The 144179-nt window shown below is 39.1% G+C and overlaps 1 protein-coding gene across 15 annotated transcripts; it reads left to right on the top strand.

Annotated features, from left to right (window-relative positions):
* The first annotated feature begins 24962 nt into the window (after positions 1–24962).
* Positions 24963–140416, top strand: RNF111 (ring finger protein 111). 15 transcript variants are annotated; one of them, XM_055278337.2, is made up of 14 exons: positions 24963–25479; positions 69051–69949; positions 95989–96115; positions 99416–99579; positions 102068–102262; positions 110533–110852; positions 120033–120291; positions 125008–125356; positions 128183–128308; positions 129715–129841; positions 133706–133798; positions 135076–135171; positions 136557–136660; positions 138766–140416. In XM_055278337.2, exons 2-14 carry the CDS (start codon positions 69070–69072, stop codon positions 138881–138883), a joined length of 2958 nt encoding a protein of 985 aa, XP_055134312.2. In that variant the 5' UTR covers positions 24963–25479; positions 69051–69069; the 3' UTR covers positions 138884–140416. The 15 variants fall into 15 exon arrangements, with proteins under 15 accessions (XP_055134312.2, XP_055134310.2, XP_063495082.1 ...); XM_055278335.2 differs by having other exon boundaries at positions 136533–136660; XM_063639012.1 differs by having other exon boundaries at positions 128156–128308.
* Positions 140417–144179: the final 3763 nt, after the last annotated feature.

The following is a 144179-nucleotide window of genomic DNA, read 5'->3' as shown; positions in this document are numbered from 1 at the left end:
CAACCAACCAACCCAGTGACAACAAAACAGGTCTACCCTGGAGTCATACTCTAATTTTTTCTATTTTCCTCCCTTTCTGATCCTTTATCCCACTTTCTTTTACTTCCTCTTCCTTCTCCTTCTTCTTTGTCAAATGGAGGATTGAGCTGTTATCACTGATCCATATAAAGTCCCTCTCTCATTTATTTTGGTTCCCACCCCCCATTTCTATTCCCCGACTTCCCATGTGCAACCTTCCTAATTTGTTTGATATGCATCTTTTTGTTTGTATGTATTTTTAGAAAATGTTTATTGTTTTGTGTGCAAAAAAAAAATTAATAAAAAAAAGAAAAAAAATAAAAAGAAAAAGAAAATTAAAAATAAAATAAAGTGGCACTTGTGGCCAGGAATTGGTATGTCACATTTGAAAATACAGGTATAATTTCAGATCTTTAGATTGCATCCCTAAGCTCATTTTCTCTTATTTATTTGTTTATTTATTTTTGAGATGGAGTCTCGCTCTGTCACCCAGGCTGGAGCGCAGTGATGTGATCTCGGGTCACTGTCACCTCCGCATCCTGGGTTCAAGCAATTCTCCTGCCTCAGCCTCCTGAGTAGCTGGGATTACAGGTGTGCACCACCACGCCTGGCTGATTTATGTATTTTTAGTAGAGACGGAGTTTCCCCATGTTGGCCATGCTGGTTTCAAACTCCTGACCTCAGGTGATCTACCCACCTGGGCCTCCCAAAGTGCTGGTATTACAGGTGTCACTCGCCATGCCGCCTGGCCAATTTACTTTTATTTATTTTTAATTTTAATTTTTTTTTTTTTGAGACAGAGTCTCGCTCCATCACCCAGGTTGGTGTGCAGTGGCATGATCTCGGCTCACTGCAACCTCTGCCTCCTGGGTTCAAGTGATTCTGCTGCCTCCCAAATAGCTGAGATTACAGGCTTGCCCCACCAAGCTTGGCTAATTATTATTATTTTTTTTAGTAGTATTTTTGTAGCGACAAGGTTTCACCATGTTGGACTGACAGATCATGAACTCCTGACCTCAAGTGATCCGCCCACCTCAGCCTCCCAAAGTGCTTACAGGCGTGAGCCACTGTACCCAACTCATTCTTTCATTTTTAAAACTTGGGTTTTTGTTGCACAAACCAAAAGTGAATCTGTGAAAAATATTCTTGCTATAAAGATGAAAACATTCTTTTATTTGTTATTTTATAGACATGGGGGTCTCTGTATGTTGGACAGGCTTGTCTCAAACTCCTGGCCACAAGCAATCTTTTTGCCTTGGCCTCTTAAAGCACTGGGCAAAGGGCCAGGTGGAGTGGCTCATGCCTGTAATTCTGGCACTTTAGGAGGCTAGGGCAGGAGGATTCTTTAAGCTTAGGAGTTCAAGACAAGCCTGGGCAACATAGTGAGACCCCCATCCTCTACCAAAAAAACTTTGAAAAAATTAGCCAGGGCCAGGCGCGGTGGCTCTTGCCTGTAATCCCAGCACTTTAGGGGGCCAAGGTGGGTGGATCACTTAAGGTCAGGAGTTTGAGACAAGCCTGGCCAACATGGTAAAACCCCATCTTTACTAAAAATACAAAAATTAGCAGGGCCTGGTGGCACGGGCCTGTAGCCCCAGCTACCTCAGAGGCTGAGGCAGGAGAATTGCTTGGTCCTGGGAGGCAGAGGTTGCAGGGAGCCGAGATGGCACCACTGCACTCCAGCCTGGGTGACAGAACGACACTCTGTCTCTAAAAAATAAATAAATAAATAAATAAATAAATAAATAAATAAATAAAAAATATCTAAAATTAGCCAGGTGTGGTGGTGCATGCCTGTAGACCCAGCTACTTGGGAGGCTGAAGCAGGAGGATCACTTGAGCCCAGGAGACTGAAGCTGATGGTGCCACTGCACTCCAGCCTAGGCAACAGAGTGAGACCCTATCTCTAAAAAAAAAAAAAAAAAGAAAAAAAGGAAGAACAAAACAGAAGATAAAACAAAGTACTGGGCAAAGATATATACATATATGCGTGTGTGTGTATATATATGTGTGTGTGTGTGTGTGTGTATATATATATATATATATATTTTTTTTTTTTTTTTGAGAGAGAGTCTCGGTTTATCACCCAGGCTGGAGTGCAGTGGTGCTATCACAGCTCACAGCAGCCTCGACCTCCCTGGGTTCAGGTGATCCTCCCACTTCAGCCTCTCTAGTAGCTGGGAGTAGAGGCACATGCCACCATGCCCTGCTAATTTTTGTATTTTTCGTAGAGACAAGGTTTTGCCATGTTGCTGAGGCTGGTCTTACTCCTGGGCTCAAGCAGTCCACCTGTCTCAGCCTCCCAAAGTGCTGGGATTAAAGGCATGAGCCACTGCATCCAGCCTGAAAATATTTTTCTTTTTATTTTTTTATGAAAAAAAAAAAAAAAAAGATGTGGCCCAAAATGAGAGAAAATATTTTTAATGTGAGACTTTTTGTCTTGTTTACACCTCGCTTTAACACTTAATATTGACCTTGGCAAGTAATTTAACCTTTCTCAGATATAGTTTTCTCATTTATAATGGGAATAAAGCCTATTTCATTTAATGGTCAGTTCAAGGAGATAGTACCTCTTTAATGAAAAGACATGCTAGATTATTACTGCCTACTAACTTGCTGTGGGATATTGAATAAGTTACTAGACCTTTCTGGGGCTTACTTTTCTCTAGTGGAAAATAGGATGATTGACCTAGATGAACCTTAAGACACTTCCTCGAGTTCAACGGAGCTTAAAGGTTAAAAAAAAAGGCTGGGCACAGTGGCTCATGCCTGCAATCCCAGCACTTTGGGAGGCTGAGGCAGGCGGATCACTTGAGCTCAGGAGTTTGAGACCAGCCTGGGCAATATGGGGAAACCATGTTTTTACCAAAAATACAAAAATTAGCCGGTCATGGTGGCATGCCCCTGTGGTCCTAGCTACTTGTGGAGCTGAGGTGGGAGGATCACTGATCACTTGAGCCAGGGGAGGTGGAGGTTACAGTGAGCCAAGATTGTGTCACCGCACTCTAGCCTGGACAACCAAGCCAGACCCCATCTCAAAAATTTATTTACTTATTTATTTTTGTAGAGATGGGTTCTCATGATGTTGCTCAGGCTGGTCTTAAACTCCTGACCTCAAGCAATTCTCCCATCTTAGCCTCCCAGAATGCTGTGATTCCAGATGTGAGCCATCATATGGCCTGTCCTTGTTTTCTGTTCCATTGATTGCTACTTGTTTTCTTCTATCTGAAACATTAAAATTTTACATTTGTTTCCAAAAGTAGAGTTCATATTATGTATAAGCATCATATAGAGGACATAAACATAAACATAGTACAGACTTAGCAGCTGTTGGTCTGTATCAGTTTAACCCCTTCAGAATAAGTTTATCTATCAGCAGGGTTGATGCCTCACAAACTTATTTTCTCTGTAAAAGAAAAGTTAACCTAATAACAAGTAACAAGTTAATGTTATTCTTTTCTATCACCTTCTTTCCCTGTCTCCAGTTCCTTTCCTCTGGTAATCCATACTCATATTTCAATGTGCACTTCTCAAAGAATTACTCATCATCCAGATCATCATCACTCATTCTACATCTTGGGGTAATTCTTGGGAGAGTTGTCATCCACAAGGCGCTTTGCTTTCTTCTTTCTCTTTTTCATTTGCTTTGTCAACTCAGCCAATTGTTCTTGCTCTTCTTTTGGCCACACTGGGCTTATATTTCTCAATCCTTTGTCTTCCTTCTGTATCCCATGATTTGCTTGTTGAGCACCCCATGATTGATTCCACATAGACCTGAGTGCACAGCAGATTCCATGGCATCAGATGACAATGCACTGAACAGAGTCACAAGTTCCCTGAAATCATTTTGTATAAAGTCTTATTCATCTGATGGTCCACAGTCAACCATTGTCAGTAACTGATCAATCTCAGCTAGACCTGTATTTTGTTTGTCTTGAACAAACTATATTGGCACCACATTACTCAAGATCTGTTGAGACATCAAAAGATGCTTCATTTGTACAGTGCTCTTCTGTAAGATGGCTTCTGTGTGCTCATTCTGCTCAGCAAAAAGAGTTGTCTTCTAATATACATAGAAAGCTGAGAGGTCTGAAGTCAGAGATACCTTGGAAAGCTACAAATTCGGATTATAGATATCTTGCTTCACATCGGAGGTGCACTGCAATCTGCGAATGCTTGACAGAGAAGGCCTTCCAGGGTCCTTAAGCATATGTGGTCCTCCTTAATTTTCTTTGAGGTATTCTTCATCAGGACTTCTAACTTAGATGGCTTTTAAGTAAAGTGAGACCATAGAGAAAGAGCTTCAGACGAAAACATTATTTCTGACTGCTACTTTTCAAACTGTCAAGGTCATCAAAAACAAGGAAGGTCTGAGAAACTACCATCAAGAGGAGTCTACAAAGAGACATGACAATGTCTCACGACAATGAAATCTAATGTAGTATGTTGGACGGGATTTTGGTTTTTGGCAAACTTCTTGAGCAAGTTCTTGTTGCCACAGGAGACAGAACAGCCATAAAGGCACCCGGCTTAGCTGCTGAGCAGTTGCCCAGGAACCAGTGGAGTCCCCCTGCCCCTCAGTTGGTGACCACGTACCTTATTTTTATTATTTTCTTCCTTCTGCTTACTTTCAGTTTAATTTGGTCTTCTGATTTCTTAAGATGGAAACTGAGGTCATTGATTTTAAAGCTTTCTCCTTTTCTAATATAAGTATTGTATGCTATAAGTTTCCCTGAAAACACTATATTAATGGCATCCCACAAATTTTTAATAACTGTGGTTTTATTTTTATTCATTTAAAATATTTTTAGGCTGGGCCCAGTGGCTCATGCTTGTAATCCCAGCACTTTGGGAGGCCTAGGCGGGGAGGTCACTTGAGGTCAGGAGTTCGAGACCAGCCTGGCCAACATGGTGAAACCCCGTCTCTACTAAAATACAAAAACTAGCTAGGCATGGTGGCGCACACCTGTAATCCCAGCTACTCGGGAGGCTGAGGCAGGAGAATCACTTGAACTCAGGAGGCAGAGGTTGTGGTGAGCCCAGATCAAGCCACTGCACTCCAGTTATTTATTTATTTATTTCAAGATGGAGTTTTGCTCTTGTTGCCCAGGCTGGAGTACAGTGGTGCAATCTCGGCTCACCACAGCAACCTCTGCCTCCCGGGGTCAAAAACAATTCTCCTGTCTCAGCCTCCGGAGTAGCTGGGATTACAGGTGCCCGCCACCATGCCTGGCTAATTTTTGTATTTTTAGTAGGGACAGGGTTTCACCATATTGGTCAGGCTGGTCTCAAACTCCTGACCTCAGGTGATCCACTCACCTCAGCCTCCCAAAGTGTTGGGATTACAGGCACGAGCCACCACGCCCGGCCCGACCTATCACTTGTTTTTTTGTTTTTGAGATGGAGTCTTGCACTGTCGCCAGGCTGGAGTGCAATGGCATGATCTCGGCTCGCTGCAACCTCTGCCTCCCAGGTTCAAGCGATTCTCCTGCCTCAGCCTCCTGAGTAGCTGGGATTACAGGCATGTGCCACCACACATGGCTAATTTTTGTATTTTTAGTAGAGGTGGGGTTTCACCATGTTGGCCAGGCTGGTCTCGAACTCCTGACCTCAGGTGATCCGCCTGCCTCGGCCTCCCAAAATGCTGGAATTACAGGCGTGAGCCACCACACCCTGCCCCCATCAGTTATTTGTAAGTGTTGTATTTAATTTCCAATTATTCAGGAGAGATTTTCCAAATCTCTGTTACTAAATTTTAATTTAATTCTTTTATAGTGAGAAAATACTGTGTAAGAATTCAATCCTTCTAAATTTATTAAGACTTGTTTTATGGCTCAGAATATAGAACACATAACTTGGTAAATGCACCATCTAAACTTGATAAGAACGTGTATTGTGTTGTTCCTGGAGATAGGTCAAATCTGTTGATACCGTTCTTCAGGTTTTTATGTCCTCAGTCATTTAAAAAATTTCTTAGGCTGGGCGCGGTGGCTCACACCTGTAATCCTAGCACTTTAGGAGCTGAGAGGGGCAGATCACCTGAGGTCAGGGGTTCGAGACCAGCCTGGCCAACATGGTGAAACCCCATCTCTACTAAAAATACAAAAATTAGCCGGATGTGGTGGCACATGCCTGTAAGCCCAGCCACTCGGGAGGCTGAGGCAGTAGAATTGCTTGAACCTGGGAGGTGGAGGTTGCAGTGAGCCAAGATCACGCCACTGCACTCTAGCCTGGGTGACAGACTGAGACTCCATCTTAAAAAATAAAATAAAATAAAATTATTTGTCCTATCAATTGTTAACAGCCAAGTGTTAAAATTTCTAACACTGCCGGGCATGGTGGCTCATGCCTGTAATCCCAGCACTTTGGGAGGCTGAGGTGGGTGGATCACTTGAGGTCAGGAGTTCAAGACCAGTCTGGCCAATATGGTGAAACCCCGTTTCTACTAAAAATACAAAAATTAGCTAGGTGTGGTGGTGTGCACCTGTAGTCCCAGCTACTCAGGAGGCTGAGGCAGGAGAATCACTTGAACCTGGGAGGCGGAGGTTGCAGTGAGCTGAGATAGCGCCACTGCACTCCAGCCTGGGCAACAGAGAGAGACTCTGTCTCAAAAATAGTAATAATAATAATAATAAAACCTCTAACACTAATTATGTGTGCAATTCTTATTTGAGTTCTTTTTTTTAGTAACATAGTTCAAGTCTCTTATTAGTGCATACGCATTTAGGATTGTTATCTATTGATGTATTTAACCCCTTTATCATGAAATGAACTTCTTTTTATATAGTAACATTTGTTTCTCTGAAATGTACTTTATCTCATATAACCATTTCAACTTTTTTTCTTTAGTATTAGCATAGTACATGTTCTTCCATTCCTTTACTTTTATCATTTTTTTTTTTTTTTTGAGATGGAGTCTTGCTCTATTGGCAGGCTGGAGTGCCGTGGTACGATCTTGGCTCACTGCAACCTCCGCCTCCCAGATTCAAGCAATTCTCCTGCCTCACCCTCCTGAGTAGCTGGGACTACAGGTGTGCACCACCATGCCCGACTAACTTTTGTAATTTTAGTAGAGATGGGGTTTCACCATGTTGGCCAGGATTGTCTTGTTCTCTTGACCTCGTGATCCACCCGCCTCGGCCTCTCAAAGTGCTGGGATTACAGACGTGAGCCACCACTCCCGGCCATACTTTTATCATTTTTTTTTCACTTTTATCATTTTTTTTTTCACTTTTATCATTTTTTTTTTCCGCCACCTCGGCTCAAGCCATCCTCCCACCTCAGCCTCCTGAGTAGCTGGGACTACAGGTGCACACCACCACACCAGGCTAATTTTTGTATTCTTTGTAGAGATGGGGTTTCACTGTGTTGACTAGGTTGGTCTTGAACTTGTGAACTCAAGCGATTGTCCTACCTCGGCATCCCAAAGTGCTGGGATCACAGGTGTGAGCCACCGTGCCTGGCCCCCGCTTTACTCATATCTGTGTCTTTAAATTTATAGTAGGTTTTTCATAGGCAGTATGGGGTTGAGTCTTGATTTTTATCCATTGTGACGATTTCTGCCTTTTAATTAGAATATGTAGACTATAAACATTTAAACTGGATGTATTATATGATTGAATTTGAATATATCATTTTGTTTTTTGTTTATTCCATCTTGTCTTCTAGTTGGGGCCCCTGTCTTTTGTTCTTTTTTCCCCTATTTTCCTGACCTTTTTTTGGATTAATTGAGAAATTTTAAATGATTCTATTTTCTTTTCTTTATTGGTTTAGTAGCTGTTCTTATTTTTGTGTTTTTACTGATTGATATAGCAGTTACAGTACAAATATTTAACTCAGTCTACCATCAAATAATATTGAAACATTGCATATACTGTTTAACAATTATATAACAGCATACTTCTACTTTTTCTCTCCCATTTTTGTCATACATTTAACTTGAATATATAATTAATTACACAATATGTTGTTACTACTATTACTTTAGCCAGTAAATTATCTCTTAAAGGGAAAAAAATTAAAACAATCTTTTACATTTATCATCCTATTTACCACATATGATGTTATTCATCTGTTTGTGTACACTCAGATTTCCTTCTAGTACCCTTTTCCTTCTCCCTGAAAGATTACTTGAACATTTCCAATACAGTCACTTTACAGGGGATGACTTATCTCATCTTACACGTCAGAATTTTTTTTTTAATTTTTCCTTCGTTTTTTGAGAGAGATTTCTGCCGGCTATAGAATTATTGGTTGACAGACTTTTTTCTTTTAGTACTTTGTCACCCCCCCATTACTTGGCTTAAATTGTTTCTTTTCTTTCTTCTTCTTCTTTTTTTCTTTTTTGTTTTGAGATACGGTCTCACCTGTCACCCAGGCTGGAGTGCAGCTCACTGCAGCCTTGACCTTCCCACGCTCAGATGATCTTCCTACCTCAGCTTCCCAAATAGCTGGGACTACACGCATGAGCCACCGTGCTGGGCTAATTTTTAATTTTTTGTAGAGATGGGATTTTGTTGCTCAGGCTAGTCTCGAACTCCTGAACTCAAGCAATCTGTCCTCCTCAGCCTTCCAGAGTGCTGGGATTATAGGCATGAGCCACTGTGCCTGCCCTTAAATTGTTTATAATGAGTTGTGGGCCATCTTTCTTATATTTTTCTTCTGTATGTCATTTTTTTTCCTCTTCCTGCTTTAAAGGTTTGTTCATTGTTTTTGGCCAGGTGCAGTGGCTCATGCCTGTAACCCTAGCACTTTGGGAGGCCAAGGCGGGTGGATCCCTTGAGGCCAGGAGTTTGAGACCAGCCTGGCCAACATGGTGAAACCCCGTCACTACTAAAAATACAAAAGTTAGCCAGGATGGTGGCATGCGCCTGTAGTCCCAGCTACTTGGGAGGCTGAGGCAGAAGAATCTCTTGAACCTGGGAAGTGGAGGTTTCAGTGAGCTGAGATCGTATCACTGCACTCCAGCCTGGGCGACAGTGAGACTCTGTCTCAAAAAAAAAAAAAAAAAGGATTTTTTCATTGGTTTTTAGCAATTTGATTATTATGTGCCTTTGTGTGGTTTTTGTCATGTATCATTTGCTGAGGGTTCATTGAACTTGTTGGACCTATGAATTTATATTTTTCATCAAATTTGAAAAATTTCTGGACCATTACTTCTTCTACTTCCTCCTCCTCATATCTCCATCTGGGACTCCAGTTGTATGTATGCTAGGCTGTGTGATATTTTCTCACTGATCACTGATAGACTGTTCTTTTTTTTTTTTTGAGATGGAGCCTTGCCCTGTCACCCAGGCTGGAGTGCAATGGTGCAATATCAGCTCACTGCAACCTCTGCCTCCCGGGTTCAAACGATTCTCCTGCGTCAGCTTCCTGAGTAGCTGGGATTAAAGGTGTGCGCCACCATGCCTGGCTACTTTTTTATATCTCTAGTAGAGACGGAGTTTCACTATGTTGGCCAGGCTGGTCTTGAACCCTGACCTCACGATCCGCCCGCCTCAGCCTCCTAAAGTGCTGGGATCATAGGTGTGAGCCACTGTGCCCGGCCTTGTTTTTGTTTTTATTTGTTTTTTCTCTGTGCTTATTTTGGATAGTTGTGGCTGTTTTGTCTTCTAGTTTACTAATCTTTTATTTGGTAGTGTCTAAACTGCTCGTAATCCCATGTAGGTTATTTTATATTTCAGATATTATGTTTTTTATCTACAGAAATTTGAGTGGGTCTTTTAACCTTTTATTTTATTTTATTTTGAGACAGGATCTCATTTTGTTGCCCAGGCTGGAGTACAGTGGCATGATCACGGCTCACTGCAGCCTTGACCTCCTGGGCTCAATCAATCCTCCTATGTCAGCCTCCTGATTAGCTGGGACTATAGACATGCACCACCATGTCTGGCTAATTTTTGTATTTTTTTGTAGAGACGGGGTCCTGCCATGTTGCCCAGGCTGGTCTTGAACTCCTGGGCTCAAGCAATCTGCCCACCTAGGCCTCCCAAAATGCTGGGATTGCAGGCATGAGCCACCATGTCTGGCCCTTTCATTTTATTATTTATGATGCTCATGATTTTCTTTATATTCTTGATCAAAAGGAGCACATTTATACTGTTTTAATGTTCTCATCAACAAATTCCAACATCTGTGTTATTGCTGGAAGTTTCTCTTGATTATTTTTCCCTCTGCTGGATTATGGGTTCTATTTTCCTGCTTCTTTGCATGCATGGTAATCTTGTTTGAGCCCCAGGCACTGTGAATTTTACATGCTTGGGTGTTGTATTGTTTTTATTGCTTTGTTCGGACTTTATTCTGGGACCTCATTAAGGTACTTGGAATAAGGGTCATCTTTTAAAGTCTTACTTTTATGCTTTGTGCACCTGGGTCCAGACAACCTTTATTTTGGACCTAATTTGGCCTCACTGCTGAGGCAATACCTTTTTGACAACCTGACTCCATGCCCCCATGTTTGGAGGTCTTTCCTCCCTAGCTGATGGAGGAAAATTTTTTACAGCATTGTTTGAGCTCCGAAGATGTTTTGCCTACTCTTTTCTGATGGTTCTTTCCCCTCCTCAGTAGTATACTCATACGTATGTGTAGATCAGTCCCCAGTCAAATCCTGAAGCAGCCCCTCTCCAGTTCTTGCGCGCTTCCCCTCTTTCTCTGTGCAGCTTCCTCTTTCCTGATTGTTTGCCTTACAAATTCTAGCTGCCTGGGCGTCTCTGAATCTCTGTCTTATCAACTCATTAAATATTTGAGGTCCATTTGGATTCCCCTTCTCTATGGTGCAGTCCAGAAGCTCCCTCTGGGCAGTCGAAGGGCTCCTCTTGTTTGTATCCCTTCTCTCAGGATCACTGATTTGTCCTGTTGTCCTCTCTATTGTCCATTTTCTGAAAACTATTGTTTCAAAATATTTTGTCCGATTTTCTAATTGTTTAAGGTAAAACAATAATTCTCTATTATTCCATCATGGCAGAAAGCAGAAAAATTGAGACCTGGGTTTTTATTTTATTTTAATTTTTCTTTGAGACAGAGTCTCATTCTGTCACCCAGGCTGGAGTGCAGTGGTATGATCTCAGCTCACTGCAACCTCCACCTCCTGGATTCAAGCGATTCTCCTGCCTCAACCTCCTGAGTAGCTGGGATTAGAGGCACCCACCATCACGCCTGGCTAATTTTTGTGTTTTTAGTAGAGATGGAGTTTCACCACGTTGGCCAGGCTGGTCTCAAACTCCTGAACTCAGGTGATCTGCCCACCTCAGCCTCCCAAAGTGCTGGGATTACAGGCGTGAGCCACCGTGCCCGGCTGAGACCTGGGTTTTTAAAATACTAATTTCGACTTTGCAAAAATTACTTATACTGTCTGATTGTCTTTCCATAAATCTGGATGACAACAAATGAAAAGTATTCAATCTCACTAGGTATCAGGGAAATACAAACTAAAACCTTGGAAATAACATTTACCTTAAAGATGTAGAAATTGAATGAAATAATATATGTAGAATCATTGACATATAGATGTAAATCCAATTCTATACATCTTAGGTTTGGGATTCCTATTAGACATTCAAGTGGAGATGTAGAATAGGCAGTTGAGCATATATATCTGATGCTCAGAAGAACAATCTGGGCAAAGAAATAAAGGAGAGCCTAAAACTAAACCTTGAGGGCAGGACATCCAAAGTTAAATTATGGTGGGGTAGATCATTTGTACCTACCTTCCCATTGAAGGTACTAAAAATTATAGACTACCTGTAAATATGTCTTTTAAAAATCATAAAACAGCTAATCATTTAGTGAGGAATTACAAGGCAAGGTATGGGACTTGGGGAGCATGTTTGTCCTAGGAATACGACACTCTGAGGAGGCAAATGAGAAACTAAACTGTAGTTTTAGAAGCCGTGCTGGACCGAAGGAATGAGGGTAGATCTATGGTTCCCACCAAGGATGGTGACCCACTCCCATCTTTGGGCAGGGCCAGGAATGTGTGTCCTCTAAGAGAAAGAATATGAATTATGAGCCACGTGTGGTGTTTCATGCCTTAATCTGAGCACTTTGAGAGGCCGAGGCAGGTAGATCACTTGAGGTCAGGAGTTCAAGACCAACCTGGCCAACATGGTGAAACCCTGTCTCTACTAAAAATACAAAAAAATTAGACAGTTGTGGCAGCATGTACCTGTTAGTCCCAGCTACTCAGGAGGCTGAGGCAGGAGGATGGCTTGAACCTGGGAGGTAGAGGTTGCAGTGAGCCGAGATAGCGCCATTGCACTCCAGCCTGGGTGACAGAGCGAGACTCTGTCTCAAAAAAAAAAAAAAAAAAAAAAGAGAATATGGATTATGGCCTTCCTTCACATCATGTGGTAGTGCAGAAAACCACACACCTTGGTCCTACACTGCTGACCACCTTGAGCACCTGGCAGATACAGATACAAACCAAGATCCTTTGTGGAGGAAGTTAACATCATAACAAATCTCAGATAATTTTTATAAATAATATTTCAAGCACAGTTTCCTGAAGACAGTGAAAGACGAAGAGGAACACAAAGACACAAGAAGCTGAGTCAGAATCAGCAGGAAAAACAACAGAAAAAGAATCACAGGGACTCCAGAAAATTATAGACATGGGCTATAAAACAACTATGATTACTGTGTTCAAGGGACAAAATCAAGATAGAAAATTTCAGCAGGAAACTGTGAGCCATAAAAAACTGACTTAGCAGATTTGGGTAAAAAAATTCCAGAAGCAAAAGAATATGAGACCAAATTTTTAAAAATTGGATTAGTAGATTAGTTATAACTGAAGAGAGAATTAGGTGACTGGAATAAAGCTCAGAAGAAGCTATCCGGAATGAAGCAAGTAGTAATTAAACAGTATAAAGGGTAAAAGTATACTAAATACAGTGAGAAGATCTAACATATGCAATTGAAGTTTCAGAAGAAAAAGAGAAAGAATGGATTATAGGTAATATTTTAGATATAATGGTTGATAGTCCACTGTCAAGAAGCCCTACGAAGCCCAAGCAGAATAAATAAAAATATTAATAAATGCTCAACTGGACACATCAAAATGAAACTTTAATAATCAAGACTAAAAGAAGTCTTAAAGTAGCCAGAAAAAAATACATCTGTTTAGAAGCTACACAAGGGCTTCAGAAGACAGTGAAATGATATCTTCAAAGTGCAGTGAGGAAATAACTATCACTCCAGAAACACTTCATTAATGAAGGTGAATCCATATATTTCCAAGAAAAACAAAAGAGAGATATTGTCAACAGCAGATAAGCACTTAAGTATATTCTAAGGCCTGGCGTGGTGGCTCATGCCTGTAATCCCAGCACTTTGGGAGGCCAAGACAGGTGGATCACCTGAAGTCAGGAGTTTGAGACCAGCCTGACCAACATGGAGAAACCCCGTCTCTACTAAAAATACAAAATTTGCAGGGTGTGGTGGCGCATGCCTGTAATCCCAGCTACTGGGGAGGCTGAGGCAGGGGAATCGCTTGAACCTGGGAGGCGGAGGTTGCAGTGAGCCGAGATCGCACCATTGCACTCCAGCCTGGGCAACGAGCAAAACTCCGTCTCAAAAAAAAAAAAAAAAAAAAAAAATATATATATATATATATATATATATATATATATGGATATTCTATAGATTATTCCTCATGCAAAAGGAAAATTATCTTGCATGAAAGATCAGAGATGCAGAAATCAATGAAGACCAAAGAAAATGATAATTATGAGGATAATTCTAAATCATATTGACTGCAGCCGGGTGTGGTGGCTCACGCCTGTAATCCCAGCACTTTGGGAGGCTGAGGCGGGTGGATCATGACGTTAGGAGTTCAAGACCAGCCTGACCAATGTGGTGAAACCCTGTCTCTACTAAAAAAAATACAAAAAAATTAGTTGGGCGTGGTGGCGTGAGCCTGTAATCCCAGCTACTCAGGAGGGCTGAGGCAGGAGAATTGCTTCAATCCAGGAGGCAGAGGTTGCAGTGGGCCAAGATCGCACCACTGCACTCCAGCCTGGGTGATAGAGCAAGACTCTGTCTCAAATAAAAAAAAAATCATATTGACTGCGAAAATAGGGGCTGTGAAAAACAATAACAATGTCTTGTGGGGTTTAAATGTTATAGAATTTCAGTAAATGGCCAAAATATCACAAATGGTGTATGTGTGTGTGTGGAGGGAGAGTATATAGTAGATTTTTTTTATTTTTTATTTTTTTGGAGACGGAGTTTCGCTCTGTCGCCTAGGCTGGAGTGCAGTGGCACAATCTCGGCTCACTGCAAGCTCCGCCTCCCGGGTTCCCACCATTCTCCTGCCTCAGCCTCCTGAGTAGCTGGGACTACAGGCGCCCACTACCATGCCCGGCTAATTTTTTTTTGTATATTTAGTAGAGACGGGGTTTCACCGTGGTCTCAATCTCCTGACCTCGTGATCCGCCCGCCTCGGCCTCCCAAAGTGCTGGGATTACAGGCGTGAGCCACCGCGCCCGGCTTGTTTATGTTGTTTATGTTTTTGAGACAGTAGTCTTACTCTGGAGTGCAGTGGCACAATCATTGCTCACTGCAACCTCCGCATCCCAGGCTCAAGTGCTCGTCCCACCTCAGCCTCCCAAGTAGCTGGGACTACAGGTACGCACCACCACACCCAGCTAATTTTAAAATTATTTGTAGAGACAGGATTTCATCATGTTGCCCAGGCTGATCTTGAACTCCTGGGCTCAAGTTATCTGCTTGCCTTGGCCTCACAAAGTGCTGGGATTAGAGGCATGAGCCACCGTGCCCAGCTGGTAAATATTTTAAAGTGATTTATGGATTCTTGATCAAAAGGATATTAAAGGTAACAATACTAGATTTTAATAGGTAAGGATGAATGTGGTAATTGCTAAGGCAATCATTAAAAGAATAAAACAGAATATAACTGCAGTGAGATGCTACTTCACACCCACTAGGATGTCTATAATTAAACAGACAGACAATAATAAGTGTTGACAAGGATAGGAGAAATTGGAACCCTCATATAATGCTGATGGGACTGTAAAATGGTGCAATGCAGCCACTGTGGATCAGTTTGGCAGTTCCTCAAAAAGACAGTCATAGAATTACCATTTGACCCAGCTATTGCACTCATAGGTATATACCCATAAGAAATGAAAACAGGAACTCAAACAGATACCTGTACATGAATGCTCATAGCAGCATTATTTATGATCATCAAAATATGGAAGCTTGAGTGTCCATCAATGGGTAAATGAATACATGATTTTAGAATTTTAGAATTCCTTTTCAGTTTTGGGAAATTTTTATTGCTTTTAAAATTTCTTTTTTCCATTTTCTTTGTTCTCCCTTTGAAGAACTTTTATTAGACTTTTTTTTTTTTTTTCTTTTAAACGAGATGGGGCTCTCTCTGTGTTGCCCGGGCTGGCCTCAAACTCCTGGGCTCAAGGAATCCTCCTTGATTATAGGTGTGTGCCACCGTACCTTGCTTCTATTAGATATTTTACTTCTAGGGTTGGTCTTCTATATCTCTTATCTTTTCCTTCATGTTTATTTTTCTTTTTGTCTTATATGCCGGAATATTTTCTTTCTTGTCTTTCAACTCTTCTATTGAATTTTAATTTCAGGAATCGTATTTTAATTTCTAAAGGTTCTGTCTTCCTTTTTAAAAAATAACATCATTTTCCTATTGTAAGAATGCAGTATCATTTTTAATTTCTGAGGGTATTAAAGAGTTTAAAATATTTTCCCTCTTATGTTTGTTGAATTAGCTCCATTCTCTATTGTCATTTAAAAACCGTTTGTCGGCTGGGCACAGTGGCTCATGCCTGTAATCCCAGCACTTTGGGAGGCTGAGGCAGGTGAATCACCTGAAGTCAGGAGTTCAAGACCAGCCTGGACAACATGGTGAAACCCTGTCTCTACTAAAAATACAAAAATTAGCCAGGCGTAGTGGTGTGCACCTATAGTCCTAGCTACTCAGGAGGCTGAGGCAGGAGAATCACTTGAACCTGGGAAGTAGAAGCTGCAATGGGCCAAGATCACGCCACTGCACTCCAGCCTGGCAACACAGTGAGACTCCATGCCAATAGAGTGAGACTCCATCTCAAAAAACAAAAACAAAAACAACAAAAACAAACAATTAAAAAAAGAGTTTATCTTGGACTCTTTTGTGTTATAGGTTTTCCGCAAATATCTGGCATTTCTGGATTGGTTTTTTGTGTTTGAGATGGGGTCCCACCGTGTTGCCCAGGCTGGAGTGCAGTGGCATGATCTCACCTCACCGAACCTCCACCTCCCAAGCTCAAGCAATCCAGAGCCTCAGCCTCCTGAATAGTTGGAACCACAGACAAACACCACCAGACCCAACTAATTTTTTGTATTTTTGGTAGAGATGGGATTTCACCCTGTTGATCAGGCTGGTCTCGAATTCCTGAGCGATTTGCCCACCTCAGGCTCCCAAAGTGCTAGTGTTACAGGCGTGAGCCACCGCACCTGGCCCGGCATTTCTTAATTTTTTTTTTGTAGAGATGGGGTCTCACTATGTTGCCCAGGCCAGTCTTAAATTCCTGGGCTCTAGCGATCCTCCCACCTCAGCCTCACAAAGTGTTGGGATTACAGGCGTGAGCCACCATGCTCAGCCCTATCTGGCATTTCTTGGTTGTCAATAAATATATTATTAAATGCAGTCTATTAATGAAAACTAAATGTGGCTGGGCACGGTAGCTTACACCTATAATCCCAACGCTTTAGGAGGCCAAGGTGGGTGGATCACTTGAGGCCAGGAGTTCAAGACCAGCCTTGGCAACATAGCGAAACCCGATCTCTACTAAAAATACAAAAATTAGCTGGGCATGGTGGTGCACACCTGTAATCCCAGCTACCCGGAAGGCTGAGGCAGGAGAGTCACTTGAACTTGGGAGGTGGAGGTTGCAGTGAGCCAAGATGGCGCCATTGTACTCCAGCCTGGGCGACAGAGCAAGACCTTGTCTCAAAAAAAAACCAAAACCAAAACCAAAACCAAGAAAACCCTAAGTGTGATGTCTGTGTGGAAGGGTGCTGCCTACCGCCAGGCATGTGGGTCCTATACATCTTAGAATGTGAAGTATTTATCACTGCTTGTCTCACCAGCTGTTCTGGTTCTTCTCAACTACTTCAATCTGTTTCTTTATAGAACTCCCTGCTCCTGTTTTTAGCCTAGGACTTAAAGGCCTAGATGCCACATTTTCTTTACGTGGTGAGAGAGAGGTGAAAAGGTTTCACTGGCCTGTGCCCAGAGAGACTTATGATTAATCTCCTCTGGTTTCATTTCTACGTTTTACTCCTGGCCTCCCTTGCCTTTGGCTTGAGTCCGTAGCCTGTCTTGTATTCTGCAAAGCATAGCAGCTCGCTTGTTGATGCAGCCTTCTTTGACAGTAGTTAATGGTGTAGCTTTTTTTTTTTTTTTTGAGACGGAGTCTCGCTCTTGTTGCCCAGGCTGGAGTGCAATGGCTCCATCTTGGCTCACCGCAACCTCTGCCTCCCGGGTTCAAGCGATTCTCCTGGCTCAGTCCCCGGAGTAGCTGGGACTATAGGTGTGCACCACTACGCCCGGCTAATTTTGTATTTTTGGTAGAGATGGGATTTCACCATGTTGGTCAGGCTGGTCTTGGACTTCCCACCTCAGGTGATCCGCTGGCCTTGGCCTCCCAAAGTGCTGGGATTACAGGCGTGAGCCACCCCGCCCGGTCTGGTGTAGCTTTTTTACTTTGCTATAATAATCACCAGTCCTCTGATTTTTATCTTCCAGATATTAGGTGGAATAACTTGCTTGCTAATGACCTTCTCCCATTTTCATTTGTGTTTTGTACGTTTTTAATTCCTTTCTCGTTTGTCAGGGTGATGTTGGGATGATAAACACCTGTGGCCAATCTAGTCCGTTATCTTCTACTGAAAAATAAAATTTCATTAAATAAAACAATATTTGCTGTATGAAGATTATCTTAAATGTACATCTTTGAGGAAAACAATGCCAGAGCTTTACAGGTTTTGCAGAATGAACTTAATGTTGAGATGTTTAAGCAATTTTGATTCAGTAGGTGGCACTCTTTCCTAGTTTAACTCAATTCTAAATTGTGTTTGAACAGTTTGAAATAGATTTTTCTTATCTGTGTAATTTAAATAGATTGGGTTTCAGAGTTTCATGATTGTCAACCTTAATCACTTGATATTTTCAAAATTTAAAAATACTTAAGCAAATTTTAAAATTAAGGTATTAAACTAAAATCTGTAATATTTACAAATTTCTTTTGCATAATAGTGATTTATGTTCTGTCAAAAGTCATAAAAAAATACAAAAATAATTACAACCTTACCAGAAGCCCTGACCACTAAAGGTGTTTGGATTCAAGTTGTCGAATAAATTTTTAAAATTCCCTTTTAGCACATGGGCACTTTCATTTTATTCTCCTTCTTCTTCTGTATCTTTATTTCTGAACAGTCCCCCAATATATCAGTGTTTTTAATGTACTGTATAATAATTTCTTTTCTTTCTTTTTTTTTTTTTTTGAAACGTGGTCTCACTGTGTTGCCCTGGCTGGAGTGTAGTGGCTATTCACCGTCACGTTCATAGCACATTGCAGCCCTGAGTACCTCGGCTCCAGTGATCCTCCTGCCTCAGCCTCCTGAGAGCAATGTACTATATAGTCTTTTAATTGAACAAAGCACTGTCTCTGCAATTCTGTAACTTAAAATCATAATCAAGTACTAGTTTGTGCAATTAAAACTACTACTAATGTAGTTTAGAGAAACTTTTAAATGCTTTTGGAAAACTTTGCAAGATCTGTAAATAATAACAAGCAAATGCATCAGTGTCTTTACTTCCTGTTCTGAATTTGCAACTAAGTAGCCAGTATGTAAATCACACTTGAAATTGTAATATAGGGTTCTCATAAATCTAATTAGGTCTGAAGCAAAATATGAAATGTTAGAACTTTAAGGCATTTTGGAGGTTATCCAGTCTAACTTTTCAATGATCAGAAACTTTTTTTGTTTTTTTTTTGAGATGGGTCCCACTCTGTCACCCAGGCTGGAGTGCAGTGACATGTTCATAGTTCACTGCAGCCTAAATTTTCCAGGCTCCAGTGATTCTCCTGTCTCAGCCTCCTGAGTAGCTGGGACTACAGGCACATGCCATAATGTCCTACTAACTTTTTTGGATTTTTAGTAGAGATGGAGCCTCACTATTTTGCCCAGGCCGGTCTTGAACTCCTAGGTTCAAGTGATTGTCCCAGCTTAGCCTCCCAAAGCACTTAGATTACAGATGTGAGTCCCTGCACCTGGCCAGAAACTTGTAATTGTAAAAAAGATTGCTAATAGAGGTGAGCGCATTAAAAATTCTGAATTTTAAAAGCGACATTGCAAAAGCATTTCAAGAGTTAACAACAACTTAATGAAAATGCTCACTGGTAAACCTCTGACTAACTTTGACCAAGTGTGTAAAAATACTGGTAATTAACAGACTAAACTATTTCTGAGAATGGTTATCAGTCAGTTGGAACTCCTTGCTTGTGATTCTAGGCTTACATTACCAATGGTGGATGGCAGCTTTCACTTCCATTTTTCTACACTTTTATCTCAAAAATATACTTTCACAGAATGAGAGAGCCTCAGACATGCCCAGAATTTGGCCTGATAACCAGAAACGTATCAGGATATTTGAAGTTTTGCTCATCTGCAAAATTCCAGGCATTCTGTGTCCCCTGGTTAGTCCATAATTTGTTACCTCTGTTTTTTAGAAACAGAGTCACAGAGATAGTATTAGTTACTGAGATTTCTTCTTCTTCTTCTTCTTTTTTTTTTTTTAAGACAGAGTCTTGCTCTGTTTGGCATGATCTTGGCTCACTGCAACCTCCCCCTCCTGGGTTCAAGCAATTCTCCTGCCTCAGCCTCCCACGTAGCTGGGATTACAGGCGTGTGCTACCACGCCCAGCTAATTTTTTTGTATTTTTAGTAGAGACGGGGTTTCACCATGTTGGCCAGCCTAGTCTCGAACTCCCAGCCTCAGGTGATCCAACCACCTCGGCCTCCCAAAGTGCTGGGATTACAGGCGTGAGCCACTGTGCCTGGCCTCTTGACATTTCAAATATATCTTGAAAGTTGCCTTCCAAAGAAAATTGTAAATTTATCAATTGATAAGTACTCACCACAAATGTATTGTCTTTTGAGATTATTCTCTTGCTAAATAGCTCCTCAATTTTTCAGAATCTATGATTGCATTGATTGCAAAACAGTTTCGTAGTAGGATAAAGGGCTGTGTCTAATTACTATCTTTTCTATCTGTTTCTATGTATGTATAATAAAGATTATACAGTACTATATGTAGTATATGCTACATATATAATCTTTAAAAATAGTCTCTTTCCAATCACATAGCCTGAAATCATTTTTTATCTAGATATGTATTTTTTGAGGTGAAGTCTTGTTCTGTTGCCCAGGCTGGAGTGCAGTGGCACGATCTTGGCTCACTGCAACCTCCGCCTCCCGGGTTCAAGCAATTTGCCTCCCTCAGCCTCTTGGGTAGCTGGGATTACAGGTGCCCGCTACCATGTCCAGCTAATTTTTGTATTTTTAGTAGAGATGGGGTTTCACTATGTTGGCCAGGCTGGTCTCCAACTCTTGTCCTCAGGTGATCACCCTTTTCTGCCTCCCAAAGTGCTGGGATTACAGAGATGAGCCGCCACACCCAGCACCTATAGAAAATTTTAATGAGAGCTGTGCTGCCTCAACTAAATCAGCAGTTGTGGAGTCTACAGCATTTTTCTTTGTTTTAAGTTCCAGTGATATCTTCATATGCCAAGAAGAAAATAAAATATTCTGAATCATGAAGTGATCTGATTAGTTCATCTCTGAGATCCTTTTAATTATTTCCAAAGCTTTACATCTGAGGAAATAGTTCGCTAAATACTTTCAAGAATTTCCCAAGATCTTCTAACTCTTGCGTTAAATCTTCAAACTTTTCTTCATTTCTTCCAAGGGCTCACGAAGCTGACCACATAATTAGTTACTCTTACTTGCAGACTTTATACAGTTGTGAAGTATGCAACGGATGATGGGCATACCAGTCTTTCCTTCTGACTTTGATAGTTTGTAGAAATTTTCTTATTCCCCTTGATTGCAGGTGACTCACTAATTCAGCCCAGTATTTCCATGTTTAGACCAAACTCCTCAAATTCCTGTCAGGCAGTAGTTAGATACTGCTGGTCCATATGTGCAGACTAATTTGGTAAACATTATTTGGCTGCAGTTTGAGGAAAGCAGAATTGGTTTGGAGTGCATTTGGAAAAACTTGATCTCTCCACAAGTGAGTAAAATTAATTTTCAGATATTTAAAGTGATTTAAGGATTTCTGGTTTCTTCTGGCAAAATTGAGATTAGAATCCCAATCTTCTTATTCCGTACAGTTCAATAAATGTTTATTGAGTGCTATTTTTCTACTAAAGAGAGAAAGACATTTTCTCTGATTTTAAGTTTTGAGACAGGTATGTATGTAAACAATCATAATACTTAGATGTAAGTATAAAGCTTGAAGAGAGTACTAAAACTGGAGTATGTCCATTTCAAGGGGTGGGGAGAGAGGTAAGGAAATGCTTCATGGAAGAGGGCTTGGAGGAATGGGTAAGAATTTGTTAAGCAGATAAAGCATGGGTGGGAAATGTGGAGAAGGGGGGTGAATTTTGAGACAGAAGGAACTGTGCAAAGGCAGAGATGGAAAAAGAGAGACGTATATCTAGAAGAATATGGAGTTAAGATTGGGTGAGTCTTGAACCTTGTTGGTATTCTGAAGGGTAAGAAACAGTAGAAAAAGAGAGAGGAAAGATAATGGAAATAAAGAGATGCTGAGTTGAAGAAAGTTCCTATGGAGGCAGAGGAAATGAGATCCAAAGCTCACTTGGAAGAATTAGCCTTGGAGAGGAGAAAGGATAGCCTTTCCACTGAAACACGTGAGAGGGAAGAAGTGAGATTGTGTTAATGCAATTAGGTTTGTTAGCTTCATGGGGAAAATTGATAGTTATATAGGAAGAATATACATATATATATATATATATATATTTTTTTTTTTTTTTTTTTTTTCCTGGAGAACTACAAGAAGTTTGAGAAGTCCACCGAGGTCCAGGAAGGGTCAGGGGACAGGATGGAAACTAGGGCTGGTATGAAGTGGTACTGAAGAATCTGGATTTTGAAGAGCTTTATTTATCATGCTAAGGATTTTAACTTGAAGGTGATGGAGGGTCATTGAAAGATTTAAGCAGTTTAATGTCTAATCAGTTTCTGCCGTACTCTAACTGTGGCTTAAGGTTGAGTTTGGGGTGGTGTGGTGACAGTGGTGGAAGAAGAAGCATAGAAATTAGAAAATTGTTATATGTAATTCAGGTGAGAGCTGCTTCTCACCCCCCCCCCCGCCCCCCGCCCACAATCTACCATTATTCCTCTAAATACAACTGCGTAACACCTGTCCCTTCAACCTCACTCCTCTTCTGCTCTGGGCTTCAATTTGTTTCCCTTTTGCCATTATGTTAGTGACTATTCTGATTTTTAAAATCTCTTCTAGTCACTCTACACCCAGCATTTTCCAAAGCTCATATCTTCATAGATGGCCCTACTTCATGTTTCATAAGGAAGTCAAGGTCATTCAATGAAGAAGCCCTCAATTTGCCCCCTGAAGCTAACATACCTAAATTGCAGTCTTCTTCCTTCTCACCTGTTTCAGTGGAAAGGCCATCCCTTCTCCTATCCAAGGCTAAATTTCCATCTGAGCTTTAAATCTCATTTTCTCTGGCTCCATAGGTATTTTTCTCCATTGAGCATCCCTTTATTTTCTTTATCTTTCCGCTCCTTTTTTCTACTGACTCTTTTCCTTCAGCATCCCAACAGGGTTCAGGCCCTCGCCTTTTTATTTCATCTGGGGTTTCTCAACTGCACTATTAACATTTTGGGCCAAAGAATTCTTTGTTGTGGAGAGGCCAGCATCCCTAGCCTCTATCCTAGCGGACAGATGCCAGTAGCCACGCCCCTCCTCCCTGAGTTGTAACAAACAACGTCTCCGGATGTTGCTAAATAATCCCAGCTTCAGAACCACTGATTTAACCCAATATATCCAAAATATTATTTCAACATATAATAAATATTAAAAAGTACTGAGATTTTTCACAGTCTTTTTTTGTATTGTGCCTTTGAAATTCGATGTGTATTTTTCACTTAAAGCACTTCTCAATTATTTTTATTTATTTATTTATTTTAGGAAGGGAGATGGAAAAGGAAAAGGGGAGGGGAGAGGGAGAAGAGGAGGGGGGTCTAGCCACATTTTAAGTGCTCAGCAGCCCCATATGGCTGGTGTCTACCTAATTGAAGAGCACAGGTCAAAAGCTTTAGAAAAAAGGTTAGAGCTGGAAATACAGGTTTGAGAAGTCATGAGATAGTAACAGTTAAAATCAAGGGAGAAGATAAGATAGTCCGGGCAAAATTCTATGTTTAAGAGTGAGAAAATAGGAGGATTGAGGAAAATCCTAGTCGAATGCTCTTTTAGTTTCCACAATCTGCTATCCTTGATTATATTGTAATTTTAAAATCATGTGTGTGTGTGTGTGTGTGTGTGTGTGTGTGTGTTTGTTTTTGAGACGGAATCTCACTCTGTCGCCCAGGCTGGAGTGCAGTGGCACAATTTCGGGCTCACTAAAACCTCTGCCTCCCGGGTCCTAGTGATTCTCCTGTCTCAGCCTCCCGAGTAGCTGGGGTTACAGGCGCCCGCCACTACGCCCGGCTAATTTTTCGTATTTTTAGTAGAGACGGCGTTTCACCGTGTTAGCCAAGATGGTCTTCATCTCCTGACCTCATGATCCGCCCGCCTCGGCCTCCAAAAGTGCTGGGATTACAGGCATGAGCCACCGCGCCCGGCCTTTTTTTTTTTTCTTGGAGACGGAGTCTCCCTGTCACCCGGGCTGGGGTGCAATGGCTCGATCGTGGCTCACTGCAACCTCGGCCACCCAGGCTCAAGCGATTCTCCTGCCTCAGCCTGCCGAGTAGCTGGGATTACAGGCGTCTGCCACCATGCCCAGTTAATTTTTGTATTTTTAGTAGAGAAGGAGTTTCACCATGTTGGCCGGGCTGGTCTTGAACTCCTGATCTCAGATAATCCACCGGCCTCGGCCTCCCAAAGTGCTGGGATTACAGGCATGAGCCACCGTGCCTGGCCAAAATCATTTCTTTACTGAATGATACGGAAAATATGAGTGAACAAAAAAAGTATTGAAAAAGATGAGTTGATGGCAAAGGGAGGGAATTAATGTTTAGCGAACACTTAATTGGCAAGTAATGTTCAGAGCATTATATAAACTGTCTCATTTAATCTAACAGGAACCTTTTGAGGTAAATACGTTATCCCAATGTACAGAGGAGGAAACTAAGATTTATAAGGATCTCATCAATCAGAGAACTCTTAAGTGGCATCACTGGATTTTTGAAAGGAAGTCTTCCTGATGGACTCTAAAGCTCATCCTTTCTCTATCCTCCTAATGCATATAATGACGCATTTGTTATCTACTGACTTTTATAAAATAAACAAGGAGGCTTAAGCGATTGTGCAGCCCGAGTTCGCAGGAGATATCTGTGACCACTTTTGATCTGATTCCGGAAGCAAATTCACTTTAACAGTGAGGTGCCGTGATCTTTATGTCATTAGCGCATATGATATGGGTATCATTTGTTGTGAAAGACACTAACCCATGTTTTTGTTTACGTGTATCTGTAAATGTATTAATTCTGTAGTTGGTTAATTTTTAGTTTTGAAAAAATGAACCAAGATGTAGTCAAGATTTGGCTTAAATGTTGAACGCATAATCACCAAAGAAAATTAAATAATGAGCTTTGTGACGCCAACAGACTGATAAAACCAGTACAAAGGGGGAGGGCCGGGACCGAGGGGGCGGGACGGTGAGAAACGGGAATCGAGCAAGCGCAGAAACAAACAGATGTTAATGGAGGCGTGAAGGCTACTGCGCTCTCACTTTCCGAACTGTCGTAAAGAGCCCTAGTGTCGTGCTCTCCTCGGTAGCGGAGGAATTGGTTAGGCGGCGGCGGCGGCGAAGCGGCGGCGGCGCGGCTGTAGGGGAGCAGCGGCAGTGGCGGCGACGGCGAGGAGGTGTTCGGTCTGCGCAGCGTAGAAACGCCCGCAGCTTCAGAGAAGGAGTTCTTGTGGGACCAAATTAGACATTCTGAACCCACGCCGGCTTAGCTGGGCCGAGTCCAGGCGCTGCCGCACGTACAGTTTTGGTGGCGGTGACAGACACTGCTCTTGACTCTAGGGGCCTATTAGGCCGACGTCTGAGGCGCAGATCGCTGGCTCTCGACGCATTACTCTTTACGCCTTACATTTCTGTCTTCCTTCCTGGGTCAGTGATTCCCGGACCCTGGAAGGGAAGAGGGTGGCTAATGATTAAGGTAAGGGGAACAGGGGGGAGGGGATCCATTGGAGGCCGCGCGTGCGCGCAACGGGGGAGGGGCCGGCCTGGAGGGGAGAAAGAGGAAGGGCTGCGGCCGCGGAAGCCTGGGGTCGGCGACCGGCCGGTTATCTCTGTCTCGGTGGTGACTTAGGGTCTGGGTCTCCGCAGACGATTTGTGTTTGGGCAAGGCATTCGTCTACCGACACACCCACAGCCTACAGTGAGGGACTGTGGGTGAGGGGATTTCTCTCCCTCTTCCGACTCTCCCTAGAGTCTCAGGATGGGGGCTGAGGACCGAGGCGTGGGAGTGCGATTTGACAATGGAGTGATGAAGGTAACCCGGACCCGGGGAGTTGGAGGGCGCTAAGTCAGCCCTGACGGCTAGGGAGTCGCCTGCTGCTGCTGTGATCAAGGAAACGTAGTCCGTGGAGCAGCTGAAATACAGACGCGTCAGATTTTGTATGGAGTTGGCTTGTTGGTCATTTAAAAAGAAGCTGATGTTTTTACTGTTGTCCTTCGATAATTTATCAGAGTCAGTGTCAGTGCTATCGTGGGAATATCTGTTCAGTGCAGCAGAAATAGATTTGTTACAACAGTTCTTAAATAGGTTATAGTAGATAGATCTTTACAGATGGGTATTTCTCAACCCAAGTGTAAGTTTGATTATTCAAAAAATACCAGGAAGTATAGGGTATTCATTTAATTTGTTCGTGTGTGTAGTGTGGGATGACTCCATTGTATTGTTGTAAGCTTTCCTGTTTCTTGATTTATGTGCGGCATTAATTTAGAATTCTCTTGAATTACCGGTAAGATGCCAGCTGACGTAGACTACGTTTTGTAGGATTTCCTGTAGCTTTTGAATCTGACTTAATCTAAACTTTATTTCATTTGGTATTTTATAATTTTCTTGTTTTAGGGGCCTCTTCAACTAAAAACAACAAACTGGGAAAAACATAAGCTAAGGTTCCATTTCCTTTCTCATTTTTGGTGTGTGTGTGTGTGTGTGTGTGTGTGATGCTTGTAAATGCTTGAATGTGATTTTGAGATTACCATACACAAGTTCTGTAACGCTGGACTTAGCTTTATTACAGTAAAGATACACCTTTTGATAGTTTGTTACTATATGTATTTTTGTAAAAATCTTCATGTCAGTATAAGCCACATTGTTTCACCCTAGTATGGTTATATTTATGAGGTAAAACAGATGGATAAGAAGGAAGCCCTTTTACTTTTAAAATAATTTTAAATTTATTTTTTTTTAAAGCCTTGATTTATCTTATTTTGGACACTTCCTTGCCATTTAACCTTGGACAAATGACTTTGTCATCTCTCTCCTGCTCATTTGTTTGTGACCAAGGATTCACAATAGTATTCTAAGAATTGGTGAGGGTGTTTCTAAATCTAAATAATATTATAGGAAAAAGTAGGAAGAGTGAGTCTCCTTGTCTATCACGGGTGCTATATCATGTGCAGATCCTTCTGTCATTTTTTAACTTTTGTTTGGTGTCTGTTGGCCACTTGTTTGCTAGTTATTTCACCAGACATAGAACTGGTTTTTAAAGAAAGGTATAAACAAAGTGACTTCATTTTGGTAAAAAAATGCATTACAGCAGAGGTTACACCTTAACGAATTTCACTTTGGTACTGCATTTCTACAGATGATTGAGAGAGAGCTATTCTGATGTTTAAGAGAACAGCACCTTGCTTGTATAAAGCTAAGATATAGTCATTTAGCAGATACTCCTAAATAGTTATTTTACTTTAAAATAAAAAAAAAGGAAACTAATTGAATCAAACCATTTAGATTTTTAGATGTTTCCTTTTTTTTTGTTATAGTTTAAAGAGAGGTTTCTGTATCATGCTTTATTTGAGGCATACTTATGTGCCCTCATTTTGACTTTTTCTCCCCTTTTGGGCCAAGGCTTCAGTAGGAAATAAAAGAGACCATCTGAAAAATGATAGCAGTTAAAATATGTTATAACTTGACATTACCATTCTATGGGTAACATTATCTTATGAAATAATATAGGGCTAGAGACAGGAGATCTAGATTTTAGATCTGTCTTTGCTTGCTATACATTAAATCTCCGAGTTTATTGTTAACCCTTCTTGGGCTTCAGGTCTCTCTGTTTAAATGAGAATTGTAGAATAGATAACTTTGGTTTTCTTTAGGTCCCAAGTCTAGTGGTTTGTATATCTAGTTAGGTTTTTGGTATTCGTTGTTGTATTTGTCGTAATTGAATCCCCAGAAAGAAATGCTATACAAAAAGCATCAATTCCCTCATGAAATGTGTATGCGTAAAACCTATCATGAAACTGTGGGCCAGGTGTGGTGGCTCACCCCTGTAATCCCAGCACTTTGGGAGGCCAAGGCGGGCGAATCACTTGAGGTGACCAGTCTGGCCAAAATAGTGAAACCCCATCTCTACTGAAAATACAAAAAAATTAGCCGAGCTTAGTGGTGTGCGCCTGTAGTCCCAGCTGCCTGGGAAGCTGAGGCAGGAGAATGGCTTGAACCTGGGAGGCGGAGGTTGCAGTAAGCAGAGATCGTGCCACTCACTGCTCTCCAGCTTGGGCGACAGAGCGAGACTGTTTCTCAAAACAAACAAAAAAACTGATTGTTGTTCCACATATTATTGCTATTGTTGCCCCATTGTCGATATTAATTACTGAAGCTTTAATAGCTTTCAGATGGTACTAAAAATGAATTTTTTTTTTATTACTCCTGGTAACATTTTAAAAATCATCCTGAATAATTTGTTTTTCTTTCAGAAACCTGTAATTATTGTTCAGTAAAAGTCCACAATTACATTTGAATGTCTTATACCTCTGTTTGTTTCTTTCCTACATCCTACAGATTCTTGGTAACAGCTGGCCCAGGTTTCTACAGGTACTCAATTTATATCATTACATGAGGAGTGAATTACACATGTTTAAAGACAAATACTTAGCTGAGGCTGGGTGCGCTTGCTCACGCCTGTAATCCCAGCACTTTGGGAAGCCGAGGTGGGTGGATCATCAGGTCAGGGGTTCAAGACCAGCCAGACCAACATGGTGAAACCCCGTCTGTACTAAAAAAAAAAAAATAAAAAAATTAGCCCGGCATGATGGTGGCATGCACCTGTAATCCCAGCTGCTCAAGAGGCTAAGGCAGAATTGCTTGAACCCGGGAGGTGGAGGTTCTAGTTAGCTGAGATCTGCACTCCAGCCTGGGTGACAGAGCAAGACTCCGTCTCGAAAAAAAGAAAACAACAAAAAAGCCTCAAAATACTTAGCTGAGCTTACATTTTAAAGAGCGGTACTGCATTATTATGTAGATACATTTATTGAATGTCTCACGTTCTAGGCACAGTCACTGGTCTTCAGTGAAGGCACTCTGCCTTCATGGAGCTGACATTCTGTTGTGTGTGGGGGAGCATAATAAACAGAATGGTTTCAGGTAGTGGTAAGTGCCATGAGGAAGATAGGACCATGTGATAGGGCATGGATGGAAGTGGTTTTACTGTAGATTCAGTGGTTAGGGAGGGCGTTTTTAGAGGTGGTAATTTGACCTGTGACTTCAGTGACTAGAAAAAATCAGCCATAGTGACAATTTGGAGGAAGACTGCTACGGATAGCAGGAACAGCAAATGCATTAGATGAGGTTTGATTCTAGAGAATCTACAAATGTAAATTAATTATTTGGTTTGTGTGTTAAGCTTTTCATATTTGCTGTCAGATGATGTAGACAGATTAAAATTATTTTATGTGTAGTAACCAAATATAATATGTTGGTGTTGTTTAAACCCTGACTCAAACCAATTGTAGAAAATCATTTTTGAAACACTGGGGGAAATCTGAATATGGATGGGTATTAGATGATATCAAGGAGTTATTGTAACTTTGTTAGGGGTGATAATGGCATTATGTTTATGTAAGAAAATGCCCACTTTTTATTAGTGATAGAGACTGAGGAATGAGGGAGAAAACTTGCAAATGTCTGGTATTTTATTTTATTTTATTTTGAGATGGAGTTTCCCTCTTGTTGTCCAAGCTGGAGTGCAGTGGCGTGATCTCAGCTCACTGAAGCCTCCACCTCCCGGGTTCAAGCAATTCTTCTGCCTCAGCCTCCTGAGTAGCTGGGATTACAGGAGCGTGCCACCACGCCTGCTAACTTTTTGTATTTTTAGTAGAAACGGGGTTTCACCATGTTAGCCAGGCTGGTCTTGAACTCCTGATCTCAGGTGATCCGCCCGTCTCGGCGTCCCAAAGGAGGCCGTGAGCCACCATGCCCAGCAATGTCTGTTATTTTAAACAGATACCAGATAAAAACCAAAAAATGTGGTGGAGGGAGATGAGATAGATGAAGCAGGTCTGGCACAATCTGGATAATTGTTGGGTTGGGGTGATGGGTACATGGGTATTAATAATATTGTTCTCTGCTTTTGTGAGGTTTGAAAATGTTCATATTTTAAAATATATTTTTTTGGCTGGGCCCAGTGGCTCATGCCTGTAATCATAGCACTTTGGGAGGCTGAGGAGGGTGGATTGCTTGAGCCCAGGAGTTTGAGACCAGCCTGGGCAACGTGACGAAATTCTATCTGTAACAAAAAAATACAAAAATTAGACAGGCATAATGGCACATGTCTGTAGTCCCAGCTACTCGGGAGGCTGAGGTGAGAGGATGGTTTGAGCCCAGGAGGCAGAGATTGCAATGAGCCGAGATTGTGCCACTGCACTCCAGCCTGGGTGACAAAGCCAGACCCTATCTCAAAATAAATAAGTAGATGAAATAAAGTAAAATATTTTTTTGAAAACGTTCATTCTTGTTTAGGCTGGACATGGTGGTGCACACCTGTAGTAATTCTAGCACTTCGGGAGGCTGAGGCAGGTGGATCACCTGAGGTCAGGAGTTTAAGACCAGCCTGCTCAACATGGCAAAACCCTGTCTCTACTAAAAAATAGAAAAAGTAGCCGGGCATGGTGGCGGGTGCTTGTAATCCCAGCTACTTGGGAGGTTGAGGCAGGAGAATGACTTGAACCCAGGAGGCAGAGGTTGCAGTGAGCCAAGATTGCGCCACTGCACTCCAGTCTGGGTGACAGAGCAAGATTCCATCTCAAGAATAAAAAGCAAATGTTCAATCATAATTAAAAATGTTTTAAAATAATTTCTAAAAGTGGCCAGGTATAGTGGCTCACACCTGTAATCCCAGAACTTTGGGAGGCCGAGGCGAGTGGATCACCTGAGATCAGGAGTTCGAGACCAGCCTGGCCAACATGGTGAAACCTTGTCTCTACTAAAAACACAAAAATAAAAAAAATACAACTACAAATACAAAAATTAGCTGGGTGTGGTGGTGGGTGCCTGTAATCCCAGCTACTTGGGAGGCTGAGACAGGAGAATTGCTTGAACCCAGAAGGTGGAGGTTGCAGTGAGCCGAGATTGCACCACTGCACTCCAACCTGGGTGACAGAGTGAGACTCTGTCTCAAAAAAAATTTGTGAAAGTACCATATTTCAGTGTCTCTTCCTTTCCATGCTTCTTTTGATTTTGATAAAAATACAGTATTTTGTTTCTATTTGTAAATGTTCAGTATTTATTCAACAAACAGGAGTGTTGTATTTCAGGCACTGTGCCAGTGCTTGAGTTACAATAAAAGGCAGGCTCTTAACACCTGCCTGAAGGGGCTTATGGCTTGCTGGTAGAAAGGAGAGTTCGGCAGTGTGGATTGTATTAACATAGAAAAGATTTTTGTGTTTTCCTGAGGGCATACAGGATTAGCATCTTAGTTTAGTTTGTATGTGATTGGAGTCTTAAAAAATATTTTTCATTTTCTACAGAATTGAAAATTTAAGAAATTCTATATATGGCTAGGTGTCAAGTCTGAATCAGTGTTGTAGTCATTTCCCTTATTCATATGTACTATAGGGCACTCAAATAAATTACTTATTTTACTATCTTTTGACATCCCAATTTGTTGTTACTTAAATTTTTTTTTTTTTTTTTGAATGGAGTCTCACTCTGTGGCCCAGGCTGGAGTGCAGTGGCGCCATCTTGGCTCATTGTCACCTCCACCTTCCGGGTTCAAGTGATTTTCCTGACTCACCCTCCCAGGTAGCTGGGATTAGAGGTGCACGCCACCACACTCAGGTTATTTTTTATATTTTTGGTAGAGACAGGGTTTCGCTATGTTGGCCAGGCTGGTCTCGAACTCCTGACCTCAAGTAATCCGCCCACCTTGGCCTCCCAAAGTGCTGGGATTACAGGCGTGAGCCACCATGGCTGGCTACTTAAATTTTTTATTTTGACATAATTTCAAACTTACCGAAAGATTTAAAAAATAGTACTGAGAACTCTTGAATACTTATTATTCAGATTCACCAATTTTTAATGTTGTCACACTTGCTTTCTTATTTTCTCTCTCTTTTTTTTTTTCTGAGGTGGAGTCTCGCTGTGTTGTCCAGGCTGGAGTGCAGCAGTGTGATCTCGGCTCCCTGTAACCTCCATGTCCCAGGTTGAAGCGATTCTCCTACCTCAGCCTCCTGAGTAGCTGAGATTATAGGTGCCTGCCACCACGCCCAGCTAATTTTTGTATTTTAGTTAGAGATGAGGTTTCACCATCTTGGCCAGGCTGGTCTCAAACCCCTGACTTGAAGTCATCAGCCTACTTCGGCCTCCCAAAGTGCTGGGGTGAGCCATTGCGCTTGGCCCCTTATTCTCTCTTGAACCATTTAAAAGTAAATTGCTTACATTATGCCCATTACATTACATTATGCCCATCTGTTTCCAAATATTCACTGTGTATTTTATTCTTTTACATTATCACCGCACCAGTTACAAAATTCAGGAAATTTAACTTTGATAATATTAATCTACAGCTCATTTTCCAGTTTCGTCAAATTGTCCCGGTAATAGCATTTATCCCTTTACAGCATTTTCCTCATAGGACCCAGTTCAGGATCACAAAATGCATTTACTTGTCATATCTCTTTAGTCTCCCGTAATGCGGAACAATGCACCTAGTAAGTAATCTGTGGGGATAACTTTGAGATAGTGCAGATACTGTGCTCCTCATCAGATCATCCTGTTCTTCATCACTCCCCACATCCCCCAAGGCCCATGTAGCATCCATTGATGTTTCTTGCCTATGCTGATCTTTACTGATCTTTACTCTGATGGTTGGAAAGTGTTTATTTTGTAACTCATCCATTTTCTTCACTAATGGACATTCTTTTATAAGGAAGAGACATTCTTTTATCTGATTAATACAGAATCATGTGTTTCCTGTTTTATTCAGTGGGTTATAACCCATTATAACCTTTATTTTGATGTTCAAATTGTCCCAGATTTGTCCATTAGGAGCCTTTCCACATGGGCTCTTGTGTCTTTTTAACATACCCTCTTTTTTTTTTTTTTTTTTTGACGGAGTCTCACTGTGTCGCCCAGGCTGGAGTACAGTGGTGCGATCATGGCTCACTGCAACCTCTGCCTCCCGGGTTCAAGCAGTTCTCTGCCTCAGCCTCCCAAGTAGCTGGGATTATAGGCGCCCGCCACCATGCCCAGCTAATTTTTGTATTTTTAGTAGAGATGGAGTTTCACCATCTTGGCCAGGCTGGTCTTGAACTCCTGACCTCGTGACCTCGTGATCCACCTGCCTCAGCCTCCCAAAGTGCTGGGATTACAGGCATGAGCTGCCGTGCCCCAACCTTTTTTTTTTTTTTTTAAAGTATTTCCTGTCTTTCTGGCACAGCAAGATGTTGCAAGCGCATCTTATTTCTTTCCTTTGTCAGTCTTGGAATGAGCCATTTTCCATGGAACCCTGGTTCCTTTTAGTGAGCAATCCAATTTGCTGTTGTGTTATTTATATACAGGAATAATCTCTTTTTTCATGCATCAGGACATCGCTAGGAAACTAAATTGAAGTTAGATTTTTGATAGTAAGTTTATATTTCTTTGAAGATTTTATGAAATAATCACATAAGATTCAGCAACTTACTGTCATAAAGCAATTTTTTCTTCTTTTCTTTTTCAAATACGTAATGAGTTATGTTCTGATATGTTCTTAATTATGATCATATGAAATGAAAAGATTGTGTGTGTGTGTTTAGCCACTTAACTGTTTATTAAAAAACTGAAGTTTATACTTTTAACTATTTTTAACTAAGTCATCAGACATTCTAATCTGAAGAAAACTGTTGCTTTTTAAGGAACTTTAAAATGGATTTTAAAAATTGGGCTGGGTGCGGTAGCTCATACCTGTAATCCTAGCACTTTGGGAGGCCGAGGCAGATGGATCCCTTGAGGCCAGGAGTTCAAGATCAGCCTGGCCAACCTGGTGAAACCCTGTCTCAACTGAAAAATGCAAAAAAAAGTAGCCAAGCGAGGTGGTGCATGCCTGTAATCCCAGCTACTTGGGTGGCTGGGGCAGGAGAATCGCTTAAACCTGGGAGGTGGAGGTTGCAGTGAGCCGAGATCATGCCACTGTACTCCAGCCTGGGCAATAGAGCGAGACTCCATCTCAAGAAAAAAAAAATTAAAAAATTATGAAACAATTTTTGTATGTGATTGAAAACTCATCAGTACTTTTTTTTTTTTTTTTTTTTTACCCAGGCAGTTACTGTTACATCTTGGTGTATTGCATAGCCAGTTTCTCACCTGTGTATGGATATTTGCTTTATTTACTTATTCAACCTAACTTAATATGTGTTTTTTCAAAGTAATATTTTGAATATTTTAAATTTTCAACCAATTAATATCTGTACACGGTTTTTTTTTTTTTTTTTTTTTTCTTTGAGACGGAGTCTTGCTCTGTCACCCAGGCTGGAGTGCAGTGGCGCGATCTCGGCTCACTGCAAAGCTCCGCCTCCCGGGTTCACGCCATTCTCTTGCCTCAGCCTCTCCGAGTAGCTGGGACTACAGGTGCCCGCCACCACGCCCGGCTAATTTTTTGTATTTTTGGTAGAGACGGGGTTTCACCGTGGTCTCGATCTCCTGACCTCATGATCCGCCCGCCTCGGCCTCCCAAAGTGCTGGGATTACAAGCGTGAGCCACCGCGCCCGGCCCTGTACACGGTTTTAAAAGTCAGTTTCAAAAGACTTATAATGAAAAACAGTGGTTTCCTATGCAACTCTCCTAATCCCCTAGTTGTACTGCTTAAACAGAAACATTTTAGCTCTCAAAAATTACTTTTCTAGTCTATGCCTTTATATTTCTAAGTAGTACGCTTATATTTCTCTGTATTTACTTGTGTACTTATATTTCTACTAATATGCTTAATTTCTACTTAGTTTTCATGTCAGTTTAAATGTCTTTTTTAAATTTTTTCAGAGGAAAGTAATATATACAAAGTGTACCAAATTTATAAGGTATAAAGAATGTACAGGGAAAAAAAACAAGGCTCCTTGCCATTCTTGTCTTCCTATGACCCAAGTCTTTTCTCTGAAGATGTATCTCTTTCCTTCTATATTTTATATGTACATCCAGCGTAGTGGTTCTCAGAGTGTGGTCTGTTGACTCTTGAGGTAGCTCTTCCAAGTGTTCAGGAGGTCCACCAGGTTCAAACTATTTCAGAATAATACCAAGTTCTCATTTTCTATGTACCTGATGTGAACACCAGTTGACATTTGCACTGATGGTGCAAAAAACAGTGGTGCATTAAACTAGTGGCCTTGTAGCACAAATCAAGACAGTGGCCAAACTGCATTAATAATCACTATATTCTCCATGACTACACATTTGCGGTTAAAAAAAAAAAAATCAGGGCTGGGCATGGTGGCTCACGCCTGTAATCCCAGCACTTTGGGAGGCTGAGGCGGGCACATCACGAGGTCAAGAGATCGAGACTATCCTGGCCAACATGAAACTCCATCTCTACTGAAAATACAAAATTAGCAGGGCGTGGTGGCACATGCCTGTAATCCCAGCTACTCGGGAGGCTGAGGCAGGAGGATGGCTTGAACCCAGGAGGCAGAGGTTGCAGTGAGCCAAGATTGTGCCACTGCGCTCCAGGCTGGTGATAGTGTGAGACTCCATCTCAAAAAAAAAACAAAAAACAATAAATTTGTAAATGTATTTTGATTCTTGAGCATATGTGTATGTGTGTTTTTTTTTTTTTTTTTTTTTTTTTTTTTGAGGCTGAGTCTCACTCTGTTGCCCAGGCTGGAGTGCAGTGGGGCGATCCTGGCTCACTGTAATCTCTGCCTCCCTGGTTCAAGCAATTCTCCTGCCTCAGGCTCCCGAGTAGCTGGGATTACAGGCCCGTGCCACCACACCCGGCTAATTTTTGTATTTTTAGGAGAGACGGGGTTTCACCATGTTGCTCAGGGTGGTCTCGATCTCCTAACCTCGTGATCCGCCAGCCTCGGCCTCCCAAAGTGCTGGGATTACAGGTGTGAGCCACCGTGCCTGGCTGAGCACATGTGTTTTTAATATTCCATGTGACAAAATGGGAAGTTTTGTTTTTTTTTAACTTTAAGCTCAGGGGTATAAGTGCAGGTTTGTTACATAGGTACACTTGTGTCATAGGGTTTGTTGTACAGATTATTTCACCACCCAGGTATTAAGCTTAGTACCTGTTAGTTAATTTTCCTTATCCTCTCCCTCCTCCCACCCTCCACCCTCTGAAAGATTCCAGTGAGTGTTCTTCCCCTCAGTGTGTCCGTATGTTCTTGGGAAGGTTGTTACAGGGTCTTCCACTGCGTACCAAAGTATGATGGTTATTTTGAGAGAAGAACTTGTTTGATTTAGTTATAAACTGGATTAGCAAACTAGTCACTTTTTTCATGGGACACATTTTTACTTGAAAGAAGCAAACTGTAGTTATGTGAACTTGGATATTTGTACATATTTTCTCAAAAATAAATGAAGTGAGCCTTTCACTTCAAGAAAAACAAATGACAGAATTTATTGCCAAGATAAAATTCAGACTTTCAAGCAAAAATCAGAATTGTGGAAAACTCCTATCAGTCACTGTAATTTTGGCAGTTTCTCAGGACTTTGCAATGAGATTGGTTGTGTTATTAACAAAAAAAATTTTTTTTTTTACTATTACGTAATGAAATGTGTCATGTTTGAAAGAGGTGCATAACTTGGTGAAACAATATTTTTCAGGTGACTGTGATGTTACAAAGTCTTGTCTGGGTGAAAGATCTATGTAAAGTGCAGTATCGAGCAGTTGATTTTTCACTGAAATAGTATGAGGTTTCATTGATAAGGTTTCAGATTCCACATTGCAATTAAGTTCAAACTGCCTTTGTAAAGTTTTGGGGTAGTATTAAAGAGGAGTAACACCCACACTTACCTGAAAAGGTTATTAAAAATACTGCTCCCTTTTTCAACTACATGTTTGTGTGAAACTGGGTTTTCTTATAATTTAACCAGAACAGCATATCATGATAGATTGAATACAAATGCAATGTGACAATCCAGCTTTCTTCTGTTAAGCTAGTCATTAGAGAGATTTGCAAAAAATGTTTAGTATTACCGCTCTTATTAAAGTTTTGAAAATATTTTAATAAAAGTTACTTATATTAGATATAATGGGTTGGCAGTGGGGTTTTTTTGTTTGTTTCTGAGATGGAGTCACACTCTGTCACCCAGGCTGGAGTGCAGTGGTGCAATCTCAGTTCACTGCAATCTCCGCCTCCCAGGTTCAAGCGATTCTGCTGCCTCAGCCTCCCGAGTAGCTGGGATTACAGGCATGCACCATCACTCCCAGCTAATTTTTGTATTTTTGGTAGAGACAGGGTTTCACTATGTTTCTCAGGCTGGTCTCGAACTCCTGAACTCAGGTGATCCACCCACCTCAGCCTCCTCAAGTGCTGGGATTACAGGTGTCAGCCACCGTGCCCGGCCTATTACTGCAGTTTTAAAATAATACATTTTAAAGCATTTATGAGTTTTACTTTCTAATAGGGTAAGGGTATTAGTTTGTTCTCACACTGCTATAAATAACTGAGACTGGGTAATTTATAAAGAAAAGGGGTTTAATTGGCTCAAGGTTCCATAGGCTGTATAGGAAGCATGGCAGCATCTGCTTCTGGGGAGGCCTCTGAGCTTTTACTCATGGTAGAGGGCAAAGCAAGAGTAGGTGTCTTACATGGCAGGAGCAGAAGAGAAGGGGGAAGTGCAACACAATTTTAAACAACCTTATCTCATGAGAACTCCATAATGAGAACAGCACCAAAGGGATGGTGCTGAACCATTGGAAACTGCCCCGATAATCCAGTCACCTCCAAGCAGGCCCCACCTCCAACACTGGGAATTACACTTTGACCTGAGATTTGGGTGAGAACACAGATCCAGACCATATCAATAAGTATCAGTAGATATAACCCGCATAATAAAAGCTTTTTCAGATCTTCCAATGATTTTTTTTTTCCTTTTTTTAATGAGATAGGGTATTACCGCTCTTATTAAAGTTTTGAAAATATTTTAATAAAAGTTACTTATATTAGATATAATGGATTGGCAGTGGGGTTTTTTTGTTTGTTTCTGAGATGGAGTCACACTCTGTCACCCAGGCTGGAGTGCAGTGGTGCAATCTCATTATTTTTTTAATGAGATAGGGTCTCTCTCTGATACCCAGGCTAGAGTGCAGTGGTGAGATCTTAGTTCACCACGTTCTCTGCCTCCTGGGCTCAGGCAATCCTCCCACTTCAGTCTCCCAAGTAGCTGGGACTACAAGCACATACCAGCACACTTAGCTCATTTTTCTATTTTTAGTTGAGACGGGTTTCACCATGTTGTCCAGGCTGGTCTCAACCTCCTGGGCGCCCGGCCCATTTTTAAGATTATGAAGGACCTCAGGACCGGGCACAGTGGCTCACATCTGTAATCCCAGCACTTTGGGAGGCCGAGGCAGGCGATCACCTGAGGTCAGGAGTTTGAGACCACCCTGGCCAACATGGGGAAACTCTATCTCTACTAAAAATACAAAACAGCCGGGCATGGTGGCGGGCGCCTATCATCCTAGCTATTCGGGAGGCTGAGGCACGAGAATCGCTTGAACTGGGAGGCAGACGTTTCAGTGAGCCAAGATCACACCACTCCACTCCATCTTGGGTGACAGAGCTGAACTCCGTCTCAAAAAAAAAGATAACTGCTGCTCCAGAGAATTAACCAATTTTTGATGGTAGATGAACCCACTATTCTCCTTTCATCCCATCTTTCCGTTATGTCAGAATTTTTGATTATTTTAAACAACAATTCAGCAAATGCCTACTGAATGCCAAATATGTGTTCTAAGCTTTTGGGCACATAGTAGTGATCAAAACGAAATCTCTGCTCTGGTGGGGAAACAAATTTTGTAGATGGTAATTACGGAAATAAGTGAGCTGGAAAAGGAAGATAGAGGGTGGGGTTAATTTTATATTTTTATTTTTTTGCCTTTCCGCAAAAATTTTAATGTTGGTATTAACCACTAATGTAAGGTGGTCAGGGAAGGTATCATGGATAAGGAACCATTTGAACACAGATGTAAAGGAAGTGAATGAGTGAGCCTCGTGGTTATCTGGGGGAAGAGCATTCAAGGCAGCGTGACTAGCTGTAGCATGCTTGACCTGCTTGAGAAATAGCTTAGAAACTGTTGGGGCTTTAGTGGAGTAGGTGAGGAGGAGAATGGTAGTCTCTGAGAACAGAGGTATCAAGGGTTCATGTTGTTCAGTTATATGAAATACTTACATTGCCTTTGATAACTTCTTAGCCCTTTTTTACCTCCCTTGTGTTTTCTGGATTTCCTGTCAATCAGGTAACAGGATTCTGTTGCCATCTCTATTTTGCCTGCTATTAGTTCCTATTTTTGTTGTTGATTAAAAAAAAATTCCTTTTACTATCACTTTAGTGGGGATTGGAGGGAGATTTGAGATAAAGGTCTTGTGTAACTTACCATGTTTTTAAAAAATGGGAACTTTTGCTTTTGATAATCATGACAGTTTTACCAGGAAAAAGTTGTATTAGTGATATGAAAATGGGCTCTCCATATTTGGCGAATAGGTTCACTTTAGGAAGCCTAAGTCTATTTTGACAGCTAGGTTCTTTAATAGAAAATACTTGGCCGGGTGCAGTGGCTCACGCCTGTAATCCCAGCACTTTGGGGGGCCGAGGAGGGTGGATCACGAGGTCAGGAGATCGAGACCAAGGCGAAACCCCGTCTCTACTAAAAATACAAAAAATTAGCTGGGCGCAGTGGTGGGCGCCTGTAGTCCCAGCTAGTCGGGAGGCTGAGGCAGGAGAGTGGCGTGAACCGGGGAGGTGGAGCTTGCAGTGAGCCGAGATTGCGCCACTGCACTCCAGCCTGGGCGACAGAGCGAGACTCCGTCTCAAAAAAAAAAAAAAAAAAAAAGAAAATACTTAATACTTTTATTAAGTGAAGAAAATCATGTGATATAAGATTTGTTACAGAACACCTACAAAACATATCATGGGATTTTATTTTATTTTTTATGAAATCACGTTTAAAGAACCAAGTACAGTAGTCCTTCCTTATCCATGAGGGATAACTAAGTACAGTAGTCCTCCCTTATCCATGAGGGATGCAGTCCAAAACCCCTAGTAGATGCTTACAACCACAACTTGCATACCTGTTATAAAGCTTAATTTATAAATTGGGCAGAGTAAGACATTAATAGCAATAACTAATAAAAAATTTATAACAATATATTCAATAAAAATTGTGTGAATGTGGTCTGTCTCTCAAAATATTGTACTCACCCTTCTTTTGATGATGGAAAATGATGATAAAATGGCAAAATGAGGTTAATGACATGGGCACTGTGTTGGCATTCATAAGCGTTTAAAGCTTATGAGCTGTTTATTTCTGGAGTTTTTTCTTTAGTATTTTTGGACCATAGTTGACCATAGGTAACTGAAACCGTAGACAGTAAATTGTGGTTAAGGGGAGACTACTGTGTAGTGTTGGTTAAAACTCACCATTCTATTTTCTTGACTATCTTCCTGCTGTTTCTCTGATGTATCCTTATCCATATTCTCCACTTGAAATTTTACTTTTAAAGATCAACTCTTAAACTTCTTTCAGGTTTTTCCTTTAGAATTAATAGCTGTCCCTTCTGTGTTCCCATGGTATTTGGTACTTTCTTATTTGTAGCAGTTACCATGTTTTATTAGAACATTCTTCTGTGAGGGACAAGTTCCTGAAAATCTCCATGGTAAATAGGGGAAGTATGGCTGAGTAACATATCTAATAATCCTATGTAAAAGTAGTCATGGGAACTGAAGTTCTGAGTGAAAGCCCTCATAACTGTGCATTTAAATAAAAAAAAAAAAAAAAAAAGGGAGTGACCAAACTCAACAACTTAGATAGTTATTTAGATCCAGGCTTTGCTGTCAGGCCTTAGGCAAGTCACTTCTGTAATCTTCGGTTCCCTGTAGTTCTTAGTAAAGATAAAATGAAATAAAAATGTGGCACACAGTTCCCTACAGGCTCTACCTGATCTGGCCCTGACTACCTCTGATCTCATTGTGTGCCATTTCCCCTTCCTTCTACTTCCCTTCTTTCAGTTCTTTGCACCTGTTAGGCATATTCCTGTCACATAGTCTTTCCTGTTTTTTCTCTCCCAGGAATATTCTTCCTCCAGAATTGTGTGGCTTGACTGACTAGTGGCTAGTTTCTTGTCATGATTCATGTCTTTAGCTTCTTAGAGAGGATCCTGTTGATGGTCAACCTTTACCGTTTGTTTTGTTTTCTTTCTTCCTTTTTTGTGATAAGATCTCATTATGTTGCCAGTGCTGGATTGCAGTGGCTATTCACAGGTGCTATTAAAGCTTACTGCAGCCTTGAACCCCTGGCCTCAAGTGATCCTACTGCCTGTTTTATTTTCTTTTTTTCTTTTTTCGAGACAAGGTCTCACTCTGTTGCATAGGCTGGAGTGCAGTGGCTCAATGTCAGCTCACTGCAACCTCTGCCTCCTGGGCTCAAGCGATCCTCCCACCTCAGCCTCCTAAGTAGCTGGGACAGGCATGTACCACCACACCCAGCTAAGTTTTTGTAGAGACATGCTTTTGCCTTGTGGCCCAGGCTGGTCTGGAACTCCTGAGCTCAAGCCATCTGCCCACCTTGACCTACCAAAGTTCTGGGATTACAGGCATGAGCCACCACGCCCGGCCTTTTTCTTTTTCTTTTTTGAGACAGGGTCTGGCTCTGTTGCTCACACTGAGTGCAGTGGCATGATCCCTGCTTACTGCAACCTCCACCTCTAGGCTCAAACCATCCTTCCACCTCAGCCTCTCCAGTAGCTGGGACTACAGGTGCGTGCTACCACACCCAGCTAATTTTTTTTAAATTTTTTGTAGAGACAGGGTTTTGCTGTGTTGCCCAGGCTGGTCTTGAACTCCTGAGCTCAAGCGATCTGCCTGTCTCAGCCTCCCAAAGTGCTGGAATTACAGGTGTGAGCCACTGCGTGTGGCCTATTTTCTTAATAGCACATGTTTCGCTCTAAAATTATCTTGGTTTTTTGGTCTTATTTGCATGTAATTTCCATAAGAGCAAAGACTTTCTATGTCCTGTTCATGGCTGCTGCCAGTGCCTAAAACAAGTGCCTAGCTCATTATAGGCTTTCAATAAATATTTATTGAATGAGAACCATAAATCAATTAGTGATAGCTAATGTATTGTCAGTGATACTGTATCTTCTAAAATATTAATAAGCTACTGTAAAGTTAATTTCTTTTTCCTGAGTGACTTTTCTAGGTTTTGTTCTCATTCCAGATGCTTGGGATGGAAGAAGTTTGAGTGACCTATCCTGTGTTTATCCTCCTTGCCATAGCTGAGTTGATCTTTTTGAAACCCTCTTCCCAAACTGTTGGATTTATTTATTTTATTCCAGTGTGAATGTGTGTTTTTTCCCTCATAGATGGCAGTTCTGGATTAGCAGTTTTAAGGTCTTGACTTTGTTTTTAGTTATCTCCTTTTAATGTTTAACAAGCTTTAATTTAAAATATTCCTTCTTTTCTCTCCCAATTATCTTTACTGATCCTCAGTTGTCTCTTTTTATTATCTCCAACAGTAGGAACTTGCTGTTTAGGTTTACTGAAACTAAAATTCTGAAGATTGCAAAAAAGTATACAGGTAAATGTGTGTAGATGAGACTTAACGTGTGCAAGAATTCGCATTAGGATTAGGATTACTATTTTTATCTAGAATATGAAATTTGTTAGGAAAGGGTAGCACCTTACTGTCTTTTTATGACCTTGATCAGTGACTTACAGCAAAAATTCAAACCATAAAAGGTTTGTTAAATAAAGTAGCTGACGTCAGTATGCAGGATAATGAATTCTTGGTTTCCCCAAACCAGTATTCTAGAGTTGTTTAATGTCTTGGTATTTTTTCTTTCTTGTAACAAGTATTTTCACTTCACTGTCTGAATATACTGATCCAAGGAAGGCAAAAATGGTATTTAGTCAAAGATAACCTTGGAAATCCCTAAAGTTGCCCGTAAAATATACAGTATAAATATGCAGTCTCTGGAAGTCCAGCACTTCCCATTTTCCCTCCACTATTGGAACAAATCATGTTTTCATTGTTAAATATCAGAGAAAGAGTAAGTTTGTGTATATGGCCTATAATATGGGAAAAATAAATGGCTCTAAAGATTAGACTCTGACAGCATAGTAAGATGCTCACATTCTGAGAGACACTTGGGAAGTGAGACCCAATAGGGAGCAGCAAAATTTAATCTCCTATTTTGTGTTAATTCTAGGCATACAATCAGTGAGCAGAAGGGCAAGCATAGTCTACATGGTTTAAATTATTTTTTTCTTGTCAAGTTCACTTTATGGGCTCGATGTTTATCCAGAGGTGTTCTCCCACATTCCAACTTTCAGTATGCCTGTACTGTCAGGCATTAAAGTGTGGGTAATTCTTCCTGGTTTTCCTCTTACAACTCATGTTCTCTTTCTTTAGTATATACTGTTTGTTTATTTGTCGAGACAGTCTCACCTATGTTGCCTAGGCTGATCTCAAATTCCTGGGCACAAGCAATCCTCCCCGCGTGAAGTGCTGGGATTACAGGCACGAGCCACTGCACCCAGCCTCTAGAACATAATCTTTCATTACTATTCTCCAGGTTACATGTTTTGACTGACCTAAATCATATATGTAGAGTAAAAACAAATTTTATCTAAATAAACTTATTGGACTTCATTCAAGGAGAAATTGTTTCCTTGGGCAGTTTTGCTCCCAACAGTAGATCCTGTGTTCTCAGGACAGCTGTCATCTTTTTAATTTAGTTTTCTGATTTTATTTTTATTTATTTTGTTACTCCAACCTTTGCTTTGGCCTTTAACAACTCAATGTTTTGGTCTAATCTTCAAGAGGAATTTGAGGTTCACTCGAATAAGTTAGACTAGTTTGAAGTGGGTGTAGCTAGAGGATTGAAGGCCTGCCAAAAAAAAAAAATGTATATATATATGGTGATCGTGGGTAGGGGGAAGAATTCAGAGGGAAGAAGCTTGGGGACTTCTTTGCCTGGATGATTTCTAAAAACTAGCTGACTCGTCATCTTTAAAACAACAACAATAAAAGCTATCATATGCATATGTTACTTTGTTTGATATTTACAACAACCCTTTGAGGTAAATATATTCATTTTTCAGATGAGGAAATTCAGGCACAGAATGATTAATAACTTGCTAATGAGTCACAGCAGTGGTGGGGATGTGGGGATTTAAATCAATGCGTTTTGAGTTGCCTGAGTAAAGAATTCCAAAATTTAGGAAGTCACTATTTCTGTATTTCCTTCTAAGGAAAACAGTCTAAAGTATATTTTTATCTCCAGTAGGCGTGGTCATTGTCAAGAGAAGGAAAGGTTGGTGATTTTATTTGGGTGATGGGATTGGGACTTAATTTCTCTGTGCTTTTTCTGTGTATTCCAGATTTTATATAGTCAACTTATTTTAAAAACCGACCAAGTTGATGTTGGATGTATAATTTATACACAATATGAGGCACACGTTTTATGTATAGTTGGATAGTTGGATGAATTTTGGCAAATGTGTCTATCCATGCAGTCAGCACCCCAATCAGGACATAAAACATTCCATCACTCTAGAAAGTTCCTTTGTGCTCTTTTGCCATCAACCACCCACATCTCCTGCCTCAGGCAACTACTCATCTGAAATTTGACATCATAGATGAGTTTTCTTTGTTTTAGAATTCCATGTAAGTAATATTATTATTACTCTTGTGTTTGATACTCTGCTCATCAAATGTTTTCCCTTTAGCATTTTATTATGCAAAATTGCAAACAGAAAAGATAAAAGAATTGTACAGTGAACGCCCATCTCCCTGCCACCTAGATTCTATGATTAACAATTTGCTATTTTTTTGCTTTATGATATTTCTAGCCATCTATTTGTTTCTCCAACCGCCCATCAACCAAACCTGTTGCTTTTTATGCATTTTAAAGTTAAAAAATTAAAAAAAAAATAAAGTTACAGACGTCAGTGCATTTTACCTCTAAAAAACTACAGTTTCATGTCACTAACTAGAGTCAAATATTTGTTTACAGTTATTTATTTTTTTTCTTTGAGACAGAGTCTCGCTCTGTCGTCCAGGCTGGAGTGCAGTGGCATGATCTTGGCTCACTGCAACCTCTGCCTCCCGGGTTCAAGCAGTTCTCTGCCTCAGCCCCCCGAGTAGCTAGGATTGCAGGCACCCGCCACCATGCCCAGCTAATTTTTTTGTATTTTTAGTAGAGATGGGGTTTCACCATCTTGGCCAGGCTGGTCTTGAACTCCTGACCTCGTGATCTGCCTGCATCGGCCTCCCAAAGTGCTGGAATTACAGGCTGTTTACAGTTTTTAAAGTGAACTTTACATACAGTGAAATGCACAAATCTTAAGTGTACCATTTAAGTTTTGCCAAATGTATCTATTTGTTGCCCAAATCCTTATGAAGGTATTGAACACGAACAACCATGACCTCAAGAAGTTATTCCCTCATACTCCTTCCTTGTCAGTCCTTTCCCCATCCCTTGAAGACACAACCAATGTTCAATTTTTTTTTTTTTTTTACTTTAGGTTAGCTTTGCCTGTCTAGAATTTCAAATAAATAGAAGCATACAGATACTTTGTGTCTAGTTTTCCCTTAGAATGATATTTTTGAGATTAATCCGTATTGATACATGTATCAGTAGTTCCTTGTTTGTTGTTGCTGTTTGGTATCCCTTTGTAGCTGTATAACATAATTTATCCATTCACTTGGAGATTTATTTTTTCTCTAATTTTTGGCTATTATGAGTAAAGCGATGAACATTCATATACAAGTCTTTGTATCCATGTTTTCCAACTTAGGCATGGAATTACTGGATCATAGGTTAGATGTATGCATAACTAACATTATTAGAAGCTGCCAGAGAGTCATGTGTGGAGTTCCAGTTGTGGAATATCCTTGCCAATGTTTAGTGGTTTTGGTCTTTTTAGTTTTAGTCTTGTTGGGTGTGTAATGGTATCTTGCTATAGTTTTAATTTGCATTCCTCTGGTGACTAAAGATATTGAAGATTTTTACATTTACTTATTGGTATTTTTGTATGTTTCGTAAAATCTTTTGCCTATTTTTTGTGGGGTTGTGTTATTAGAATATAAGAGTTTTTTTATATATTCAGTATTCAAGTTATGTATATGTGTTTGTATACACACACAAACATATGTATATATAATTTTATCTGTCTTTAGCTTACCAGCTTGTCCTTTTGTTTTCTTAATGCCGTCTCTGAAGAGCGGAGGTTTTGATTTTGATAAAGTCAGGCTTAATAATTTTTTTAAGAAATGGTAGTACTTTCTGTATCCTGTGAAATCTTTGCCCATGATATAATCACATAACCTTTCTGCTGTGTTTTTTCTAGAAGCTTTATAGTTTTAGGTTTAGTTAGTTTTTGTATCTGGTGTGAGGTAGGTGTTGAGATTCCTTTTTTTCCTATCTGGCTCTCCAGTTGTTTCACTACCATTTTTGTTTGTTTGTTGGTTTTTTGGAGACAGAGTCTTTCTCTGTTGCTCAGGCTGCAGTGCAGTGGCACAATCGTGGATCACTGCAGCCTCAACCTCCTGGGCTCAAGCGATCCTCCTTCCTCAGCCTCCTGAGTAGCTGAGACTGCAAGGATACACCACCATGCCTGGCTAGTTTTAAAATTTTTTTGTAGAGACAGGGTCTCACTTTATTGCCCAGGCTGGTCTGGACTCCTGAGCTCAAGCAATCCTCCTTCGTCAGCCTCCCAAAGTGCTGGTATTTACAGGTGTGAGCCACCGCACTCAGCCTACCACCATCTGTTGAAAAGACAGTTCCTTCCTCATTATCTTGGCACTTTTGTTGGAAAATCATTTGATGATGTATCTGTTTCTGGACTCTCTAGTCTGTCCTTACACCAATAGCCCCAGTGTTGATACAGTTGGATTTAAATCTGTCAGTTTGCTGTTTGTTTTCTGTTTGTCCCACCTTTTCCTTTTCTCTTTTCCTGCCTCCTTTTGGATTGAGGGGTTTTAAAAATCATATTACATTATCACCACTTTTGGCTTATACTTTTAAAAAAAATATTTTGTGGTTCTTTTAGGGTTTACACCATGCATGTTTGTCACAGTCTTCAAGGAATAATAGACTGTTGTGTGTATAATATGCGAAACTTAAAACAGTATACTTTCATTTGTTCCCCTCCTGTCCTTTGTGTTAATATTGTCACGTATTTTATTTTATTTTTTTGAGACAGAGTCCCACTCTGTCACCCAGGCTGGAGTGCAGTGGCACAATCTTGGCTCACTGCAACCTCCACCTCCCGGGTTCAAGCGATTCTCTTGCCTCAGCCTCCTGAGCAGCTGGGATTATAGGCGCACCACCATGTCCAGCTAATTTTTTTGTATTTTTAGTAGAGATGGGGTTTCACCATGTTGGCCAGGCTGATCTCAAGTGCTGACCTCAGGTGATCCGCCCACCTTGGCCTTTCAAAGTACTGGGATTATAAGCGTGAGCCACTGCGCCCGGCCACGTATTTTACTTTTACATGTTATCAGCTTTGGGAGGATTTCTTTTTCATATTTTGGGATATTTCATATTAGCTAAAGCACAGTCTTTGTGAGGGTGACTATCTCTGTGAGGGAAGATGCTAGTAGAACCCACTTTATCCCATTGTGCTTTTTACAAGTGACCAAATGGTGTTGACTTAATATCAAAGTCAATATGACTTAATATCAAGTATCAACGTTTTCTGATCTGAAATTATCAAATTCTAAAGACTAAGTCTTTAGAATTTGATAATTTCAGATCAGAAAACGTTGATATTTGAGTCTGAAGAAAGGTGATTAGATAATATAGTCTTCTTATAGAATGATACCAAAATTAGAACTTGGAGCATTTGTGAGTGAGTGCCCAGAATATTACCCAGTAATTTGACTCAAGGAAATTATTCAGTGGTCGGGCACAGTGGCTCATGCCTATAATCCCAACACTTTGAGAAGTTGAGGCAGGTAGATCAGTTGAAGCCAGGAGTTTGAGACCAGACTGGGCAACATGGCAAAACCCTGTCTCTGCAAAAAATTCAAAAAATTAGCTGGGCATGGTGGCTCATGTCTGTAGTCCCAGTTACCTGGGAGGCTGAGGCAGGAGGATCACCTGAGCCCAGGAAGTCAAGGCTGCAGTGAGCTGTGATCCTGCCAGTGTGCTCCAGCCTGGGCAAAAGCAAGACCTTATCTCAAAACAAACAAATAAACAAAAATTAAAATGATTTTGCTAAACTGTAAGTTAATAATTATTTTCAGGTTCTGATTTTGTCATTCAGTTTATATGCAATTCTTTTTTAGCTTTGTGTCATTTGAGAATATGACATTTTGTTTATGCCCTCACATGAAATCATGGCTAAAAACAGATTTTGGAATACATGTTATAGGCAAATTTTTAATTCTGAACATTGTTTTATGTTGCTAATTATATATTTTTAGACAAGTTTTGGGATTGATTCTTTTTGTTTTAATTTAAGAAAAATATTTATTTTGAAATTAATAAACCCATTACATGTAAATATAAATAGTATTTTATGAAAACTTTTTCAAAACAAAAACACTGAGAAGAGCAAATTTCATATTGCAAATGTGTCTGTCTTGATAGATGACAGATGGATTCCACATCTGTTTTATTTATTTTTTAATTTTTTCTTTCTTTTTTTGGGACGGAGTCTCACTCTGTCGCCCAGGCTGGAGTGCAGTGGTGTGATCTCAGCTCACTGCAACCATTGCCTCCTAGGTTTAAGCGATTCTCCTGCCTCAGCCTCCCAAGTAGCTGGGATTACAGGTGCCCACCACCACACCCAGCTAATTTTTGTATTTTTGGTAGGGACAGGGTTTTACCATGTTGACCAGGCTGGTCTTGAACTCCTGACATCAGGTGATCTGCCCACTTTGGCCTCCCAAAGTGCTGGGATTACAGTCATAAGCCACCACACCTGGCCTCCACATCTGTTTTAATCTTTGAAGTGTATTATAAGTTATAGTTCCCCCTGCTTGAAGGTAATGAAAAAGTTGAGACTGGGTTGCCTGATGAGAGATGTAGGGAGCTTAGTATTAATGTTGAAGATTAAAGGAGAGCCTGGGGTTTTAGGTCTAATAAAGTAGATTCCTCCTCTTGTTATTTAATTGGAATGAATTCTGAGGGAAATTTTGTAATTCTGTGGACTTTTGTCTAGTTTTTCATATGCTCAAAAGTGTCTGAAGAAGTCATCTAATTTCCCATTTTCTTCCTAACAGTCATCGTTCTAGACAGATAGTTGTTTGAATTTGGCATCTTGAAGATTAAAAATTGTCTGTCAGAAGATTGTATTCTGTCTTTCATATAACTTATTTTATACATTTTTAGGTATACTTCATCGTTAATTATGTAGTTTATTCAGGGAAAATCTGCCATGAAAAATAGGGTAATTGGGTCTCTGTTCTTCGAATTTCACTGTCTTATCCTTCCTGGAAAACTTTTCCTGGTACACCCTACCCTTCAGAATCGGATTAGATTCTACTTCTATTAAGTTTCAATGCATACCTCTATCGTAACACTTATACTGCATTTTGATTACCTACTGATATTTCTCACTAACTGCTAGACTGTAACTTCTTCAGGACTGGTCTGTGTCTTTATTCATTCCTGTGTTTACAATACTTGGGGAATTCTAGCACGTTTAAGGTACCCTGAAAGTGTTTATTGCACAGTGTATTAGTTTGCTTGGGCTGCGGTGATGAAATGCCACAGATGGAGTGGCTTAAACCACAAAACTTTACTTACTCCTAGTTCTGTGGACTGTAAGTCCAGTATCAAGGTGTCGGCAGGTTCGGTTTTTCCTGAGGCCCCTCTTCTTGGTTTATAAATGACCCCTTGCTGTATTCTCACATAGTCTTTTTTTCTGTGTTCTCACATAGTCTTTTTTTCTGTGTGTTTGCATCCTGATGTTGCTTTGTGTGTTTAAATTTCTCCTTTTAAGGACTCCAGTCAGATTGGATTAGGACTGATGCATATGACTTCATCTAACATTAATTACCTCTTTAAACGTCTTATTTCTAAATACAGACACATTTTGAAGTACTGGGTGTTAGGACTTCAACATATGAATTTTGGGGAACACAAAGAAGTTCATAGCACATTGAAACTGTCACTTGGCATATGTTCCAACTGAAGATAATGTCTTATCGTTCACTACCAAACTAGGGTTGTCAAAGTTGGGACCAAAGATTCCTAGCTTATATAAGAATAAATGGCTGTAATGTTTCTTGTTTGTTTGCTTTTTTTTTTTTGAGATGGAGTCTCACTCTGTTACCCAGGTGGGAATGCAGTGGCGCGATCTTGCCTCACTGCAACCTCCGCCTCCTGGGTTCAGGTGATTCTCATGCCTCAGCCTTCTGAGTAGCTGGGATTACAGACATGCATCACCACACCCGGCTGATTTTTGTATTTTTAGTAGAGACGGAGTTTCACTGTGTTGGCCAGGCTGGTCTTGAACTTTTGACCTCAGGTGGTCCACTTGCCTTGGCCTCCCAAAGTGTTGGGATTACAGGCGTGAGCCACTGCACCTGGCCTAGTGTTCTGTCTTAATTTCCACTTAGGTAATTGTAGTATTTGATGATTAAGACCCTTAGCCTTTAGTGCTTTGAAGTACTACTTATCTGTTCTCATTTAATAGTAGGTTTTCTTTATGCTTTATGTTGCAAAAAAACAGATAAAACACAGGTATACACACTTGGGCATATGTATGCTTTGTGTACATATTGATTACTGAACATTTTAATTAATGCATGATTACTGAACATTTTAACACAAGAAATGTGTTTATTTGGAAAATTACCAGTGGTAATTTGAGAAGATGACGTGATTAGATAATTTTTTCATAGAAAAATTACCTATAATTTTTTGACTTACACATAATTTCTCAGTGTATACAGATGTATGCCTTGCTGTCCCAGTGGAGCAACTGGATGGTTTTAGGCCCTTTCTTTTCTCATGGTGGTTCCAGCTCTTTTTTTCTTTTTTCTTTTTTTTTGAGACAGAGTCTTGCTTTGTCGCCTGGGCTGGAGTGCAGTGGCGCAATCTCAGCTCACTGCAACCTGTGCCCCCCAGGTTCAAGCGATTCTCCCACCTCAGCCTCCCAAGTATCTGTGATTACAGGTGCCTGCCACCACACCTGGCTAATTTTTGTATTTTTAGTTGAGATGGGGTTTCACCATGTTAGCCAGGCTGGTCTTGAACTCCTGACCTCAGGTGATCCACCCGCCTTGGCCTCCCAAAGTGCTGAGATTATAGGCGTGAGCCACCGCGACCGGCCTGGTTCCAGCTTTAGAGTTTTGGAGATTGGCAGTAGTGAGAGAATGGATGGTGAAGTTAGAGAGCAGGGTAAACTCATTTCTCTCCTGCCTTTCCTAGGGATCAGGGGAAGTTTGTAAATAATACCCTTGTTTTTAAAAAAATGATTTTATTTTGCAGTAGTTTTACATTTACATTGCAAAAATAGTACACAGAGTTCCCATATATCGCTCAGTTTCCCTTATTGTTAACATCTTACCCATTGCACATTTGTCATGACTAAGAGACCAAAATTGATACATCAGTGTTAAATAAACTCCAGATAATATTTCATTGTAGACTCTGGTTTCACAGTTCCTCAGTCTTCCCTTACTTTTTCTGACTAACAGTTTTGTGGGTTACCTGTCAAATATTTTATAGACCATCTCTCAATCTCGGTTAGCGGAATGTTTTTCTCATAGTTTGGGGTTTTGGGAAAGAATACCACAGAAGTAAAGTGCCCTGCCTTTCTCATCACATTGTATCAGGAGTACATGGTGTCAACATGACTTAGCACTGATTTGATTAATTGTGATCACCTGGCTGAGTAGTGTTTGCCAGGTTTCTCCACTATAGAGTTACTCTTTTCTTGCGTACTTGAGATTGGTGGGGGAGGAGTTGTTAACCTTCAACTCCTGGACGAGGGAGTGTCCACATAAATGTTTGGAATTCTTCTATAAGGAAGATTTATTTATATCAGTATGGATTCATGGATTTTTTTTTTCTTTTTTTTTCTTTTGGAGACAGTCTCACTGTTGCCCAGGCTGGAGTATAGTGGTGCTTTCTTGGCTCACTGCAACCTCTGCCTCCCAGGTTCAAGTAATTCTTATGCCTCAGCGTCCTGAGTAGCTGGGATTACAGGCACACGCCAGCACACTCGGCTAATTTTTGTATTTTTTAGTGGAGACAAAGGTTTCACTATATTGCCCAGGCTGGTCTTGAACTTCTGAGCTTAGGCAATCCACCTTCCATGGCCTCTCAAAGTGCTAGGATTACAGGTGTGAGCCACTGCCCCCAGCCTCATTTAAAAATTTTGGACTAGAATTAATACTACATTATTTATTTTGTTGTCAAAGTTTTTCCAGCTTTGGCCTTTGGGAGCTCTTTCAGCTTGGTTCCAGTGTCCTGTTTGACATGCCCCTATTCTTTTGTGTGTTTCTTTACTTCTGGCACTACAAGATGCGCCAGGCTTGTATTTTCAATGCCCTGGTGAAATCAGCTGTTTCGCCAAGAAACCTTTGTTCTTTTTATTGGAGAATGGTATTACAAGTCATAATCTGAGCATTGGGACTTAGTGCCCTTTTTATTTGACTCCTCAGTTCCTATGCAGAATGCTTGGAGAGTTTGAATCTGGATATTTGGAGGAATAGTGAAGGGTAAAAATACCTGCAGTATCACATTTGTATCATAATACTTGGCAGTATCTATGTGTTGACTTTTCTGCTGTGGAATTATAGAAAGCAGCTTTTCAAAAGCATTTTTCTGTTTCTTAAGAAGTTAGAAAGCTTCAGAAGGAATGTATACTTGTTTTAGGGGCAAGCACATAGGGGAAAGTTGTTAGATTCTTCTGTTTTATTCTGAGCCTAAGAAAAAATGATCTCTCTTTGGGTGCAGAAAGAAAGCATGTTCTCAGGAAAACTGCCATGAACAAAGAGGTGTATTTGAAAAATTGTATTAACAGGAATTGCAGACTTTTTTTTTTTTTTTTTTTTTTGAGACAGGGTCTTCCTCTATGGACCACGTGGAGTGCAGTGGCACCATCATGGCTCACTGCAGTCCTGACCTCCTGGGCTCAAGTGATTCTCCTACCTCAGCCTCCTGAATAGCTGGGACAACATGTCTGCACTACCACTCTCTCCTCATTTTTGTATTTTTTGTAGAGACAGAGTTTCACCATGTTGCCCAGGCTGGTCTCGTCCTGGCCTCAGCCCATCTGCCTGCCTTGGCCTCCATAAGTGCTGGGATAATACGTGTGAGCCTGACCACTGTGCCTCACCACCCAATTTCTTGTTATTTTAAAATTCTGTAGTTTGGCCTTTGCTATTTAGCCTTAGTTTTAGATCAGTACTTACTAGGACCAAAGTCGAATTTTTTTTATTCTGTTATTTTTCTTTATAATTTTCTCAAAATAAAAGGGAAATAAAGAATAAAAATAAAATATGATGGATAAGATAGAAGTCACTTATGTTTTCCTTATCATTTTGAAGGCTTTCTTTGCATACTAGCATATTAGAGAAATTGTCATGTTTTGTGTTTTGTATGTTTCTAAATTTTTATTTTATCATTCTTACGAATTCACATAGAGTTTTACAATAGTATTGAAATATTTTATGCATTTTAATAAAAATGGAGATAATATTTTTAGTCACAATTGACATGTTAATGTGGTGAAACTGCTAAAACTACTCTTTGCCTCCATCACTGTAAGAGCTTCCTCTGTAGTCTGACTTTCCCTCTAGCCTATTCCCTTCAGCTCCTCAGGTAAGTCTTCCTAAAACTAGGTGAAACAGAAACATATAATCCCTCACTCTGATAATTTGACCCCAGCTTATTCTCCCCTACTAAAAAAAAAAAAAAAAAGAACAAAAGAACCTACAGCCCCAAGCATTAGAGTATTTAGATGTTGCCATTTCTTGCCATGTCTCAGCATTGTTTGAAATGAATATTCTTCGCCCACCGTCACCCTGTGCATCCTTCGTGGTTTGACTTGGATGTGACTTTCTTTATGAAGCCATTATCAGAGTCCTTAGTTGCCTCCTTTTGTTCCTACAGAGTACTTTTATTTATAGCGTGTTTATAACATATTCTGGTTATTTATTTATTTATTCGAGACTGCAGTCCCTGCCCCTGGGCTCAAGTGATGATCCTCCCATCTCAGCCTCCTGAGTAGCTGGGACTCCAGATGCACACCACCACACCTAGATAACTTTTGTATTTTTAGTAGAGACGGGGTTTTGCCATGTTTTGACCTCCTAGCTCAAGCAATCTGCCCACCTTGGCCTCCCAAAGTGCTAGGATTACAGGCGTGAGCCACTGCTTCTGGCCAATTTTGGTTAAAAAAAAAAATATATATATATATATATATTTTTTTTTTTTGAGATGGAGTCTTGCTCTGTTGCCAGGCTGGAGTGCAGTGGCATGATTTCCGGCTCACTGCAACCTCCACCTCCCAGATTCAAGCGATTCTCCTGCCTCACCCACTCGAGTAGCTGGGACTACAGGCACGCACCACCACACGCCCAGCTGATTTTTGTATTTTTAGTAGAGACGGGGCTTCACCATGTTGGCCAGGATGGTCTTGATGTCTTGACTTCGTGATCTGCCCACCTTGGCCTAATTATTTATATTCTGTAATTCTTTCCATCATACTAAATTGTGAGCTTCTTGAAGGATGGGACCCAGTGTTTTCTCTCTCTGCCCACAGATCCAGCATATAAAGTAGTTATTCTGTAATTATTTGAATAATTGAGCATATACCGTATCAGTGAACATTTCTCATCTTGCTGGGCCCACCATAATTTTGTTCTGCCCTACCTATTTCAAACAGTATTTCCTGCCTCTCACAAGGATGTGCTCACTGCTTCAGTGACATTGTTTTCTCCAGAGTTCTGTATAGCAGGGTTCCCCAACCCCTGGGCAACGGACTGGTACCCATCCGTGGCCTATTAGGAACTAGGCCACGTAGCAGTAGGTGAGTGGTGGATGAGTAGTGAAGCTTCATCTATGTTTACAGCCACTCCCCATCTCTCACATTACTGCTTGAGTTCTGCCTCCTGTCAGATCAGCAGCGGCATTCTTATAGGAGCGTGAACCTTATTGTGAACTGCATATGTGAGGGATCTAGGTTGCGTGCTCCTTACGAGAATCTAATGCCTGATGATCTGTCACTGTCTCCCATCACCCCCAGTTGGGACCATCTAGTTGCAGGAGAACAAGCTCAGGGCTCCCACTGATTCTATATTATGGTGAATTGTATAATATTATATATTGCAATGTAATGATAATAGAAATAAAGTGCACAATAAATGTACTCGAATCATCTCAAACCACACCCACCCACCCCCACCCTGGGTCTGTGGAAAAATTGTCTTCCATGAAACCGGTCCCTGGTGCCAAAAAGGTTGGAAACCGCTGTTGTATAGGCCACAATAATTTTTATTTTTGCATTTTTAAGTTTGATTTTCTAGAGATCGTAAATGCATCATTCAGCATATGTGACAATGCTTATTCATAAGAGAAAGACCAAGCCATTTAATAGTATTGACAAAAAAATTAATAGTTCAGAATTTAAAATGTGCTGCTGTAAAGATTTAAGAGCTTATTTGGGAATATGGTTTAATTTTACATTTACCTGTTACAGATTGTTAAATTTTGAAGACATGTTGAAGCAGACATCTTTTCCGTATATTTATAAAAACATCAATTGTCTTTAGATTTGGCTTCTATCACTTTAAAAGAGAGAACTCTTCAGTTCCAATCTCCGAGGAAATCTGGAAGCCACTTAAAGTTCAGTTTTGGAAACTGGAAGTTAAAATAACAGAAATCTCTAAGAGTAGTTTGTAAGTTTGAAGCTTTGAAAGTTGACAGATTTATTACTTGAATTATCGAGAACAAAAGGTCCTGGAGGTTTGTCTTCCAGGTTTGTCACATTATTTGTTGAACTCTTTTTTTTTTTTTTTTTGAGATGGAGTTTTGCTCTTGTTGTCCAGGCTAGAGTGCAGTGGCACAATCTCGGCTCTCTGCAACCTCCACTTCCTGGGTTCAAGCAATTCTCCTGCTTCAGCCTCCCGAGTAGCTGGGATTACAGGCGCCCACCATCACACCCAGCTAATTTTTTGTATTTTTAGTAGAGACGGGGTTTCATCATGTTGGCCAGGCTGATCTCGAACTCCCGACCTCAGGTGATCCACCTGCCTCGGCCTCCCAAAGCGCTGGGATTATGGGTATGAGCCACCACGCCCGGCCTATTTGTTGAGCTCTTATAGACTACTTTCCATTAATGCAGCAATCATAATTATTACACTTTTAATGAAGAAAGATTTTGTGAAATGGTTTGATACATTATTATAATTTTCGAGCATTAAAATTTATTTGTAAAGATGGGTTCAAAAACACCATGCCTAGAATTGTAGACTAACATCAGTAACTAAAAATCAGTTCTCACATTTGACAATTCCATTCAAATCTGCTAACAGTCACTGCCATTCCTGAGTTTCTGCTCTATTCTGTCATTAAGGTGTCCAGGATTGGTGGTCATTTCTGGTCACTTAAGAAATTTTATGCCTAGCCAAGATTCCTGTAAAAATTGTGCTTGCATATATTTGATTTGTTTGTGTAGAAATCTGTTGTCAACAAAGTTGTGTTCTAATGTAGTGAAAAATTTAAATATGTTCTCATAATTTATTTCCTTAAAAAATCTTTAATTTCAAAATTAGTAAATGCTTAATTTCTAGAAAAAAACAAACTATATATACAGAAACTTATAAAGGGTAAAAGACCCCAGCCCAGTGCTATAAATTTCTACCCTATTGTTTAACTCCCAAACTGTTGTGTGTATTTTTCAAATGCATGTATTAATATAAGTTGTTTTACAAAGAAGAATCCTGTAATAGCAGACTTACTTGTAGTCTGTTTAAAGAAAATGATCCATACTTTCCATAACAGTTTGTACAAATCCTGCCTGATTTTAAAAGGCTGCTTAGCAGTTAATTTTATGGAATGCTTTTTTTTTTTAAATAAGAAAAGGATGAAAAAAAGTTTGAGTTCAGCTTTTCCCTTTTGTTTCTGCCCTCTCAGTTGTGCATATAACTATACATTTGTTTCTTTTTTCTTTTTTTTTGAGACAATGCCATGCTCTGTCGCCCAGGTTGGAGTGCAGTGGTAAGACCTCAGCTCACTGCAGCCTCTGCCTTCTGGGCTCAAGTGATCCTCCCACTTCAGCCACCCCAGTAAGTGAGACTTGAGGCACGTGCCACCACCCTGGCTAATTTATATATATATATATATATTTTTTTTTTTTTGTCGAGGTGAGGTTTCATCATGTTGCCCAGGGTGGTTTTGAACCCCTGGGCTCAAGTGATCCACCTGCCTTGGCCTTGCAAAGTGCTGGGATTACAGGTGTGATCCATTTATTTATTTTCTTATATTAAATTTTAATTATTTTAAAGTTCCACTGAACAAAATAATGAGAAAATGCAAACAATATTAATTTGAATGGATCCTTAGGTGTATGTGTTCAGGCCATTTGAAAAAATACAGTGTTTTTAAAGGCCTGATATGTCTGATGGTAATGTTAATGTTTTATAGTTTTAAAAAAAATTGGCTTTCTTCTAATTTGTGGCAGAGCCAATTTGGAGTCGTTGCTCATCCGGAAATGAGGTCTCTCGTTCTTTACTAGGATTGTCTGTTATATCCTGTTGTACAGTTTTGTAGTGTTTTTCATATAGGTTTATACACCGTTCTTGTCAGGCTGTTCTTGTCAGGCTTAATACCTTGGAATAGCTATTTGTGTTGCTTTGGGGAAAGTGATCTTTTTTCCATTTCACTTTTAACATGTTATTACTGGATATTTAAAAGTATTTAAGCTGGGTATGGTGGCTTATGCCTGTAATCCCAGCACTTTGAGAGGCTGAGGTGGGTGGATCACCTGAGGTCAGGAATTCGAGACCAGCCTGGCCAACGTGGTGAAACCCTGTTTTTACTGAAAATAAAAAAATTAGCCGGGTGTGGTGGTGTGTGCCTGTAGTCCCAGCTGCTCGGGAGGCTGAGGCAGCAGAATTGCTTGAATCTGGGAGGTGGAGGTTGCAGCGAGTCGAGATCGTGCCACTGCACTTCAGCCTGGGTGACAGAGTGAGATTCCGTCTCAAAAACAAAACAAAAACAAAAAACACAAAAGTATTTATTGGTAGGAAAATACAGCTACTGCACCGAAATGGGGTTAATGGATTTTTGAGTTTAGTTCTCTTAGATTTTATTTTATATGTCATACAATTTTATATTTTGTGTTATATAAAATATAAATATGTATTCATACATAAAATACGTATTTTAAATATGTTAGATATATAAAATTTGTTAGATATGTAATATGCAAATATACTATATATTTTGTAAGATACATAATTTTATATACAATAAAGATAATATATATGTATATACTGTACATAAATATATCACAATATAGAATATGCATTATATATAGTAAATATGCATTATATATTGTAATATATAGTAATTAATTAGCAATATCTTTATGTCTCATATTTTATGTTTCAGTATACATTTCAGGATCCAGGCTTCTTTACCAGAAATATTAGACACTTGTGCAGTGTGCCCCTATGACTTGTAGTGCTGCTGCCGCCCTACCAAAAAAGAACTGACTCCCAGATACTGTTCAGGCTCGTGAGGTTAGATACATCCTTCATTTTGCTATTGGCCGTGATAATAACAGAGTTATCGCTAGAGCAGTAGACTCTAACATACTGAACTTCACCCAGTTTGTATTGACAGGAGATGTAAGTTGGTGTTATGCTTCTCTTTGATGACTAATATTTAAGGATTTCAGAATACTTTAACAAGACAGATGAGAAAATCATTAAGTTCACTGAGAAATTGAAACCTATTATTTGAGAGAGGTTTAACTTATCTGTTTCCAAAAGCAGAATATCTGGTATTAGAGTTTAGGGGGCTGAAACATCCAGCTACCAAACTCCAGTCCTCCATAATAGAGGAAAGTCTGTAGAATTCTGGGCTTTGATAGGTTTTATGCTAAAGAAATTTGGTTCTTTGTTTCTGTACTTCAAACTTTTGTGGGAATAGTTTTTTATGCCCTTCTTTTTTGTTGTTTTAATTTTTATTTTTTATATCTCAATAGGTTTTTGGGGAACGGGTGTTTGGTTACATGAATAAGTTCTTTAGTGGTGATTTCTGAGATTTTGGTGCACCCATCACCTGAGCCATGTATACTGTACCTAATGTGTAGTCTTTTATCCCTGACCTCACTTTCCACCCTTTCCCCCAAAGTCCATTGTGTCATTCTTATGCCTCTGTGTCCTTATAGGTTAGATCCCAGATTTTATGCCCTGCCTTTTTTTGTTTGTTTGTTTGAGACGAAGTCTCGCTCTGTTGCCCAGGCTGGAGTGCAGTGATGCAATCTCGGCTCACTGCAGACTCCGCCTCGTGAGTTCAAGTGATTCTCCTGCCTCAGCCTCGCCAGTAGCTGGGATTACAGGTGGGTGCCACCATGCCCGGCTAATTTTAGTATTTTTAAGAGAGACAGGGTTTTGTTATGTTGGCCAGGCTGGTCTTGAACTCCTGACCTGAAGTGATCTGCCTGTCTTGGCCTCCCAAAGTGTTGGGATTATAGGTGTGAACCACCACGCCTGGCCTATGCCCTTCTGGATCTCGAAGATTTCATTTATTTTTAGGTATAAGAGAAAGTCTTAAATGTTAAGTCTTACGTATGTACCTGCTCCTTTAGGAAAGTAATTAATAACAACAGCCACTATGCCATGTGCTTTGTTAGGTACTCTCATTTAACCGTTACGGAATTTTATGAGGTAAGTACTATTATTATTCCAATTTTATAGACTAGAAACAGTTTTAAAGAGTAGTGTGGCCAAGATTACATAGGGGCAGAGTCAAGACTGTAACTCAGTGATCCCTAGATCGAAAATCTACATCAGTGTTTATCACTCAGTATTCATTGAATGTTTCATTTTCCATAATTTCACATGTTTCCTAGATTTACTGTAGCTTTTTTGGTTATTGCTATGCCTTCATTTTCTCTAGTTTCTTATAAATTTTTTTTTTCTTTTGAGTCAGAGTTTTCTCTGTCACCCAGGCTGAAGTACAGTGACATGACCTCACCTCACTGCAACCTTGCCTCCCAGGTTCAAGTGATCCTCCCGCCTCAGCCTCCCAAGTAGCTGGAACTACAGGCGCGTACCACCATGCCTGGCTTATTTTTGTATTTTTAATTGAGACGGGGTTTCACCATGTTGGCCAGGCTGGACTCGAATTGCTGACCTAAAGTGATCCCCCGGGGCCGCCTTGGCCTCCCAAAGTGCTGGGATTGCAAGCATGAGCCACCACCCCTGGCCAAGCTTCCTATAAAATATTTTGGAAATATTTTATAAGACTAATTAACCTTGAAATTTTCCTCTTAGTGGTTTTGTCTGTTAGCTAGTTCTCTCCCTTAAGTGTTTTGAGGTCTTTGTACTTAGAGGTGACAGAGAATTTTACTTCATTCAGAGCAAGCCTTAGCTGAGATACTAAAATCATGTGAAAGTCTGTCTAAATGTAAGCGTGGTTCCATCTTTGATTCTCAGTTCCTCTTTACCTGTCAGAGGAGATAGTTATCCTAGACAGACCTCCCAAAAGATAACTTTGACTTCCAGAATCTGACAATTCTAATCTCCATTTAACTGTATTTTCATTCCTTTTTATAGCATGAGCAGCAATATCCAGACCAATATGGAATGGAGGATGTCCCTTAATCTCCTCACATGACTATCCCTTGTGCAGTCCTCTTTTAACAAGTAATTGTTTCTGTGGGTATCTGTTTAGGTTAAGGGGTATAGTGAACGTCTTTGGGTTTAGGTTGTTTAACCTCTTCCCACTCCATATAAATCATTCTTCCAATGTCTTTTAAATGCCATCAAAAGACTCACCAAAGTGACAGTGGCAAATAATAGGAAACTTCTCATTATTAATATCAGCATAGACACATCCAGTAAGGAGATTGCCTGTCCTTCCTGCTCTTTACCTAGAGGGTGTCTAGGTTTTACTTTGGATCTGAGAAAAGTAAGGAAAAATTCTGAGCTGCTTAATGCAAAAGTATTAACAGATCTACAGTGTTCTGGTGGATTTCCTGGATGACAGAGAATCTTTGAAAGTGAGGAAATTGGCTAGGTGTGGTGGCTCACGCCTGTAATCCCTGCACTTTGGGAGGCTGAGGCGGGAGGATCACCTGAGGTCAGGAGTTCGAGACCAGCCTGGCCAACGTGGTGAAACCTCGTCCCTACTAAAAATACAAAAAATTAACTGGGCATGGTGGTGCATGTCTGTAATCCCAGCTACTTGGGAGGCTGAGGCAGGAGAATCGGTTGAACCCGGGAGGCAGAGGTTGCAGTGAGCCGAGATCACACCACTGCACTCCAGCCTGGGTGACAGAGCGAGACTCAATCTCGAAAAAAAAAAAAAAAAGAAAGTGAGGAAATAGCATGCTGGTTTACCCTGTTTTGTAACTGAAAGAATTTGCTATTATTTTGGCATCAAATTGAATTTCCCATAAATTTTTGCGTAACTGACATTGTTATAATTGTTTTCATGTAGGTCCTTTGTGTCTCTTGTTAAATTTCATACCAGATATTAAATATTTTCATTCCTGTTGTAAGTAGTATATTTTTGTTATTCTATAGTATTTTCTAACTAGCTACTGTTTGTGTAAAGGAAAGTCATTGATTTTTGGAGTGTTATTTGTATTTATTTATTTTTGGTAAATATATAAGTAACTGGCCTGTCTTACTGTTGCCAGTGGTTTTCTATTGTTGAGCTCATTTGTCAGTGTCGTCTGCCAATAATGAAAAAAATTACCTTCTTTCAAATATGTATGCCCATTCTCTTGTTTAAATGACTTTACTAGCCTTTCCAGGACAATGTTTTATAACAATGAATTCCTTTTTTTCTTCCAGATTTGAATGAGAATGCCTATAGTGTTTCACTATTAACCATCAGTTTTTTTCCCCGTGAATTAATATGGCAAACAAACCATGTCTGTGAGCTGAATCCTGCCAGTCTAGTTTGAAGATTTACTTTATAACTTTGAGCCTTGAGACCCTAAGGGACATGAAGAGTGATCTTAATAGACTTTCTGGAAGATGCAACCACTTTCCTATTTAATATTTCCTCTTCCCCAAGAAGTAGCATGTAGGTCAGTTTACCAATAATATATAGGAAAAAATGTTTTGGCTCCCTACTGTTCTTTTCTGTGGTCAGTTTCTCTCTTTTAAGGACCTGATTATCCCCAGTTATATGGTAAATATCTTGTGGCTACAGAATACCTGAAAAAGGAAATTGGGCAATAGTAAATGTTCAAGGAAATCTTAGGTATTATTTTCCTAATTTTGTTATTATTCTCATTCTGCATATTTTCTTTTCTATCTCAGCTATTGATGTCACCATATTCTTAGTTACCTAAGCTAGAAATATGGCAGTTGTGTTTTACTTTCTTCCTTTTACCCATTCTTTTAGAGATTAATGCAATTTAAAAAAATACTAATTGAGTGCCTACTATGTGCCAGTCAACTGTTTTCATTGCTAGAGATCTGCCTAGATGAGATTCCCGCTTCCTTGGAACTTATATTCTACTGAGACACTTTGTGTGTAATAAATAGGCTAGCAAGATCTTTTCAGTTAGTAGCAAGTACTTTGTGAAAGACAGAATATGAGTTTGAGTGATAAGGAAGAGAGGGTGATTTTTTAAAGTGTGTTTTAGTCCAGATTCTCTGAGAAGCAGATGCCAAAATAGGACTAAATGTTCTTCTTTTACATATTTATGCCCATTCTCTTGTTTGAGTGACTTTACTGGCCTTTCCAGGATAATGTTTTATAACAATATCTCTTTTGAATTATTTTGGTGGTAAAATGTATGTAACATAAAATTACCATTTTTAAGTTTATAATTTGGCATTAAGTATATTGACATTGTTGTGCAACATCTCTGTCTATTTCCACAACTTTTTATCTTCCCCGACTGAAACTCAGTAACCGTTAAACACTAACTCCTATTCTCCCCCTCCCTCAGGCCCTCGCAACCACCATTTTATTTTCTGTCTGTGAATTTGACTACTCTGGGTAATTCACGTAAGTGGAATCATACAATATTAGTCTTGCTGTGTCTTCTTATTTCGCTTAGCATAATGTCTTCAAGATTCATCCATGTTGTAATGTGTCAGGGTTTCCTTTTTAAGGCTGAATACTATTTCATTGTACGTGTATATCACATTTGTTTATCTATTCATCACTTCAGTGGACACTAGAGATGCTTCCACCTTTTGGTTTTTGCAAATAATGCTGTTATGATCCGCCCTGCTCAGCCTCCCAGAGTGCTGGGATTACAGGCGTGAGCCACTGCGCCCAGCCAGAAATCAAGTTTATCTTACAGCTTCATAGCAGTTATCCTGAGTATAACTTCCTCCTTTCTACTAGAAAAGGTAATAAGTTTATGAAGGGTCTCGCTCTTCTTTTCATAATTGAGTACATTATTAGGTTGTGTACTCCTAGCAGAAATCTCTTGAAAAATTTTAGTATGAGCTAATGCACTTAAGGGTCCAGAGTGATACTTTTGAGGGAAAATACCTTTCTTGCTAATGAAATTTTGACCATTTAGAATATGTAACAAAGCATATTGTCTGTATTATCTAGATATGAGTAGTAGTAGTTATAGGTAGTAGAAGAGAATATTCTGTCAGGCATTTGATTTAATATACTTAAGCTGGCACATAGTAAAATAAATAAGAGAATTAAAAATTTAATACACACCCCAAGTGATATCCCTGTAGTACAAGTATTATTTTTTCACTTAATTATATTAAAAAGATAGTTAAATTGTAGATATATTTCTAGTTGGTTTTCTGATAATCTCTAAAACTTTTTTAGAAAAATGCCAAGTCATCTATGGCTTTTTTTTTTCTTTTTTCTTTTGAGTTGGAATTTTGCTCTTGTCACCCAGACTGGAGTGCAGTGGCGCGATCTCGGCTCACCGCAACCTCTGCCTTGCGGGTTCAAGCGATTCTCCTGCCTCGGCCTCCCGAGCAGCTGGGATTACAGGCATGTGCCACCATGCCTGGCTAACTTTGCATTTTTGGTAGAGACGGGTTTTTTCCATGTTGGTCAGGCTGGTCTCGAACTCCCAACCTCAGGTGATCCGCTCTCCTTGGCCTCCCAAAGTGCTGGGATTACAGGCGTGAGCCACTGTGCCCAGTCGGCTTTTTTTTTTCTTTTAAAATCTTTTTAGAGTCATGTAAGCAATCATTACATTTTTATTTAAAGTTGAAACAAGTATTCATATTTATAATTGGTAGTGAAGCATCATACCAATAATAGTGTATCACAGTTTAGAAGTAGAGTTCCTCAGAGTTGTATGGATAGTCTTAATGGGTTTTTCCTCCTTTTGCTCACATAAACTTGTTTATAATGTGAATTACTAAATCCCAACCCTAATTTTTAGTTTTGAAAGTTAGTATTTTTTTAGCTATCGTATTTTCTTAGTGCAAGGTTTACTAATAGTGGTGTATTCTACACTAGTATCAGGAGTAATTAGCATACAGTCATCGTGACATAGCAATAAAATGATTGGATCGATCTACACAAAGAGGGACTAGTACTATGGTTTCAGTATTGAAACAGTGTATAACAGCAAGCCATTTATAATGTCACCAAGGAGATATATCTTGTACACATTTGCCTCCTTTGTAAATTAGATCAGCCAATAATTTTTACAAAAATAAAAGACTAGAATACGGTTTTATCAAACAGCAAGTAATTTAGAATATTGTCTGTTGTTATATTTGCTGCTTTTTAAGTTAAATGCAATACTTGTGTTTATTTCCTTTTGAACTTTCCTCTTCTCAGTTCAAAATACAGCCTGATACAATTATAGCGATGGATTTTAGAAAAAAAAATTTAGAACATGATACAATACAGCGATGGATTTTAGAAAAAAAAATGGTATGAATTACTCCCTGGGTGGGAACCTCTTAGTTATATGGTATATTAATTTTGCATTTAATGACTGCATGACATGATAACTCAGAGAACAGTTAACTGGTGTACAAACACACACCACAGCATACACCAAACCACCCCTCCTTGCTCCCCTCTACCCTTGTCTCAGTGGACAGACTAAACTGATCAAAAATCAGAACACATTTAACCATAGTTGATTGCATTGTTTTGGCTTTGGGACATGAAATGATGGAAAAGAAATTGGGTTTAGTTAATTGTGCTGTGAATCGCTTCTTTGTAAATTAATGTATGGCTGCATGTTCTCAGAATTTGTCTGGTTTTTGGCAAGTTTTCATTGCTTCTCATGATCTCCATTATCAACATGAGGACTTAGTAATTATGGATGGGGAGTCTAGTTTTTAAATCTTCAGCCAATAAAGACGCCAAGATCTCCTTCTCTGAAATCCACCAGAACATAACGCTGACATGGGTTTCTGGAAGAACCCCAGCTGTTTCCAACATATATCATGAAGCTTCTGTTGCTGATGGAGTCTATATAGTTATCTGATGCCTAAAAATCTTGATACTTTTCCTCTTGACTTTTTCACTTTTTTAAAGCTCTTGACTTTCTGGCATGAGTTTTATTGAGATTTAATTTCATTGGGTTTTTAGTATATTCACAGAGTTGAATAGCCGGCACCACAATCAATTGTAGAACATTTTCAGTTCACTGAAAAAAAAGAAATTCTATACCGTTTTTTCCCTTTTTTTTTGGGAGACAAGAGTCTTGCTCTGTTGCCCAGGCTGGAGTGCAATGGCACAATCTCGGCTCACTGCAACCTCTGTCTCCTGGGTTCAAGCGATTCTCCTGTGTCAGCCTCCTGAGTAGCTGGGATTACAGGTGCCTGCCACCATGCCTGGCTAATTTTTGTATTTTTAGTAGAGACAGGGTTTCTTTTCACCATGTTGGTCAGGCTGGTCTCAAACTCCTAACCTCAGGTGATCCACCCGCCTCAGCCTCCCAAAGTGATGGGATTACAGGCGTGAGCCACTGCACCTGGCCCACCTTTTTTTTTTTTTTGAGACACAGTTTCACTCTTGTTGTCCAGGCTGGAGTGCAGTGGTGTGATCTCGGCTCACTACAACCTCTGCCTCCCTGGTTCAAGCAGTTCTCCTGCCTCAGCCTCCTGAGTAGCTAGGATTACAGGTGCACGCCACCATACCTGGCTAATTTTTTGTATTTCTAGTAGAAACAGGGTTTCACCATGTTGGCCAGGTTGGTCTCGAACTCCTGACCTCAGGTGATCTGCCCGCCTCGGCCTCCCAAAGTGTAGGGATTACAGGCGTGAGCCACCGCGCCCGGCCAGAAACTCCCTGCTTTTTGGCCATCATAGTTGAATCCTCCTATCATCCCCAGCCCTACGTAACCACATTCTGTATCTGTAGATTTGCCTATTCCAGACATTCCATATAAAGGGAATCTTACATTATGTTACCTTTTTGACTGATTTCTTTTACTTAGCATATTGTTCATCCATGTTGTAGCTTGAATCAGTATGGTAGTCCCCTCCCCCATCCAAGGGGAAACCATTCTGAGTCCCCCAGTTGATGCCTGAAACCATATAGTGTTTTTTTTTCATATACCTACATGCCTATGATAAAGTTTAATTTATAAATTAAGCAGAATAAGAGACTAACAACAACAATAAAGTAGCAAAATTCTAACAACATACTGTAATAAAACTTACGTGAATGTGGTCTCTCTGTCATACTGTGAGTAACTGAAGCTGTGGAAAGTTAAACTGGATAGTGAGGGACTACCGTACTTCATTTCTTTCTATTGCTGAGTAATAATCTTTTGTATGGATTTATTTATTCATCAGTTGATTGGCATTTGTGTTCCCACTTTTTGGCTGTTATGACTAATGTTGCTGTTTATAAGTTTTTTTTATGAATATGTGTTTTCATTTCTCTTGGGTACATACCTAGTAGTGGAAATGCTAGGTCATATAGCAATTCTGTGTTTAATTTTTTTTTTTTTTCCTTGAGATAGAGTCTTGCTCTGTCACCCAAGCTGGACTGTAGCGGTGCAATCACAGCTCACTGTAACCTCTGCCTCCCAGGTTCAAGCGATTCTCATGCTTCAGCCTCCCAAGTAGCTGGGATTACAGTCAATGCGCCACTAGCCTGGCTAATTTTTGTATTTTTAATAGAGATGGGGTTTCGCCATGTTGGCCAGGCTGGTCTCAAACTCCTGTCCTCCATTGATTTGCCCGCCTTGGCCTCCCAAAGTGGTGGGATTACAGACATGAGCCACCGCGCCCAGCTTGTATTTAATTTTTGAGGATCTGCTAGACCACTTCCCAAAGTAGCTTGTATCATTTTACATTTCCATCAGCAATATATGAGGGTTCCAATGTTTTTTTTTGCATCCTCTCTAACACTTGTTATTACCTGTGTTCTTTATTACAGCCATCCTATTTGACCCCATTCAACTCTTAGATCACATGTACCTGTGTTTTATCATTGTGACTTATGTTTTCTTGCCTTTAATTAAAGTGATCCTTGTCTGACTGGCTGCCTTCTGTAATTTGCTCATTGCCATGCTCATGTTCACTCATCTTTGTGTTCCTGGTTTATCACTGATCCTGCTGAACTAGAGATAGGGCGTGATGGCTGATCTTGGATACAGCACTGCCTGTCCTTGTGAATAAGAATAAAAGAAGATAGTGGTTTTGATAGCTTTCTGTAGGAATAGGTCATTCTGTGCCTTAATTATTGTCATTTGTTCTGATAGTAAAGTTATATACTATAGTAACGTGGGAGACCTGTAAGATTGTATATTTCTGTAACCCATTTGTAGAGAGGGAAAATACTTGCTTACTAAGCAGCTGTTGTACTCGCTTTTTAGGAACTGGTTTAAAAATGTATTTTATGGGCAAAACACATCTATGATGTCAGAAGTTACATAGTCGTTGACAATTTGGTGGGCTGTAGTAATGGGAATAAGATTTCTAGGGTGCTGGTTATGTTGTTTCTCTGTGTGCCAATTACATAGAGGTGTTCATTTTGTTAGTGTTCATTGATCTATAAACTTAGAATATGTGTGTATGCTATACTTAATAAAAACTTGTTAAGAATATGTTAACATTGTTTATTCATATTTTGCACTAGTAAAGCTCTTCATTTGTCACAGTAACTGCCTTTCTGATGAATATGTTTCATTTTGAGTCATGATATTTACTATTACATTAGTTTCATATGTACATTGCATTGTTGTAAATGCTTTAAGTTCAGATCTCTTTGGCAGCTCGTAATTTAAGATGTTGAATGATTTAGATAGATTAGCTGTACAAAGTTTGATTTTATATTCTGCTGTACTGTTTATTTAACTGAATGATCTTCAGCAGCCCACAGTTTTGGCTCTAATCTTTTTGTATCTAAAACTGAAATGCAGTAGTTGTGTCTACTATCAAGAGAATTCAGATTCTCATTAGAGAATTAATAGAGTAGTATGAAGGATAAAAAAATAGAAAAGAGAAGCTTATATTCATTAGCTCATTATTAATAGTATCAATCTAATGTATAACCATCTAGATGTACAGAAATATTTAATAATAACCACTTAAAAATGTCATACCAGAAGTATAACATGTTGACTAATTAGTCTTTTGAATTCGAATTGTTTTATCTATATTTCACTGATATAGGTTTTGAAGTAATTGTTTGATTTGACCAAATATGTTTTGTTGCTGAAGGTAGTAAGAGATGCAATAAGATCAGTTTTTGGTTAATAGAAGTTTTTAAGTAGGCTTATGCTCTATATTTACTGTATTTCTAAAAATTGGATGCATGAGTAGAGTGACCAGAGAAAAACGTTTTATAAGAACAGTAAAATAATTCATAACAGACGTTTTGTGTACTGATGAGGAAAAGACAGTTCTGCCTTTATAAGGGATCTTCTTGGTGGAATTTGAGAACTCTTCAATTAAATAGTATAATAAAACACATTACAAATCTTTTAAATATCTAATTTTGTCTTCTAGGCTTTCCTTAAAGTTTCCCATGTCTCAATGGACTCGTGAATATAACAAGGTCTACACCTTAAAAGTGGATATGAAGAGTGAGATTCCTTCTGATGCACCAAAGACACAGGAGAGTCTAAAAGGGATCCTTTTGCATCCAGAGCCCATTGGGGCAGCCAAAAGTTTTCCTGCAGGAGTTGAGATGATTAATAGTAAAGTGGGGAATGAATTCTCTCACCTGTGTGATGATTCTCAAAAGCAAGAGAAGGACATGAATGGTAACCAGCAAGAAGAAGAAAAAAGTCTCGTTGTGAGGAAAAAACGCAAAAGCCAGCAGGCTGGCCCTTCATATGTGCAGAATTGTGTTAAAGAAAACCAGGGAATATTAGGACTGAGGCAACACCTAGGAACACCAAGTGATGAAGATAATGATTCCTCTTTTAGTGATTGTCTTTCTTCTCCATCATCTAGTCTGCATTTTGGAGATTCTGATACTGTGACTTCAGATGAGGATAAAGAAGTCTCTGTAAGACATTCCCAGACCATTTTGAGTGCTAAAAGTAGAAGCCATAGTGCACGGTCTCATAAGTGGCCTCGGACTGAGACAGAATCTGTATCGGGATTGTTAATGAAAAGACCCTGTTTACATGGCAGTTCATTACGGAGACTTCCATGCAGAAAGAGATTTGTAAAAAATAATTCCTCACAGAGGACACAGAAACAAAAAGAGAGGATATTAATGCAGAGGAAGAAACGAGAAGTGTTAGCTCGAAGAAAATATGCCTTGCTACCTAGTTCTAGTAGTTCCAGTGAGAATGACCTCAGCAGTGAATCCTCTTCTAGCTCATCAACTGAAGGAGAAGAAGATTTGTTTGTTTCTGCCAGTGAAAACCACCAAAACAATCCAGCTGTTCCCTCAGGTAAAAATGTTTAAGCTGAGTAAAACATGGAACTGATTGCATTGTATTTGTGCTTAATTTTTTGTTTGTGTCTTACTGATTTTATTTAAAGGGACTATCAGGTTCTATTAACTTTTAAGTCATGTAAATTACCAATTGCAGTATTAAACCATGACTCCAATGCTGAGATAAAAATTTAAAAAATTTCTCGTGACAAAAATAAGTCAGAGTTTCTTGGGGGAATAGCCATTCATTGCTTTTTTTTTTTTTTTTCTGAAACAGTCTCACTGTGTCACCCAGGCTGGAGTGCAGTGACGCAATCTCGGCTCACTGCAACCCCCGCCTCCTGGGTTCAAGCAATTCTCCTGCCTCAGCCTCCCAAGTAGCCAGGATTACAGGTGCCCATCACCATGCCCAGCTAATTTTTGTATTTTTAGTAGAGACGGGGTTTCACCCCGTTGAACAGGCTAGTGTTGAGCTCCTGACCTCAAATTATCTGCCCACCTCGGCCTCCCAAAGTGATGGGATTACAGGCATGAGCCACCGCACCTAGCCTCATTTATTACATTTTATACATATTAGATTATATTTTATATACGTTCTTCATTTATGGTACACATTTTTTTCCTTGTGTTTCTTTAATATGCTTGACTCTTATGAATACTTTTTCAGCTACCTGTATGATGGATTCAACCATATTAAGAACAGTTTTAGCCACTAAAAAAGACTGGTTAATATTTTTTTTTCTTTTCTTTTTTTTTTTTTGAGGCAGCATCTGGCTTTGTTGCTCAGGCTGGAGTACAGTGATGCAGTCTTGGTTCACTGCAACCTTCACCTCCTGGGCTCAAGCCGTCTTCCCACCTCAGTGCCTCAAGTAGCTGAGACTATAGGCACACACCACCACATTTGGCTTATTGTTGTATTTTTTGTAGAGCTGGGTTTTGTCAAGTTGCCCAGGCTGGTCTTGAACTCCTTAGCTCAGGCGATCCACCTGCCTTGGGCTCTCAATATTTTTTCTTTAAGTACTGTATTCTTGTTGTTTGCTGTTATCATGTTCTTTATAGCTGAAAAATAATTTCAAGTAGTTGAGTGGTAACTTTTATTCTAATACTAGGACCCAGAGACTTTTAGTCCTGACAGTGCATACGATACATCAATTAAAATTGGATAGGGACTATTTCCTGTCAGTGCTCTTGAGCATGTGTGCTCTTGCTTATGCGTGCTGACTCTCTCTCTCTCTCTCACACGCACACAGTAAATGTGATATTTAAGTAGAATAAGTTTATTTGCAGACAGTCCTGAAATGTATGTTCCATGTATACAAACCATCCTAAGATAATGCATCACTTTTACAGTTGTAATTTAAAGGGAGTTGTTGAAGTGAGCATTGAAGAGCTGTCTGAACTGAGGGAAAAGATTAATTTCTTGTGAAATTAGGGAATAGGGCAATGGGCCTAGGGGGAGCTTTCTAAAGGGCTAGCTAGATCATGGTTTCTAATACTAACATAAGCTTTCTCAGTTTTACCTTGTGTCTTGCCTGTTAAGGTCAGGGCCTGCTAGTCTACTTTTGGATGTGCCATTTCTTCTTCTTCTCTTCTTCTTTATGAGTCCCTTCCTTTTCCAAGAATCTCTTTCCTTTTTCATTTTTGTTTTTTTATTTTTGCCAGAACCCTAAACCAGTAACCTTGTTATTAATCTTAGGCTTGGCCATGTTCAGATCAGTTTTAACCTACACAAATACTTTTTTGTGAAGAGTTCATTTTGATCATGTACAGCCAGCTGAAAGGAGTGTAGAATAACTATTCCCTCAGGAAAATGAGGAGTTCTCTTGCTTAATTGTCACATTTTTCTCAAGTGGTAAGAATGTGCATGTACTAGTTTTGGGAGCAAGAACAGGAGAGCTCAGTTTGTGCTTGAAGTCAGTGAGACAGGATGGTTGATGTGGAGCAGAAGTTCTAAGGAGCTGATGTTTATAGGGGAATGAGAATAGAGTAATTGAATGTCATTATCAGTGCCAGGGGTTCTTATAGCCTCAAGTATTAAAGAGAAATCCAAACTTAATTCATTTAAAAATCTTATTTCTTACTGTAGCATGTGTTTTTTTTTTACTGCCTTTCTTGGCAGAATTACATTATTTTAACTACATTATTTTCAGACATTACCCTCAAACATTAGAAACAAAAATCCAAAATGTTGAAACCAAGTACACCCGATGTTTTCTGGTTTCTAGACAAGTGATTTGCTTTAAGCTAGTTTTTAAAAAAATAATGATTTAATAACATTCACACGATATGGAATTTTAAAAGTATCAAGTAAGTATAAAATAGAAAATAAAAGTTTATCTCTTCATATCCTCCAGTCTTACTATTAACCAGAAGTAATCACTATTAGTAGTTTCTTATCTCCTTCAGAAAAATGTGAAAGGCTATTCAAGGATAAATAATGCGGCTCTTTTTATATCACTATGTATAGTTATCTCATTCTTCTTGACATTTGCATAGTATTCCCTTTGTATGGATGTTCCATAATTTATTTAATCAGCTTTTGTCAGTGGATATTTGCTGCATTGAGCAACCTTGTGCTTGCATTTTATACACCTATGTAGGTGTATCTTAAGGAATAATTACTGAAAGTGTTTCAGAGGGTATATGCATTGAAAATGTTGTTGGCTATTGTTACCAGAATGCCCTCCAAGAAGTTTGCATTAAATTCCTCGATGCTAATGTCATGATGATAATAAAAATATCTAACACTGGTTGAGTGTTTACTCTGTGCCAGTAATGTTCTATTTTATGTGTATTTTCATTGAATCCTTCCAGTACTCATACGAGATGGATTCTTTTATCATCACACTCATATTACAGATGAAGCATTTGGAAAATCAGTTTGGAATGATTTTTTAAAAACTATTTTCAGAATAGTTAAACTGAAATATCAATGAGACTTAGCTCTATTATCAAGAAATCTCAGCTCTTTCAAATAATTAACTTCCTTAGATTCTTAGGAGATAGGTTATTTCCTGGTCATATTTCGAGTGATTCAAATAAAGCAATTTGGCAAAAAGTCTTAGCTAATTCAAATTGGTAGAACTAGAACTTGAACTCAGGCTTTCTGGATAGAGTTGGAATGTCTAAACTTTTAATTTGACTTATTTACTGCGTGTTAATATGATTTGTATGGATGAATGGATATTAGTTACTCTGGAGCTTCTGGGACAACTTTTTCATACAATGTGCATGTGTTAATCCATTGTCACGCTGCTAATAAAGACATAACCGAGACTGGGTAATTTATGAAGGAAAGGGGTTTAATTGACTCACAGTTCCACATGGCTGGGGAGGCCTCGCAATTATGGCAGAAGGTGAATGAGGAGCAAAGTCACGTCTTACATGGCAGCAGGCAAGAGAGAGCTTGTGCAGGGGAACTCTCATTTGTAAAACCATGAGATCTTGTGAGACTTACTCACTACCATGACAACATGGTATGTGGGAAACTGCCCCCATGAATTATGTCCACCTGGCCCCATCCATGACATGTGGGAATTATTACAAGTCAAGGTGAGATTTGGGTGGAGATACAGCCAGACCATATCATTCTGCCCCGTCCCCTTCCAAATCCCATGTCCTCATATTTCAAAACCAATCATGCCTTCCCAACAGTCCCCCAAAGTCTTAACTCATTTCAGTATTTACTTAGAAGTCCACAGTCCAAAGTCTCATCTGAGACAAGGCAAGTCCCTTCTGCCTACGAGCCTGTAAAATTAGAAGCAAGTTAGTTCCTAGATATAATGAGGGTACAGACATTGGGTAATTACACCCGTTAACATTTTGTGCCACATAACTTATGCAAATTTCTGAGCTGGTTTGAATTTCTCCCCAGAAAATGGGTTTTTCTTTTTTATCACACTGTCAGGCTGCAAATTTTGCAAATTTTTATGCTGTTTCCTCTCGAATGCTTTGCTCTTAGAAATTACTTTTGCATATACCCTAAATCATCTCTCTCAAGTTCAAGGTTCCACAGACCTCAAAGGCAGAGGCAAAATGCTGCCAGTCTCTTTGCATAGCAAGAGTGACCCGTTTACTCCAGTTCCCAAGAAGTTCCTCGTCTTCATCTGAGGTTACCTCAGCCTGGACTTTACTGTCCATATCACTGTCAGCATTTTGGTCAAAGCCATTCAACAAGTCTCTAGGAAGTTCCAAACTTCCCCACATCTTCCTATCTTTGGAGCTCTCCAAACTTTTGCAACCTCTTCCAGTTACCCAGTTCGAAAGTTGCTTCCACATTTTCAGGTATCTTTACAGAATCGCCCCACTCTGTTAGTACCAATTTACTGTATTAGTTCATTCTCATGTTGCTAATAAAGACATACCCGAGACTGGGTAATTTATTCTATTTTTATTTATTTATTTTTGAGACAATCTTACTCTGGCCCAGGCTGGAGTGCAGTGGTGCGATCTTGGCTCACTGCAGCCTCCGCCTCCTGGGTTAAAGTGCCTTTCCTGCCTCAGCCTCCCGAGTAGCTGGGATGACAGGCCTGCACCACCACGCCCAGCTAATCTTTGTATTTTTATTAGAGACTGGGTTTCACCATGGTGGCCGGCTGGTCTCAAACTCCTGGCCTCAAGAGCTCCACCGCACACCTCAGCCTCCCAAAGTGCTGGGATTATAGGTGTGAGCCACTGCACCTGGCGAAGACTGAGTAACTTGTAAAGGAAAGAGGTTTAATTGACTCACAGTTCCACATGGCTGGTCAGGCCTTACAGTCATGGCAGAAGGTCAATGAGGAGCAAAGTCACATCTTACATGGCAGCAGGCAAGAGAGAGCTTGTACAGGGAACTCGCATTCATAAAATCATCAGATCTCATGAGACTTTTTCACTACCATGAGAACATGGTATGTGGGAAAATTGCCCCCATGATTCACTTATCTCTACCTGGCCCCACCCTTGGCATGTAGGCATTATTACAATTCAAGGTGAAATTTGGGTGGGGACAAAGCCAAACCATATCGGTGCATCAATATTTATTGGCTATTGGGAAATGAGCTGATGGAAAAATGTTTTACATTTTAAGTATTTTGTAATATCTTAAAACACTCCAAGGCACAACAGTTGTATATAATTAACTGACTTTACGTCATCAGTTCATTTGTGGTTCTTTTTGGTTTGGTTTCGTTTGCTTTTTGAGACAGTCTTATCTGTTGCCCCCGTTGGAGTGTAGTGGTGCAATTATGACTCACTGCAGCCTCAACCTCCCTGGGCTCAGGTGATCCTCCCACCTCAGCCTCCCTAGTAGCTGGGACAGCAGCAGGTGTGTGCAACTACACTTGACTAATTTTTTTTTTTTTTTGCAGAAACAGGGTTTTATCATGTTGCCTAGGCTGGTCTCGAACTCCTGGGCTTAAGTGATCTGCCTGCCTCAGCCTCCCAAAGTGCTGGATTATAGGTGCGAGCCACTGCATGTAACCAGTGTATTTGTGATAATCAACAGATTTCTGGAAAATATTTGCTTCTTGCTGTCCCATTATTAATTGGCTTTTAACTTTAGTAGAGACTTCTATTTATGTGTAGTAAGCCAAAATGATATGTTACTTGGGTTATTAGAAAGCCTATTATACATTTAGTTTTTCCCAGTTGCCAGTGAGGCTGATAATTTATACATTTTGTTTTGTTCCTATAATATTTGTCAGGAACTCCAGATATTTAAAATAACCTAACAGAAGCTAGGTTTGAGAATAGGTGTTAATTTTAGTAATACATTTCTAGGATCTATTCAGAGAACCTTACTGGAACTAATTAACATTTAATAACACTAAAACCTTGGGTTTCCCAATTGATTGTGGATATGAGGACTTCTTTATACTTTATTAACTTTAAAATTAATAGGTATTGCCGGGCACAGTGGCTCATGCCTGTAATCCCAGCACTTTGGGAGGCGGAGGCGTGCGGATCACCTGAGGTCTGGAGTTCGAGACCAGCCTGACCAACATGGAGAAACCCCGTCTCTACTAAAAATACAAAATTAGCCGAGTGTGGTGGCGCATGCCTGTAATCCCAGCTACCCGGGAGGCTGAGCAGGAGAATGGCTTGAACCCGGGAGGCGGAGGTTGCTGTGAGCTGAGATCGCGCCATTGCACTCCAGCCTGGGCAATAAGAGTGAAACTCCCACTCAAAAAAAAAAAAAAAAAATTAATAGGTATTACAGATTATATCTCCTTCAGTCTTCAAGGAAATGTAAATGTCAAATAAGCTCCTAAATAAGAGAGCTTAAGTCAGTCCCATTTTACCACTGAGGAGAAAAAGAAGTTTTGCCTATCTTGCTTTGAAATATAAAGTTTTAAGGCTGTTGTTAAAATAGTCATATATCTTATTAACTTATTTACATATAAGATATTGAAAAAATGTTAATTTGGAATTAGTGATTATTACCCACATTTCCTGAAAATAATTTTATTCACACAGCATCGTAGACATTGATGTCTTGGTAATTGCTAGAACCATTTTTTAAGTCATCACAATTTTTGAGAGCATAGGATCCTCATCTGCTTTGTGTGAGGTATGGCACGCACTGACTCCATGAGTGAAGCATCACTAGAAACTTTGTCTCAAACTACAAATGTCATTTTACCTTATATTAGGCTTTAAAAAATTATCTAATAGCTGTATATGTATATGTTTTCCATGTGTAGTCCATACTGTGTTGACTTTTTAAGCTTTTTTAAAAGTTTGCTTAAAAAGATAATCAAACCTTGGAATTGTAGAGTCCCAGGATCAGGAATTATATCTAAAGCTGTGAATACTTCTATCCCTCTTTTTGTAAAAATAGCGTTGATTGAGTTATAGTTTTTGGTTTTATGATTTTATTTGGGAACTTTTAGACATACACAAAAACAGAAATATGCAGTGAACTCCCATATAATCATCATCTCGCTTCAGTTGTTGACATTCTGCCATTCTTATTTCTAACCCCTCTTTTTTTTCCTGGAGAATTTCACAGAAATTGTAGACATCATTTTACTCATAGACACTTCAACACACATGGTTTAATTCTTTTTTATATATGGCATCATTTCTGTAAACTGGTAGTTAGGTCTAAAAGCTTGATTAGGTTCAAGTTTAGTTCTGGCAGTACTTTGTTGATGATACTGTGTGCTTTCTGTTGCATCACATATTGAGCTTGATTAGAGGGTTCAGATGTCATTCTGATCCTTCCATTATAAAGTTCCCCTTCACTGTTTTCTGTAATGTTTTTTAGCAGTTATTAATGGTCTTGCCCAGATTAATTTTATTAGGGGTGCAAAATATTGATTTTTTTACTTTTTGAGATGGAGTTTCACTTTCGTTGCCCAGGCTGGAGTGCAATGACATGATCTCAGCTCACCGCAACCTCTGCCTCCCGTGTTCAAGTGATTCTCCTGCCTCTGCCTCCCGAGTAGCTGGGATTACAGGCACGAGCCACCATACCTGGCTAACTTTTTATTTTTAGTAGAGGTGAGGTTTCTCCATGTTGGTCATGCTGGTCTTGAACTCCTAACCTCAGGTGGTCTGCCTGCCTTGACCTCCCAAAGTGCTGGGATTACAGGTGTGAGCCACCACTCCCAGCCTTGATATTCTCATTCTATCATTTTGCTTAGGTTTATTATCTGAGGTTCTTCTATAAAGGAAGAACCTTTGTTCATCAGCTAATTGGTTATTCTGAAATTCTGTTCATACAGGAAAGGCAAGATGAATGCTTGATTTTCTTCCTTCATTTACCACTTCACAGAATGACTTGGTATTCTAGCAGCATCCAAAGAGGTTTTTTCACTTTTGAGTATCATTATGAATGCATGAATTTTAGTATATTTGATGGGTTTCAGTTTGTTGCAGTCTTTTTATACTTTTTAAAATGATTTCATCTTTGGCCATTGGGAACATCTTCAAACTGGGTCATTGTCCTTTTGATGCCATCCTAGTAGTTGTTGATAACTTCCCTACTCTCTTATATATCAGGTTGGTGCAGATTAATCTACAGTTCCTGCCCCAGACCTAGAAACAGCTATTCCTATAAGAACTCCTGATTTTTTTTTTTTTTTTTTTTTTTTTGAGATGGAGTCTTGTTCTGTTGCCAGGCTCGAGTGCAGTAGTGCGATATTGGCTCACTGCAACCTCTGCCTCCCGGCTTCAAGCGATTCCCCTGCCTCAGCCTCCTGAGTAGCTGGGACAACAGGCGTGCGCCACCGTGCCCAGCTAATTTTTTGTATTTTAGTAGAGATGGGGTTTCACCATATTGGCCAGCATGGTCTCGATCTCCTGACCTCGTGATCCACCTGCCTCAGCCTCCTCAAGTGCTGGGATTACAGGTGTGAGCCACTGCGCTCTGCCTGATTTTCTTTTATTGGGAGGTGACAGAGACTAAAGTCTGGGAATTAAGGTGGTTTCTGCTCTACTGGGTTGCCAGTGCTTTTGGCTTTTTTGAATTTAACCTAATTTATTTTAAAGGGACGGTCTCACTCTGTCACCTAGACTGGAGAGCAGTGGTGCACTCATAGCTCTCTGCAGCCTTGACCTCCTGGGCTCAAGTGATCCTCCTGCCTCAGCCTTCTGAGTACTTGGGACTACAGCACATGCCATCTTGCTCCACTATTTTTTAAATTAGATTTTAATTTTTTTTTTAGAGACGAGATCTTTTTATTTTATTTTATTTTTTAAATTTTATTATTATTATACTTTAAGTTTTAGGGTACATGTGCACAATGTGCAGGTTTGTTACATATGTATACATGTGCCATGTTGGTGTGCTGCACCCATTAACTCATCATTTAGCATTAGGTATATCTCCTAATGCTATCCCTCCCCCCTCCCCCCATCCCACGACAGTCCCCGGAGTGTGATGTTCCCCTTCCTGTGTCCATGTGTTCTCATTGTTCAATTCCCACCTATGAGTGAGAACATGCGATGTTTGGTTTTTTGTCCTTGCGATAGTTTGCTGAGAATGATGGTTTTCAGTTTCATCCATGTCCCAGAAAGGACATGAGCTCATCATTTTTTATGGCTGCATAGTATTCCATGGTGTATATGTGCCACATTTTCTTAATCCAGTCTATCGTTGTTGGACATTTGGGTTGGTTCCAATTCTTTGCTATTGTGAATAGTGCCGCAATAAACATACGTGTGCATGTGTCTTTATAGCAGCATGATTTATAGTCCTTTGGGTATATACCCAGTAATGGGATGGCTGGGTCAAATGGTATTTCTAATTCTAGATCCCTGAGGAATCGCCACACTGACTTCCACAATGGTTGAACTAGTTTACAGTCCCACCAACAGTGTAAAAGTGTTCCTATTTCTCCACATCCTCTCCAGCACCTGTTGTTTCCTGACTTTTTAATGATGGCCATTCTAACTGGTGTGAGATGGTATCTCACTGTGGTTTTGATTTGCATTTCTCTGATGGCCAGTGATGATGAACATTTTTTCATGTGTTTTTTGGATGCGTAAATGTCTTCTTTTGAGAAGTGTCTGTCCATATCCTTTGATGGGGTTGTTTGTCTCTTGCAAATTTGTTTGAGTTCATTGTAGATTCTGGATATTAGCCCTTTGTCAGATGAGTAGGTTGCAAAAATTTTCTCCCATTTTGTAGGTTGCCTGTTCACTCTGATGGTAGTTTCTTTTGCTATGCAGAAGCTCTTTAGTTTAATTAGATCCCATTTGTCGATTTTGGCTTTTGTTGCCATTGCTTTTGGTGTTTTAGACATGAAGTCCTTACCCACGCCTATGTCCTGAATGGTATTGCCTAGGTTTTCTTCTAGGATTTTTATGGTTTTAGGTCTAACATGTAAGTCTTTAATCCATCTTGAATTAATTTTTGTATAAGGTGTAAGGAAGGGATCCAGTTTCAGCTTTCTATATATGGCTAGCCAATTTTCCCAGCACCATTTATTAAATAGGGAATCCTTTCCCCATTTCTTGTTTTTGGCAGGTTTGTCAAAGATCAGATAGTTGTAGATATGCGGCATTACTTTTGAGGGCTCTGTTCTGTTCCATTGATCTATATCTCTGTTGTGGTACCAGTACCATGCTGTTTTGGTTACTGTAGCCTTGTGGTATAGTTTCAAGTCAGGTAGCGTGATGCCTCCAGCTTTGTTCTTTTGGCTTAGGATTGACTTGGCAATGTGGGCTCTTTTTTGGTTCCATATGAACTTTAAAGTAGTTTTTTCCAATTCTGTGAAGGAAGTCATTGGTAGCTTGATGGGGATGGCGTTGAATCTATAAATTACCTTAGGCAGTATGGCCATTTTAATGATATTGATTCTTCCTACCCATGAGCATGGAATGTTCTTCGATTTGTTTGTATCCTCTTTTATTTCATTGAGCAGTGGTTTGTAGTTCTCCTTGAAGAGGTCCTTCACATCCGTTGTAAGTTGGATTCCTAGGTATTTTATTCTCTTTGAAGCAAATGTGAATGGGAGTTCACTCATGATTTGGCTCTCTGTCTGTGATTGGTGTATAAGAATGCTTGTGATTTTTGTACACTGATTTTGTATCCTGAGACTTTGCTGAAGTTGCTTATCAGCTTAAGGAGATTTTGGGCTGAGACAATGGGGTTTTCTAGATATACAATCATGTCATCTGCAAACAGAGACAATTTGACTTCCTCTTTTCCTAATTGAATACCCTTTATTTCCTTCTCCTGCCTGATTGCCGTGGCCAGGACTTCCAACAGTATGTTGAATAGGAGTGGTGAGAGAGGGCATCCCTGTCTTGTGCCAGTTTTCAAAGGGAATGCTTCCAGTTTTTGCCCATTCAGTATGATATCGGCTGTGGGTTTGTCATAAATAGCTCTTATTATTTTGAGATACGTCCCATCAATACCTAATTTATTGAGAGTTTTTAGCATGAAGCATTGTTGAATTTTGTCAAAGGCCTTTTCTGCATCTATTGAGATAATCATGTGGTTTTTGTCTTTGGTTCTGTTTATATGCTTGATTACATTTATTGATTTTCTTTCCTTTTTTTTTTTTTTTTTGAGACAGAATCTTGCTCTTTTTGCCCAGGCCAGAGTGCAGTGGCACTATCTCGGCTCACTGCAAGCTCCGCCTCCCGGGTTCATGCCATTTTCCTGCCTCAGCCTCCCGAGTAGCTGGGACTACAGGCACCTGCCACCACGCCCGGCTAATTTTTTGTATTTTTTTAGTAGAGGCGGGGTTTCACCGTGTTAGCCAGGATGGTCTCAATCTCCTGACCTCGTGATCTGCCCGCCTCGGCCTCCCAAAGTGCTGAGATTACAGGCGTGAGCCACTGCGCCTGGCCACATTTATTGATTTTCTTATGTTGAACCAGCCTTGCATTCCAGGGATGAAGCCCACTTGATCATGGCAGATAAGGTTTTTGATGTGCTGCTGGATTCGGTTTGTCAGTATTTTATTGAGGATTTTTGCATCAATGTTCATCAAGGATATTGGTCTAAAATTCTCTTTTTTGGTTGTGTCTCTGCCAGGCTTTGGTATCAGGATGATTCTGGCCTCATAAAATGAGTTAGGGAGGATTCCCTCTTTTTCTATTGATTGGAATAGTTTCAGAAGGGATGGTACCAGCTCCTCCTTGTACCTCTGGTAGAATTCGGCTGTGAATCCATCTGGTCCTGGACTTTTTTTGGTTAGAAAGCTATTGATTATTGTCACAATTTCAGAGCTTGTTATTGGTCTATTCAGAGATTCAACTTCTTCCTGGTTTAGTCTTGGAAGGGTGTATGTGTCGAGGAATTTATCCATTTCTTCTAGATTTTCTAGTTTATTTGTGTAGAGGTGTTTGTAGTATTCTCTGATAGTAGTTTGTATTTCTGTGGGATCGGTGGTGATATCCTCTTTATCATTTTTTATTGCGTCTATTTGATTCTTCTCTCTTTTCTTCTTTATTAGTCTTGCTAGCGGTCTGTCGATTTTGTTGACCAGCTCCTGGATTCATTAATTTTTTAAAGGGTTTTTTGTGTCTCTATTTCCTTCAGTTCTGCTCTGATTTTAGTTACTTCTTGCCTTCTGCTAGCTTTTGAATGTGTTTGCTCTTGCTTTTCTAGTTCTTTTAATTGTGATGTTAGGGTGTCAATTTTGGATCTTTCCTGCTTTCTCTTGTGGGCATTTAGTGCTATAAATTTCCCTCTACACACTGCTTTGAATGTGTCCCAGAGATTCTTGTATGTTGTGTCTTTGTTCCCGTTGGTTTCAAAGAACACCTTTATTTCTGCCTTCATTTCGTTATGTACCTAGTAGTCATTCAGGAGCAGGTTGTTCAGTTTCCATGTAGTTGAGTGGTTTCGAGTGAGTTTCTTAATCCTGAGTTGTAGTTTGATTGCACTGTGGTCTGAGAGACTGTTTGTTGTAATTTCTGTTCTTTTACATTTGCTGAGGAGTGCTTTACTTCCAACTATGTGGTCAATTTTGGAATAGGTGTGGTGTGGTGCTGAAAAAAATGTATATTCTGTTGATTTGGGGTGGAGAGTTCTGTAGATGTCTGTTAGGTCTGCTTGGTGCAGAGCTGAGTTCAATTCCTGGGTAGCCTTGTTAACTTTCTGTCTCATTGATCTGTCTAATGTTGACAGTGGGGTGTTAAAGTCTCCCATTAGTATTGTGTGGGAGTCTAAGTCTCTTTGTAGGTCTCTAAGGACTTGCTTTATGAATCTGGGTGCTGCCGTATTGGGTGCATATATATTTAGGATAGTTAGCTCTTCTTGTTGAATTGATCCCTTTACCATTATGTAATGGCTTTCTTTGTCTCTTTTGATCTTTGTTGGTTTAAAGTCTGTTTTATCCGAGACTAGGATTGCAACCCCTGCCTTTTTTTGTTTTCCATTTGCTTGGTAGATCTTCCTCCATCCCTTTATTTTGAGCCTATGTGTGTCTCTGCATGTGAGATGGGTTTCCTGAATACAGCACGCTGATGGGTCTTGACTCTTTTTCCAATTTGCCAGTCTGTGTCTTTTAATTGGAGCATTTAGCCCATTTACATTTAAAGTTAATATTGTTATGTGTGAATTTGGTCCTGTCATTATGATGTTAGCTGGTTATTTTGCTCATTAGTTGATGCAGTTTCTTCCTAGCCTTGATAGTCTTTACATTTTGGCATAGAGTTGAGATCTTGTTAACGTTGCCCAGTTTGGTCTCATATTCCTGGCCTCAACTTATCCTATCATGTTAGCCTCCTCATTTGCTGTGATTACAGGTGTGGTGTGAACCACCATGCCTAGCACATTTTGACTGTTTTAACAGACAAAGCTAGGAATGTAAAGATTTTAGAAAAAAATAAATCTTTAAGTGAATATTTCCACTGCAAGTTTAGAATTAGGGTTTTTATATAAGTTGTTGTTTTATATTTGTATTTGTTCTTACACTGAAAACTCTGATTCTTGACAATATTATCCATAGCTTATTTGCCTTGTCCTATATATACCATAAATACGTACACATAAGTGAACTAGTTTCAACATGAAAATTACTTTTAATGGCAAAACCACCATTGCTTTTGCACTAACCTAATACAGTAATTGTAATTAATACAATTTAAGTATTTTGTTTTGTATAGTGCCTTTTTGCCCTTGGCCAGTTTTCTTTGTGGTTATGCCACCAGTTTCACATGCATTTGGGTGCATTTATTTCAGGGTTGGCTTTTTTAAAGGTATTTTTTAAAAATTTAATTTCGCTTTTTAAATTATGTAAAACATTTACCTGGCTTCAGAGTCAAAACTTTAAATCAAGATATACCCAGGTCTTAATTTAGTTTTGGTTAATTCTTTCATTTTTTTTCTTCAAAAATATACCCAAAATACGAGCCCCTTCTCTTACTCAAAAGTGTCTCTTGCTTTTTTCACTTAATATATACTATTGTTGGGGTATACAGAGATACTGTAGAGGAATGAAAGCATGTATCTCTGTATATCTCATTTCTTTTTATTCCTTTTGTTGTTAAGCTTCATCATACTCCCTTGCATGGTTGTACCGGTTTGTTCAACCAGTCTCCTATTGATGAACAGTTTGCAGACTTTTTTTTTATTATTATAAATAGCACAGCAATAAATAGCTTTTCTTGACCCAGTGCGGTGGCTCACGCCTGTAATCCCAGCACTTTGGGAGGCTGAGGCAGGTGGATCATGAGGTCAGGAATTCAAGACCAGCCCGACCAACATGGTGAAACTCCGTCTCTACCAAAAATACAAAAATTAGCCGGGCATGATATCTGCATCTGTAATCCCAGCTACTCAAGAGGCTGAGGCAGGAGAGCTGCTTGAACCCAGGAGGTGGAGGTTGCAGTGAGCCAAGATCTAGAGTGGGACTCCGTCTCAAGAAAAACAAAAAAATTCCTGCAATAAATAGCCTTTTGTGTATGTCATTTCATATTTGTTTGACAGTGTGTCTTTGGGATAGAATTCTAGAAGGCAGTTGTTGAATAAAGGATAAATGCATATGTTATTTTGTAAAATATGGTCACATTTTTCTCCATGGTGATTGTAACCATTTTGAATGCTCACCGGCAAGGGTGCCTGTTTTCTCAAAATCCTTCCAACAGAATATGTTGTCAGATTTTAGGGGGTTTTTGGTCCATCTGATAGCTGAGAAATAGTATGTCAGTACATTTTAAATTTGTATTTCTTTTATTTTTTTAATGTGTAATGTGTAACTTTTCATATGTTTTAAAGATCTTAGGTTATTTGCATTTCTTTTCCTGTGATCAGTCTGTTCATAGCTTTTTTTTTTTTTTGCCTGTTTTGATATCAGGATGTTGGTCTTCATTCTTCTATCCATTTTTAGAAGCTTTTTATATATTAGCAATGTAAGTCCTGTATAATACACACATTTTTCACAAATTAATTAGTAGTTTCTTGACTTACATACTTTTATGCCATTGTTTTTTCTTTTTTTTTTCTTTTTTTGAGACAGGATCTCACTCTGTCACCCAGGATGGAGTGCAGCATTGCTATCTCGGCTCATTGCAACCTCAGCCCTCCCACGCTTAAGCGATCCTCCCACCTCAGCCTCCTGAGTAGCTGGGACCACAAGTGCACACCCCCACGCCCGGCTAATTTTTGTGTTTTTTGGAGGGACAGCATTTTGTCATGTTGCCCAGGCTGGTCTTGAACTTATGAGCTCAAGTGACCCACCCTCTCGGCCTCACAAGGTGCTGGGATTATAGGCGTGAGCCACTATGCCCGTCCAACATTTTTTTTCACAAGTCATATTTATCAACTTTTATTCTTACTGCTTCTGGATTTTGAATCATAATTAGGAATACTTTTTCCACTCCAAAGTTCTAGCAAAATTAGCCCATTTCTCCCCAGTCCTTGTACTTAATTCATTTTTAACATTTAGAGCATAGATGCATTTGGTGTTTATCCTTATGTATAATATGAAAAATGGACCAAATTTTTTTTCATGTGACTATCCAGTTGTCCCCAAACCAGTCATTAACATCTTTTTCCTGTTGACTTGAGATATGCTACCTTTGTCACATGTTAAATTTTCCACATGCATTTGGGCCTGTTTATGGAGTTTTTACTCCATCTTATTGCTCTCTCTGTCCAGGTACAGGAAGAACACTCTTTTAATTATAGAATCTTTAATGTTTTCCTAAATATTGTTGTTTGTTCTTCCAAGTGAACTTTATAATCAGTTTGTTTACGTGGAGGTGTTTGGGGGTGGGGAGGTCTGTGATGGTATTTTTATTGGGATTGCATTTGTAGATTACATTACAGAGAGTTGGTATCTTGGGATTTTGAGTCCTTGTATTCCAGAATATGGGATGTCTTCATTTGTTGACGTCCAGTTTTGTATGTTGCAGAGAGCGTTTTGTGTTTTTTTAAAAAATTATGGAGGTACAATTAACTACTATAAAATTCATTTTAACTACTATAAAATTCATTCATTTAAAGTGTACAATTTAGTATTTTTTTTTTTTTTTTTGAGACATGGTCTCATTTTGTTGCCCAGGCTGGAGTGCAGTGGTGTGATCTCTGCTCACTGCCACCTCTGCCTCCAGGGTTCAAGTGATATTCCCACCTCAGCCTTCCAAGTAGCTGGGATTACAGGCACCCACCACCACACCCAGCTAATTTTTGTATTATTTGGTAGAGAAGGGGTTTTCACCATGTTGGCCAGACTGGTCTTGAACTCCTGACTTCAGGTGATCTGTCTGCCTTGGCCTCCGAAAGTGCTGGAATTGCAGTGTGAGCCACCGCACCCAGCCCAATTCAGTAATTTTTTAAAGTGTATTTAGAGTTGTGCAATAATCACCACAATACAGTTTTAGAATATGTTTATCAATCCCAGAAGATCCCTCCTTTCTTAATGTCAGTCTCTGTTCCTACTTTCATTCCCCTCAACCTCTGATTTGCTGTATCTACAGATGTGCCTTTTGTGGGCATTTCATATAAATGAAATCATATAATATATGGTCTTTACTTTCTGGCGTCTTTTACTTAGCATAATTTTATTTTTTGAGGCAGGTCTTGCTCTGTTGCCCAAGCTGGAGTGCAGTGGCGATCACAGCTCACTGCAACCTCTGCTTCTCGGACTTAAGCAGTCCTCCTATCTCAGCCTCTCGTAGCTAGGACTACAGGTGAATGTCACCATGTCTGGCTAATTTTTGTATTTTTTTGTAGAGATGAGGTTTCTCCATGTTGTCCAGCCTGGTCTCTGACTCCTGGGCTCAGGCAATCCACCTGCCTTGGCCTCCCAAAGTGCTTGGATTACAGACATGAGCTACTGGGCCTGGCCTAAGTTAGCATATTTTTTTGAGATGGTTAGTCCATGTTATAACAGGTATCAGTAATTAGTTTTTATTTTGTTAGTTATAGTATTCTGTTATATAGATATACCACATTTTGTTTATCTAGTTGTCAGTGATGGCATGTTTTTTTGTTTGTTTTTGTTTTTTGAGATGGAATCTTGTTCTGTTGCCCAGGCTGGAGTGCAGTGGTGTGATCTCGCTCACTGCAACCTCCACCTCCCGGGTTCATATGATTCTCCTGCCTCAGCCTTCCAAGTATCTGGGATTACAGGCTCACACCACCATACCCAGCTAATTTTTTGTATTTTTAGTAGAGATGGGGTTTCACTATGTTGGCCAGACAGGTCTTGAACTCCTGACCTCGTGATTTGCCCGCCTTGGCCTCCCAAAGTGTTAGGATTACAGGTGTGAGCCACTGCAACTGGCTGGAATTGTTTAAGTGATTTATTCCTTGTCTGGGCTCTGGTCCTACTTGTGTTTCTGCACTGCCATTAATCATGAAGATGAGATATGACATCTATAAGGCTAGTGAGTAGGCTCCTGTAGGTAGGTAGAGGTCAAGGGCATTTTGAATTGTTTCCAGTATTTGCTGTTGTGAAAATGCTACAGTGAACATTTGGGTACAACTCTTTGTGTACATATATGTTTTCATTTCTGTTGGAAAGATACCAACAGAGGAGTCCCAAAGTGGAGTCATTTGCTGTAACTTCAGTAACTTTAATTGTGACTATAAAAGACAGGAGCGGTGGCAAAAGCATCTGGTAGCAGGAAAATGCTTTTGATAGTAGCTAGGCACCCACATGTTTAGTAGGTATGGTAACATGATGTCATTTATGAAAAGAATATGAGCTTTAGAATTGGAATTAGCTTTGAATTTTAAGTGTTGCTTATTGTTTTCCTGCAAGTCACTTAAACTTTCTAAGCTTCAGTTTCTTGATGAGGCTAGACATGCATAATACTATATATGGCACAAAGTTTGTGCTTACAGATTGGAAACTATGTTTTTTTGGGGGGGGTGGGGGAGACAGAGTTTCGCTTTTGCCGCACAGGCTGGAGTGCAATGGTGCAATCTCGGCTCACTGCAACCTCCACCTCCCAGGTTCAAGCTATTCTCCTGCCTCAGCCTCATGAGTAGCTGGAATTAGAGGCACACATCACCATGCCCAGCTCATTTTTGTATTATTAATAGAGACAGGGTTTTGCCATATTGGCCAGATTGGTCTCAAACTCCTGACCTCAGGTGATCCACCTGCCTTGGCCTCCCAAAGTGCTGGGATTACAGGCATGAGCCACCACGCCTGGCCATGGAAACTCTTCTTATTGTTAACATCATTCCAGTCTTAAGGCACAGAGGGACTAAGGCGATCGGTGAGCACAGTGGCTAACATTGCTTATTGCTGATGCCAAGAGAATCTGTGATCTCTTACCAGGAAATAGAAATGGACTTTGAGGAGTTCATAAAGAACTCTCCAGAGAAACCATTGTTTTTGTTATCATTGTTATACTACTCATATTCTTTCTAGCCTGGTAGCCAGAGAAATATGTTATTTTTCTCATGATGTTTTAAAAGCTATAAACAACCTAACCTTTAAAAAAAAAAATTCAAAGAAAATCACCCACAGTCCTACCACTGTCTTAGCCATACTCGTTTTTTATCCTTTAGTATTTCTAAATGTAAAAGATAAAATGAAAATAAAATTGACCCAGTAAGAAGTGACCTATTCTCCTGATTTTCTTTTAAGCTGTGCTATTTAATAAGAGTAACTTTATAATTTTTGAAATGTTTCCCTTTTTAAAATTTTGGTTTAAATAACTGTTATCCTAGAAAACACTGGATTGTAGATGCCAAAATGTTGCCTGTTGTGAATATGCTTTAGTTACATAATTTTTATGTATTATGTTCAAGTTGTGCATAAAGTCCTTTTTAGAAAAATAATATATTTAAGCAATAGAATAAGAGTGCCTAAGCAAGCTATTTATGTACTTTTAGTTACATAATCTGTGTATTCATAAAAAGTTATATAAATTGAATTTTCATGCATTAGCAAAGCTAACTTTGTATCATTTATCATTGAGGTTTCAAAATGTTACATAAGCCATGTAAAAGGTGTTCGATAATGTTAGCTTGTTTTTTACAGTTTTTTTTTTTTTTTTTAGTCTTTCTTTTTTTTTTTTTTTTTTGAGACGGAGTTTTTGCTCTTGTCACCCAGGCTGGAGTGCAGTGGCGCGATCTTGGCTCACTGCAACCTCTGCCTCCTGGGTTCAAGTGATTCTCCTGCCTCAGCCTCCCGAGTAGCTGGAACTATAGGTGCCTGCTACCACACCTGGCTAATTTTTGTATTTTTAGTAGAGACGGGGTTTCACCATGTTGGCCAGGCTGGTCTTGATCTCCTGACCTTGTGATCTGCCCGTCTTGGCCTCCCAAAATGCTGGGATTACAGGCGTGAGACACTGCGCCTGGCCTTAGTTTTTCCTCTTTTTAAAAACAGGTTTTAAAAGAAATTTTTTATACAGATAAATGGAGAAAAATCATAAATAAAGTTGACATGTAAATATAACTTTTCTCCATGTCAAACTGGTAATGCCCAGTTTATGGGTTGAAATAAGGAAAGTTTTTAAAAAAATATGACTTGTCATTGATACATAATGCTTTTAGTTTTAAATGTACTTGTACCACCATACTTAATTCCATATTTAATGATTTGAGTTAATTAACAAGTAACATGTCTGCAAAGTCAGTGGTTAGCTGGATTAGTATCTCAAGGTTCCTTTTGTACTTCTACCTTAAGCTGCATTGTGTTCATGATTATGAAGCAAGAGTTGGAAAATAATTTGGAAATTCAATCTACAATATTATTTTAAATAGCCACTTGGGTGCTACTGTTTTGTTGTTTTTCTGCCTGTAAGATATATTTGCGCTGTTAAAAATGCATTTTACCTCAGTCTTTTTGTGTAATCTTTAGGACTTAAAAACCACTTCAAATATTTTCACATCTCATAACTCCTAATAAATGTTATGTTTTCTATCTAATTGATAATAACATTTTGCAAATATTCCAGAATATAAATACAATATTATTAAGTAATTTTTAAAACGTTTCTCTAAGTCAGATAATCTTTCATTATCTCCCTTATTTACCAGTGTCTGCTCCTATTTTCTGCTTTTTTTTTTTCCTTTAATTTTTTGAGACAGGATTTCATTCTGTTGCCCAGGCTGGACTACAGTGGCGTCATCAGGGGTCCCTGCAGCCTCAGCCTTCAGGGCTAAGGTGATCCTCCCATCTCAGCCTCCTGGGTAGCTGGTACTACAGGCACATGCCACCACACCTGGCTAATTTTTTATTTTTTTGTAGAAATGAGGTTTCGCCTGTTACCCAGGCTGGTCTTGCACTCCTGGGCTCAAGCGATCTGCCCACCTCAGCCTCCCAGATTGCTGTGATTACAGGCATCAGCCTCTGCTCCTGGCCTGTTCTGTTCTTTGGAGTATTGTGTATTCATATGCAGAAAAGATAAATTTAGACCTTTTACTTGTTGTCTGACACAGAAATTAACAAAGTAGATCATAGACCTAAATGTAAGAACTAAATGATAAAACTTCTAGAAGAAGGCATAGGAGAAAATCTCAGTGACCTTGGGTTAGACAGAGGTTTCTTAAATATGTCACCAAAATCACAATCCATAAAAGAAGTTGCCAATTTGAACATTAAAATTAGAGACTTTTGTGCTTCAAAAGACGCTATTAAGAAAATGAAAAGGTCATGTCATGGACGGGAAGAAAATATTTGCAAATAGTATATCTGAGAAAAGACTTGTCATTCAGGATATATAAGGAACTCTTTATTTTTTAGTGTTACTATTTTGAGACACAGGGTCTCACTCTGTTGTCCAGGCTGGAGTACAATGGCACAATCTCGGCTCACTGCAGTCTCGGCCCCCTGGTTTCAAGTGATCCTCCCACCTCAGCTTCCGGAGTAGCTTTTGTCGAGACGAGGTTTTGCCATGTTGCTCAGGCTGGTCTTGAACTCCTAGGCTCAAGCAATCCACCTGCCTCAGCCTCCCGAAATGCTGGCATTACAGGCATGATGGCTCATACCTGGCCAGGAATTCTTATAATTCAACAATGAGACCAAAAACTCAGATTAAACATGGACAGAAGAATAGACATTTCACCAAAGTGGCTAATAAAATTAGGCTTGGCACGGTGGCTCACATCTATAATCCTAGCACTTTGGGAGTCCAAGGTAGGAAGATCACTTGAGCTCAGGAATTTGAGACCAGCCTGAGCAACATAGTGAGACCTCATTTGTATGAAAAATTTAAAAATTAGCTGGGCATGGTGGCATGTACCTGTAGTCGCAGCTACTGGGGTGGCTGAGGTGGGAGGATTGCTTGAGCCTGGGAGATCAAGGCTGCAGTGAGCTATTATTGTGCCACTGCACTCCAGCCTGGGCATTGGAGCAAGACACTTTCTCAAACACAAAACAGATAAAAACCAGAGTAACTAATAATCACATGAAAAAATGCTTAGCACCAGTAGTTATGGTTTTTATTTATTTATTTATTTATTTATTTATTTTTTATTATGTTTTGAGACAAGGTCTAGTTCTGTTGCCCAGGCTGGAGTGCAGTGGTCCCATCTTGGCTCACTGCAGCGTCCGTCTCCCAGGGTCAAGCTATCTTCCTACCTCAGCCTCCCGAGTATCTGGGACTACAGGCGTGTGCTACCATGCCCAGATAATTTTTGTATTTTTTGTAGAGGCAGGGCTTCGCCATGTTGCCCAGGCTGGATTGAACTCCTTAGCTCGAGCAATCTTCCTGCCTCAGACTCCCAAACTGCTGGGATTATAGGCGTGAACCACTGTATCCAGCCTACTTATTTTAGAAATGGTTATTAAAACCACAGTGAGATACCACGTATAACCACTGGAACAAGTTTAATGAAAAAGAGACAATAATAGGTATTGGTGAGGATGTGGAGAACCTGAAACCTTCATTTCCCTATTGGGAATGTAAAACCGTAGAGCCACTTAGGGAAACAATTTGGCAGTTCCTTAAAAAGTTAAACAAACTTACCATAGAACCTAGAAATTACATTCCTAAGTATTTACCTAAGAGAAATGAAAGCACATGTTTGTAGGAAGACTTATACAAGAATGTTCATAGCTACTTTATTTGTAATATGCAAAAACTGAGAAAAACCCAAATGTCCATCAGTGGATGAATGGATAAACAAAGTATGTTATATCCATATGATTGGATACTACTCAGCAATAAAAAAAGTATGAATATTGATGCAACAAATGAATATATTTCAACATAAATATGCTGAGTGAAAGGAGCCAAAAGTGTATGTAGTATGTGACTCCACTTAACATAAAACTTTACAAAATACAAACCAATTCATAATGACAGAGAGCAGATCAATTGTTGCAGGGGTATTGGAGTTGGTATAGGGGATGATGACTGACTGAAATAGGTCTTGCGAGCTCCTTTGGGGTTATTGGAAATGTTCTTAAACTGGATTGTGGTGATGACTACACTCCATAAATTTACTAAAATTAGCAAAATGTACACTTAAAATGGGTGAATTTTTTTACACTCGTGAAAATTCTTAATTACAGACATTTGTAAACTGTTGGGTGACATTTGTATTGACAGGTGATAGTAATGAAGAAGCCATTCAACAACAGGTTTGTAAAAAAATACAGCAAGAAAAGAAATGGAGCATTACTTTTTTAAAAACCATTTTAACCATTTTTAAGCTTATAGTTCAGTAGTGTTAAGTATATTCACATTGGGACCAGGTGCAGTGGCTCATACTTGTAATCCCAGCACTTTGGGGGACCGAGGTGGGAGGAGGATTACTTGAGCCTAGGAGTTCGAGACGAGCCTGGGCAATGTACTAAGATCCTGTCTCTTAAAAAAAAAAAAAAATTAGCTGGGTGTGGTGGTGTGCACCTGTAGTCCCAGCTACTCAGGAGGCTGAGTTAGTAGGATCACTGGAGCCCAGGAGATTGATAGCATGAGCGTGATTGTGCCCCTAAACTCTAGCCTGACCCTGTCTCACACACACACACAAAAAGTATATTTACATTTGTTGCGAAACAGATCTCCAGAACTTTTCCATCTTGCAAAACTGGAACTCTATAGCCATTATGCAACTCTTTCTCCTCCCTCTGACTGTGGTTACCACCACTCTTCTGTCTGTTTCTACACATATGACTACTTTAGATACTTCACATAACTGGAATCACAATTTTGCCTTTTTGTGACTGGCTTATTTCACTTAGCATAATGCCCTCAGGTTTTATTTTGTTTTGTTTATAGTCCAGGTGTCTTTGATTTTTTTTTTTTTTTTTTGGCCACCTAGTATGCCATGAATTCGCAGGTTATAGGTTCCAGCAGTTCAGGCTCCTGTGCATTGGTTCTCACAAAGTGTGCTTTTCTGGGTGGAGAGTGCTGATGCTTCAGTTGTACCTAGGTACCTTTCTCTTTGGCTTCCTTCTTTTTCTGATCTTTTTCGTTCATGTGTTTTGGGAAGCCATCTCAGCTATAGTGCTTTATATGCTCATTATATACATTAATTCTTTTGGCAAGAGTTTTGTTTGTCACAGCAATGCCAACAGCATGCTGGATAACATTGTAACTTCCAGTTTTGCCATGGTAATATTTATGGGCATTCCTTTTTGAACAGTAGCCATTTTCTTTTTCTTTCTTTCTTTTTTTTTTTTTTTTGAGATGGGTCTCGCTCTGTCACCCAGGCTGGAGTGCAATGGCGCGATCTCGGCTCACTGCAACCTTTGCCTCCCAGGTTCAAGTGATTCTCCTGCCTCCTGAGTAGCTGGGATTACAGGCGCGTGCCACCATGCCCGGCTAATTTTTGTATTTTTAGTAGAGACAGAGTTTCACCATGCTGGTCAGGCTGGTCTCAAACTCCTGACCTTGTGATCCTCCTGCCTCAGATTCCCAAAGTGCTGGGATTACAGGCGTGAGCCACCACACCTGGCCCACAGTGGCCATTTTCTTTTCTTTTTCTTTTTCTTTTTTTTTTTGTTTTGAGATGAAGTCTCATTCTGTCGCCCAGGCTAGAGTGCATTGGCGTGATCTCGGCTCACTGCAACCTCCGCCTCCTGGGTTCCAGCGATTTTCCTGCCTCAGCCTCCTGAATAGCTGGGATTACAGGTGAGCACCACCATGCCTGGCTAATTTTTGTATGAGCAGTAGCCATTTTCTTGATGTGTACAACATCGCTTTTTCTTGTAGATTCCTGTGTCTGTGGCCAAAGGAACAACTCCATGTTTTCTAAAAGCCCTAGAGAACAAATTGGAGGTGCCTCTTTTCTTTTCCTTTGTGTTTGTCATCTTGGTGAATTATTGGAAGATGGTGGTTTCTGGCGAAAGGCCAGATTAAATGGTTGAATTTTAAAGTATGTAAATTGTACCTCAAAAAAACTATTTTAAAAAGTAGACTTACCCTGACACTAGACTCTATATCAAAGGGGTTGAATAGTTTCAAAATGGACCCTAAAATACGCGTAATATTTAAGAGAAGTATCAAAAAATATTTTAACTGCATTATTGAGGTATGATTAGTATACTAAAAGCTGAAGGAAGGTGGTGTATATACCTTGATGTGTTTGGAAAGAGGTATAACACCTGTAAAACCATCATTACAATCAATGCCATGGACTTATATCCATCACCTCCAAAAATTTCTTCCTGTCCTCTTACTTTTGTTTCCTTTTTTGGTTAGAGCACTCAATGTGATATACCCTTTTAGCAAAGTTTTAAACATACAATATGTTATTGTTAATCATAGACCCTATGTTGTGCAGTCAGTTTCCAGTACGTATTTCTTTTGCATAACTGAAAATTCGAGGAGGTATCAAAAACTAATGGGATAAAAGAAAATATTTTTCAATAAATGTTTTGGTGATAGCTAGTTAGCTGTGGAGAGACAGAGCAGGATTCTATTTATATAATCTTATCTAATGTCATAACAAAAATCAGTTCTAGATACAGTAATATAAAGAATATTAAACAAAGACTTGGACCAAGTCTAATTTAATACGTATCCATCTTCTAAATAAGGATGCACTTTCCAAGCTTAGAATGATTTAGAAAAGAACAGGCATTTAAAAATGACAAATTTTGGACCGGGCGCGGTGGCTCATGCCTGTAATCCCAGCACTTTGGGAGGCTGAGGAGGGCGGATCATGAGGTCAGGAGATCACGACCATCCTAGCTAACACGGTGAAACCCCGTCTCTACTAAAAACAAAAAAACAAAAAAACAAAAAAACAAAAAAAAAAATTGGCTGGGCCTGGTGGCGGGTACCTGTAGTCTCACCTACTTGGGAGGCTGAGGCAGGAGAATGGCGTGAACCCAGGAGGCAGAGCTTGCAGTGAGTGGAGATCGAGCCACTGCACTCCAGCCTGGGCGACTGAGCGAGACTCTGTCTCAAAAAAAAAAAACAAAACAAAACAAAAAAGACAAATTTTGTCTGGGTGCAGCGGCTCACGCCTGTAATCCCAGCACTTTGAGAGGCTGAGGGGGCTGGATCACTTGAGGTTAGAATTTCAAGAAAAGCCTGGGCAACATGGTGAAACCCCATCTCTACTAAAAAATTAGCCTGGCGTGGTGGTGCATGCCTGTAGTCCCAGCTACTTCAGAGGCTGAGGCATGAGAATCACTTGAACCCAGGAGGCAGAGGAGGTTGCAGTAAGCTGAGATCATCCCACTGCACTCCAGCCTGGGTGACAGAGTGAGAAACTGTCTCAAAAAATAAATAAAGTAATTAATTAAATAAATGACAAATTTCATAACATAAAACTAAAAAGCTAACTAAAAAAAAACTAAAAGTTTTTTTAAAAGAATATATCACCTAAATGAAAACAACCTTGGAAAAAGCATAAAGCTACTGTAATTACTTTGAGCTATTAAAGGGTTAATATTCCTATATAATGGAATATGTTATACAAGATCTATAATATACTACAGATATTACAGGATAAATATCTATATAGATCTTGCAAATAATGTAGAAACCACTGAACATTTGTAATGAATACACCAAATCCATAGAAGAGGAAGTAAACATGCAAAGAAGTATAGATTAAAACGGTGATTACCATTTTTACTATGTGTGTTTTTCGCTCCTTGTGTATTTTTTTAAAAAACCTTTTTGACAGATAAGATTTTTGTTTTTGCAATGAATTTCATGGTCTTCAAAGTCAAAATAAAAATTTCTGCCTAACGATTAGCTGACAGGAAGATGCCTTTAAATGTTTTTTCTTTTTATTTCCAGGAAGTATTGATGAAGATGTTGTGGTGATAGAAGCTTCCTCCACTCCCCAGGTTACTGCCAATGAAGAAATTAATGTTACCTCAACTGACAGTGAAGTGGAGATTGTAACAGTTGGAGAAAGCTATCGGTGAGATTTTAATTCTTAGTTAAATGTTTGAAATATTAAATATAAATATTAAACATATTTGTGCTGCAGATATTTGCATTCTTTTTATTTATTTATTTATTTATTTATTTATTTATTTATTCTTTTTGAGACCCAGTTTGCGTATGCATATATCAGATTAGTGGATTTTTTTTTTTTTTTCTGTAAGAGACAGAATATTGCTATGTTACCGAGGCTGGACTTGAACCCCTTGGCTCAAGTGATTTTCCTGTCTCATTCTCCATAGTAGCTAGGACTGTAGGCACATGTCACTAAGCCTGTCTAGATTCGTAGTTTTCAAAGCAGGCTGCATTAAACTCACCTGGAGAGATAATAAAATAAAGCTATATTGTTGCCCAGACTCTTTCCAAGACTTGAACTAGAATTTTAGAGGTTAGTCTTTTTAAAAGCACCCTAAGTATACAATGAGAGTTAAGAGTTAATGCTCTGAATAAACAACAATTTTACTTAGTGTTTTATAAAATTCTGTTTTTTTAATGATATGGAGAATTGATCTCCTTTGAAATTTAGATGTGAATAATACATAAATATTGGGGATGGTACCAACATTAAAAATGAAAAAATATTAAGGGGTTTGATGTTGAAATAGCCCTTTCTGTTAGAATCTACTTGTTTCAATATGTTACTCACTGATACCAGTGAAACTTGTGCTGTTACTGTGTTAGGGCACCCTAATTCAAAACATATGTTTTGATTCTTTGTCCTTCACTCAGTAACGTTATCGGTGCTCTGAACTAACACATGAATGAAACATCCTTATCTGTTTTTATAAATAACTGGAAAAGACATTGCCCTATTGAAGAATCACTTTGACTCTCCCTCCAAAATATCAACTCCTAACACTGCATTCATCTTATACTTTAGGTGATTGTAAGTATCGGTAATAATAGCAATAAAGAGTTGCTTTGTTACATTTGATACACCAAACTAATAATTTAATGGATGAATCTTAATTTTTGTGTTGGAACGAATTTAGAAGTGCATTTGCTTATTGCATGTTAATATGTTACTGATTTTAAAAGTATATATTCATATTTCTGACATCTGTTACAAACACTTAGAACATGCTTTTCCACTTGCCATTTTAGCGTTGAAGTGCTACTTCTAAAGGCATGGAAGTGAGCATTCTATAACATATCCTTGTTTGTTTTAATTTTTATATGATTTTCCCCAACTCTGAGTAAAACTGGTAACTAGTATTATGTACCACACCTATCCTGTGACTGTGCATAGTGCTTGGTACAGCATTGACTCAATTTTTATGAGCTGTAAGGTCTACTGAAATTACAGACCTATTTTTCCTTGTAGGACTAGAGATCTTGTTTTGGACATGGTTGATGTCAAGCAGATGCATTTACCTGAGTAATAGACAATGATCTTGAAAAAGACCCACAGTGTACATGACCCATTGTTATATTTCTTATTGTTATCTGAAATATTAATTTTGTTATTGTTTAGCTGGCTTTTGGCCCTTTAGTTTATTTTACTTATTTATTTTTTAAGACAGTATCCCTCTGTCACCCAGGCTGGAGGGCAGTGGTGCCATCTCAGCTCACTGCAGCCTCCGTCTCCTGGGTTCAAGCAATTCTTCTCCCTCAGCCTTGTGAGTAGCTGGGATTACAGGCATGAGCCACCACACCTGGCTAATTTTTTTTTTGTATTTTTAGTAGAGACGGGGTTTCAGCATATTGGCCAGGCTGGTCTCGAACTCCTGACCTTGTGATCCACCTGCCTCGGCCTCCCAAAGTGCTAGGATTACAGGCGTGAGCCACCATGCCTGGCCTGGCTCTTTCATTTAAGAGAGTATTTCTGTGTTTTAGAGTCTTTTGTGTCAGGATTTGACAGTTGCTACTAATCATGGTGGCCACTAATACCTCCTTGAGACTTCCTCATACATTCAGTTTTTTTGCAGTTGCTCCATCTAGTAGAATATGATGCTTTCACAAAAGTACTGCAAAGTGGACCTATAACTTCCTTCAGCTATTAACAGCTTCCCAGAGATAATAGACTACTCAGTCTCATCATAGACTCTTGGTTTTTCAAGAATTTTAAATGGTGATATCTGTCCTCATATGAAACCATTTTATCCCAAGACATTTGTTTACTATCATGGCTTAAGCTATACCACAACTGTTTCTGATATATACTATCCTATTTTGACAGTGGCTCAGTAATTAACCTTTATATTCCTTCTTAAGAATTTTATTTTAGAATTTGAACTTTTAAAACTCTAGGTTCTATAATCATTGAAGTTCAAGTTGGGCTGAAAATGTTGAGGCCATTTTCAGCCCACTTTGACCTTTGGAGTTCTCTTCTTAGTGGTTAAGCGCCCACCCCCGATGACCTTTTATATTACAGATATTTTCCATAAATGCTGACAATAAGGTTATAAGCAGTTTTATATTTAGTTTGAGCAGGAGAAAGCCCTTGTGTTTTATTGGCCTCACCTTTCTAAAAGATTTATTTTTTTACCCTGGGGGCTTAGGACTGCATATTCTACATATTATCCCTGTATATCCTCAGTCCAAATCATTATAGTGAGTCCTTAAAAGTATATACACCTGTAAGTAAATTTAGAACAGTGTAATGCCACACACATATTTAAATGAAGTTAGATGTTTAGGGTTCGCAGTCACATGTCTTAAAAGCATAAAGTAGCTCACACAAGTAATATTTCTTATGGCTACCAAACTAGTAAACTAGCCACAATATCCTTACCTCTACACATCAGGAAATCTCCCTCGTGCCTGTTTATTTTTTTTGTTTTCTTTTATGGCAATACTGGAAGCTTAGCTTGGTTTAGGACTCCCAAAGCAATGTTTTTGCAAATCTATGCTGAGCTAAACATACAAGACCTTGTGGATATTATTAAATGTGTAGGGTGTTACTTTTATTCCTTTACCTATGGTGAATAATTTTAGCTATTAACAGAAAATGTAAATAGTTTATTATAACCTGGGTAAATACTCAAAGTAACCATGGAAGAGAGAGTAGCATTCTTGAAACAGAATCCTGTATTTTACACTAATGATTGGTACAACATAGCATTTCTTATATTCTTAGGTCAATTAGTTGGCGATTCATTCAGCAAAGTTTACCGAGTGCCAGACATTGTGCTAGTCATGATTTTTAATTACGATTATTTCTTTGGAGAAATCTTGTATGAAAAACTTAACATTTAGTAAGAAAGGCTTATGTGTTTTTGTGGTGACTAAAAATTCTTTATTTATATTTACTAACTTAATATTGATGTCATTTAAGGTCTCGTTCAACCCTTGGACACTCCAGATCTCACTGGAGCCAGGGTTCAAGTTCTCATGCAAATCGGCCACAGGAGCCACGGAACCGCAGTAGGATTTCTACTGTTATACAGCCCTTGAGGCAGAATGCAGCAGAAGTTGTGGACCTTACCGTTGATGAAGATGGTAAATTGAAGTAGTAACAGTAGAAAATTATGAAAGGAGTTTGATAAAAGGAAATTTCTTAATATGCTAGAAACTCCTCCTGCTTACTGGTAATATATTATTAAACTACAGGGAAATTGTCAGATTTTTTAATCTCACGTTTTTAATTGATATAATATCCTAGGCTTGTAAATTTACATAAAATTCTTTGTGGTTGTTGTTTCAATACTTGATAGCTATTTTCTCAGGAAAAAAATATTTTTGTAAGTGGTAGTTTGAGGGTTAGCTCAAACTAGTTTAGTTTGATTTATAATAATTGTCTTTAACTTGCCATGAAAAAGTAGAAGCAGCACTTTTCAAATATAAACACAAAAGCAGTATAACTGAATTTTAAATGACTAATACTGGCTATTTGAAATGTCTAACTTTAATTTTAAAAGTTATGTTATCCTTCAATATTATTGGTACCTTTTTGTGCTGCTCATTTTTTGCATTTTATTTTGGCTAACAGCTATACCCAAGTAACTGAGGAAACAAAACCAGAGTTGGAATACAGAGGTTAGGAAAAGTGGTAGAATTTATGAATATATGAATGAATACATATTAGGAATCATCTTGAGGTATTATTAGTTATATCTTAGGAAATGGTCAATCATAATTTCCCAAAAGGAAAATGGTAAGCCATATATGAGTTTGTTAGTTTTGGGAGTTAGCTATAAATTGGGCAAAGAATATATCAGGTAGATGGAAAGAGTTGATAGGTGGAAAGAGTTAGAGGCCATATGCAGTCAGCCCTTCTATGGGCTCTTTGCAGTTTGGGTGGTCATAAGTGTCAGAGTATCAGTACCCAGTTGTTTATGAAGAGATAACAACTGTTTGCATTTCATTCAACAATCTCTTGTTTTTTGTTTTGAAGCACCATAAATGATCTGTAAGACAGTCGTTAATGTAATAGGGATTAATTAATGATTACTCAGTTAATTAAATATAAGGTGACTATTTTGGAAACTTTTTGTGTTCCGATGTGACACCTGCTAGCTGGTAAGTAGGTAAAGGTGATAGAGTAGCCTTTTCCACATTACAGTAAGTTAAACCAGAATTTACACTTTACTGGGTTAAAAGTATTTCAGTGATTAGTAGATGCTCCCTTTCCTCCACTAGTTTTTCTCAGTGGAAAGCTTCTCTCTTATTAAAAATAAATCCAAAACGAAGTACATCAGACCAGTGGTTCTCAACTAGGGGCATTTTTTTCCCCTAAGTGATATTTGGCAATGTCTGCAGACATTTTTGGTTTTCACAGTTAGGGGAGGATGCTACTGACTTCTAATGGATAGAGACCATGGTTGTTGCTAAACATCATACAGTTCACAGTGCACATCTCCTCCCCAGTGAACAAAAAATTATCTAGCCCAAAATGTTAGTATTGCCAAGGTTGAGAAACCCTGGTTAAACTATTTACAAATAAACAGAAGTTCTTTTCCCTCTTTTTTTATGTACAAGCAATTTGCATATACAAGCATTTGGACATACTAGCATTCAAAGTGTCCCATATAGACTCACAGGTACTATTTGTGCCTAAGGAATTAGTTTACCATACTGCATTGTATAGAAAGTCAACTCTCTCATTCTTCTTTTCAGATTTAATTGTCGTGACTATGCTTTGGATGTATTTATTCCCATCGTTCTCAATTTTAAGCAACCATTTTAAAATTAGTTCTTTGAAACTTAACTCACTCATAAGTTGAAGTCTACCTGAAATTTCTTTTACTTTCTGATAGAAAAATGTTAATTTTTATTAGAAAGCACTGATTAATATTAATATTTACAAAATTTTCTTTGGAAAACATATAAAAAGGCATGGAAAGAAGATTAAAACATATTAGAAATAATAGCTAATGTTAAGTGATTACTCTCTGTAAAGCATCATACGAAGTATGTGATCTCAGTTCATCCTAATGACAGTTCTATGAAGAAAATTCTGATACTTTCCCAGTTCTACAGATGAGGAAATGGAGAATGGTTAAATAACTTATTTATATTCATACTGTCAGTGGTGAAATCAGTATTGCTATCCAGGCAATCTTACCCTAGAATCCATATTGTGTCAAACACTGTTCTGACAGCTTATGGCCATGTGTACGTGCATAGCAAGGAACTTTTACTTTCCTTTTACTCTTTTCTTCTTTGTGATAGATCAGACAACTTATTTAGAAGCTACCTGAAAAACTGTTAAATCACCTAAATTATTGGAATAAGCATATTGGTGTTAGATTTTTTAAAATGCAGTAATATTTTGGTAACACGTCAGTTTGATATTGATATTTTGGTAACATGTCAGTTTGATATTGCAGTTTAGCTTTGTGAACCCTTTCTTTACCAAATGTTATTAGAGAGCTTATATTTTTAAAGTTTTTTTATTTAATAATTATAAACACATTAGCTTACATTAAAATATAACCGTTTATCTAATTTGTTTTGAAATGCTAAGTTGACATTTTGTATTTTGTAGAACCTACTGTAGTACCAACCACTTCTGCAAGAATGGAATCACAAGCTACTAGCGCTTCCATTAACAATTCAAATCCATCTACCTCTGAGCAGGCCTCTGATACTGCTTCAGCTGTCACCAGTAGCCAACCTTCCACAGTGTCAGAGACTTCAGCTACTCTTACAAGCAATAGTACCACTGGCACTTCTATAGGAGGTATGTAAAAAAGTGGGGGAGGGGAGACTTTTTGTCATTACTTTTGTTAGGAAAATTATTATTGTTTTTAAGTCTAAGATTTTAGCTATGTTAATAAGCGGGTATTCTTACATTATAGTAAACTTCATATGTTATCAAGGTAGTCTTTATTATAATTAGGCTGATTTCATATTTGAGTTTGTGTGCTATATGTGACCAGAGTATTATAGCTCAAATAAGAGAGCTTGGGGAGAAGTAAATGGCTGACACCAAAAGCATGAGCAACAAAAGCAAAAGTAGATAAGTTGGACCTCATCAAAATTTAAAACTTTTGTGCATTAAAGGACATTATCAAGATAGTGAAAGACAGCCTACAGAATGGGGGGAAGAAAAATATTGCAAATCCTATATCTGATAAGCACTTTAGAATCCAGAATCTACAAAGCACTCTTAAAACAGCCCAACAGGCTGGGTGTGATGGCTCATGCTTGTAATTCCAGTACTTTGGGAGGTTGAGGCGGGAGGATCACTTGAGACCAGGAGTTTGAGACCAGCCTGGCCAACATGGTGAAACCCTATCTCTATTTATATTTAAAAAATAAACAAGTAGAAAGAAACAAACAAAAAGCCCCAACCCAACAGAAAGACAACCCAAATTTAAAATGAGAAAAGATTTGAATAGATATTTCTGAAGAAGTTATGCAAATGACCAAGAAGCACAAGATGCTCAACATCAGTAATCATTACGGAAATGCAAATGAAAACCACAATGAGATACCACTTTGCACCCACTAAGGTGTCTATAACACAAACAAAAATAGAAAATCACCAGTGTTGGCAAGGATGTAGAGAAATTGGAACCCTCGCGAATTGCTGGTAGGAATGCAAAATGGTGCAACTGCTGAGGAAAACACTTTGATGATTCCTCAGAAAGTTAAAATAGAGTTACCATTGGATGCACTAAGTCTACTCCATAGGTATCTTCCCAAAATAATTGAGAATGGGGATGGGAGTTTTTAAAATTTTGATGATGTCCATTTTCTGGGGTTTTTTGGTTGTGGTTTGGTCTTTTGGTGTCGTATCTAAGAAACCATTGTCTAATCCAAGGTCACAAAAATTTATTCCGGAGCTTTCTTTAGTTTTAGCTCTTATTTCAAGCTAGTTCTTATGTTTCAATTAGCAATGGTATCTCTGGCTCTCTCTTGTATCATTTGTTTAACTGAGCCTTAAACTAGCTTTCTTTCATTTTTGGATAATGGTACAGAGATAGGAACTTGCTAACTGCTTACCAATAGAAACACTGTAGACCCTGTAGCTTGTGGATTGACTAAATCACCATTAATAATGAAACCATCTTATATTTTCTATCCCTTTTTGCTTTTAATAATATCTCATTTAATTCTTTTAATATTCATGTAATTTACATCTAGCAGATTAGAAAACTACATGTGGCTGGATCAGGAAGTACACTCTCCTCTGGAAAACTGAGGGCAGAATTGAGAAACATTCTCAAGAAGATTTCCCACGAGTGTCTTTTTTGTTTTTTTGGCCTAGGCTAGTCTTGAAGTTCCAGGGTCAGGTGATCCTCCTACCTCAGCCTCCCAAGTAGCTAGGACTACAAGTGTGAACCACTGTGCCCAGTAGGGGTGTCTTTTAAAAACAGTCTCTGAAAAAATGTAGGCAGAAATGAAATGGGCTTTTATTTCATTTGTTGAGTACATACTCTTTTCTTAGCTTGTTACTTGGGTATCTTATATGTTATTGTATATATTTTAATTCTTAAAAAAAAAAAAAAATCCTTGACATGATGAGACTCACACCTGTAATCCCAGCTCTTTGGGAGGCCAGGGCATGCAGATCACTCGAGGCCAGGAGTTCAAGACCAGCCTAGGCAACGTGGTGAAAACCTTGTCTCTTTTGAAGAAAAAAACAAAACAAAACAAAAAAAAACAGAAAATTGCAGAAATTAGTGAGGCATGGTGACACATACCTGTAGTCCCAGCTACTCAGAGACTGAGTCAGGAGAATCATATGATCCTGACAAGTCGAGGCTGCAGTGATCCTCTATGGCACCACTACATTCCAGCCCGGATGACAGAGTAAGACCCTGTTTCAAAAAATAAAAAAAATATTGATGTTGGCATTTCTCTTACCATTTCAGAAATGAAGAAACCTGAGAAGTTAAGTACTTTGACAAAACTGTAATAATCTTTGAGGCAGGGATTTGACTTCTCATTGACTCCTGTCTCCTGTTATAGCTTTATGTAGCATTCTTTTTTTTTTTTTTTGTGAGACAGGTCTGACTCTGTTGCCCAGGCCCGTGTGCAGTGGCACAATCTTGTCTCACTGCAATCTCCACCTCCCAGGCTCAAGTGATCCTCCCGAGTAGCTGGGGGACCACAGGCATGACCACCATGCCCGGCTAATTTTTGTATTTTAGTAGCGATGGGGTTTTGCCATGTTGCCATGTTGCCCATACTGGCCTCAGTCTCCTGGGCTCGAGCAATCCACCTGCCTTAGCCTCCAGAAGTGCTGGGATTACAGGTGTGAACTACCACACTCGGCCTACGTGTAGCATTATTCTTACGTGCATTTTATGTGATACAGTCCCATCTTTATTTCAGAATAGTCCGAAAGCTTTTATATATAAATCTTTGTTCATTCACAAATCAGATTTAATCTCTGAGCATCTTGGCTACAGTCCTAAAGGGGCCTCTCTTAAGGTCCATTTCCTTCCAGGACCCTATGGAACATTAGTTCAACTATTTTCTCCACAACCTGTCCTTGTACCTTTTTGAATATTTCCAACCCTCACATTCAAGCTATCTAGCTTCACACTTATCCAGGTTCCTCCATAAATTTATGGTTTCTAATCCTGGGCTTTCTGTAGGAAATCACCATTGTCTTGATCAGTTCCCTTTCCTTCCTCCTAAGTGCCTATTTCAAAACACTCTCCTTTTCCTCAAGGTTTTCATTCCCCAGGGGAAATTTAAAAAAATGAATAAATGAAAGTTCCTAAGCATGAACTCCTGCAACTTCCAGTGCCTCCATATAAACTTTTGTGGCTCTTTACCTGTCCTCGTCTACTAATTCCTAGTCTCCTAACTCCTTCCTGTCCCTTCCATCCAGTTCCTTTATCTGTGCTCTACCTCTTATCCTTTCCTTTGTCCTTAACCATGCTTTAACTGTCATCTTCCCTGTGTCTTCGGCATCTTCTCTGGTTTCATTTCCTTAGTACATGCACATGTACACTTGTTTTTGTCTATGTACATTTAAGTGTATTTTTGTCACACTAAACTCTTTAATGGGCTTCTGACTCCTTTCATAATGAATAAACATGATCTTTTAAAATCTGACAATAGTCTCCTTTTCATAATTCATTTTCTTCCCAGGACTGTGTTCTCATCCCCCTTCTCACTAGCCCATTTCATAACTTTAAGTGTTGTCACCTATCACTAGTATGCTGATGACTCTCTCTTCTGTGTTTTTTGACCACTGTATTTGTTTTAAACTTCTTTTTTTTTTTTTTTTCAAGACAGGGTCTTGCTTTGTCACGTAGGCTGGAGTGCAGGCTCACTGCAGCCTCCACTTCCAGGCTCAAGTGATCCTCCTGCATCAGCCGCACAAGTAGCTGGGACTACAGGCACACTCCACCACACCTGGCCAATTTGTGTATTTTTTGTAGAGATAGGGTTTTGCCATGTTGCCCAGGCTGGTCTCGAACTCCTGGACTCAAGCAATTCACTTGCCTTGGCTTCCCAAAGTGCTGGGATTACAAGTATGAGCCACCATGCCTGGCCATTTTAGACTTTCATATCCAGTTGCTTCTTGGACATCTGTCCTGGATCATTCTGCAGTCAGTTCAAACTCAGTGTGCCACAAACAGCTCATTATCTGCCTGACCTCTCCATGTGGTCCTTGTGTTATGCCTACATGATATCTTATATATTTATTTGTTTAACACATATTTATTGGTGGCACACTATATGTCAGGCACTGTGCTAGGCAGTGGGAACAAAACAGATAAATTTTTCTTCTAACAGAGCTTACACTCTAGTGGATAGCAATAGCTAATATTTGTTGAGCCTATAATGTTGGCCGGTGGATTTACCTATAATAACTCTGATTTTTGCAGTAACCAGTGAGGCAGATTTTATTACCCTTCTCATTCTACAGGTGAAGTAACATATCCAAGGTTATATGATAGTGGAGCAAGAATTCAAACATAGGCAGTCTGGCGTGACACCTCTACTTTTCCCCTTTATGCCAAGATTTCTCAACCTTGGCATTACTATTGACTTTGGGCCAGAATAGTTCTTACAGTGGGAGGTGGGGAAGGGTTGTGCTTACAGGATATTTAGCAGCATGCTTGGTTTCTAGCCTCTAAATTCCAGTAACATCACCTCCCTTCCAATTGTGACAACCAAAAATGTCTCCAGGCATTGCCAGATACTGGGGACAGTATTGCTTTATACTATGCTAGAACCCAGTGTTTCTGTTCTAATACTGGTTGATTTGTATCCTAAATTGTCTCCATGCTTGATGATGAGCTTCCTTAAGGGCCAAGGAGCAAGTGTTTCTCTTCTTGGCACTTACCTACATGATTGCATGCTGCTTTTCCCTTGTGAGTTGAAATTAAATATAGAAAGTGCTTATTGAGCCACCTACATTGTGCAAGCATGTTTCTGGTTGCTAGAGATAAAAACAGCAAAGGCAGACCATACTGTAAGTTATGTTAAAGGTCAGGACTTTCATTTTCACCTTTGTATTATCCAGTGCCTTTTGTAGATCTTTTACCACGACTTTAATTATGTGTAAGACTGTTGAATGAATAATTCATGCCTGCATCTCGATAATCCTGCTAGAGTTACTGAAGGCACTCCTAGGAGGCCCTTTAACCAAATTATTGTCACTGGGTTGTGGAGTTAATTTCCCTAATGCAGGTTCATGATTGTCTCATTTTTAGTGGGCCCTCTGTGGGTTAATTTTAATAGAAAAGGAAGTGTTTTATTTACTGAATCATATCTTTGTATTTCACCTCTAATTTATGACAATTTTATTTGGGTAGTAACTCTCGAATGAGAGGCTAATTGGTTGTCTTTACTTTCGGATGCAAGCCTATTTGAGAAACAAAGAGGTTCTGGACTATATGTATTCAAAATGCTCAAAGGCAAAAGAGGAAAAGCTATTTCTGAACAGATACGTGTCATATCCATCACTTTAGTGATGGTTACAAACTCATACCCTGACTTTTAGAGTCACCGTAATCCTCAAATAACTTGGTTTGTAAAATTAAAGTGTCAGAGTTGGAAGGAACCATGAAGGTAATTTAGTGTATCCCAGTGAGTGAGCTTAGTGTCCCGAAGGTTTTCAACCTTTTTTTCCTGATGCAATACACAATAAATGATATTGACTTGTATAACACTTTTACATAGAGACTAAGATAAAACCCTGAAAATGCTGTAGCAAGTAAAGCTACTGTAATAATGAGTAATTGCTTTACATATTATAATTTATAGGAAACAGTTACTTAATGTTGGGTTCAGCATAGCCCTAAAAGACTTTTGATCATGGTCAGTTCCTGATATGCTAGTTTTAACACTGACCAGGTTATTCAACACATTTGGAATACAAGTGAATGAAAGTAACATAATTATAGAACTGACTTTGGAACTGCTATTATTTGTTTTAAAAAGTAAATAATCTGGCTGGGCGTGGTGCCTCACGCCTGTAATCCCAGCACTTTGGGAGGCCGAGGTGGGTGGATCACGAGGTCAGGAGATCGAGACCATCCTGGCTAACACGGTGAAACCCCGTCTCTACTAAAAATACAAAAAAATTAGCCGGGTGTGGTGACGGGCGCCTTTCATGCCAGCTACTTGGGAGGCTGAGGCAGGAGAATGGCGTGAACCTGGGAGGCGGAGCTGGCAGTGAGCGGAGATTGTGCCACTGCACTCTAGCCTAGACAGACTCTAGCAAGACTCTGTCTCAAAAAAAGAAAAAAGTAAATAATTTGTTGACTTTGTTTTTATTACAAATTACAATATTTAACATAATTCTAGGGGCAGTTACAGGTTAGGGTCAGTTTGTATTTCAGTTAGTGTCAGTTTGGTTTTCTTCCGTCCAAGTTCACAGACCCATGAATTCTAGTTCCCAGGTTAAGAACCTTTACAAAAGGGTTTGGGACGTTAGCCCCCATAGGCCAGACTAGCAGCTTGGAAAAAACGAATATACAGAAATTTAGATTAGAGCTACTGTGTAACAGAGGTTGGAGCACAGACCTTGAAGAGTTGAGAATCAGGAAAGGCAGGATAGGACATGTAAGAGAGGGCAGAGCCAGGAGAATTTTAGGGAAATTTGCTGAATCTTACCAAGCAGAACCTGAAGCACCCTCCTACCCAGGTTCATTTATGTGAACCCATAATTCCCTTTATTATTTAAGCTGTTTTGGTTGGATTTTTATTTTATTTGTAAAGAAGCAGAAGATTCCTAATTGATATATTGGCCCAGAAGAGATTAGCTAGGTACTTTGAGCCACATAGGAGCAGGGTATCCCTACTCTTGGGTACTCTAAAATCAAGGCTAGGATAGTAATGTTCCAGAATTCTAAGGATTCTGAGGAGACACCTCAGAATCAGAGTGGAGGGTTTGGCTTTAGGCTGTTCACTCTTTTAATCAGAAGCTTCAATTTTTAAAAATCTCTTTTATATAGTTTCCATATAATATTTAGTTTGAGGAAGAGTTTCTGGGTTTTAAATGAGTTTGAAACACTGGGACAGACTTTCAGGGGATACTTTTGCACTTCTTCTGCCATAGAAGAACATACCTTCAAAATAACTGGGCATGTGGCAGAGAGCATAATCAGGACTCATGTGTTTTATACCGGGAAATTTATCTATTCTAACAACCATGCAAGGCAATTTTATTACCACATTTTATAGAGAAAAGGAGGTTAAATAACTTTCCTAAGGTCACATTGCTAAAAGAAAGGTCCCAGATTAGAACCCAGATTCATTTGACTCCATGTTTCTTTCCCCACTATGTGACACTAAGTCATTAGATTACTATAAAGCACATTTTATTTTTCAAGTATCAGAGTCTAATCATTTCTTGTATTCTGTCGGTTCTGACTATAGCATCCAAAGGAAGGAATAAAGATAATGGTCCAGACATGGTGGCTCATGCCTGTAATCCAAGCACTTTGGGATGCTGAGGTGGGCGGAGCTCAAGACCAGCCTGGACAATGTGGCAAAATCTTGTCTGTACAAAAAGTACAAAAATTAGCCAGGCGTGGTGGTGTGTGCCTGTGGTCCCAGCTACTTAGGAGGCTGAGGCAGGAGAATCTGTTGAGCCTGGGAGGCGGAGGTTGCACTGAGCCAAGATCGAGCCACTGCACTCCAGCCTGGGGGACAGAGTGAGACCCAGTCTTTAAAAAAAAAAAAAAAAAAAAAAAATGTGTGTGTGTGTGTGTGTGTGTGTGTGTGTTGGCAGATAGTGAGACTCTACCAGATACACTCTGACTTGGGTGGCTGTGTCTTAAGATGAGATTTTATGAAGTCCATAGCTGTCTGCTTTATGTAGGAATGATTTATGATATTAGGGGTTCATGGAGCTTAGGGGAAGAGCATTTGCTTTGTAGCATATAGTGGAAGGACTCGTATTTTTAAACTTTTAAAACACAGTTTTACTGGTAATAAATCATTTGTTATGCCATAGGAAAACATGATCTATTGCCATACTTACACATCACAGTAAATACGAGCTTCTTGAAGAATTTAAGAGTTTCAGGAAAATCCCAATGAAGACCACTGCATAAAATCTTGTGATGTATATGTTAAGAATGTGGCACTATCGGCCGGGCGCGGTGGCTCACGCCTGTAATCCCAGCACTTTGGGAGGCTGAGGCGGTCGGATCACCTGAGGTTGGGAGTTTAAGACCAGCCAACATGGAGAAACCCCATCAGTACTAAAAATACAAAATTAGCTGGGCGTGGTGGTGCATGCCTGTAATCCCAACTACTCAGGAGGCTGAGGGGGGAGAATCGCTTGAACCCAGGGAGGTGGAGGTTTGGTGAGCCGAGGTGGCGCCATTGTACTCCAGCCTCTGCAACAAGAGCGAGACTCCATCTCAAAAGAAAAAAAAAAAAGAATGTGGCGCTATCACATTATTTACAGAGATTTGAATTTACTGAACATTTCTGTAAACAATTATTATTTATACCCTATACCCATTTTTTTACACAGTGATATTTCATGATTTGATTATTCTGTGCATTTTTTTCTATTTCAAGATGACTCAAGGAGAACTACATCTAGTGCTGTAACGGAAACTGGCCCTCCTGCAATGCCAAGGTTACCTTCCTGCTGTCCCCAGCACTCACCATGTGGAGGGTCGTCACAGAACCACCATGCATTAGGACATCCTCATACAAGTTGCTTTCAGCAGCATGGTCACCATTTTCAACATCATCACCACCACCACCATACTCCCCACCCAGCTGTCCCAGTTTCTCCTTCCTTTAGTGATCCTGCTTGCCCTGTGGAAAGACCTCCACAAGTACAAGCACCTTGTGGAGCAAATAGTAGTTCTGGTACCAGCTATCATGAACAGGTATGTGGAATTTGAGTCAGTCTTTCTTTCCTGCCTCCCTTGTCTCTCTCTCTCTCCTTCTCCTTTTTCTCTCTCTTCCTCTTCCTTCATTCCTGTCTCTCTCCCTCCCTCCATTTCTCTCCCTGCTTTCTTCCCTCCCTGCCTCCTTCCGTTTCTTTTTTTTTTTTAACTCCCATTCTTCCTTCCTTTCCTCTCTCTCTCCCCCTCCTTCCTTCCCTCTCTTCCCTTTCCTCTTCCCCTTCATTCCTTCCTTTTCCTTTCTCCTTTCCCTTCCCCTTCTTCCTGTTTTAGATGGCTGGAAAACCCAGCATGAGGGAGTCACTACTTGCATTAAAACCAACCCACCTTTCTTTTTTAATTGTGGTGGCTTCGGGAGGAGGAAAAAACCCCTAGGGACAGATTTTATACACTAAATTAGTCACATTCTTACATTTGAAAATGGCCTCATTTAGTGGTCTGTGGTTTCTTTTTAATTAAGTCTCTGGGATTTTCAGATGGACTAAATTATTACAACTAATTGAATGGACCAGGGATGTGGGTAATCAAAACTAACACTTAATCTAAAAATCACTTTTTTTTTTTTATTCTGGAATGGTTTTTGATGTTTTTAGTTAAATACAGTTGAATCTGATCTTTGGGATCTTATTTTAAACAAATTGTTGAAACTCTAGTGTCAGGCTAATTCATGAAAAATTGGAAAATTCTCCCAGTTTTCCCCTTTTACCTCCTACTGTAGAGTTCACTACAACCTTCACTCACCTAGAAATAAACAGCCTTCTCATTTGCAGACCTGTAGCATGTTTTCTCAGGGGCAGATGAGGTTTTCAGTTTATGGAGAATCAAAATGTCAGCAAAAAATTATAATTAAGTAAATTAGTTGGTATTGACTTCGCAAAATGTCAATTAATATTAAATTAGTATTGGCGATCACGTGGACTAAAAGAAGCCAAGTGTTCCATGCTACTTTAACTTTTGTTATGTCACTTCTGTGTGCGATTGTGATATAAGTCTGCGTGTTGTAACTCAGGAGGCTGAGGCAGGAGAATTGCTTGAACCCGGGAGGTGGAGGTTGCAGTGAGCCGAGATCATGCCATTGCACTCCAGCCTGGGCGACAGAGTGAGATGCCGTCTCAAAAAACAACAACAAAAACAAAAGATGTAATTTCAGAGAAAAATTGTAATTTTGACATATAATATTCCAGAAAAAAAGTGCTGGAAAAAAAGTCAAAGAGGCTGGCATGGTGGCTCACTCATGTAATCCCAGCACTTTGGGAGGCCAAGGCAAGTGGATCACCTGAGGTCAGAAGTTCAAGACCAGCCTGGCCAACATGGTGAAATCCCGTTTCTACTAAAATACGAAAATTAGCTGGGTGTGGTGGTGTGTGCCTGTAGTCCCAGCTACTCGGGAGGCTGACGCAGGAGAATCACTTTAACCTTAGACATGGAGGTTGTAGTGAGCCAAGATCGTGCCACTGCACTCCAGTCTGGGCAACAGAGCAAGACTCCGAAGTTTTTTTTTTTTTTTCTTTTTTTTTTTGAGACGGAGTCTAACTCTTGTTGCCTAGGATTACAGGCATTAAGCCACCGTGCCCGGCTAAGCTACCACTTTTCTATGTCACCTGACCTTTCCTAAAGTACTTGCCTCATCTTTTAAAATTTTGATAGTATGTCTTCTGGGTCTGACAGATTAAAAATAATTAACAAGGGCTGGGTGCGGTGGCTCATGCCTGTAATCCTAGCACTCTGGGAGGCCAAAGTGGGTGGATCACGATATCAGGAGTTCGACACCAGCCTGACCAACATGGTGAAACCCCATCTCTACCAAAAATACAAAAATTAGTCAGGTGTGTGGCACGTGCCTGTAATCCCAGCTACTCAGGAGACTGAGGCAGGAGAATCGATTGAACCTGGGAGGTGGAGTTTGCAGTGAGCCGAGATCATGCCACTGCACTCCAGCCTGGGTGACAGAATAAAACTCCGTCTCAAAAAAAAAAAAAAAATTAAGGAGATGTATTCTCTTTAAAAATACAGCTGGTACTATCAAGAGGAAGTTTGAATTGAGTAGAAAAGATAATTAAAGAGATTTTAGATGTTATTTCGGTTTTGGTAACATTTCTTGGTATTAACGGAATGTCCAGACCCGTCCTATCTCTTGGGAACGAGGGAGCATCAAGAAAAATTTTCCAGTGGATTGAATGAAAGGATCTGCTTGAAAATATAACTTTCTTTTGCTATAAATTTGGTTACATGACGCTTCATAAGTATTGTAGGAAAATGGTGAAGAGGTGAGTCTACCAGCTTTTCCTACGTTCATTAAAGAGCTGCCGAAAGTCTCATTTGCAGAATATTTTGTTATTAATAAAATAATGCAGCTAGTTTGAGGCATCAATTATGTATACAACTTTTTATTTCAGCTTGAGTTAATTATAGGTAGGATCTCTTTTATAGTTCTGTTTAGTGTAAAATAAATATAACCCATTTACCCACCTATAAGTATTAGAAGTATTTGGACTGCAAACAAAACTTGAGAAGAATCAGCAGGATCCCAGGCATTCAGTGGTGATAATGGGTTTGAAGGTAAAGAGAATGAGATTTTTGAAGACAACAGTTTGAGACTCATATTGATGTTTGTAGGACTCTAAAATTAACCACATGCTTATAAAATAGCCTCATATAGCCTTCACTTTAGACCTATTTGGGTACAGCAGAAAGTAGAGGAGCAGAAGAAAGCAAACAAAACCTGAGATTTGTGATTTTGTAGATATCTTATGTTTGAGTGCCAGATTGTGCATAGTTAAAGAAAAATTAGACCGGTAAACCGAGAAGATGCAGTAGTCATGTAGATAGTCCTCACTGCTTGCTTTGATTCGATATGGCTTTCATTCCTACCCACCCCTGCCACACCACCCCCAACCCCCAACCCCACCCCACCTCCTGCTTTTTTTTTTTTTTTTTTTAGAGAGGATCTTGCTTTTCTTCTCAGGCTGGCCTTAAACTCCTGGGCTCAAGTAATCCTCCTGCCCCAGACCTCCAGTTGGCTGGGACTACAGGCATGTACCACTGTGCCTAGTAATTTAATTAGTGTGATGTGCCATTTATAATCTGTGTAAGCCAATTATTATGTCCCATCACTATACTCATCTTGCTTACTCTTGATTGTCCTTCGAGAATAAGAATTGAATGAACTGGAATTATGAAGAAGAGGGTTCTCATTACTGTTTTTTTTTTCCCTTTATTCTTTAATTTTACCCTCGGTTTCTTCTAGGAATTACTTTACTCTGGGAATGTTCTTAATCACTGACTAGAGATGAAGATAAAATGAAATTTGGTCACCTTCGTAAGATGTTGATATTCTGGTCCATTTGCTAATTTTAGTCTAGTAGGGAAAGGATTTGAACCATAAACATAAATTCAGTTTTAAAACATTATTCTTAAACTGTATTTACCTGAATTGAAGTCATACATTGTATTAGCCAACTCAACAGAAGAACAGACGTATACTTGATTGTACAGCCCAACAGAAGGAGAACAGACATATACTTGATTGTAGATAAATAATACAAAAGAAAGGAGCTCTCCTCCTTTTCTCTTTCCCAACTTGAGTATCATCACGCCCTTTTCCTTTCAGAATCCAGAGTTCCTTTTGTTTCTATTATTCCACCTAAACCTAGAGCTCACTGAAATTAAAAAGACTGCTGTGGTTCCTCTCAGGACTGTTGGGTGACTTGGGCCTTTGACAAATGCATTACCCTAGGTTTTTCATCTCCAGCCCCTCAGCTTCCAGTATTGCACAGTTCCTGTATATAATTCCATATATAACATCACATCTTTATGATCTTTAATCACATTTTGAAAAGTATGGTTCCACTGAACCTAAGCAGTAGGTTTGTATTCAAGAATACGAAGAAGTAGCCGGGCACGGTTGCTCATGCCTGTCATCCCAGCAGTTTGGGAGGCCGAGGCAGGTGGATCACGAAGTCAGGAGATAGAGACCATCCTGGCTAACATGGTGAAACCCTGTCTCTACTAAAAATACAAAAAAAGTAGCCGGGTGTGGTGGTGGGTGCCTGTACTGTAGTCCCAGCTACTAACTAGGGAGGCTGAGGCAGGAGAATGGCCTGAACCCGGGAGGCGGAGCTTGCAGTGAGCCGAGATGGTGCCACTGCACTCCAGCCTGGGCAACAGAGCGAGACTCCATCTCAAAAAAAAAAAAAAAAAAGAATACAAAGAAGTGATTCTTGCCTTTGCTCTAGAGTAGAGGTGAAAGTGTTTTACTTAGGATTTTTCCAGATGCTTTTGGAAGGCAGTGAGTGCATAGTGGCTTACGCCTGAAATCCTAGCACCTTGGGAGGCTGAGACGGGTGGATCGCTTGACTGAAAGAGTTCGAGACCACCCTGTGCGACATGGTGAAACCCCATCTCCAACAAAACAAAACAAAGCAAAACAAAAATTAGCTGGGCGTGGGGTCTCGTGCCTTTAGTTCTAGCTTCTTGTGGGTGGCTGAGGCAGGAGAATTGCTTGAGCCTAGGAGGTGGAGGTTGCAATGAGCCAAGATTGCACCACTGCACTCCAGCCTGGGTAACAGAGATCCTGTCTCAAAAAAAAAAAAAAAAAAGCTTTTGGAGGAAAATATTACTGATGAGTGGAAGTGGAATCTACCCTCTGGTTTATTTCCCAACTTAGTTAGTGGGTTTTCCCTAAAATCATATTCCTAATACAAGCATACCTTGGAGATACTGCAGGTTCGGTTCCAGACAACCATAATAAATACAATAAAGTGAATATTGCAATAAAGCAATCACATGAATTTTTTGTTTCCCAGTACATATACAATTTAATGTTTACACTGTACTATACTAAGTCCACCGCACAGTGACATTATGTTTAAAAAAAGTACATGCTTCAATTTAAAAATACTTCAGTTTAAAAATACCTTATTGTACATGTTTCAGTTTAAAAATAATTCAATTTAAAAATACTTTATTGCTAATACATTTTTTTAAAATGCCAACAATCCTCTGAGACTTCAACAAATTGTAAACTTTTTGCTGATGGAGGGTCTTGCCTTAATGTTGGTGGCTATGACTGATGAGAGTGGTGGTACCTAAAGATTGGGGTGGCTGTGGCAATTTCTTGAAGTAAGATAACAATGAAGGGCCGGGCGCGGTGGCTCACGCTTGTAATCCCAGCACTTTGGGAGGCCGAGGCGGGTGGATCACGAGGTCAGGAGATCAAGACCACGGTGAAACCCCGTCTCTACTAAAAATACAAAAAAATTAGCCGGGCGTGGTGGCGGGCGCCTGTAGTCCCAGCTACTCGGAGAGGCTGAGGCAGGAGAATGGCGTGAACCCGGGAGGCGGAGCTTGCAGTGAGCCGAGATCGCGCCACTGCACTCCAGCCTGGGTGACAGAGCAAGACTCCGTCTCAAAAAAAAAAAACAAAAAAACAAAAACAATGAAGTTTGCTGCATTGATTGACTGTTCCTTTCATGAAAGATTTCTCTGTAGCATATGATGCTGTTTAATGGCGTTTTACACATAGAACTTCTTTCAGAATTGGAATCAATCCTTTCAAACTCTGCAGTTGCTTTAAGTTTATGTAGTGTACTAATGTAATATATTAAGTTTATGTGATATTCTAAATCTTTTGCTGTCATTTCCATTTTTTTTTCTTTTTTGAGACAGTCTCGCTCTGTTGCCCAGGCTGGAGTGCAGTGGCCTGATCTTGGCTCACTGCAAGCTCCGCCTCCTGGGTTCATGCCATTCTCCTGCCTCAGCCTCCCAAGTAGCTGGGACTACAGGCGCCTGCCACCATACCCGGCTAATTTTTTGTATTTTTTTTGGTAGAGACGGGGTTTGACCATGACAGCCACGATGGTCTCAATCTCCTGACCTCGTGATCTGCCCGCCTCAGCCTCCCAAAGTGCTGGGATTACAGGCGTGAGTCACCGCACCCGGCCTGTCATTTCCATCTTTTTCCTAGTATCTTTACCAGGAGAAGATTCTGTCTCAAGAAACCACTTTTGCTGCAGTTTTTTGTTTTGTTTTTGTTGTTGTTGTTGTTTAAATGATGTGTCTGGGGTCCTGCAATTTTTTTATTAAAGAAGAAAAAAAAAGAAACCACTTCCAGCTGGGCATGTTGGCTCATGCATTTGCTCCCAACACTTTGTGGGGCTGAGGTGGGAGGAGTTAAAGACCAGTCTGGGCAACATGGCAAGACTCTGTCTCTACAAAAAATTTAGAAATTAGCTGGGCGCAGTGGCGTGCGCCTGTGGTCCTAGCTACTCAGGAGGCTGAAGTTGGGAGGATTGCTTGAGCTGGGTAGGTGGAGGCTGCAGTGAGCCGTGTTTGTATCACTGCACTCCAGTGTAGGCAACACAGTGAGACCTTGTCTCAAAAATAAATAAAAGAGCCTGGGTGCAGTGGCTCACTTCTGTAATCCTAGCACTTTGGGAGGCTGAGGCAGGCAGATTACTTGCAGTTAGCAGTTCAAGACCAGCATGGCCAACATGGCGAAACCCTGTGTCTACTAAAAATACAAAAATTAGCCGTGTGTGGTGGCATGCACCTGTAATCCCAGCTGCTTGCAAGGCTGAGGTAAGATAATTTCCTGAACCTGGGAGGCGGAAGTTGCAGTGAGCCAAGATTGCACTGCTGCACACCAACCTGGGAAATAGAGGTTGGTGTGCAAAAAAAAATAAGATAAAATAAATAAAAGAAAGAAACTACTTTCTTTGCTCCTCCGTCAGAAGCAACTCATTCAACTTTTATCAGGATTGTGGCAATTCAGTCACATCTTCAGGGTCCAACTTCTTATTCTAGTTCTCTCGCTGTCTTCACAACATCTGTAGTTACTTCATCCACTGAAGTCTTGAACCCCTCAAAGTATGCATGAGGCTTGGAATCCACTTCCTCCAAATTATTAATGTTAATATTTTGACTGCCTTCCATGAACCACAAATGTTCTTAATGACATCTAGAATGGTGACTCCTTTCTGAAAGGTTTTCAATTTACTTTTGCCCAGATTGATCAGAGGAATTATTATGGCAGCTATAGTCTTATGAAATGTATTTCTTTAATAATAAGACTTGAAAGTTGAAATTACTCTTTGATTCATACATAGTCTGCAGACTGAATGTTGTGTTAGGTATGAAAACATGAATCTACTTATACATCATCACAGCTCTTTGGTGACTATGTGCATTGTCAAGAAACAGCAATTTTCTTTTTTCTTTTTTGAGAAAAGGTCTCACTTTTGCCAAGCAGTAACATTTTGAAAGGAATATTTTTTTCTTAGTAGTGGGTCTCAACAGTATTCTTAAAATACTCAGTAAACCATGTAAATAGCTGTACTGTCATCTAGGCTTTGTTGTTTGTTAATAGAGCACAGGCAGAATAGATTTGGCATAAAGTCTTCAGGGCCCTGGGAATTCTGGAATTGTAAATGAGCATTGGATTTTAAGTCACCAGCTACATTAGACCCTAAGAAGAATCATCCAGTCCTTGGAAACTTTGAAGCCAGCCATTGACTTCTCTTTAGCTATGAAAGTCCTGGATGACATCTTCCAGTATTAGGCTGTTTTGTCTACATGGAAAATCTGTTATTCACTGTAGCACTTTCCATAAATGGTCTTAGCTAGATTTTCTGAATAACTTACTGCAGCGTCTACATCAGCACTTGCTGCTTCACCTTGCACTTTTATCTTATAGAGATAGCTTCTTTCCTTCAATTTCCTGAACTAGTCTCTGCTATCTTCAGATTTTTCTTCTGCAGCCTCCTTGCCTCCCTCAGCCTTCATAGAATTGAAGAGTTAGGGCCTTGCTCTGGCTTAGGTTTTGGCTTAAGAGAATGTTGCAGCTGGTTTGATCTTCCATCTAGATCACTAAAACTTTCTTTAGATCAGTAATAAGGGTGTTTCACTTTCTTATCATTTGTGTGTTCACTGGAGTACTTTCAGTTTCTTTCAAGGATTTTTCCTTTGCATTAATGACTTGGCTAACTGGTGCAAGAGGCCTAGCTTTTGGCCTATCTCGGCCTTTGACATGCCTTCCTCACTAAGCTTAATCATTTCTCAGTTTTGATTTAAAATGAGAGATGTGCAAATCTTCCTTTCACTTGAATACTAGAGGCCATTAATTGGCCTAATTTCAGTGTTGTTGTATCTCAGGGAATAGGGAGGCCCAAAGAGAGGAGAGGAGGGTAATGGGGAAACATCTGGTCAGGACACAGCGTTTATCTATTAAATTTGTTGTCTTATATGGGCACAGTTCTTGGTGCCCAAAGCAATTATAATAGTAACATCAATGAGTACTGATCAAATATCACCATAACAGATAAAATAATAATAAGAAAAATATAAATATTATGAGAATTACCAAAATGTGACACAGACGCAGAGTTTCCACATGCTGTTGGAAAAATAACTCTGATAGACTTGCTTGACACTGTCACCACAAGCATTCAATTTGTTAAAAACAAAACAAAAAGCCCTGAACATCTGCAAGGCACTAAATGTGCCTATTAAATGCAATAAATATGCCTGTAAAAGGAAGCAGTGCTTTAACTTTTTTTATTCTTACGTTTTTGAACAAGTGAAAGCTTTGAGTGGCAAAGGTAATTCATGATTTAGTCTGAAAAATCTTATGTCCATTGTTATTTTGAATAATGTAGATTTGTTTATTAGCATTTTAATTGAATTCTTGCTTTATACAGTTTGGAACTTGGGGCAGACAAGAGTTTTCCTAGAACCTTAATATTTTCACTAGTGTGATAGTATGTTTTCTCAAGGAGTCCTAAAGTACTAGTCACAATGTTGGGATAAAGAAGAATATAGAAGTATGATTTTTAAAGTTTCTAAGATGTATTTGTTATAAGACAAAAAGATTTTAATATATTAAACTTTTGTTCATCTTGTGATAAAATCTTATGCTTGATTTTTAAAAATTGGTTTAACTATAAAACCACTACAATTTTCACAATCCAGGATACACTTGTTATATTCAAGATAACCAAGTATTTTGTTGGTGCTCACTGGTTCTTCATACTGAGAATCTTACTGTTTTCAAACTAATTTAAAGATTGTGTTTTTTTGGTTGTATTAGGAATACTTTTATAATATAACATGAAATGTTTGACCAAACTTTAGAAAGATAAAATATACTTCCTTTTTATCTAGCAGGCATTGCCAGTAGACCTGAGCAACAATGGTATCAGAAGTCATGGAAGTGGCAGTTTTCATGGAGCATCTGCATTTGACCCCTGCTGCCCTGTTTCTTCCTCCCGAGCTGCAATCTTTGGCCATCAGGCTGCTGCTGCTGCCCCAAGTCAACCTTTATCATCGATAGATGGCTATGGATCAAGCATGGTTGCTCAGCCCCAGCCCCAGCCCCCTCCACAGCCCTCTCTCTCATCATGTCGACATTACATGCCACCCCCTTGTAAGTATAAACTTAATGGACACAAAATCTAGAGTCATATCAATGAAGCATTTTATACTTCCTTATGAAATAACCTTTAATCCCAGTTCTTAAATTTTTAGTATTTACTTGGCTTAAGAGTAGGGTATATTTTTTCTCATGTTGATATTATGTAATTGAGGTGGATTGCATGGAAGTTTTAAGGAATTTAGATTTGTTCTTTAGTATAGCTGAAGAAATGTGAAAGTTGAGTAGTATTTCTAGGCACAGTAAAGTAAATTTTAAGAATTCTCAAGCAGTTAACTGAGACGTAAGAGAGAATTTCCTGACAGCAAGCTTTGAGAGTTTTATATTCATTTGATGCAGGCAGTTAAAATATAACCACGGTTGGGCATGATGGCTCACTCCTGTAATCCCAGCACTTTGGGAGGCCAAGGCAGGAGGATTGATTGAGGCCAGGAGTTTGAGACCAGCCTGGGCAACATAGTGAGACCCCGTTTCTATAAAAATAAAATAAAACAGAAGCAGTCATGCCTTTTCTAAAGAAATTGAAATTCATTAGATATCATAAGAAATGATAAATACCCTAAGGCTGTGTAACATATTTACTATTTTGTTAGATCATAAGCTAATAATGAAATGGAAGCTTAATAAACACTTGGCTGATAAACACCAAAAATTCATGCCGGAAGTGAACCAGGAAGTCAGCAAGGAATTTTGTGTTTTGTTTTGATTACATGGCAAGTGGTAATTTTCACTTATATATTTTCTTGGATTTTTTCTTCTACTCCAGTCATTTAAAAAAATCTGCATCCTGCAGGCACAGCTGGAATCAACCCAGAATTTATACAGTGAAACTGGTGATATATTATTTACCTTCTCAGTAATGCAACTTAAAATTTAAAGTATAAATTGGAAAACATTTAGAAACAGTTTTTACAAAGCATTGACCAATGGCCAATTCTTTGTATGAGCACCAGTGTGTTGCATGGCCTATTTTGTAATACTTGATCGTATTCATTTTTGATTGATCATGTTTTATTTGAAATTCAATATGTGTAATTTTCTGCCCCTCCCCTTTAAAAATAATATACTGAAGCAGTTTATGAGTAAGTTCTTTCCTTTCAAAATGTCCTAATAAATAAATGTTTTAGACTCATTTGTTATATTCTAAAACATTCAGACTGTGCTCATATAAAATGAGAGTTTGAAAGCTTCCTCGCACAGCTTACTAATCTTAATATATCAGAGTAGCAACTGTTCTATAAAAACTTTTAGAAATTTTCTTAGTACACATAGATATGTATATGTCTTACCTTTTAAAAATGGGAAATCAAACATATTCTTCTTGTTTTTTGTTTTTAAATTTAACAATATATCTTGATATTTGCATATTAGCACATAAAAATCAAGTTCATTGGTTTTTAATAGCCCCATAATATCCATTGTATATTAAATCAGTCTTCTGTTGATGGAAATTTAAGTTGTTTATGGTTGAGTTTATGTATAGTATAACTTCCTGGAAATGCGATTGCTATGTCAGAGGGATATACTTTCAGATAAATACTGTTAAGTTTCTCTCCAAGGGGCTGCATCAATTTACCCACCTCATTAGGAGTGTATTAATGAGAATAAAGGTAGGAAATTTAAATTGTATTTTTTCTGCTAGAGACATTTTGATAACTCTGTTTTGGGCTTCTTTTCCTGAAGGAGTGTGTGTATTCTCTCCCCAACTTGCCCGTGCTTTTAAAAAACATTTCCTGTATGCTTTAGTTCATGTGTGAAACATGTGGTTCTTAAACCTTTTTTCATCCAGAATGAACTGGGGAAGACAGTATGGTGTAGTAGAGCACTAGCTTTAGAATTGGATAGATTTGAGTTGACCTCCCAGCTCTGACTAATTAGCTTAGTGACTTTGGATAAGTTATTTAATCTCTCTGTCCTTACATTCTTTGCACTTGTAAAATGGGAATAATTCCTGTCGGCTATAAATTGTCATACTTGGATCCAAATGAATAGTTGGCTGTTTCTTAAGTACATTTATATGTATAACAACAATACTTGGGGAGTAAGAATATGTCTCTCCTTGCTTTTGAAAGGTTTGTGGCCTTGATGAAGTGATAAAACAACTGTATTTGAAATGCTATTATTTAAAAGTTTTGCTATCTTATTAATAAGATGTATTGAGAAGATATGTAAGGCCTGGCTTGGTAGTATGAGCATGTAGTTCCCGCTCCTCAGGAGGCCGAGACGGGGGATTGCTTGAGCTCAGGAGTTCAAGGTTGCAGTGTGCTGTTATCACACCTGTGAATAATCCTTGTACTCCTGCCTGGACAACATAGTGAGAACCTGTCTCTTAAAAAAAAAAAAAGAAAAACCAGGCACAGTGGCTCACGCCTGTAATCCCAGCACTTTCGGGAGGCTGAGGCGGGTGGATCACCTGAGGTCAGGAGTTCAAGACCAGCCTAGCCAACATGGCGAAACCCTGTCTCTACTAAAAATACAAAAACTAGCCGGGTGTGGTGGCAGGTGCCTGTAATTGCAGCTACTCAGGAGGCTGAGGCAGGAGAATCACTTGAACCCGGGAGATGGAGGTTGCAGTGAGCTGAGATCGCACCACTGCACTCCAGCCTGGGCAACAGAGCGAGTCTCCGTCTCAAAAAAAGAAAAAAAAAAGAGAGAGAGAGAGAGGTATAGATAAGGCTACTTATGATTAATCACAAAGCAAATGGTCTACACTGTAAAGCTATAGGAATGTAGTGAGTAAATGTTGGAATAAATCATAGTATTACATCTGCAAGTGATACGTTGAACGTCTAGGAAACAATATCAATAACTTTTTTTTAACTGTTGGGAACACAAATAAAGGAAGGGAAAGGGTTTTTGGGGATGTGGAATATGTCACTCTTAAAATGGTCAGCAACCTGTTTTGTTTAGATAAACAGTGAATTAAAGTGATGTCTGAAAAGTAGTTAAACAAATGGACTCATTCTGAAACAAACTTCTTGCTTCATAATATTTGTGAATGTTGTGTAATGATTATACAAATATAAAACTTTGAAACTAGAAAAAATGCTGTGAATTTGAGAAAGGATACTTAACAATCATAAAACATAGTGGATTCATTTTTTGTGATTAAGAGCTACTGAGCTTTGTGCCTTCTTGAAGAGTAAAGCATTGATTTGAAAACAGAACTTTTAGAAAATTGGTTTAAAAATTTGTCTTGCAACTTTTAAAAATTAGGTTTGTTGAAAGTTTCCTTTAAGTACATGCTAACAAGGCATACTTTGAAAATATAGTTGAGTTATGGTTACCTAACTTCTGCCCTTGCTGAATGAATCAAAAGCATTAAAAATTGGAAACTCTTCTGTAATGAAACTAGAGAATGGCTGTTGCTCTATATCAGACTTCCAAGAACATCTTCCAATAAAATGAAACTTGGATTGAAATCTAAGGAGACAAACTTTTTTTTTTTTTTTTTTTTTTTACATGTTAAGTAGATGCACATCTCTAAGAGTAAGAAAGATGTGTATTCCTCAGAGGGATTTTTCAGCAGTCACTTTGAAACATAGAGATGTAGAATGAAGAAATGGGAGGAGCCATCGTATTAAGGAGTTTACTTCCATATTTGATGGGAAACAAATATGCCTCCTTCACCTTAATGTAGCACAGGAATAATGACATGGGGTAGGGAGAGAGAGAGACAGTTTGGAAAAATGTTTACACCCTATTATGACAGAGCTTCCATATATGCAAATAATACTTACAAGTCAATAAGAAGAAGGTGAATAATACAATCGGCTAAGCATGTAAATAGATAATTCTGAGAAGAAATACAAGTGGTCAAGAAATAAAAGATTTTTCTCAGATTGGCATTTATTTTAAAAATTTAGTGGTAATGTGGGGGTAATCAGGCCTTGTGTGCTCCTTTTTTTTTTTTTTTTTTTGAGATGGAGTCTCACTCTGTTGCCCAGGCTGGGGTGCAGTGGCATGATCTCGGCTCACTGCAACCTCCACCTCCCAGGTTCAAGCGATTCTCCTGCCTCAGCCTCCCAAGTAGCTGGGATTACAGGTGCGCATCACCATGCCTGGATAATTTTTATATTTTTAGTAGAGACGGGGCTTCGCCATGTTCGCCAGGCTGGTCTCGAACTCCTGGCTTCAGGTGACTCTGTCCACCTTGGCCTCCCAAAGTGCTGGGATTACAGGTGTGAGCCACCGTGCCCAGCCCTTCCTGTGTACTCTTGATGGAAATATTAATTATGGCAACCTTTTGGAAAGGGTATTTTTATCAACTGGCATCTAAATTTATTTTTTTCTTTCTGTCCCACAACTACTTATAGGAATTTATGCCACAGAAATGATCTCTATATATGTGTGTATACATGTGTGTAAATGAAAGAGTGAGTGCAGGAGTGAGCATATACACAGATATTTATCATAGCATTTGGGTTTCTTTTTTATCAGTGGGGATTTTGTCAGTACATTTTGGTGTGTTCATATAATAGAATGTTGTGAAGCTGTGAGTGAAGTTAAACTATAATATATATTGACATAAGAAGATATCCAAGATTATTCTAAGAAGGGAGCAGGTTGCTTGAGCAGTTGCTTAAATACTTTACTTGATCAAGTATTCATAAAAATAATATCCTTAAAAATACAATAGGAATGTATAATAGCAATATATGTTCAACTGCATGGTGCCTGTGTAACATACTCAAAATATTTTTCTTGCAGATGCCTCTTTGACAAGGCCACTTCATCATCAAGCTTCTGCCTGCCCGCATTCTCATGGAAATCCTCCTCCTCAGACTCAGCCTCCACCTCAAGTGGATTATGTTATTCCTCATCCTGTGCATGCTTTCCATTCTCAAATATCTTCTCATGCAACATCTCATCCTGTGGCACCCCCACCACCAACTCACTTAGCCAGTACAGCTGCACCAATCCCTCAGCATCTTCCTCCTACACACCAGCCAATTTCACACCATATTCCAGCCACAGCACCTCCAGCACAGAGACTGCATCCTCATGAAGTGATGCAGAGGATGGAAGTTCAAAGGAGGAGGATGATGCAGCATCCAACGTATGTTTTACGTTTTTAAAAAGAAAGTCAAGCTTGCTTTTTCTTCTACTTCCATTGGTCTTTATAACTCTGAAATCCAGCTAGGCATGGTGGCATGCACTTGTAGGCACAGCTGCTTGGGAGACTGAGACAGGAGGATTGCCTGAGCCCAGGAGTTTGAGTCCATCTGGATAACACAGTGAAATACTGTTTTTTGTTGTTGTTGTTGTTTTCTTTTTTTTAAAAAAAGAACAAAGAACAGCAACAACAAAAAAAATCGTGAAGTCTTTAGAAATAATGTAACTTGTAACTATAAGCTGGGTGAGGCTCATGCCTGTAATCCCCAGTTGCTAAGGAGGCTAAGGCAGGAGGATAATTTGAGCCCAGGAGTTCAAAGCTGAGCTATGACTGTGCCACTGCACTCTAGCTTAGGTGATAGAGCAAGACCCTGTGTCCTTTAACAACAGTAGAAAACAAAAGATAGGTGGCTGCAGTGATTCACACCTGTAATTCCAACACTTTGGGAGGCTGAGGCAGGAGGATCGCTTGAGCCCAGGAGTTTGAGACCAGCTTGGGCAACATAAGGAGACCTCGTCTCTACCAAAAAAAGAAAGTAGCTGGGTGTAGTGGCATACTCCTGTGGTCCCAGCTACTCGGTAGGCTGAGATGAGAGGGTCGTCTGAGCCCAGGGGGTCAAGGCTGGAGTGCAGTGGTGCAACCATAGTTCTTTTATCCTTGAACTCCTGTGCTTAAGTGATCCTCCCACGATCATGCCACCGCACTGCAGCCTGGGTGACACAGCGAGACCCTGTCTCTCCCCTTCTCCCCAAAAAAGTAACTATACTAAATCCTCAGTTCACTAAGTAATTGATTCTTTGCTAACCAGAACCTTCCCCTGCCTTTCCCTAAATTGTATGTGTTGAAAAAACAAGTTTATACCAGATTATTTAGTAAAATCTGACCAGTTTTACCATATGACCCAGGGTAATATCTTTATGCAAACCAATTAAAAAAAAATACCCAGACTGGTCTGATGTGAACTAATCTTTTGTCTGTCTGTTTCTGCAATGTCATGTGGTAAAAATCAGTGTTAAAATTGATGATTCTGAGGAATAAGATCTAAAGATATCAAAGATTTGAATGTTACTAATGAGAGGGAAGGAAAGTATTAATAGAATTTTCAGTGAATGACAGTGAAAATATCGTACTTCAAGTTTATGAAAATCCTTTTTTTTTTCTTTTGAGTATTCAGGATCTGATTTTCATATTCAGATCAGCAAACTCTATTGGTCTAATTCTGCCTACCGATTTTTGTAAACAAAATTTTATTGGAAAACAGCTGCAGTTTTTCAGTTACAAACAAACTGAAAAAGTGTCCGTTGTTTGTGGCTGTTCCACATTACAAAGGCTAAGTTGAGTAGTTACAACAGAGAACATATGGCCTGTAGAGCTGAAAAAATTTCCCATTTTACCTTTCACATAACCTGTTTGCCAAACTCTTGATCTAATTAATGATTCAGCTCTTGTGTAACTTTTTGTTTTACTTCTGTCATTTAAGATTGTATCCCAAATCTCTGGCTGTTGCTGCCATTCTAATTTAGTAACCTTTTATATAGAAAATTGCCAGTTTAACAGTCTTATCCTCCAGTAACTGGCAAATTGTTGTTTAGTAAACATGCAAAATCTGCAATTGTGTTAAAAACTAATATAAAATAATTAGACTATAAAAATGAATCTTAGCTGGGCATGGTGGCACACACCTTTAGTCCCAGCTACTCAGGTGGCTGAGGTGGGAGGATCACTTAAGCCCAGGAGTTCAGGGTTACACTGAGCTATGATTGTGCCACTGCACTTGATACTGGAGCAAGATTCTGCCTCTTAAAAAAAAAAAAAGAAACAAAAAATGAATCCCTGAAACTAAGTTGTTTTTAGTGTCTTCTGTTAACTGACTTTAGGAAGAGAAAATACAGTAAACTGGGATGCAGAATAAAGAGTATGAATGGAGGTTGGGCACGTTGGGAGGCCAGGGTGGACGGATCACAAGGTCAAGAGATTGAGACCATCCTGGCCAACATCCTGGCCCGTCTCTACTAAAAATACAAAATTAGCTCGGTGTGGTGGTGTGTACCTGTAGTCCCAGCCACTTGGGAGGCTGAGGGAGGAGAATTGCTTGAATCCAGGAGGCAGAGGTTGCAGTGAGCCAAGATTGCCACTGTACTCCAGCCTGGTGACAGAGCTAGACTTCCTCTCAAAAAAAAAAAAAAAAAAAGTACGAATCAAGCTAAATACAAGTTTCCTAGGTGTATTAACTTGTATTACATGTGTTTTGAAAAAAAAAATGCACAAGGTTAACATTTTTTGTCTTAAACTTTCATCCATTAAAATGGTTGAATGTCTTTACAATATAAGAGTAAATGAAGCAAAATTAAGGTTTCAGTTTGTCCTTTAATGTTTATATACAATAATTTATTTGTGCCTGCAACATTTGCCTGGGGTATTTAATTTTTAAAAATTTTATTTCTATTTAATTCCTATTATTCTCGTATTTAAAATATCACTTGTAAAGAAGGTATACAAGATAATGTTAAAATTACCTTTTTCCTTGGATATTTGAATTGGAAGCACTGGAATAAATGAGCAATTAGAATTTATGGAGGAGGTGATGGTTTCTTGATTTATTAACAATTAAATAATTTTCTATATTTTTATAATTGTTATAAAATTTATTTTATGACTAATCTATAGATGTTTATAGTATTAATACTAGGGATTTTTTTCTACATTAAGAAAAGAAATAACCAATTATTCAATTATTTCCAGTGGTCTTTTTGTGTTCTGTGTTTCCAGGCGGGCACATGAACGCCCCCCACCCCATCCACATAGGATGCACCCAAACTATGGTCATGGGCATCATATTCATGTGCCTCAGACTATGTCCTCACATCCTCGACAGGCTCCAGAGAGGTCTGCCTGGTCAGTATCTTCTTTAATTTCAAAACAGTGCTTCACAGCTTGTGGTAAAACTATTGGAAGAGATGCCATGTGATTGATTGCTTTGCAGAAGGGTGATGTGGAGAAAACTAATCCCCAGTTTAGCTGTGAGACACTGCCTCTGGGCAGATAGAGGTTTGGAGAGGAAAGAATAGGAGCTGGGGCAGGGAACCATATCAAGCAGGAGTAGAACTTTTTTTTAGGTGTTATTTTATGTTTAATCGACAAATAATAGTATATATTTGGAGGTACAACATAGTATTTCAATACATATATACATTGTGGAATGATTGAATCAGGCTAATGGCACATTTATCACCTCCAATATTGATCATTTCTTTGTGGTGAGAACATTTAAAATTTTCTCTTGTCGCAGTTTTAAATATACGGCACGTGATTCTTCACTGTAGTCACCATGCTGTGCAGTAGAATATCAGAAGTTACTCCTCCTAGCTGAAGCTTTGTACCCATTGACCAGCATCTCCCCTTTCCTCATTCACGACCTCCCACCCCCTCCCTAGCCTCTGGTAAACAACATGCTACTCTCTCCTGTGAGTTTAGGTTTTTTAGAGTTCCCATGTAAGTAAGAGGAGTGGACCTTTTTTCCTCTTTTTCAGGGTTACCACCAAAGTTGACTCCCTCGACTGATCCTACCTTTCACATCTTCTTTATCTGACCCCCACCTTTGTACTCAGATTTGCTCCACCACCCTCACCTGCCATTGACAAGGGAAATTTAGCCTTCATTCTCCTAGATTTGTGGTCTTTCCTAGATAAATGGGAGCAGATGTTCATTAAATTAATTTTCTGAATCCATTGTGTGTGGGCATTCATTGAGATCTTGAACCACAATGACTTTTGAGGCAGAACGTAAAATGAGAATAAGTAAATGAAGACTTAGCATATAACAGTTTTACCCCTTCTAAAATATTGTTTGCCCTTCTTTTATAAGGTGTAGAAGAGTTTGCTATTCTAATTGTCCTTAATGTCAACAACCAAGAGATGATATCTAGCAAACAAAAACCCAGAGAGTGTCTGTAACATTCAGATACACCAAAAAAGTAAATTCTATGTTGTATGCTCCTCAAGTAGAATCAGGCTTTTATCTTGGAAGGGACCTTCGTAGCCATATATTTCCTTCCTTTGTAAGATGTGAAACCAAGTACAAATGCTTTGCTCCTCATTGCCACAAAATTTAAGTTTTTTGAGCTTTCAGTTCTAAAATAAATTTGAAATTATTAGTTAAATATTTTGGGCTAAATTATCTTTCCTCAGCTTTGTAAGTTAAGAAACCTTAGATTACTTTTTAAAGTGTAAACATAACTCCCCGTGTCTGTTGATAAAAAAGAGACCCTAAGGAGGATTAAACTGTTCTCATCCTTTTGTCAGGGAACTGGGAATTGAAGCTGGAGTGACCGCAGCTACTTATACACCTGGTGCATTGCATCCTCACTTGGCCCATTATCACGCACCTCCTCGACTTCATCACTTACAATTAGGAGCTCTTCCTTTAATGGTAAAATGGAAAATTTTCAAAATTTTGACATGTTCTAAAAGTTCCTTTTCTAAATATTTTATTGGAAATATTTCACTGTATTAGTTATTATAGATGTTTTAATAGAATTTGAGAGTAATCTTGTTAGCTAAAATTGTGCTATAAAAAGGTATTAGATGTATTAAAATCTGCGCATATAATTTGCGTCGTAACATGTACTCTTAATGTACAAAATGACAAAAAAGTGTGGGGTTTTTTGTATATCAAGATACTCTTAATCCACTGTCGGGAGTATACTATGCTTCAGTTATTTTGCGGTAAGTGGTAATAGATCCGTTCTGATGCAGTCATACTTGATTTTCTTTTTTCTTTCTTTTTTTTTTCTTTTTTGACAGTCTCACTCTGTCACCCAGGCTTGAGTGCAGTAGTATGATCTCAGCTCACTGCAACCTCCACCTCCTGAGTTCAAGTGATTCTCCTGCCTCAGCCTCCCAAGTAGCTGGGATTAGAGGCACGTGCCACCATGCCTGGCTAATTTTTGTATTTTTAATGGAGATGGGGTTTCACCATTTGGCCAGGCTGGTCTCAAACTCCTGGCCTCAAGTGATCTGCCCACCTCGGCCTCCCAAAGTGCTGGGATTACAGGCTTGAGCCATGGCACCCAGCCTGATTTTCTAATCTGCAGGAAGATTATACTGATTCTCTACATCTGATTTAAGCAGGTTCAGATTTTGTAAAGTGCTAAAGGACAAGTTCAGCAAAACATACATTGCATTTGCTGTTTGTATCACATACTCGTTATATAAGCGGTACAGAAAAGGGAATAGTTTTTTGTTGTTGTGGGTAGAGGCACTGCAGGAAAGCTTTCAGAGAAGCTTTCTGGTACATGTGACTTCTAAGCAGACTGGATTTTGGAATGGTGCTCTTGCAGAGGTTACAGCATATAAAGATGCAGCAAATAGCACAAGCACTGGGAACTCCAAGTAAGCTGGTGTTTCTAATGTTAGGAGTGAGGGTCAGGCAGCAGTGAGAAAACTGTCCTACCAAGAAACTGGAACTCAGGAACCATTGAAGGGGAAATGTCCTGATCAAATATATGATTTTAGAGTTATTTAATCAGATTATAGTTAGATCACCTCCTCAGTTATGTGGAAAAATAGATTTAAATGTGGGAAACCAGTTAGGACATTATAGTAGAAGAGGTAAATATTGATGAATGCCTGAATGAAGGCAATTGTAGTTGGCATAAAAATGATGAGACACATTTGAGAGATATTTAGGGTTTGGGTGAAGGGGTTAGGTCAGTTAGGTCTTGGATGTACTGAATCTGTATCAAAGTTGAATGTCCAATAGGAAGTTAAGCCTATGGTCTGGATTTCCAGAGATATTTGGGTTAAAGATATGTTTTGATCTGTCAGTATATAGAGGTAATGAATCCATGGAAGAGGATTAGGTTTTCAGGAAAAATGTGCAGAGTGACAAGAGGGTGAAAAAACCTTGGAGAATGACAGTACTGTATTTAAATGATAATACTATGCTTCGAACAAAGGATTCTGAGAACTGACTTGAAAAGTTGAAAAACACAGTTAAAATAATATCAGAAAATACAGTTAACCCTTGAACAATGCATAGGTTAGGGGTGTTGACCCTCCTCACAGTCGAAAATCAGAGTATAACTTTTCAGTTCCTAAAATCTTAACTACTAATAGTCTGTTGTTGATCAGAAGCCTTACTGGTAAAATAAACAGTTGATCAACACATATTCTGTATGTTATAAGTACTTGATAATGACAGTCTACAATAGATAATGATAGTTTACAATAAAGTAGAGAAAAAATGTTAAGAAAATTATAAGGAAGGGAAAATATATTTACTATTCGTTAAGTGAAAGTGGATCATTATAAAAGTCTTCTTCCTCATTGTCTTCACATTGAGTAAGCTGAAGAGTAGGAAAAGGAGGGATTCATCTCGCTGTCTCCAGGGTGGCAGAGGTGGCAGAAAATCTACATGTAAGCAGACCCATGCAGTTCAAACCCATTTTATGTTGTTCAAGGGTGAACTGTAATATGGTCAGTATAGTGTCATCACAAAAAAATAAAGTTTGAAAAGTGTTGAAAGCATTTGGCAGTAGAGTGGTTATTGGTCTTTTGTGTCAGAATGGTTCAGTAATGGTGAGTGGTGTAGATGGGGCACCTCTTAGATTGCGTACGGCAAGGAAGTGAAAACATGGAGACAGTGAATATAGCCTTCTTGCTTTATAAGCTTGGCTGTGAAGGGAAAGTGAAGGAAACCCCTATTTGGTTGGCAATAATTCTAGGATTAGTAGAGAATTTAGGTTTGGAAAAACTTAAGGTATTTTTAGGTTAAGACAGAAAACCATTAGAGAGGAATTGTTTGAAGATACTGAAGAGAGGCTTGGTGGGGAGTAGTGAAGTAAGCATGTCCCAGGGTGAACAGGTGAAGGGAGGAGCAGGTGATAAGGATTGAGTTCAAATAGGAGAAAAGCTCATCCATAAAGGCTGGAGGAACGAGGCTAGGGAGTAGAGGCTTCTCAGGGTAAGTGAAGATTTAGATAATTTGGGATGCAGGAGTTCCTTTCCGATTTCTTTGAAGATGTTTAGGAGGTTGGGTTATCTGCTGAGTAGTAATGATCTTGGTTATAAGAAAAGTTGTAAATAATTTAAGTAATAGGCTATTGAAAGTTAAAAGTTATTGCTTATTTATTTTAAATTCTTTTCCACATATGAAGTGTCTGTTAAAGCTGTAAATTCTGCTTAAAGTGTGTTGTGATTCAGTGTAGGCTAATTAAAATGTAATGTCAGAGATTTATTTATAAAGATGGAAGAATGGTGCTGTATCTCGGAAATGCGCTTTCGTAATACTCTCATTATGCATGGCAGTTATGATCTATACAGTTGCTGCAAACACTGAGTTAGCAAATGTGGGACCCTTGCAAGCCTCCGATCACAACTAATCAGTGTATAACCTTTTTTATGTGTGTTTCTGCTTAAAGACAACGTTAAAAAATATTGTAGAATCATTAAGATTGAACTCATAGCTAACAACACTGTAACTCATGCCCGAATGAAACTTATTCTCTCCATAAGGTGTATCATAGCCTTCTTTGCTTAGGAACACTAGAAAGCACTTCAGCTTTATGCTTGGGCGCCATTTTAAACAACACAGTCAACAACAAAAAGCACAAAACTGAAAAACGTGGCACTAAACAGACTGCAAACAAGACAGTGATTTATAGTAGGAGCTCAAATACGGCAGAGCCCTGTTCTACCTCAGCTGGAAACAGAGTTGCATGTTGGGCAACTCCAATTTTTTGCCACCGGGCATATCCACAAATGACTCTGAAAGCACAAGTGTTGATTATGGGGTTACATGTAAATTTTAGCCTATGGGTCAGTTCACACATATGTAATCCATAAATAATGAAGATTGACTATACCTAACAAAAAATTAGAAAACAATGTTAAAAGTTTCCCTAATAGAATCAAGCTGTTAGGAAGCTTAAGAGAAGTGAAGTAAAAAACTTATCGAAGTGAAATTTTGTTGGAAAATTGTGTGCATTTTTTGTCATTGTTTTAATAAAGCTCTCTGAAATGGACAGGATCTTAAGACAATTTTACTCTTTTTCAAGTTTGAGCTATTAAGAGCCTCAGGCTTAAGTTTGGGCATTTTGGAGAGTTAGGTTATATTTTAAGAGAAACCTAAACCTGTTACAGAATGCTTAGTTGGAGTTATGTATTCTTATTGAAGTCAAATTTTATGAGCAGTTGAATTGAAAACATTGAAGGTCTTGAATTATTCAATGTTAACAGTAAATTACAAGTCTATTCTTAAAATTGATTTAGCCTATCTCTTCTGTTGAAATAGGTTCCTGATATGGCAGGCTATCCTCACATCCGTTATATTTCATCAGGATTGGATGGAACATCATTCAGAGGTCCTTTCAGGGGCAATTTTGAGGTATGTAATAAAATAAATGAATATGTTTGTCACAGTATCTTTAATGCAGAGAGAGTATATATACACTACCATACACAATTGTGTAGGACTGCTACAGTGGCTGGGAATCACGTGATTTTCTGATGTTGGTTCTGGGAGTTACAGAAATATTTGTAAGTAATATTAACCTTAGGGTCAAAAGTTACCCAAGTATTTAAAGATGAGTAAATGAAAATATCTAATATAGAAGAATATAAAAATGTATTAAATCAATATAATGTCAGATATATAACTATACCATTAAATGTGATGGGGAACGTAATGTTTTTGACTCAGCTAAATTTTTAGAGAAATTGGTAGAGAAAAAGAAACTTAAGTAATTCCCTTTGTAGCTAAATGTCTTGTTTGAATTTTCAGGAAGAACAAATCATTCGAATGGGATTTAAAGTTTTGTTGTGGTTTGTTTTTTTGTTTTTTTGTTTGTTTTTTTTTTTAGACGGAGTCTTGCTCTGTCACCCAGACTGGAGTGCAGTTGCGCAATCTCAGCTCACTGCAACCTGCGCCTCCTGGGTTCAAGCGATTCTTCTGCCTCAGCCTCCTGAGTAGCTGGGATTACAGGCACCCGCCACCACGCCTGGCTAATTTTTGTATTTTTAGTAAAGATAGTGTTTCGTCATGTTGGCCAGGCTGCCCTCGGACTCCTGACCTCAAGTGATCCACCCAACTTGGCCTCCCAAAGTACTGGGATTATAGGCGCAAGTCACCTCACCCGGCCCCTGTTTTTTTTTTTATGTCAGTTTGGAAGTTGGAGTCAGTGTCACTTAGAACTATTGTTTGATTTGATTCCTTAATTTACTAGAATGATTTCATCTTCTCCATGCATACATACGTACTGACTTATGTAGTACCATGTGGTAATATTGTTGTAATTTATAAAGATAACTTTTGCTGTACCATTTCAGTTGGCTGAGGAAAACATGATAAACAACCATTTGCCTTACTGTGTATGACAAACATTAAGTCAGGCATGGTGGCTCACACCTGTAATCTCAGCACTTTGGGAGGCTGAGGTGGGAGGATCACTTGAGGCCAGGAGTTTGAGACCAGCCTGGGCAACATATAAACTGTTATATATACACTTATATATAAGTAACCACTTGTCATATGTAAGTTTTTTTGAACACTGTATTTATATTGCAAGTTTCTAAGTACGGAAGTTTATTTCTCTTACAATGTTGACGGTACTGTTCCAGGAATAATCATCTTGGCTTTTACCAGTCATTATTCTTCACTTTTAGGAACTGATTCATTTGGAAGAAAGATTAGGAAATGTCAACCGTGGAGCATCCCAGGGGACAATTGAAAGATGTACATATCCACATAAATACAAAAAAGTAAGAATTTATTCTGTGAAACTTCTAGAGTGTTACTGAAATGCATAAATGTAATATATACCTTTTTTGAATTTGTAGACTCTAGCAATGACATTTTTATTGAAGTAATACACACATATTGTTTAAAAATTTTGGAAAGTATAAAAAATATATACTTTGCAGTTTTTTACTCTGCAGACCCTAGTCCTTCTTCCCAGAAGTGAAATCATAATTAAGGATTTAGATATTCTTCCAGATATTTTTTAGCATTTTCTAATAATGTGCATATGTATATATATTTTTGTCTACTTTAAAAAAAATACAAACAGAGATGATAACCACATAGTTTGCAGATTGCCTTTCATGCCATATCAGCTCCCACAGATTACCCTTATTATTTTTAATAGCTTATAATAGCTTATACAGAATTCCATCATATGGCAGTACTGTAACTAGCAATTTATTTTGACGGACATTTTATTGATGTGTATTTCTTCTACTCTACCCTCAGTTGCTTGTATAGCATTATACAGTTATGGGGTAGACATGTTAAATACGTGTCTTAAACCATGCTCAATACCAACGGTCCCCAACCTTTTTGACACCAGGGACCAGTTTTCATGGAAGACAATTTTTCATGGATAGGTGGCAGAGGGGATAGTTTCAGAATGAAACTATTCCACCTCAGATCATCAGGCATTAGTTAGATTCTCCTAGGGAGCACACAACCTAGATCCCTCACATGCACAGTTTACAATAGGGTTCACGCTTCTATGAGAATCTAATGCTGCCGCTGATCTGACAGGAGGCAGAGCTCTGGCAGTGATGCTCGCTCACCTGCCACTCACCTCCTGCTGTGTAGCCGGGTGCTGGTTTGCAGCCCAGGGGTTGGAGACTCCTTTATACCATGTAAAGAATAATCATAAAGTGTGAAAATTACTATTCTCTGTATTTTTCATCTATTTTCAAAGAGTATTGAGGTACTACCAGTACATTCAAGTTTTCAACTGTCCAAGTTAAATACTGTAACTGATGTTAATTTAAATGGATGTTATTTGAAACATTCACTAATAAAATAAAACTTATTTATGCTCATGGTAGGATAAAAATAGAGTTTATATTGTTTATCATTCTCATTGTGGATTAAAAGTAATAGCTTTCAAGTGAATGAATTTGTTAAATTTGATTTTGCTTTTGATCCCAATTATTAGAGGGTCTTAAAAATATACTTAATTGATGATAGTTATTTAATTCATCCATTTATTTATGACAGTCTTACCTGGGAAAAAAGTGCGGGTGAATATGTGGTTTTGTTTTGTTTTGTTTTTCAAATAAACACAGACTTTACTCAGTTGTTCAATAATGTCATCTCTACTAATAAGGTAACAACTGATTGGTTCTCACAGAGGAAACTGCACTGCAAACAAGATGGGGAAGAAGGGACTGAGGAAGACACAGAGGAAAAATGTACTATCTGTTTGTCTATTTTAGAGGAAGGTGAAGATGTGAGGTAACTAGATATTAATTATCTAAAATCCATTGTCAAAACTGTACATGGGATTTTTTTTGAAAAGTAAATTACACCAGGCACGATGGCTCACACGTGTAATTCCAGCACTTTTTGAGGCCAAGGCCAGTGGCTCTCTTGAGGCCAGGAGTTCAAGGCCAACCTGGGCAACAAGACTCTGTTTGTACAAAAAAGAAAAATAGTACAATTATTTGCATGTGATGGTGTGCACCTGCAGTGCCAGCTACTCAGGAGGCTAAGGCAGGAGGATGGCTCAAGCCCAGGAGTTTGAGACTGCAGCGAGCTTTGAGCACACCACACTGCACTCCAGCCTGGGCAATAGAGTGAGACCCTGTCTCTGAAAAAAAAAAAAAAAAAAAAGGATAAAAGTAAACTGGAAACCAAATAAAGATTACTCTTGGCATATACTGTTACCAATTTCTGGCACGTAGAACTGGCTTCATCTAGCGAGTGAAACAAAAGATTAAAGTCTCTATGTTACCAACATGGGAGTGGGAAATTTACTGCCTATTGTAGGGCCACACAAGGTTTGGCCAGGGAAATTTTGTAGTCAAAATTGTCTTTTGTAAATCTTGCAGAAATGAGAATTTGAGAGGCTTTGGAGGTCCTAGAAAGGGATCCAGATTAGCCCTATGCAGTCTGTTTTACAGCATCTTTTTTTTTTTCTTTTTTGGGAGATGGTCTCCTTCTGTTGCCCAGGCTCGGGGCAGCAGTCTCAGCTCACTGCAACCTCCACCTCCTGGGCTGAAGCGATCTACCTACCTCAGCCTCCCAAAATGCTGGGATTACAGGCGTAAGCCACTGCACTCGGCTATAGCATCTTTTATAAACTGGTTTTGTCCTAAATTTTCCTCTAAACTAGTAGGACTATTCCCTTCTTGCACCTTTGTTGTTTAGAAAATGTTAATAGGTTAACCCTATATTAATTTTAGGCATTTTCTTTGTATAATCACTTAAGTAATTGTTTTCTTCCTGTTCTTTTTTTTAATGTTAACATAATGCCATATGAAACAGGTTCTATATCATATATAACACAGCCGTGTAGTAATATTATTGCCCTAATTTATAAGGATAATTTTGTCATACCTCTTCAGATGGCTGAGAAGAAAATTATTGTCTACCATCGACAAATAAGGTTATTTGCACACTGTATTTCTAATGAAGGTTTATAAATTTGGAACTTAATTGCTTTTACAGTATTGACAATACTGTTCAAGGAATACTTGGGATACTTTTTTAAGCTCTTATTTTAACAAGATATTAGGAAGTCTGAAAAGTGTATAAAAACTCTTAACGGTGGCTAGAAGTAGAAATGGACACGAGTCAGTAACTTTTATCCTACTGTTAACACTCAGATTTAATGTTACCCTATCTTGCTTGGGGGCTTTATTTCTCAATTTCTAATTGGTAATTTGGCATGATGTAAACAAACTGAAATCATTACATCTCGTTTTAACCTACCTATGAAAACAGCACAATATTAAGTGTATATAACAATTATTCCATGAAGAAAGTATTACTCACCTTTAATCAGTTATGTACTTAAGTTTAATGTGTAAAGATACTCTTGATAGAAAATAACATTGCACATTAAGACATTTTTTAGTGAGGAAAATGTAGTTACTATGTATTTGCCACATGAATTGTAATGTTTTTGAGAGAGAATTAAATGATGTAATAAATATATATTTGAGATAATATGTATTTTTAAAGGGCATTACAAATACAGTGATGATTTGATATTTAAAAATATATTTGCAGTATTATGTGACAGGTAACATACTACTAACTCCAGGGCATTGGCAGCTCCTGTACCAAAACAAAACTGGAATAATTGGCAGTGTAATTTGTGTTCTTACAGTTTTTAAGATGTTGTATAATTTGGTCCTGTAGCTTTGAAAGTTAATTATCTTGATCATTTATATATTATATTGCCCAGAGTGCTAATTTAATCTATGTGTTTTTTATAGAAGAGGAAGATGCTTAGTACCTTCAAAACATTATTGAATTATTCCATATATAATTTGTTTACCACATACGATTATCATAAAATTAATTTTTGCTTTTTGTTTTCTTGCCAATAATAGACGTCTTCCATGTATGCACCTTTTCCACCAAGTGTGTGTTGACCAATGGTTGATTACCAATAAGAAGTGCCCCATATGCAGAGTGGACATTGAGGCCCAGCTGCCAAGTGAAAGTTGACACCATGTTTCAGAACTCTTGCCCTCCCTCTCATTCCCATCCTTCCTGGTACTGCAGTCAACCAAAGATGGCATGACTTACCTGCGCAGATTTGGAAGCATTGAACTTAGAGTGCTGGCTCTGCTATATGGTACAACTAATGCTAGACCTACAGTTTATGTATACAGTTGATTTTGATGTATTTATAAAAGCTTTTTTTTTCTAGATTTGACATTTTTCTGTATCATTTTACTGTATTTTTGCATGGTTCCTTGTATTGCATTTGTTTGCACATATTATGGGCTTGTGACCCTAAACTTGCAGGCAAGGTTAGCTGCTTTAGTAAGTAGAATTTTGTGGTCTTTTTGTTTTTTACATAGTACCAAGCCTTGATAATTATGAATTTTTTATCCATTACTAACCTTTAATTTAATCAATCATGTACTTTAGTTTAATGTATAAAGATCCTCTAGAAAATGATAATATTGTGTATTAAGACATTCCTTAATTAGGACAAAATGGCTGCTGTATATTTACTATATGGAGTTCTGAGTTAAATACCATCCTTAATACTGGGAACAGAATACAACCCATATTAAACCAGATGCAGGTGGTAGTCACATCACCAGAGTGATCAGTATAAATTTTCTTGGTGTATCCGTTTCCTTTCAACACAGTGCAGATAAGAGTTGAATATTGATATCATACATTTAGACTGCTGTTCTGATTGCATTTATCTTTTTCCTACATCATTTGGAATTTTATTTCCCTGATTCAGTTTTTGCTGCTGTGAAACAGCTCTGATGAACACTAAATATTAATTTCAATTAGCTAGATTGTACATACTTGCAGATTTAACAAAATTTTAGGGAAATTGAAAAAGACATGTAGAATTTGTTGTCTTCTGCTAAGCACGAAAAGTTAAGATATCTGCTTACATTGATTTTGTAGACACATTAAGTCAAGATTTGGAATTTAAGTCACTGGCAGGTATCTGTGCATTCATAGAACTTCTAAAGGTCCCAGGATCATTTTTAAGGGATTTTTATTAGTTTCAAGATAAATAAAGTCAGCTGAATCTACATGTCTCTTGTTTTATTTCTCTCTAAACTTGAAAACAGTAAATCTGCAGATACTGTGAGGCACAAATTATACTGTCAACCTACTGTTGCTATGGTTATATACTCCCACTTCATACATTACCAAGAGTCGATCACTGATTTAAAATTTTTAATTTCTATAGTTAAGATTTACTGCATAATATAGAATATAAAGTTAAGTTAACATACTAACATTTCTCCTTTGGAGGAAGTTTTAATCTACTTCAGGATGCATATTATTATCAAGATACTTTCATATACAGGATAGCCTAATTTTATTTGTTTAAATATGCTTAATATGCCCCAGATTGCAAATGCATCCAGTCAGTAATATCACTGTCTGTATGTGGAGGACATGTTCCCATGGATCATATGTGAAGATGTCAATAAGCTTGCATTAAGCCACCTGCTTTGTAAGTGGATTGATTAATAAATAACTTATATTTCTATTGTCTTTGTGTTTCATAATTAGTTTTTATAAAAACAGTTTACATTAAACATCTTGGAATTCAAAAATAGTGCTCTCACTCAAATTGACATTTGCATAATTTGACATTTATATTCATTCAGTTATGACTACTTGCCCTTTTCTTCATATTAGTAATGTTACACTGTAGTAGTTGTCAATGTTAACATGCTTCAACATAGTATGTGTGCAGATGGACGATGGATTTAAAGAGCATACCTTACGATTAAACCGAGGTTATAGAAGGTCAGGGGAGAGTGAAGGAGTCAGTGACCTATGTCTGCCTTCTTACTGGGGAAAAGAGCAAGTAGCCTGTCTTCCTTTAAGTAAGTAGCCTGTAATGGATGTAGTACTTTGCCACTGGAATACCCCGGGTCTGTGCCAAGGGATTGAAGAAGTGTAAGATGGGGAGAACTTTATGTCATGGAGTCCTCTTGACATTCCCCCAAATATAAGTAAAGCACAGGTGGATTTCTCTATTTTTGAATATTACATCAGATTTAGATGCACGACTACCTGTTGACTTGTTTTATAATTGCTACTGATTTTTTTAATGTAGGCAAAGCTTCATTACTTTGAAATTTATTTAATAAAAGTATTTGTGATATAAACCTGAATTGTTAATATAGGAGCTTATTAAGTTACTGCCATTAGTTATCGAAAAATGTGATAAGTAATGAAGAAAGTAAGGAAGAAAATAACTGAACATTTTGACTTTTTGTGCTTTGTTTTGGTGTCTTCCATATCCTGCTGCATCTTATATGTCAAAATGAACATTTCGGTGATAGCTGTCCAAATACATAAAAACCAAAATTCTTTTGTCAGCAAGTCCTTATTTTTATTGTTGTTAACATGCAAGTGATAAACTGATAATTTGAAACTTTTTTCTTACTCTGGTGACTTTATTTTAGCTGCTAGCACACTTCAGCATTTGAACCATAACAGTTGACTTAGAGAAAACTACTTTTGTTTTAAAAACTGTTACTTGTTCACGCCTGTAATCCCAGCACTTTGGGAGCTGAGGTGGGCGGATCATGAGGTCAGGAGATCGAGACCATCCTGGCTAACATGGTGAAACCCCATCTCTACTAAAAAATACAAAAAATTAGCTGGTCATGTGGTGGCAGGTGCCTGTAGTCCCAGCTACTCAGGAGGCTGAGGCAGGAGAATGGTGTGAACCTGGGAGGCGGAGCTTGCAATGAGCTGAGATAGCGCCACTGCACTCCAGCCTGGGCGACAGAGCCAGACTCCCTCTCAAAGAAAAAACAAACAAAAAAAACCCTGTTATTTGTAACTAGTTGAAACACTAAAATTAAAATATAAGCTCTTGAGGATATTTTGTTATTAGTGCTTCATAAATGGGAATAGTTTAAATCTGTAGAAAATACATCCTAGTTGCTAACTTCCAAAATCTCTGGGAACACAGTATATGTGTGTCAAACACACATACACACACACACATACTGTGTTGTTATATGTATATTTGTTGTTGTTTTTGAGACGAAGTGTCCATCTTTTGCCTAGGCTGGAGTGCAATCTCAGCTCACTGAAACCTCCACATCCTGAGTTCAAGTGATTCACGCGCCTCAGCCTCCGGAGTAGTTGGGATCACAGGCACGTGCCACCACATCACCGTGGCTGGCCAGTATATATATATATATATTTTTAAAACTTCACGTGCCACAATATTTAATACGTCATTTTTTCTCAGTCATAGATATTTTCTTAAGAAGTATATACAATGTTGGGTGTGGTGGCTCACACCTGTAATCCCAGCACTTTGGGAGGCTGAGGCAGGTGGATCACCTGAGGTCAGTAGTTTGAGCCCAGCCTGGCCAAACCCCATCTCTACTAAAAAAATTTACCAAAATTAGCTGGCCATTGTGCATGCCTGTAGTCCCAGCTACTTGGAAAGTTGAGGCAGGAGAATCGCTTGAACCTGGGAGGCAGAGGTTGCAGTGAGCTGAGATTGCGCCACTGCACTCAGTTTTGGTGACAGAGCAAGACTCCATCTCTCAAAACAAACAAACAAAAAAGCCCAGTCTCTCCCCAAAGCTTTATCTGTTGTTATACAATAGTTTTCACTTTGTAACCCCAAAACTTAGTGGTTTACACATCAAATATCTCAGTTTCTGTGGATCGGGCACTCAGGAACAAACAGCCTCGTTTTGCATTTCTACTTCAGGGTCTCTCATGAGGTTATAATCAAGGTCAAGGTGACTGTTGGGGCTGCAGTCATCTTTTTTTTTTTTTTTTTTTGGGACAAAGTCTCGCCCTGTCACTCAGACTGGAGTGCAGTGACGCCATCTCGGCTCACTGCACTCTCTGCCTCCCAGGTTCAAGCAATTCTTCTCCCTCAGCCTCCCAAGTAGCTGGGATTTACGGGCAAACGCCACCACACCTAGCTAATTTTTGTATTTTTAATAGAGATGGTGTTTCACCATGTTGGCCAGGCTGGTCTGGAACTCCTGATCTCAGATGATCTGCCCACCTCGGCCTCCCCAAATGCTGGGAGTACAGATGTGAGCCACTGCACCTGGATGATCTTTTTTTTTTTTTTTTTTTTAACCTTTTTAAAATCCACCCTTCTGCACACTATTGGGCTACAAGTCATCTGAAGGCATCACTGGGTCTGGACAATCCATTTCTAAGATTGCTCAGTCCCCAGGCTGTTGACAGGCAGTCTCAGTTCCTCACTGGCTACTGAGAGAGTCCACTGCTACAGGAACCTCTCCAGAGAGCTGCTAGAATGTCTTTACAGCAGGGTAACTTGTTTTACCCAGAACTACTGATCCCAGAGAAAGCCAGGAGGAAGCCTCATGCCACTTTTTGACCTAGTCTCAGAAATTACCCTTTGTCCTTTCTGCCACATTCTATTAGAAATGAGAGTAACTAAGGGCAGGCTATACTCGAGGTGGTGAACTAGGTTCCACCATTTGAAGAAAGGTGTAGCCAAGGATTTGTGTACAAATTTTGAAAACATTCTTATCCCGTATATCAAGACCCAGGTTCAAACATGTAAACTTCTGTGGGCAAAAATTCTTTTTTTTTTTTTTTTGAGTGCAGGGGTGCAATCTCTGCTCACTGCAACCTCCGTCTCCCAGGTTCAAGCGATTCTCCTGTCTCAGCCTCCCGAATAGCTGGGATTACTCGTGCCTGCCACCACGCCCAGCTAATTTTTTGTATTTTTTAGTAAAAACAGGGTTTCACCATGTTGGCCAGGCTGGTCTCGAACTCCTGAACTCAAGTGATTGTGGCAAACATTCTATCAGACTGGCCTCCGTGCTTCCTAAGGCTTTCAATTACATCTGATCCATAGTTCAGCACCAGATGATTTCTTGTGCCTGCAGGAGATAACCAAATGCCAAAACATCTGCTTGAAATGACGAAGGCAACTCAAATTTCCCATATGAAAAATCTACCAGGATAACATTTTTGAGAATTCAGTTTACAAATGATCAGAAATCACAGATACTGTGCCATGTTTTCTTAAACTGTGATCCCCCTGTGAAACCAAGATGATAAGACTATTCCAGCAAACGAAAAGCTTATTTGGTGTAAAGACTTGGAATGCCCTCAGGTAAGTGTATTTGTTACCTGTTTTGTAACAAACCACCCCCAAATTGAGTGGTTTATAAAACACATTTATTTGCTCACAGTTGCGTGATTTGGGCAGTGCTGGGCAGGCATAGCTCATCTTTCACTGTGGTATGACGTTTCCTCATGTGGCTACATTCAGCTGCAAGTTCTA

This window comes from Symphalangus syndactylus, chromosome 5, assembly GCF_028878055.3.
Source record: "Symphalangus syndactylus isolate Jambi chromosome 5, NHGRI_mSymSyn1-v2.1_pri, whole genome shotgun sequence".
NCBI lineage: Eukaryota > Metazoa > Chordata > Mammalia > Primates > Hylobatidae > Symphalangus > Symphalangus syndactylus.
This window is presented reverse-complemented; position numbering and strand designations above follow the sequence as displayed.

Excerpts from the sequence above, each read along its gene's own strand:
- RNF111 (XM_055278328.2), top strand. The coding sequence starts at position 69,070 with ATGTCTCAATGGACTCGTGAATATAACAAGGTCTACACCTTAAAAGTG. Across the intron at positions 120,292-125,007 it reads ACATTACATGCCACCCCCTT|ATGCCTCTTTGACAAGGCCA; the intron begins GTAAGTATAAAC and ends TTTTTCTTGCAG. Across the intron at positions 128,309-129,714 it reads GCTCCAGAGAGGTCTGCCTG|GGAACTGGGAATTGAAGCTG; the intron begins GTCAGTATCTTC and ends TCCTTTTGTCAG.